This window comes from Pelobates fuscus, chromosome 5, assembly GCF_036172605.1.
Source record: "Pelobates fuscus isolate aPelFus1 chromosome 5, aPelFus1.pri, whole genome shotgun sequence".
Lineage (NCBI taxonomy): Eukaryota > Metazoa > Chordata > Amphibia > Anura > Pelobatidae > Pelobates > Pelobates fuscus.
Window position 1 is genome coordinate 229,651,880 of NC_086321.1, and position 144,179 is coordinate 229,796,058.

The window sequence follows — 144,179 nt, forward strand, 5'->3', positions numbered from 1 at the left end:
GTGTCATAATTATGTAAGATATAATTATTTAAGTTTTTTGAATGAAAAAGTAAACAATCACACTATTCATAGAGAACATTATACTCATTTAAAAATAAATAAAATAAGACTGCACCTTTTGTGTACAGTTTAGCCTAGTAAAAATATTGAAGCCATTTGACATAATTTGTTTATTCTTTATTAAAAGCAATTTTCCCCCACAAGCTCTTTATCAGGCAGCCTGGTCTTGGTGTTGTCTTCAATGGACCAGTTTCTACACAGAGTTTCCAGATGTCAGATTTTCAAACTCAGCGAGCATAGTCAATTCCAATGTGAATTTGGTAGGAAAGAATTTATTTGGAAAGCACCTTAAAACAAATGCTTACTGACTTTAGTGGATATAAAAATCAATAATATGCCAAATGGTTTCCTGTAAGATACCAGAAACGTGTAAAGAAGGCAGCCATTTCAACCTCCATAATGACTAAGGTAATCTACAAAACAAATTGTAGAATTGTAGTATAAGTTAACCCTTTAAGGACACATGACATGTGTGACATGTCATGATTCCCTTTTATTCCAGAAGTTTGTCCTTAAGGAGTTAAACTGTAAACGTTTGTAATATTGTTCCATAATCATTCACGCACTCTATAAACTGTAATTTCTAAAATGGATTATTTAAAATTGCATCTATGAACTGAGCTAAAAACAAAATACGACCTCTCTGGTGTAAAAGTGACATGCACACATTATCACACATGACCAGGAGCAGATGTTGGAATGTGAGATCTTGAACTCATTTATGAAATGCAAAAACAATAAATAGTCACACACTGTTGATATAATTCATGGACTGAAATATGTGTGAAGCATTGATGCTTCTTATATATAGGATGAAATGGAAGTTTAAAGGGAAACTCCAGATTATTAAAGATTATTATACTATAGGGGCAATTGAGGATCTGGAGTAAGAGACATTTTTCTAGTCCAGATCCTGAGAATCTGAGCCAATGGAGAACTTAAAGGGACTCTCCAGTGCCAGGAAAACAATCAGTTTTCCTGGCACTGCAGGTCCTCTCTCCCTCCCACCCCCCAATCCCCAGTTGCCGAAGTTGTGAAAACCCCTTCAGTGACTTACCTGAGGCAGCGACATGTCCCACGTCGCTGCTTCTTCCTCCGCCGCCGCTCCTCTGTATTACGTCGGCCGGTGGGTGAGACTGATCCCGCCCACTGGCTGGGGAGACCTAATGCGCGGCATACCGCGCATGCACATTGGCACACCGCGCATGCGCATTAGCACTCCCCATAGGAAAGCATTGAAAATGCTTTTCAATGCTTTCCTATGGGGAAATGAGCGACGCTTGAGGTCCTCACACAGCGTGAGGACGTCCAGCGACGTTCTAGCACAGGTTTTCTGTGATGTGGACAAGGAAGTGCCCTCTAGTGGCTGTCTAATAGACAGCCACTAGAGGTGGAGTTAACCCTTCAAAATAATTATTGCAGTTTATAAAAAAAACTGCAATAATTACAGTTGCAGGGTTAAGAGTAGTGGGAGTTGGCACCCAGACCACTCCAGTGGGCAGAAGTGGTCTGGGGGGCTGGAGTGTCCCTTTAATGAAGCAGGTAAAATGTATTCCAATTCTAGAACTATTTTGGGCCCAATTGCTTTAGAAAGTAAAGTTTAACTTTAAACACAGTAAAATAAAAGTAAGAAAAATTATCGCAAGATAAATCTGAAACAATTAAAGAGAAGCATTTTGCTTTTAGCTGAGCAATTTTTTTACATTAAGATTAAATACCACAATGTATCTTTACAAAATATGCTTGATAAACCGATTATTTCTTTTTCTTATTTGGGCACCATGCTGTTACAAGATATATGCTTCTGGGCTCTACATTTCTCAAAAAAGTGCTATGCTACTAGCCAGGCCAAAAAAAAGTTACTTGCCACTGCATGCCCGGAGAGTCCATCGTTCACTCACCAGGGATGATTTCTAAACTCTAGGGCTGAATCTTCACTTGCCATTGACTAGTTGAGAGTAGAAATGTTTAGCCCCGTATGCATCATACTTAATTCTATGCTATTAAGGTTTACTAAACTTCTCTATTGAACTTTCTTTTTTTGGATCCAAGCACACATGGACGGAGTGTGAAGAACAGATCTGGCAGTGTGTGGCTGGTGCAGACTCCCTGTTTCTCCATGCAGATGCCCGAAGAGGCACGTCCTATTCATCTATGGAGAACTTCCTCTGAGCCTTCCTGGTTTTCTCAATGCTTTCAAAAGTCGGTAAACCATTCGGTAGAGCTAGCAAGCTGTTTTCCTTCTCAATAATGTTCTCAGCTTCACCTAAAGCGTGGAAAACAAATATAAAATATTTCCAATAACAACTTGGGTAAATAAAAAAATAAAAAAATCACTACTTTGCAGATATACCCCTCAGGAAACCATGCATACTTATTATTGGGGGTATATTGAAAAACAGCTTGCAAAACCTGCAGTTCTCTTGTAAGAAACCTTTGCAAGCCCTCCCCTTCTAACCAATCTCCGACTTTCTGTTGCTGTCCAATCACAGACTTCCCAATGCACCTCAATGAGAAGTATTTGCAAGGCAGTTGCTGAGGGCAATTGCTGTGTCTTGAGCTAAACAGCCAAGAAGTAACAGGACCAGATGTCAGATTGATGGCCAGAGGGGTGTAACAAGGTTAATTAAAAAAAGTGTAATTTTCTATCAAGATCTGCACTTTTTGTAGAATGAAAATAAAATAAATAAATAAATAAGAGGTCACATTCTTCACACATAAAGCAAGTGTAAGTGCTTTAGGGAGAGTGTTCTTTTAATACACCCTATTTAAAAATACCTTCACTGTTGGTTTTATTAGGGCCACAGCAGAGAATGAAGACTAGAACGTTCGGTTGTTTACACAAGCATGAACCACCAGACCTGGCTCTCCCATATCTTAAAGTAAGACAGTGTGTGTCTGACGCAAGACCAAGCATATTTGAAGAGAATAAGAGGATACAATAATTACTGAATGGGAAGCAAAATAAAATTCTTGGGCTGAGGCAGTATTCATTCTAAAGAGTATCCTGATACATACTTTGAGATTAAGACGTTCTTATAGTTTTTACCATATTTCAAAATGTTTCATTTTCAATGTAGAAAAATCTATTTTAGTGACTTGTCCTCAGCATGAATCTGTTATGGTTATGTAGGACTTGCAGCATACATATTTTTACTAAAATGAGATGGCTAGAAAATAAGTAATACAATACAATAAATATAATATGACAGTAAGCATCTAATGAATAAAAATCTAGGTTTAATGTTCAGCCATCACTGCTTTGAAAAACTGATTACATAGGCTATTCAACAAATATTATACTTAAGTCTGTAATACAAAAATAGAACATAACTTCCAAGTGCAGATGGTAATGAGACACGTAGGAGGTCAGATGCCAGGAACTAATTGAACTGGAGAGCTAGTGGCCTTAGAGCAAAAATGTAGTTGGTAGTACCAGAACCCCCCCAAAAAAAAACTGGTAAAGAAAAAAAATACCCACACAAAAAAAAAACAAAAAACACTAAATATACTAAATATATATAGAAGTCTTGAATATAAGTTTTGATGGGAAGAACATCTTTAACTGCATTTATGGGAATGTCTTAGGTGCAAGTATTTCCCATATTGAATATGTAATGATTATAGGGACACTATAGTCATGAAAAAAACTGCTTAATAAAGCAGTTTATATGTATAGATCATGCTCATGCAGTCTCACTGCTCAATTCTCTGACATTTAGGAGTTAACCCCATATATTATATGTCGTCCTTGGGGACCCGGCTCGTCCCCGCCATCCTATCCCCCTGCATCCGTTCCGGCACTCCTGGGCCACTCCTGGGCCTTGCGAGGACCTCACGATCACATGGACGGCATAGCCGTCCACAGCAATGCCAGCAGGGGAGTGCCTGGAATGACAGGTACTCCCCCTGCTGCCTAAAAAATTTAAAATAAAAGATTTTAAAACAGTTTAAAATAAAATATATACTTAGATAATGTAAATAATAAATATATATATATGATCTAAGTATATATATATATACATATATATATATTTATATATATATATATATATATATACATATATATACACACACACATACACTGTCCAAGTGTATTTTAATATTATATATATATATATATATATATATATTATATTATAAGTCATGTTTCAGTGTTTGCAGATGACACAAAACTTTGTAAAAATAATACAATGTGAGCAAGATATTACTTTGCTGCAGAGGGATTTAGATAAACTGGAGGACTGGGCACTCAAATGGCAGACCCTTAATGGAAGTGAATTAGGGATAACAACACAGGAAAAGGACTTGGGAATTGTTATAGACAACAAACTATGCAACAATGTGCAATGTCAATCAGCAGTGGCCAAGGCCAGTAGGGTATTGTCATGCATGAAAAAGGGCGTTCATTCTCGGGACGAGAATATCATTTTGCCTCTTTATAAATCACTGGTAAGACCACACATTGAATATGCTGTGCAATTTTGGGCACCTGTTCTAAAGAAGGATATTATGGCACTAGAAAAAGTGCAGAGGCGTGCTACAAAATTAATAAAAGGAATGGAACATATCAGCTATGAAGAAAGGTTAACAAATTTAAACCTATTTAGTTTAGAAAAACGTCGCCTGAGAGGGGATATGATAACATTATACAAATATATTCGAGGCCAATACAAACCATTTTGTGGAAATCTATTCACAAACCAGACTTAACATAGGACACGAGGTCATGCGTTTAGACTAGAAGAAAGAAGATTTCGTCTAAGGCAAAGGAAAGGTTTTTTTTACTGTAAGAACAATCAGGATGTGGAATTCTCTGCCTGAAGAAGTGGTTTTATCAGAGTCCATACAGATGTTCAAACAGCTACTAGATGCATACTTGCAAAAACAGAATATTCAAGGATATAATCTTTCAATGTAGGGTAATAACTGCTTGATCCAAGGATAAATCTGACTGCCATTCTGGGGTCAAGAAGGAATTTTTTTCCTAGCTTGTTGCAAAATTGGAAGTGCTTCAAACTGTTTTTTTTTTTGCCTTCTTTTGGATCAACAGCAAAAAACATATGTGAGGAAGGCTGAACTTGATGGACGCAAGTCTCTTTTCAGCTATGTAACTATATTAATATCAAAATACATGTAGAATGATATTTATACTATATATATATATATATAATATAAAATAAATATATATGTAAATACGTTACAAATAAAATAAATAAAAAAATGAAAAATGTATAGGTGTAATTTCGTTCTAACTGTATTTAAAAATGAATATATATATTGATATCAAAATACACGTAGAACTAAATAATATATATATAAGTATATACGTATATATCATTATACATATACCGTATATACTCGAGTATAAGTCGACCCGAATATAAGTCGAGACCCCTAATTTTACCCAAAAAAACTGGGAAAACTTATTGACTCGAGTATAAGACTAGGGTGGGAAATGCAGCAGCGACTGGTAAATTTCTAAATAAAATTATATCCCCAAAAAATTATATTAATTGAATATTTATTTACAGTGTGTGTATATAATGAATGCAGTGTGTGTGTGTGTATGAATGCAGTGTGTGTGTGTATGAGTGCAGTGTGTGTATGAATGCAGCATGTGTGTATGAGTGCAGCGTGTGTGTATGAGTGCAGCATGTGTGTATGAGTGCAGCGTGTGTGTATGAATGCAGTGTGTGTGGTAACCCGTGGCAACGCTCTGACCCCGCGGCTCTCGTGAGACTTGCAGTGGGAGCGGACCGGAGGAGAGAGAAGGGAGCTGACAGGAGCTGCTGTGAAGGTAAGTAACAGCTTCCTGACAGCCCCCAACAGGACCGCCGGGCTTATAATGAGCAGACATTGACTCGAGTATAAGTCGAGTGGGGGGTTTTCAGCACAAAAAATGTGCTGAAAAACTCGACTTATACTCGAGTATATATGGTACCTATATATAAATAAAAATAATAATTTATATATATATATATATATACATACAAATATTTACAAGTTCTGGCACTCTTCCCCCAAAGAAGATCTCAGAAGAATTCAGACCAAGGTGCTTCTCAGTGCAAAATATAAACTTCAAAGAAATGAGAGCACTCACTGGATTTAGAAAACTGTATATTCAAATACTAGGCAAACAAATCAACGTTTCGACCGTCAAGCGGTCTTTATCAAGATGCCAAATCAATGCAATAACAGACAATATATAGCATGTCTAAAGATAAACTTACCCTATCACCGTGTAAAACCACATCACTCCGACATGCCCCTCTGACCAGCGCCAAAAATCACGTCCTAACGTGCGTGATGACGTCATGTCATGTGATTGCAACTCTAACAGTTGCCTAGTTACGGCAACACAATGTGACGTGAGGTCATGTGATCGCAACTGGTGTCAGTTGCTTAGAAACGGCTAAATACTATGAACTATAGTGAAATGTAAATCGGAGAAAGATAAAAACATGCATGGAGGATAAAAGTGTTATTCAATTGCTGAATTAAATGCTATAATGTATGTTAAGAAATATGATGAAGGCACATGAATAGCAAGGTTAGAATAGAAAGGAAATGGCTCATGAATGTGCAAAAATGTGTGGAAAGAAATAAAGAAAAAATAAATAAAAATAAAATAAAAAAAATAAAAATACAAAATACAAAAAATTAAAAATGAATGAAAAAATATAAATAAAATAAATAAAAAAAATGAAACAAGATAATAACTAGGCTGTGTGTAAGTGTGGACAAAATAAGTGAAGAACATGTAACCGGTGTGATCTGAGTTGTGTGATACTGCTGGTGACTAGAATGCACCTATAATGTAAAATGTGTGAGACTGCAAGTGTATGAATGCATATGTAAGATAAGACCCTATCAGAGGAGTGCAGTGACCAAGTAAGTGAACAAAGAAAACCACAACTTGTGAAATGTAAAAATAAAGTGAAAAAAGTGATCTAACAAAGAGCAACACTTCCAAAGTAGTCTAAGAAGGCTATTGCTAGCCAACACCACACTGATGTCAAAACTTGTGTGTAGTGACAATGAATTTCAAGTTAACCCATAGAGAACTTAACTAACAAGAGATATATTATATAAATATGGGAATCGGGCAAGATGCTACTTGCAATGCGAACCATTTTTTCTCTATTAATATCCAAAAATTCCAAAATCATAATCAAAATAAAGTTAAACATAAACATTCCATAAGAGAATAGGGCTGAAGACTGCTTGAAACCCCGACAAAGTACAGAAATATACTAACGAGTGTTTAAAAAACAACTAAAGCAATTGTATTCATTCAGTCCCTTGGGTTGAACCGTATCAAGATAATGAATCCAGAACGTCTCTCTTTGCAAAAGAGTCTTTGATCTGTCACCACCTCTGGCCAAAGGAGGAATGTGATCAATGACAATAAACTTGAGAGTTGGTAAACGATGTTGAAGTTCAAGGAAGTGTTTCGCCACCGGTTTGTCTGTTTTGCCATCTCGAAATGACCTCATGATCCCCGATCTATGGCCTCTAATACGATCTCGTACTGTCATATCTGTCTTGCCTACGTAATATTTGCCACAAGGGCAGGAGATCAGATATACCACATGGTCGCTTAAACAGGTCAAACGGTGTTTGATCTGAATCCGTCTATCTGTATGTGGATGTGCAAACGAAGATCCTGTCAACATGTGACCACAGGTGACACAACCTGAACATTTGAAGCAACCTTTCTTTATGTTCTCCTTTTGAGGGATGTAGCAACTCGGTATGTCAGTTCTCACCAAGATGTCCTTTAAGTTCTTATTACGTGCAAATGCAATGCGTGGTTGTTGTGTAAAGATGGGATTCAATGTTCTGTCAGAGGACAAAATGTCCCATCTTTTTTTGATTCTTTGTGAAAACCTTTGACTTTCAGAGTGGAACAGTAGCGGAATCGTGATCCTCGAAGCGGTATTTTGTTGTTTAGTTTCTATTCCTTTAAAGATTTTTTTTTTGCCTTTTCAAGGCAATTCTGTAGGACTTTTCTTTTATATCCCCGTTCCAAAAAGGAACTTGTCATGTCCTGAAGTTGAATGCTACAAGTGGTTTCTTCTGAATTGTTTCTTAGCACTCTGAGAAATTGTGAGATAGGCAAGGAGTTTTTCAAAGCGTTTGGATGAGAACTGTTTGCATGCAATAAAGTATTGCGATCCAATGGTTTTCTGTATAACCGATATGATATACCTTGATCCTTCCGATACACTTCAACATCCAAAGATTGAATCTTTTCAGTATCACATGTGAGACTTAGTTTGATTGGTGAATCAAGATTGTTAAGTTCCTCCACCATAATTTCCAGCTCATCTGTCGTGCCTTTCCACAATATGAAAATATTGTCCACAAATATGTGGTATTGTATCAATTTCTCCTGATACTTAGAAAGTATATGCGTATTTTCATATGCGAACATGAAACTGTTGGCATATGTTGGCGCTATTGCTGATCCCATTGCTGTGCCAGTTTCCTGGATATAAAAAAAAATTTCAAAGCGAAAATAATTATTAGACAGCATTAGAGATAATCCCTCAAGTAGAAATTCAATCGGAGGTCCTTCATAAACTTCTGATTTTGTCAGGAGAGCGCGCATTGCTTCGATGCCCATTGTGTGTGGAATCACAGTGTAAAGATTCTTGACATCTGCCGTAGCAAAAATGTACTGAGAATCTAAGAGCTTACAATTTTTGATTTTGTTGAGAAAATCTTGAGTATCCTTTAAGCATGTTTGTAATTGTGCCACTGTGGGTTTACAAAAGAAATCTACAAACTTGGCTACTGGCTCCAATATTCCTCCCTGAGCAGATACTATAGGTCTGCCCGGTGGCTTTTGTGGGTCTTTGTGCATCTTCGGTAGGGTGTACAATATCGGAATTTTCGGATGTTTGTTTAGTAAAAATTCTGCCGTGTGGTGGTCAATCCAATTTGCTGTAACGCCCAGCTGAATCCAATTGTGTATTTTGGTGCTGATTTTATCTGTAGGATCAAAAGTTAGTTTTTTATATGTCTTAACATCAGACAGCTGTGTCAGGATTTCTGTTCTATAGTCGGTGTAATCTTGTAAGACGATGGCTCCCCCTTTATCTGCAGATCGGATCACTAGTGTGTCATCTTCCCTCAGATCCTTTAGGGCAGTTCTTTCGGTGCGTGTCAAATTATCTGGCCTGTCTACTTGTTGAGACATAATTTTATTCATATCCGTTTTGAGGATAGTTGAAAAAGTTTTGATTGAATGATGAACATTCTTGGGTTCCCATATGCTTTTTACTTTGAATTGAGAGCCTGTTCTTGGTGTTAACGTATTTTGTAGAGCTTGTATATTTAGTGTTCTGTTGATCTCAAATAATTCAATATCCATCTTGAACTGCTCTGGTTTGGAGGTGGGTACAAATGTGAGTCCTTTGGATAATACATTGATGTGATCAGAATTTAGAATTTTGGATGATCGATTGAAAATGGGATTAATTTCCTCTTTATTGGTGGTTTTGACCTTGTGTTTATATACCCTATTCTTTTGTCCTCTTCTAATTTTATTTATATTTTCTTTATTTCTTTATTTATTTCCACACATTTTTGCACATTCATGAGCCATTTCCTTTCTATTCTAACCTTGCTATTCATGTGCCTTCATCATATTTCTTAACATACATTATAGCATTTAATTCAGCAATTGAATAACACTTTTATCCTCCATGCATGTTTTTATCTTTCTCCGATTTACATTTCACTATAGTTCATAGTATTTAGCCGTTTCTAAGCAACTGACACCAGTTGCGATCACATGACCTCACGTCACATTGTGTTGCCGTAACTAGGCAACTGTTAGAGTTGCGATCACATGACATGACGTCATCACGCACGTTAGGACGTGATTTTTGGCGCTGGTCCGAGGGGCATGTCGGAGTAATGGGGTTTTACACGGTGATAGGGTAAGTTTATCTTTAGACATGCTATATATTGTCTGTTTTTGCATTGATTTGGCATCTTGATAAAGACCGCTTGACGGTCGAAACGTTGATTTGTTTGCCTAGTATTTGAATATACAGTTTTCTAAATCCAGTGAGTGCTCTCATTTCTTTGAAGTTTATATATATATATCTATATATATATATATATATAGATATATATAAACACACACACGTGTATATATATAATAATTCTATGTATATATTTATGTAATATTTTACATAATTAGGTAGTTTTATTACTTACAATTTGCAGGACCTGCCTGACAACCCAGGCCGAAAGTCCAGGGAATTTAATGTGCTAGCACTATATTTAACCCTGTAACTTTCCAAGACACCATAAAACCTGTACATGGGGGGTACTGTTTTACTCAGAAGAACACAAATATTAGTGTTTCAAAACAGTGAAATGTATTACATGATATCGTCAGTGAAAGTACATTTTTTTGCATTTGTCACACACAAATGCACACGGATAATATAAATGTTGTGATACGTTTTACTGTTTTGAAACACTAATATTTGTGTTCAGCGAAGTCTCCCAAGTAGAACAGTACCCATCATGTACAGGTTTTACTGTGTTTTCAAAAGTTACAGAGTCAAATATAAGGCTTGCATTTCAGTTTTTTTCACATTGAAATTCGCCAGTTTGGTTACGTTGCATTTGAGACCATATGGTAGCCCAGGAATGAAAATTACCCCTATGATGGCATACCATGATTGCATACACCATGCAAATGGTGTATGTCCAGTCTTTTTTAGTAGCCACTTAGTCACAAACACTGGCCAAAATTTGCATTCAAATTCGTTTTTTGCATTTTTTGCATTTTTCACACACAAACAAATATTAACACTAACTTTGGCCAGTGTTTTTGACGAAGAGGCCACTAAAAAGACTGGAAATACCCCACTTGCAAATGGTATGCCATCATGGGGGTAATTCTCATTCCTGGGCTAGCATACGGTCTCAAAGGTAACGTAACCAATCTGGCGAATTTCAATGATAAAAAAACTGAAAAATGTAACATGCTATATTTGACCCTGTAACTTCCCAAAACACCATAAAACCTGTACATAGGGAGTACTGTTTTACACGTGAGACATCGCTGAATAAAAATAAGTATATTTTATTGTAGTAAAAGCAAACAGTATTATGACATTCCCAGTTAAAATGTCACGTAGAACTAATTTTGTTTTAAAATTCTAATTTTCTCCCATTTTTTAAATATTTTATTCATATTAAATTATGTTTCATACCTAAATATTTGATGTTACATGAAAGCCCTGTTTCCCCTGAAGTAAATGATATATAAGTACCATATATACTCCAGTATAAGTCGAGTTTTTAGCACATTTTTTGTGCTGAAAAACCCCAACTCGATTTATACTCGAGTCAATGTCTGTATTATGGCAATTTACATTGAGAGTTTACTTACCTCTCCTGCAGCTCCTGTCAGCTCCCTTCTCCTCCACGCTGGTCCGGTCAGCACCTCTGTCAGCTCCCAGTGTAAGTCTTGCGAGAGCCATGGGGTCATAGAGCGGCTCTCGCGAGACTTACAGTGTGAGCTGACAGGGGGAGCTGACCGGACCGGCACGGAGGAGAAGGGAACTGACAGGAGCTGCAGGAGAGGTAAGTGCTTCCTGCCAGCCCCCTCCCCTGAACTGCCAATGCCACTGGACCACCAGGGAGTGAAAGCCCCCCTCCCTGCCATGTATCAAGCAGGGAGGGGGGGATGAAAAATAAATAAATATAATAATAAAATAAGATAATAAAATATTAAAAATAATAATAAAATAAAAAATAAAAACATTAATAAAACAAAAAAATTATTAAAATTATTAAAAACATAATAATAATAAAAATGCCCACCAAGGCTCTGCAACTCATACACACACACTGCATTCATACACACACACTGTATTCATTATATACACACACTGTAAATAAATTCAATTAATATAATATAATATAATTAATATAATTTTTTTAGGATCAAATTTTATTTAGAAATTTACCAGTAGCTGCTGCATTTCCCATCCTAGTCTTATACTCGAGTCAATAAGTTGTCCCAGTTTTGGGGGGTAAAATTAGGGTCCTTATATTCGGGTCGGCTTATACTCGGGTCGGCTTATACTCGAGTATATACGGTAGTTTAGTAAGGCTGTGTAAGTCACATGCAGGGAGGTGTGACTAGAGCTGTATAAACAAAGTGATTTAACTCCTAACTGGCAGATAATGGACAGTCAGACAGCAGAGGCATGATCAATACACCAAAACTGCTTAATTAAGCTAAAGTTGTTTTGGTGACTATAGTGTCCCTTTAATAAATCCCTACCATACAGTCTGGGGCCCTTATCTCGGCCAGACTAGAACATAATTAGTGGGAGTTATACTTCCCAACAGCACTTGCTGCCATTTTAATGAAGGCAGCTGAAAAGGCTGCTGCCTGGGATTGCAACTCCCACTAATCTGGGAGCCATGTATGTCATAGTGCCACCCTTACAATTGAGCCTTTTCGTAATGCTTAGATTTCTAAAGCAACTAATGGAAAGCCAATGTGGTCAGCAGTGTGTTTACTTTAAGACTTGCAATGGGGTCCAGTATCCTTCTGTCAGATATAAGTTAGGGACCTCACATGAAGACTGAAGAAACAGTATCAAGGATTGAACAGCACTCACTAAAACAATAATAGGATTAATCCTGTGGTGCTTCACAGACTGGGGAGGCTACAAGCCCCTATCCATATAATGAAAGAATACAAGGTATCAGGGCGCTCATGAGTTTGCCCAAAAGTGCAGACTTTAGAACAGAATGACAAAGTTTTGGCTCCGTGTAAGAGCCTCTCTCATGCCACTTGTGTGTGTCCAAAAACCTTTTCTTCTTTCAATATGGATACTAAAAGAAAAGCATGCTGACTTGGAACTCTTTAAAGTTCAACATTATTGTATTTTTTTCATTCATCTATGTGGCGAAACCGACCTCGCCACGTGTCCTTGGAGGGGGCTGCTTGCCCGCCTCTTGCCTTTGGACTATGGACCAGACTTTATGTGAATGTGTTAACCCAGATAGCTATACCATGGAGCCTATTCATATAATGAAAGACTATGGGAAAGACTTTAGCTCCATGGCAATTGTACTGTGTGAATAGGATCTGCGCGCTATTCGGTAGTTTTGTGCGCTCAGATCCCAGCTATCTGGGGATATGTGAAATGTCTGTGTGTTATGGGTAAAAGTAACTTTCTGTATTTTAAAGTATTTTATGTATTTTACTGTCTTTTTGTCTGCCATGTGGGTAATGGAGTTTTGCCTCAGTCCTTGGAGATAATTAGATTCCTTCCTCAATTATCTCCAAGCCAGAGGGGAGGGATTGTGAGGCATTGTGGGAGGTAACCGGTCTGAGCTGGAAAGTCATGCTGACAGGGGTTTTAAAAGATACTATTACTAACTTTTGAACCCCTGGTCTGATTCATGCCATTTTTTAATATGTTGTTCCCCTGAATGGATTGATTGTGGATATGTATTTTTATGTGAATGTGATGTATGGTTTTAGAGTTATGAAAGTTGGGTAGAAAGTATGTTTTAACTGTATGTGTAATTGGGTTAAGTGTTAATCTAAGGGGAGGAGATGTGTGGGAGGTAACATCTATGCTATTGGATATTTTACACCTCCCCTGTGGGCAGGCTTAAATGTGTAAAATGGAAATAAAAGCCAGGCTGGATGTGCCAGTCCAGAGTTCCTGCTTAACCCTCAAAGTGAAGTGTCGTCTCATTATTGGGGGAGGATTTATTGTATGCTGTTCCAGTTGACTGCTAGGAGTGTAAGCCTATTCATATGGTTCCTATTCAACGGTCTACAGCATTCCTATGCTTGAGAAGATTCATATGCTGCATCGGTTCGGTGATTGTGGTGTCTGCCAGAGTGCTTGGAGTCCTCAGGAAGCGCTAGGAGTATCCATTAACGGAGGTACCCAGTCGGGGTGCCAGGCGATCCGTTACAATCTAATTTGCAAAGGATCCAGTATTTGTTAACCTATTTAATAAGGTTATATGGCTTTATAGTTTTACCACTATCTGTTTTCATAGGTACAAATATGTTTAGAGGATATTCACTAAACACACATTTAATTAAACAGAGCTGACATATAAGTCCATTGAACCCAAGCAGCTCTTGGGGAGGCAGCAATTCAGGCATTAAAGGAACACTATATATTTGTATTCCTAACGCTATAGTATCCTTGTTAAAAGCGGAACCTACCTTTTATCCCTTCGTGAAGCCCCACCTCTTTGGCTGTGATCATCAATGTTGATGATCTCAGCCAATGCTTTCTCATGAGAAAGCATTGTGTAGGCTAGTGCGCATGTGCGACAAAATCCCGTGCTGCACCAATCAGATAGCCTCCTGACTAAAATAGGTGGGTTTTACTTTCTATTTTAAGGAAGCACCTCTTGTGGCTGTCATATTGACAGCTACTAGAGGCATGTTAACTATGACACGTAAACATTGCCATTCCCACAGAACTGCAATTTTTTTCAACTGCAAAGTTAAGGGTGGGGCACATGGCACCTAGACCACTTCATTAGGATATTAATGCACGAATGTCTGTGAGTGCATATATATATATGTTGCCAAGTTGGTGTCTTTGAATAGTGCGTTATATACATGTGTGGATAATTATGCATTTCGGTTGAAGTTTGTGTAGGGCAGAAAGGGGGTGGGCAGTTCAGCTACAGAAAATGAAGAGGATGTATGAAGGGATTTCAATTTCTTTTCTTTTTTTTTTAACTACCTTGTTTAACTGCATTAGAAACATACATTTTGCAAGTGGTCTGGTTGCAGTGGTTCTGTCATTTTAATCTTGTAATGGCTATCCGTGGAGGAAGCAACATCTACAGAATGACGTCTTTTCACAGCTTATTAAACATTATTAACATATATGTATAGAATCTATACAATGATATAATGGCAACATCAATTACCTTTCATTCTACGGATAAGTGTCCCATAGCCCATATCCAACTGGTATGCAAAAACAAATCCCAGAGGTACAACAGGAATAAAGAAGGCTGGATTCTTCCTTTTAAGAGCCCTGTTCAGAAAGAAATAACACATGATGGTTACACTGCCAGAGTAACTTCAGTACTAAGTACATAAGAAAAGATACTTCCATGCAACCTGTTTCAATATAATGTCCCTGGAGAAAGGTTTCACTCTTGGAGTCTGTTACAAAAGAGTGACTTGCACCACAGCCAACTAGACTCATATATAGACTTTTTGATTTTTTTAAAATAATTCTTTATTTATATTGTGCACATGATAACAACAAGCATGGTGGGCCACTCCAGGCACCCAGACCACTTCTGCCCATTGGAGTGGTCTGGGTGCCAACTCCCACCATCCTTAACCCTGCAAGTGTAATTATTGCAGTTTTTATAAACTGCAATAATTACCTTGCAGGGTTAAGTCCTCCGGGTGACATCACCTGGGGAGGAGCGTGGGCAAAGCCCGACCCAGAGACGAGGGACATCGGCGCTAGGTTTAGGTAAGTCAGTGTGGGGGTTTTAACCCCTTCAGCAACATGGGATAGGGGGTGGGAGGGAGAGGGGCACTGCAGGGTCCTGCAATGCCAGGAAAACGGATATGTTTTCCTGGCACCTGAGAGTCCCTTTAAATATATCTCTGTCTGACTTTCAAGGAAGGGATGCACTCTCTTCCAATGGCACCCAGAGTCCGCCATTAATTCAGAACCACAGGTTTATCCAGGGCAATATCCACAGTGGTCTACTTTCAAGAAGGTATCAACCATCTAAAGTCTCCTACTCATGGACACACTGGTCATTATAGAAAATGACCAACGACTTATCTCAGATTTATTTATTTTTCTTCATACATACATTTACAATTACAGCTCCTTACAATCATACAGGTAAAGAAGTCCCTGCTCAACTAGGCTTAAAATCTATGAGAATTTGAGGTAGGTGAACATATATCATTCAGTGTCTTACCAAAAGGTGAGGTGATTCAAACCTATGTTTTCCAGTTCTAAGGTGAGGTGGTCTGACTGGGATTCAAATCTAGGCTACCCAGTTCTTTTTTCTTGTATTAAGAAATCTTCAGTTATAATTTGTCTGAACTACTTTTAAAAGATCTTACTGCGGATCTCCCCCATGTTTATGCAATAACTCCTTAAGTTTATTTTATGCTTTTCTGGAGTACGCATGCAATTTATTCTTCAACTAGACTACAAACCCTGCAGTTAATCCAACAGCAGCCAAGGTGAAGAATGTCCCGTAATATTTTAGGAATTCCCGACTCCCAGCAATCTGCATGGCCATCTGCCGTTCTCGCATCTGATTCTGCATTTGGATCTGTCTCTCCAACTAAAAGGGAAAACAAAACAATATAAGACAAACTTACTTGGTGAAAACACAATGTTATTGCAGCACCTGGACAAAATTGAACAATTATTAACCAGATTCATCACCTATCAATATACAATTTAATTTGTATCTTTTTATATTTTTATTTTATAACTTTTTGAATTTCGAGAGACAAAAAATAATTTTTTTTTGGCATCTGTGTTATAATAAAGTCATAAATCTTAATGGTTATTTTCACACAGATGTTCCCCAATATACATCATCCTACTTTGTCAGACACACACATATATATAATGCGGCCTTGTAAAAGAGATTAAGAGAAACAAATATTGATGATGTGCTTTTGTTCATCTGATTTATTTCTCCAATGATGGTTAGTGCACAAAGCAGGGCAAGCATGCAATAAAGAGAAAAATACACAAAATAAATTACAAAAAATACACACACACACACACACATATATATATATATATATATATGTACACACACACACAAACACATATATATCATAAAAGTGGTCACAGAACCACAATACCACATGGACATAAAGGACTAAAAATGGCTATTCTCACTATAAAAAGGGTTATGGAGACCCCTGGATGCTTTCTTTGTCTCCCAACCAGAATTGGGGACCTCTGGGGATCACCTGGACCCATCCTGCACATATAGTGCCTTTCCGGAAATGCACTAGAACTGTTGGCCGTATCGGGACTGAGCCACATTCGAGTGAATGTTTGATTGGATATCCATCAGTGCTCTGACCACCAATCAGGGCACTTTTTGGACAGTAAGAGCCCTCAACAGAGAGCTACCAAGGGACATATAAAACATGCTGTTCTCCCAGGAGCTAAAGGAATCCTGTTTTGTTTTAAAATTTGACAATTTTTATTGTTTTGTCATTTATCAGAAACTTGGGGGGTACAGAAAAAAGAAAGGGGGGGGGGGGTTGTAAGTGTGTTACATGTTGTCCTGAGTCACACATCTATTGATAACATTTTAGATTATTACATATCTATTGCTTTTCAGTTTTGTACAGTTTTGGTAATGCGCAATATATTGTTATATGAAATAGTGTGGAAACTCAAACATTTAACTACGCTGTGGTTAATAACATTTATCTAATCGCCTTAGAGCAGTATGATATATGAAATGGTGTGGAGGCTTAAACATTTTACAATGCTGTGGTCAATACCATGTATCTAGTCGTTTCAGAGTGGTAGAATATGGATAAGATATGCTATAAGGTGGCATAAGTCTTAAGCTGGGTTACAGTTCTGCCTTTTTGGGGCATTTAGTGTAGTCTTAGTCACAATGTTTAGTTCGACTTCCCCATGCTCTAATGGACATAGTTGTAAACTAGGTTTCTTTATGAGCTGGGGCCTTGGTCATGGGGTTGCCTCTATGACAGTCAATACCCTGGTGTATCTCTTTGTACTTTTCCCAGTTATCCCAGGCTGTTTCCCAGTACTTTCTATATTTTTTATGGTGCTTGTTGGGCGGTGTGTTTTGCCGCCTCATTGTGGTTTCAAAGTGGCTGGATTGACTTATATTCTGTATACACATTGAAATAGGGGGTATCGTTTGTGAGAGTCAATTCCGCGCCAATGCGCCTAAGGCTACTATATTTATATGAAACATAAGGTATCTATCTGGTTTGGGTATCGACCCTGGGAGATCGAAGAGTACATAATGTTCCAGTTTATGGGGTAGTGCGTTCCCTGTGCTGTCCTTGATGAGTTTGGCTATGTCTTTCCAGTACTGTTCTAGGAGTGGACACGTCCACCATATATGTGCCATTGTCCCTATTCCCACTTTACATCTCCAGCATTGTGTTGAGATAGCCGGGTTATATTTGTGTAGCCGTACTGGTGTTAGGTACCACCTGTATATGAGTTTTTTGGCTAGCTCTACGTGCTTTGAGCAAAGAGAGAAAGTTTTGGGGGTTAAAAACATGCGTTCCCATTCTGGTTCAGTGAATGTCTTGTTGATCTCTTTTTCCCATACTTTAGTAAAACTGTGTTCGTTCAGTGCATGTTTCGTGGGGAGTGCTGCGTAAATAGAGAATATGGTTTTCAGGGGTGGTTTGGTTCCCATGTACATTGTCTCGAATTCCGTCATCTGTTGTTCTTTGGTATCGATTGTGTTCTCCTGGTACTGTGTATGTAGCCACGAGGCCAGTTGGCGATATGAGTAATGTGCTATCGTTGGTAAGTTGTGAGAGTCTCTTAATGTGGTGAATGTCATTAAACTCTTATTGGTGATCATCTGGTGTAGGAATCGTATACCGTGTCTTTCCCATATCCTGTAGTTAAAATCTGGAATGATATGCGCTAGTGATTTAAGTGGCATGGCTTTAGAGATCAGTGAGCCATTTGTGAGGGTAGTCCAGGTCATGTCCCAGGTTTTCAGGGATAGTGTGGTGGTTGGAAGGCAGCCCGGTATGTGCGGTCTTTTGTGTGGGATCCACACTAAGTTGTCAGTGCTAGTGTTATCAGCCCATTCTGCTTCTAGGTGTTTCCATTGTGGTTCATGTGTCCCTGGTCTCGCCTGAATGATACTACTAAGTATTGTTGCGTGGTAGTACTGTTTGAAGTTCAGCATATTCATGCCCCCTCCTTTTAGTGGCATTTGCATGACCTTTAGGGCTATGCGTGCTCTCTTGACATTCCATACAAATCTGGTTACACAACGCTGGATTGTGGCAAAATAGGCGGGGGGTTTATGGATCATTAGAGATCTGAATAGATATAATAATTTAGGGAGGATTATCATTTTGACTGCCGCTATACGGCCGGACCAGGATATGAAGCATGTTTTCCAGTCTTGTAACTGTTTTTTTATTTCTATACTTAACCTGCCGTAATTAGCATTGAATAATGCGGTGTGTAATTTTGTGAAACGTATGCCTAGAAATGTGATGTGATCGTTTCTCAAGTCGTATGTGTATGTGTTTTTCAGTCTGTGGGTTACTTCTGAGGGGAGCCCCTTACTCAGGGCTTGTGTCTTGGATATGTTCAGTTTATAGTAGGACATCTTACTATAGGTTTCTAGTATGGAGTGGAAGTGTGGCAAGGATGTGTCTGGATTTTGGATCGTCAGTAGTATGTCATCTGCGAATAGTGTGAGTTTATGTTCTTAACTTTGTGTTTTGACACCTGTAATTAATGGTTGTTGTCGAATGAGGGTTGTAAGAGGTTCTAGAGCTAAGACGTATAAAAGGGGCGAGAGGGGGCATCCCTGTCTGGTTCCATTCGTGATTTTAAATGGGTCTGAGAGAAATCCTGCATTGGTTATTCTGGCGGTAGGGTTACTATAGAGTGCTTGCAGGGCATTCATGAATATTGTTGGGAACCCAAATTTTCTTAGTGTCGCCTTAAGGAAGTCCCGGTTTAGCCGATCAAAGGCTTTTTCTGCATCTAGTGACATGAATAAGCATCCCGCCTTTTGTTTTTGTAGGCTATATATGAGATCTAAAACTTTCCTGGTGCCATCTGTGCCTTGTCTACCTTTCACAAAGCCGACTTGGTCGTCATGCACTAGGTTGGGGAGTATTGTGGCTAATCTGTTGGAATACATTTTTGCTAATAATTTGACATCAGTATCAAGAAGTGAGATTGGGCGTAGATTTTGTCCCTTGTCTGGTGTTTTCCCTGGTTTGGGCAGTGTGGCTACATGAGCTACAAGCATCTCTTGTGGCATTGTCCCTGTGCTAATTATGTGCTGAAACATTTGTTGTATGTGCGGAATGAGTGTAGATGCGAAGGTTTTATAATAGTAGTTCGTTAGACCATCCGGTCCTGGGGATTTCCCTGTGGGCATTCGGGAGATAGTATCTTTCAATTCTTCTGTCGTGATTTGTTCAGACAGTGCGTTTTTTTGGTCATTTGTTAGGGTTGGTAGTGGTATCTGCTGCAAATACCCCTCAATTTCTGATGTGGTGGGTTGATATAGATTTTTGTCTCCTTTTAGATTATATAGGGCACTATAAAAGGTCACTAGTTCCTTATTCATATCTTGTGGGTTCCAGAGTTTTTGGTTATCTTTGGAGAGGATATATGGGATTTTAGCATTAGATTGCTTTTTGTGTAGCATATTGGCCAATAGTTTGCTGGCCTTGTTTCCTTGCGCATAATGAGTCATCTTAAATTTTTGTAGGGTGTATGCTGTTTTTTTTTTTTCAATTTAAATTTTATTGAAATTTTTCTTGAAAATAGCTTTTCCAATGTATAAGTAATGGAGTTATATTACATCATTTTAACACGGTTTAACTGAACATGGGTTAATAAGCATTGTGTGTAGAACCAGTGTTAGCTTAAGTAAGTCATGGGAATATTATCGCATAAGGAAACAATAGTGCGTAAAGAAGCAATATTACATAAGGAAAACAATATGTCAGAGGGAAAACAGTATGACTATGTATGTGCGTAAAGAAGCAATATTACATAAGGAAAACAATATGTCAGAGGGAAAACAGTATGACTATGTATGTGTATGGGGGGTGCAGAGCAGGGGAGAGCTTAGATGTAGCAAACCACTCTGATGTGCGTTTGATGGCAGTCTCGTGTCTGCTTCTCCCTCTATCTCCCATATTAAACCCAGCATATTAACCAATTTTGTTCTAGTCCCTTTTAGCGAGTCTCTGGATTTTGAGGTGTCCAACTGAGTGCCTGTGTGCGTTTGTGCTCGTCTCTTTATTTCTCTGCGAAGGCTGTGCCTTTTGGTTCGGGGATGTAGCCTGCTGTTTAGACTCAAAGGCGTTGTTGGGTGTAGACTCCCAATCTCTTTTGCGTGTCCCTAGGGGTGTCTCTGATGTGTTTGCACGTGTTCGGGTCGGGATTCCGAGTTTCTGCATCAACGGTTCTGGGTCTTCTGTTGACGTCAGCATTGCTGTCGTTTCTCCGCTGGTTATCACTAGGGACCCCCCTGGCCCCCAGCGGTACCTTATAGAGTGTTCTCGGAGCTGCCGGGCAGTGGAGGCTAGCTTCCTCCTCTCCGCTAGGGCAGAGAATGGTATGTCCGCATAGATAGAGATCGTCTGACCTTTATATAGTACCGATCCCTGTTCTCTGGATCGCTGCATAACCGCCGCCTTCACTGCAATATCGCGGGTCATGGCAATTATGTCTCTGGGCGCGTCTTTTGGGGCCGCAGCTGACTTTCTCACTCTGAATGTTGAGGTGATAAGGGGCTGGGAAGCGTTGTCCCTAATGCCCATGGTGTCTATTAGGTCCCTCACAAAGGTGAGTATCGTCTCATCAGGTATCTGTTCTGATATGCCCCTGAGGCGCAGGTTTTTTCTTCTGTGACGTGTTTCTAGAGTAGTCACCTTTTGGGTCAGTTGTAGCACCTGAGAAGAGAGGCTGTCCAGTCTGGTGTCAGTGGCTTGTATATGCTCATTCCTGGAGGCTTCTCTGCTTTCTATCTCCTGTACCCTGTGACGGATCTCTCCTATTTCTGCCTGGGCTGCTCGGAGGTCTTCCTTCCATACTTTCCGGAGGTCTGTCAGTAGCCTCCTGATATCCCCTTTTGTAGAGGGCGTCGCATCCTCGTCTGTTTCTGACCGCTCCGATTCCGCTCCCGAGCAGGGGGAGCTCATCGGGTCGTCCTCGTCCTGGGAGGCCCCTGATGGCTCCGGTGTCCCATGCTCCTCCGGCGCCATTTTGGGCAGATGCCGCGCTGCCGGCCTCTCAAATGAGAGCCGAATATCTGGCTGTAGGGGAGCTCCTTGGAGGTGAGACTTCTTATGTTTGCGCCCCATAACTTCTGTATGTGGGGGGTGTCGTTGTGGTTGTTGTGATTGCTCGTTTTTTCGGCTTTTTCGTCGATTTTCCCCCGGCTCTAACGGAGCTTAAGGGAGATGCGTCCGTTCACTAGCGCTGTAGGCCACGCCCCCTCGTATGCTGTTTTTTTAAATTGTTGTTCATTGATTTTGGTGGTTATGGTTTGGATTTTTGGCAGGAGGTCCTGTTGTCGTGTTTGATAATAGGTTTGGGTGGTGTTTCTCAGCTCCGTGAGCAGTTTCATAAGTGCTGCTCGCTTTTGCTTATTGAGATATGATGCTCTGCGGATCAGTAGTCCCCGTATGACCGGTTTGTGTGCTTGCCACAAGGTCGGGGCTGTGATTTGGGGATTTGTGTTGGTGGCGAAGTAATGTTTGAGTTCCTGGTTCAGTGTGGAGGCGAATTCTTGGTCATAAAGAAGTGAGTTGTTTAACCTCCATGACCCTCTGCCTTTATATGAGAAAGCGTCAGTGAGTGTCAGTATCACTGGGGCATGGTCAGACCATCACCATGTGTGCATAGGTGCCCTTGTGGTAGCCCTGTGCTAGTTATAAAAAAGTAATCTATCCTGGAAGGGGTTTTGTGCACATGAGAGTAGTAGGTGTAATCCTTATCTCTGGGGTGCAACGTGCGCCACACGTCGTATAAGTTAAATTGGGTTAAAAGTTTATTTAGTAGGGTGCACGCAGGTGTGAGAGATCTCGATCTAGGTTTTGCTGTATTTAGTGTTGTGTCCATTTCGGGGTCTAGGATATGATTCAGATCTCCGCAGTATATTAAAGTGCCTTGTTGTATATTGCTCGCCTTAGTTAGCAGTCTTTGCAGGAACTGTCTCTGGTTGTCGTTTGGTGCATAAATGTTGACTATGGTGTACGTGACATTGTTAAGATTACATATTAGTATGAGATATCGCCCATTACTGTCTGTGATTATTATTTTTTTTTAATTCTTTATTTTGTCAGTGTTGAAGTTTAACATGCAAATTTGCCCTGTCACAACGGCAGGTGCAAACCATTTTTAATACATAACATAACATCTCATAAGCAAGTGAAGTAATGCACATCATGCTGAAACAGGGTGAGATTGGTGACCTGCGTTACATGCTGTTCATAGCTAGAGTCCTTTATGCCTTGTTTGCCATCAACACTATTTTTATTAATAGGAAGTCAGGTTTGCTGACAAGTTAGTCAGATCCACAGGTAACCTTGGTGTCAGGGGTTTAAAGTGTCGGTGATGCCAACGGGCAGTGGTCTTAAGTCAGCTGCTCTGTGGTGTGTTGGAGGTCTTGAGTCATTGGGGGTGTATCCGTATGATTGGAATGAGGCTGGCTGCCATTGACCCGAGTATACGTGTCGTGTCAGGCTCGGTTACATCGGTTGCCCGCATCTCGGGTTGAGTCTCGGTTGGTGTCTCGTGCAAGTCGTTAGGCTAGTGTTAGTCCCGGTCGTGTGGTGGCTTGTTTTGTGCTGATGCGGGCGGGTGTTTGGCCCATAACCTAAAGGAGGTCATGGGGGGGGGGGGGGTGATGTGACGTCATATGATGCGTGGGAACCGACCATGGTCCTAGTAAAGATGTTTGGTCGGCCTTCGTGTATTGAAGTGCACGTCAGGGAACCTCACCTGTTATCCCCCGTACTAGTGGTAAGGATGAAGGTTAGTTTACATGGTGCAGTTAGGGGGGTGATGGGGTGGAGGGTGCAGGCTGAGCTTATTTACAAAGAGACATGTATACAGGCAAAAAACAACATTTTAAAAGAAAAGAAGTAAAGGTTAGAGTGTCATTATCTAAAGTTCCTTCTGCGTTACTGATGTCCACAGCTGCTCCTGATCAGAACCAGTACTCAGCGTAGCGTCCTATGGAACAGGTGGTGGTGCAGCTCGGGAGCGCGGGATGAAGGGTATAACTGTGTTCGGGTCCCAGGATCTTGCGGGTTGTTCTGGTGTCGCTGGTACAGTGGATATACCCAGTTTTTGTAGAAATGGTGCAGCTTCTTCCATGGAATGTAGGGCGTGCACGGCACCGGCTTGTGTGACTACGATGGAATTGTCCGCTCCCCACCTGTATGGCAGGCCTGCCGAGCATAGCTGGGTGGTGACGGGTCCGCATGACTTCCTCCACAATAGGGTAGCTCTTGACAAGTCCTGAAAGAATAGCAAGGTGGATTCCTCAAAGGTAAGTGGTGTTTTGCCTTTTACAGCTTGCAGGATTTGAATCTTGTCCTGGACTGTGTGGCATCTCAGGATAACGTCCCGGTTTAAGTTGGATTTCGTGTTGTTTGTCGAGGGGAGGCAGTATATACTTTCGGCATTCATTTTGCGGGCCACAGCTGGGGGCAGTATAGTCATGAGGAGGCGCCGGACATAGTTGGGTAGTTCCTCTGCCGATATCGCGGCTGGAATCCCCCTGATTTTTATGTGGGATCGGCGGTGTCGGTCCTCCATAACTGCAAGCTTCCCCATTAGGATTGTTTGGTTTCGTTGGAGTTGGAGTATTGTGTCCTGTACCACAGCGATCTTAGTGTGTGCATCTTGCACGTTGTCATCGACTGCTCCCACTGTCTCTCTGATCTATCGCAGCTCAGTTTTGAGCTTGGCTGAGTCTGTTTCCAATAGTTTGTGGATGCTGGCAATGAGTAGTTTCAGATCCCCCTTTGTGGTCGGAGCAGAGTCTTCTGCGGCGTCTATGTTTAGGGACACTGTTGTCACTAGGGCTGGTGCCACCTCTGGCTGCCTTCGCTCCGGCCTCTCCGACCTCTCCGGTCTCTCCGGCTCGGTTTCGGCCTCACTTTGAGATTCCTCCGGCGGCGGAGGGGGTTCGGGTCGTGCCGGCCTTTGGAGCATGGCCCCGATGTCTCTGTTGGTGGGCCCGGTAGCCGGCTTCTGCGATCTGCGGCCCATGACCGGTTCGTGTGACAGTGGCTCTGCTCCTGGCTGGTCAGCAAAGTTTCTCCACAGAAGTGTCTCGAGGTCTGTGGCTGACAGCGGGCGGTAGGCCTCAACTCGGCGGCGCCTCTGTGGCTGAAAAAAAAGGCATCAGCCGGCTCAGCGCAACTTGCTGGTTCAGGGTGAGTGGGTTTCCAAGGTGGATTATTGTTAGTTTCGTCTGTATTAGGCGGATTGAGGGTAACTCGAGAGGAGCTCAGGAATATGGCGTCTGATCAGGTCTGCATGCAGGCTCCTCGCCCCTGTCTGTGATTATTTGAATTGGTTCAAATGCTACTGATTTGTGCACTAGGATGCTGACTCCCCTGGATTTGTGATCATGTGTGGAGTGGTATTGGTGTGGAAATTGTTTAAGGCCTAGGGACGGCATTTTTGTTCGTTGGAAGTGAGTCTCTTAGAGGCATATCACATCTACATCATGTTTTTTCAGTTCTGTTAGCAGTAGTTGGCGTTTTGGGGGGGGGGGGAGTTCAATCCCCGGACATTATGTGAGTAGATTTTCATTAAGGGGTTTGTCTGAGGTGGGTTTTGTGTTGGTCGTTGGGTGACGTAGTCTAATGTCTGTCAAGATTTGGCTGTGGCATGCCTGTAGTAGTGCGTATTGGTGAACGACTGGCGAGTATTTTTTTGAGCTCCTGTGCGTATTTTTAGACTTATGAGCACTGTGGTTGTTCAGGTGGCTTGCAACCGGGGTAGGGGATGGGTGGGGGGTAAACATGAGTCTCAGTGAGAGCTCAACTATATACAACGTTGCCCTGAAGTGGGGCTTGGTACTCCTTGTTAGTACCTGGGGTGTGGTGAGCATGCGTGTTGTGCTCACAAACGAGGCTACCTGGGCTCCTACATTGTTTAAACTATTTGAGGGACCCCGGGGTGTTCGCCAGATTAATTACCCCTGTGTCGTGTTTGCATAGCGTGCCTCGGGCAGTAGTGGTGTATCCTATTGTGGGCGTTTGCGGGTTAAAGCTGCAGGTTCAGGGAGTCGGTGGTGTAACCGAAGTAGGGGTGGGTATAAGTCATAATTCGTACACCTACAGGGAGTGCAGAATTATTAGGCAAGTTGTATTTTTGAGGATTAATTTTATTATTGAACAACAACCATGTTCTCAATGAACCCAAAAAACTCATTACTATCAAAGCTGAATATTTTTGGAAGTAGTTTTTAGTTTGTTTTTAGTTTTAGCTATTTTAGGGGGATATCTGTGTGTGCAGGTGACTATTACTGTGCATAATTATTAGGCAACTTAACAACAAACAAATATATACCCATTTCAATTATTTATTGTTACCAGTGAAACCAATATAACATCTCAACATTCACAAATATACATTTCTGACATTCAAAAACAAAACAAAAACAAATCAGTGACCAATATAGCCACCTTTCTTTGCAAGGACACTCAAAAGCCTGCCATCCATGGATTCTGTCAGTGTTTTGATCTGTTCACCATCAACATTGCGTGCAGAAGCAACCACAGCCTCACAGACACTGTTCAGAGAGGTGTACTGTTTTCCCTCCTTGTAAATCTCACATTTGATGATGGACCACAGGTTCTCAATGGGGTTCAGATCAGGTGAACAAGGAGGCCATGTCATTAGATTTTCTTCTTTTATACCCTTTCTTGCCAGCCACGCTGTGGAGTACTTGGACGTGTGTGATGGAGCATTGTCCTGCATGAAAATCATGTTTTTCTTGAAGGATGCAGACTTCTTCCTGTACCACTGCTTGAAGAAGGTGTCTTCCAGAAACTGGCAGTAGGACTGGGAGTTGAGCTTGACTCCATCCTCAACCCGAAAAGGCCCCACAAGCTCATCTTTGATGATACCAGCCCAAGCCAGTACTCCACCTCCACCTTGCTGGCGTCTGAGTCTGACTGGAGCTCTCTGCCCTTTACCAATCCAGCCACGGTCCCATCCATCTGGCCCATCAACACTCACTCTCATTTCATCAGTCCATAAAACTTTAGAAAAATCAGTCTTGAGATATTTCTTGGCCCAGTCTTGACGTTTCAGCTTGTGTGTCTTGTTCAGTGGTGGTCGTCTTTCAGCCTTTCTTACCTTGGCCATGTCTCTGGGTATTGCACACCTTGTGCTTTTGGGCACTCCAGTGATGTAGCAGCTCTGAAATATGGCCAAACTGGTGGCAAGTGGCATCTTGGCAGCTTTTGCGCCTTGGTTTTTCCACACGCTTCTTGTGACCCTGTTGACTATTTTGAATGAAACGCTTGATTGTTCGATGATCACGCTTCAGAAGCTTTGCAATTTTAAGAGTGCTGCATCCCTCTGCAAGATATCTCACTATTTTTGACTTTTCTGAGCCTGTCAAGTCCTTCTTTTGACCCATTTTGCCAAAGGAAAGGAAGTTGCCTAATAATTATGCACACCTGATATAGGGTGTTGATGTCATTAGACCACACCCCTTCTCATTACAGAGATGCACATCACCTAATATGCTTAATTGGTAGTAGGCTTTCGAGCCTATACAGCTTGGAGTAAGACAACATGCATAAAGAGGATGATGTGGTCAAAATACTCATTTGCCTAATAATTCTGCACTCCCTGTATACATCTGCATGAAACATTGATATACATTGGCATAGTGCAATAAAACTGGTTCAGGTCCCCCTGCTTAGCATATGCTATCTAGTCTCAGCTGCATCTAGCCTGTGGGGCATCATCATACGGATTACTTATAGATATACCTCTTTTTTTTTATTTTTTTATTTATACTATCATCTTGTTGGTCTTTTCGACCCTGCTGCTTAGTGGTGCTAATTGGTCATTCATTCCTGTCTCGGTGTTTAAATAATTTTCCCGCCCGGGCTAGGCAGGGTTAATTGTTATGTCATAACCCTCATTTTCTAGATGGTGAGTGTTATAATAATTTCCCCAGATAAGGGGGGGGGGTGTACTTATGCTAGTTGGGGTGTAAGCTTCGGCGTTCCGGGGTGTAGGTGTGCATTGGCGTTCTTTGAGTATGGTTTGTTCAGTATCTTAAAGGTTGTTTGGTAGATTGCATAAAACCATATTAACTAAACGGTGAATAACATAACAGACAAAACATTTTGCTATAAATTACCAGCCAGTACATGCTGAGGTATATTAGTAGTGCAACTTGGCTGGTATGAGTTCATGGCTTTTCTGGCTGCAGCGTGGCTGCTTCTCTTAGTGGCTTGCTCGGTTGAGGGAGATTCCATTCTCGGAGGAGCTTCTCTCCATCTTCCGGTGAGTGTAAAGCCTTCGTTGTGCCGTCTTTCGAGATGAGAAGTTTAAGGGGATATCCCCACCTGTAGGCTATTTGGTGTTGCCAGAGAATGATGGTAATGGGTTGGAAATCCTTTCTCCTTCTCAGCGTTCCTGCTGACAGGTCAGGAAATATTTTTATGTCGGCGTATTTGTTGGGGATGTTCTTATTGTTTTTGCTTTGCTTCAATATAAGTTCCTTTATGTGGTGGTAGTGGGCACACAGGATGACATCCCTAGGTATGGATTCCGATAGGTGTCGAGGTTTAGGTAACCTGTGGGCTCTATCCAAGAGCAGCATATCCGACAGTGTGTCTCGAGATAGTGAGTGTAAGAGCTCATACAAGTAGGCCTGGAGATCCGCGGGAGCCACCGTTTCCGGTATGTCCCGTAGCCTTAAATTATTTCTCCTCGCCCTATCTTCGATATCCATAAGTTTGTTCTCCATCGTGCTTACGGTTGATTGTAATGTGCTTACTTGGCACGCTAGTTGGTTGTGTGCGCCTTGAGTTTCCTCCATTCGTTCTTCCACGCGGGAGGTTCTGGCACGCAGGTCTCCTATGTATTTTTTTAAGCTTGACAGGCCAGCCTTCCAGCCAGCCATCATTTTGCTGGAGAATGCTTCCAATTGTTCCAAAAGGAACTGTTTAGTGACCGGTTCCTCCATTGTTGGATCTGTCGGGTCGGTGAGGGGGTTGCCGTCATGCTATTTCTCCCCGCCATCTTGTTGGTGTGGCTGGGTCGCTTGTTTAGCCGATGCTGTGTTTTGGCCAAAAAAAAAACCCTGTTTTTCAGCTTTGGTGGCTTGCCTTTATTGTTTAGGTTGCGACATAGTGGTTGTCTGTATGTCTGGGTCGTCTGTGTTGAGGTTTAATCGCCTTTTTTCTGAGCCCATGTGCAGGAGCTAAGAATCACACGTCCACCTTGCTCCGCTGGTAGCCACGCCCCCAGGAATCCTGTTTTGTAAGACCAGGACTTACCAGCCGAACACCTGTAACTCTGAGCCGGATCGGAGAAAACTTTAGCAGGCTAAAACTTGGGTGCGGATTCTCAGATCAGGGCGCTTTTTGGACAAGAAGAGAGCTTGGTGAAGAGCTATAAAGGGACATATAACATGCGGAGGTGCCGTCTAGGGAAAGCGGGGCTTTGGGAGTCATTTTGTACATCTTGGCTTTATGTCTGGGAAAGCACATCTAGGAGTCTATCTGGATAGCTGTGTATGTTTCAATCAAGACAGAGTGGCATCAGGTTGGAACTATTGTAAAGGCCACTGCATTGCATGTAAGATCCCCTGGTGTGGGAATCCACATCTCTGTGTATAAATGCCTGTGTTGTGTACAATAAAGCTGCATTCTACTCCCCTACATTCCGTCTCAACTAATGGGTGGGGAAAAGCTATAATCATTGCTTTACAAGAGTAAGGGGCTCCAGAGCTATAACAACAGCAGGGAACTAGAACCACGGTTGCCCTATGTAGAGTAGAGGAATCAGTGCAGCTTCGGTTACTCGGTCTGAAGTGTTCCAGGAATCCCCTGCTAGCAGCAAGGAAGCTGTCCTAATGGAGGTACTCAATTGGAGTACAGTGACTCAGTTACAAATCATGTCGGCATTTACAGGGTAACTCCAAGCAGCCACTGTAGTAGTAATGATAGGAGTACCCTGACCTCCTTTTTCAGTAATGGGACAAACCATTTTGTAATGTTTTGCCCTCTAACCTAGGTTCTTGCCAGCAACCTGGTCTCATTTAAAGCTGGCTGTGTCATGCATCCGGATTTTCCAGAGCTGGATTCTGATCGTGCTGGCCATGTATTGGCTGATAGTGTCAGTTGACCGCTATCAGCCATCGATTGCAATTCTGTGCATAAGAATATTAAATTTACTATTAATTTATTCTAGTTCCGTCTGACTGATGATGACACCTAAGTGACGCTGCTGTAGGTGTAGTTTCATCTCTGGCAACTTAGCAGTTAATCTCTCTATGTGCAGTGTTTCATAGCAAAATGCTGCACATGCAGACTCCAGACACTATGCATACTTCAAAATACTAAAAAGGTCATGGTGCTTGGAGTAACCATTTTTTAAAAATGTGTTCACGTGCAGATACATAGACCAGAACACCAACAAGTCACTGACATTCAGTAAACAAATAGTCACAAAACAGGACATATATCCTTACAAAAGCTCCAAACGTGGACATTTTTCTATAGTTTATCAACTTTTTGAGCAAGTCCTATATATGCACTCACATAAATACAAGATTGCATTACAAAACACCGTTAAAATAATGTGCTGCTCTCAAAACACCTAACAGAAATAAGCACAAACTTACAAATATAAAGAAATAATATTCATTTTCCTATGAATGCAATGCTTGACATCCATAAACAATACTTTTGTGACCTGTTTAAACAATGTCTCATTAAAACAACTAAATATATTTTTCACTAATAAGCCCTTAGATCAGACTGGTTTATTTCCAGTTATTTCTACATAACCACATAATCAACAACCACCAAACATTTCATTAAATTTAATTGCACTGTATGAAGAAGTAGGGTTTGTATTCGTCATTAATCCTAGAGGCCACTTTCAATTTAAATGGCACAATCTCCTGTCAAAATATATTTGATGTCCTCCATTCAAGAAAATCTGTAATCTACATAAAATCTCAACTAGAATATATTATCGCCCAATGACCACTTAATACTATATTAACATAATTACTTCTTGTTTATCTCTTGTTATGATCACAGTGTGCATACTCACAATAATAATTACCCACTCTGTGGTTTTTAGAGGGTTTGTCAAAAGATGAATTATGTCCCAAGGTGGTACAAAACAAATTACACTGAATAAATCAGAATGTTTCCGGCCCAACTTGGAAACATTTGCAGGATACCCTGACTAGAAAATGAGGTGACAAAGAGGAGGCTAATGAGTTCTTTAAAACTCTTATTAGAGGATAAGTTCATATTCACTGAAACAACAACAACAACAAAAGTGTTTAAGTATACTTCATTACATGGAACTTGGAGAACACAAATTAAACTTCAGAATATTGGGGCCAGTGGAATACTAAAATGCTCTGTAATTTTAAATAACATTTTTACATCTCAAAGCAGGGACATTAACTTGAGAATGTATTTTAATACTATATTCATTTTCCCTGAATATAACCAGGGAGCAGGTGGTGCAGCACATCGAAAACAACCTCTCAATAAGGATTGTATATAATCTTATATTTAGGTATATATTTAGGTATATAAAAGGAACACAAAATAATCCACATCACACAATGTAAACTTAATCTAATTCATTAAACAACATGATGGAATACACCAATGACATTACACACACAGACAGATAATTTGTTATATGACAGATACACTTATGTTAAACGAGTAAAGCAACATATAAACATATTGCATTAAAGGAAGCTCTAATCACTAAAACCACTACAACAAAGTGTAGTGGCTTTCATGCATAGATGCTATCCCTTAACTTGAATGATGTAGAACAGTGGTTCCCAACCTTTTTTCACTTGGCAGCCCATTTCCATAAATTGTACCCCTCATATCAGCAAAATGTTTGTTCTTAATATAGTTGCTGTTATTTCAAATTTATATGTTTTTCTCTGCCCCACACCCCCCTGTTTTTCTGCTCCAGGCTCACTCTGCTCCTCATCTGCCCCAGGCTCTCCCATGCTCCTCCTCTGCCCCATTTGTGTGTCTGTACATCTGTATGTGTCAGTGTGTGTATCAGTGTCTTTGAGTGATTTTGTATCTGGAAAATTTCAGATGTCGCAGTGTGTCTGCATTTGTGTCAGTGTGTCTATCTGCACAGTGAGAAGCAGGGTGAGCCAGGGGCAGCTCCTCCTCTGCCCCAGGCTCTCCCTGCTTCTCACTGTGCAGATAGACACACTGACACAAATGCAGACACACTGACACATACACTGACACATCTGCAATTTTCCAGATACAAACACACAAACTCACTCAAAGACACTGATACACACACTGACACATACAGATGTACAGACACACAAATCCAAGATATGACACACTCACAGAGATACAGATGGCACACATGCAAATACACATGCAGAAGATCACACAAAGACACAGATACAAACAATTATACTGATGGACAGATACATAGACATAGATGTAGACCGTTGCACAGACACACTGACACACATTCAGATGTACAGACACACAGATACAAACACTCACACACATTCAGATACATAGACACACAGATACAAACAATGACACATACAGATGCACATACACACTGATACACATACTGCCAAACATGCAGGTACAAAGATACAAACACTCATACACACACTGACATATGTGCAGATACAAATAAAACACATACAGATACATAGATTCAAACAGTGACACATACAGTTGCACAGACACACTGATACATAACCTGACACACATACAAATACAAACACGGCCCCACATACAGATACATACGTTAACACACACACAGACTCACATACAGATGCATCAACTGCCACACGGAGGTGTACAGACACACAGATACAAACACTGCTACACATGCAATACACAGTCACACAGATGCAAACAATGACACACATGCAGGTACATAGATACAAACACACGCAGATACAGATACACACACTAACACACATGCATATACAGACATACATGTAGGTACACATACATACAGATACAAACATTGAAACACATGCAAATGCACAGACACACATACAGTTGCAGACACTGATACACACATATACAGAAGTACAGACAAACCGATCCAAACAATGACACACTCACACATATACACAAACATTCAGATACACACACTGACACACATGCAGATAGACTCACACAATGACACATGTATATATAAAGACACACATGCAGTTGCAAAGGCACACTGATGCACACACTGACACACATGTAGCTACAGATACACATACTGACACATATATGCACAGACAAACAGATACACACTGCCACACATGCAGATACACAGACGCAAACATTGCCACACATACAGTTGCACTGACATACATACAGATGTATAGACACACAAATACAAACACTGACACAAATACAGATGTACAGATACACACACTGGCACACAAATACATGTACAGATACAAACACTGAAATGCATGCAGATGCACAGACACATTGATACACATGCAGATGCACAGACACACTGATACACATGCATATGCATATACACAGATCCAAACACTTACAGACATACAGTTGCACAGACACACACCAACACACATGAGGATACATAGAAATAAGCACTGACTCATATAGATGCAAACACAGTTACAAACAATGACTCACATTCAGATACACAAACACACACTGACACATGTAGATACACAGACACACAGATGCAAACACTGACACACACACAGGTGCACAGACACACATACAGGTGCACAGACACACATACAGTTGCTAAAACACACTGATACACATACTGACACATCCAGATACACAGATACAATGCGTTGTAGTCCTGAATGCATCCATGAGAAGCATCTGATTGGACAAGAGGTCTCACTGTGGGAAGATCAGGTTGCAGAGACAAAACTGTCTAGGATCAAAGGCAAGTTATTTTTATAACTGTTTTACCACAAAGGCGGGCTTGGTAATCTAAACTAAAAAGTAATGCTAAAATAAATATACTTTTAACATTAAAAGAGCAACCTTTATTATATTGCGTTCCTTCACATTGATGTAACACAGCAATTGTGAATATGCACGGCTTCCAGTAACCATACATAAACCAACAGATTTTCTTAAATTTTTCTTAAAGGACCACTCTAGGCACCCAGACCACTTCAGCTTAATGAAGTGGTCTGGGTGCCAGGTCCCTCTAGGATTAACCCTTTTTTTTTTTTTAATAAACATAGCAGTTTCAGAGAAACTGCTATGTTTATAATAGGGTTAATCCAGCTAAAGGCGCTTGCGTGATTCTCACTGTGAAAATCACAGTGAGAGCACGCAAGCGTCCATAGGAAAGCATTGTAAATGCTTTCCTATGAGACCTGCTGAATGCGCGCGCAGCTCTTGCCGCGCATGCGCATTCAGCCAAAAGGGAGGATCGGAGGCTGAGAGGAGGAGGAGAGCTCCCCGCCCGGCGCTGGAATAAAGGTCTTAACCCTTTACTCTCCCCAGAGCCCGGCGGGAGGGGGACCCTGAGGGTGGGGACACCCTCAGGGCACTATAGTGCCAGGAAAACTAGTATGTTTTCCTGGCACTATAGTGGTCCTTTAAATATATCAACATTAATGATTTGTTTACTTCCAAAAACATTGTGTGTGTTTTTTGTTTTGTTTTTTGTAGTATTATTACAATAAAATTCATTTACAAGGCAGCTGCTTTATTTTGGAGGGATACCTTACAATGTGCATTAATAAATTCACGTTGTGGACAGCTAACACCAAGATCATACTTAGTCCATCACTTTTGACCAATTATGAACAATAAAGCACGCAATCTTCACTAATTGATACATGGAGGCTGACAAGATCACACAATGTCGTCACGAAGGAGCATGGCAGCAACTAATACCAGGAATCGTTACCTCAGAGGACCTAATTTGAGCCACTGTGCGCTCCTGTAAATGATGTAAATGTTTGAGGGCTGTAGAATGAAACACAGCTGCTCATCCCACCTGTCAAATGCCTGAAATGAAAACACAGGACCTTAGTGCCCCAATCGATACTGTCAAAAAGCAAATGCTTAGTGTTGTACTAATAGGCACAAAACCTCATTATCATCTTACTTTCTTACTTTTTTTTATTTTTAATGAAACCTCAATACGCTCATAACACAATTTGAAGGTTAAATGAAGGTGATCATATTACTGACTGAGAAAAGATGGGTCCTGGCAGCAGTTAAAATTTGCTTCCCATCAGACGAGATGCTGTTCAATCAGTAAGAAACAAACAAAATACAGATGCGTCTCTCTTATACTTAAGCAGAAATAATTGAATTAATCCATCATAGGTGTGCACCATGTTTCTTTCACATTAAAATGCCACTATTGTGTGGTGTGTGTGCTACCAACTTGCCAGAAAATAAAATCTTAAAAAGAACCACTCTACAGTCAGTCAACCAGGCCACTTCGAGTCATCGTTATAACCACTGAAACATGGATATCTCAAGTTTCCTTATGGTATGCTTTTCCTGTATAATGTTAAAATGCTACTAAATGATGAGAGGGTTGTACACTAAACTAAGATTTGCCAGGAATTCAAAGTACATTTTAGAATTTAGGACAAAATAACAAAACGTTCCTGTTTCATTGAACAACCATCAGTGTAGCTTGTTTTTCTTTTTTTTTATTCTTTATTTTTGACATGCAGGTGAGTACAACAGTTTTGCCACAGCAGCATTAGCAGGCTCAATTGTAATGGTCATAGAAAAACAGAATTATGGCATGATGGATTTGCACAAAGTTACTACGTAACCTTTTAACGGTTCGAGATCTAGGCATTTGCTCATTAAATGTCTGGTTACGGTGGTACGTTTCTAAACATTTGATCCCAAAACCAGTGGTGACCATAAGTGCCTAGGTGTGTCCCTGGAGGTTAGGCAGCAAGTTAGGGTATCATTGGGCATGCCAGGTGATGAGCGAGCGGAGGTAGTAGTGTAGTGGTATGGTGACTGGCCTATCAGAGGGTCAGCACGGGTTAGCAATAGCATGCCTCGAAGTTCTGGCCAGCATCTGGTAGAGCAATACGTTAGCATGGAATTATGAGCAGTCGGTGAAATGTTTATGCATTTGCAGTTAAGTGCATGCTGTTTGCGTTTAGCTTGTCGAGGTCACTTCAAGTGTGTCTAGTGGCCAAGATTGCGTTACAACAAGGTCAGTTGGCTGCGATATGTACGTAAAGAAACGCTTGGTATATAAACCTTTGAACCTGGACAGGTAGGAGAATATCAGGTGAGACCTAAACCACCGTGTATCACCATAAGCAAGTAGATGCTGAATTGTAATTTATGTCACACGCAAAGTTTAGCGCATTTCGGTCATGGGGTTATCGGGGTGGTGTCTACCTCCTGAGTGAGCTCAGGATCATAGGCCTGATGGTACGTGTGATTGTGTGTCAATGCTCGTTCGGTTATGTAAACCGACTTTTTTGTTATAACTAAAAGGGGGGCAAGTCGTACATGGAAAATCTCCTAGGTATACTAGCATACTACCATGAAATCCAATATAATGGTACTGCCGTTGTGGTGGGCACCCGGTCATATAGTATCCATCGGTCAACTTCTGTTATTGCGTATGCCAATATAAGGATGCTGCGCCGCTTAAATCTAGGCTTATATGCTGTCATAGGTGGAGCACATCGTATAATCTCGCAGTCTGTCAGTCGCTCGATATGGAAGGTGTGTGTAGCTTTTCTAATAGGAAATCCCAAGGAATTTATTAAAAATAAGAAAAATACAGCCAAATACATACATCCTGAAATGCTAATCAGCAAATAAAGGTTTACTCCAACCTCTATGACAACTTCAGTGATTTAAAATGGTCTTGGTGGTAGGCATCTGTATGTGCAGCATTTAGAAAAATTCCCCTCTGTGTCATTAGAGATTTTAGCTGAAAGAAGCAAGGTCAATTGTTCGTGAAGGATTCATCTAACAAGGTTTTACCTTCATGTGGCAGGTGAGCTTACACGTGAATGGCCATTGGATTTATACTAAAAAATCTCAAGTTATTTAAATGTGCATATGGATTCGGGATAGTGTGCAAGTAGCTTTTTTTCCTGGTTTTATTGTATGTATTGGGGCTGATGTGTACCCACCCAGCAGAAGTTGGGAGTTTAAATGCAGAACTTAAAGCAGCACTGTCACGCCAAGCTTACCTTTCTCCTATTGTTTTCTCTTCCTCTCTCAGAATCTGTTATTCTTTACTTTATTTCTGTTCTAGTTTTCTTTAAAACATAAGACAATGTAGGAACTACTTTGCTTTATGTTTTTTTTTCCTATGCTTGACTTTCTTTTTTTAGGACAGTTCCATTTCTTGTGTTCCAGATAAAATACTCACCCTCCTCCTTGACACAGGAAATGGAACTGACTTCCCTTGGTCAAAGAAAAATACATTGCACAACCTACGGTAGTCCCCACTTTGTCTTACATTTTAAATAAAACTAGATCAGAAATAAAGAAAAAGAACAGATTCTGAGAGACGAAGAGAAGAGGAAATAAATAGGAGAAAGGTAAGTTCATTGTGACAGTGCCGCTTTAAAGGACCACTCTAGACACCCAGACCACTTCAGCTTAATGAAGTGGTCTGGGTGCCAGGTCCTTCTAGGGTTAACCCATTTTTTCATAAACATAGCAGTTTCATTGACTCATTGACAGCCGCTAGAGGCGCTTGCGTGATTCTCACTGTGATTTTCACAGTGAGAGCACGCAAGCGTCCATAGGAAAGCATTATGAATGCTTTCCTTTGTGACCGGCTGAATGCGCGCGCAGCTCGTGCCGCGCGTGCGCATTCAGCCGACGGGGAGGAGAAGAGGAGGATCGGAGGAGGAGAGCTCTCCGCCCACCGCTGGAAAAAGGTAAGTTTTAAACACTTTCCCCTTTCCAGAGGCGGGCGGGAGTGGGTCCCTGAGGGTGGGGGCACCCTCAGGGCACTCTAGTGCCAGGAAAACGAGTATGTTTTCCTGGCACTAGAGTGGTCCTTTAATTTTGTATATTTGTATGTGCAGTGTTTCTGCTTGAAACTCTGCACATTGAGTTATTTAGAATTGTGTGCAAGGGCTAGTTGCACTCCCAGCACATGTTTCTTAGCCCATGGCACGCTGTTCCAGGCTGTCCAATATCAGTTCTGAGGGCTGCCTAGTGTCAATTATCAGAAGCCTGTGATTGTACCCCGTGAGGCCCCCTGTGATGTCAGGATGGGTGTGGAAGTCCAAGCAAGCAGTGGCGTACTAAGGGGGTGGGTGTGGTCCACCCCGGGTGCGGTCCACCCCGGGTGCCACTCACTAGGGGGGTGCCCGGGGCGCAATTTCACAGGGGTGGCATTTTGCCACCCCTGTGTCTTATGCAAAGGGACCGGCCGCTTACGAGAGTATCCACCACGCTCGTTTCCCATCCAGCAGCAGCAGGTCGTCTGTTCTCGCAATATGCAAGAGCGTTGCCATAGCAACCCGCGGCAACACTATCGCGGATCGCGAGAACAGAGGACCCTGCTGCTGCTGCTGCATGGGAAACGAGCGTGGGCCCTCTTCACTGCCCATCTAAAGCTGTGCCACCGGACACAAGAACCACCCGTCAGGATGACGGGACGGGCACCTAAGTGTCAGGGAGGAGCAAACCATACACACTGCTCACCTTCCCAGCACTTATTCCACACAACACACACACAAGCTGCATACACTATATACATTCCATACACTATACACACTCCATACACACAAGCTGCATACACTATACACCCTGCATACACTGCATCTACTACGCAAACACACATTTATACATGTGTATCTGTATGTCTGTATCTGTATGTGTATCTGTTTGTGTGTCTGTGTTTGTTTCGGTGTGTCTGTGTATCTGTATGTATGTGTCTGTCTCTCTGTGTATCTGTATGTGTGTCAGTATTTGTCTATATCTGTGTATGACTGTGTTTCTATGTAACTGCATGCGTGTACCTATGTGTCTGTGTATCTGTATGTGTGCCAGTGTGTGTATATGTGAGCATATGTGTATATGTGTATATGTGCATACATCTCAGCATTTCATCTACACTACACACAAATACAACCCTGCATTTAAATGCCAGTACATGCAAACACACTCGTACATTCACTCACACATACTCCATACAAAAACATGCTTACATTAAAAATATACAAACACTGCTCAGTGCTAAATACATTTAAAAAATGTGTGGTTGTTTTTTTTACATTTTAAAGTTGAGGGGGGTGTCAAATAAAGGATCCACCCGGGTGCCAAATGCTCCAGGTACGCCCCTGCAAGCAAGTAAATGTATTTTGAGGGACCTAACTCAGAGTATTTTACACAGAAAAGGTCCCCCTCTGTAAATGGTTGGAGTAACCCTCTTCTACAATACTGGTATTCTTCATGGACCTTGGCAGCATTTCTGATCTGGACTGCCCTTGTAGGCAGATAAGTCTGATATGTAAATTGTATAGGTCAGGGATAGGCAGCCTTCGGCCCTGTTAAAGACTACATCTCCCCTAATTCTGACAAAGCACCAGGGGAGATGCAGTCCACAACATCTGGAATGCCGACAGTTGTACCATTACAGAGAGAACCTTTACCCTATACAAGTGAGCAAAAATAATTTTTCAGACCTGAGACCTGACCCTATTACAAGTGTGCACCCGACATAGATCTGGTGTTGAGAAGGTTAACCGTCACCATTTGTCAGCACTAGACCGGAAATAATACTAAAATTCCCCTAACTCCACACACTTAATTATAATACAGGTGGCCCTCATTTTATGACGGCTCGCACTTACGACCAGCTCTTTAACCCCTTAAGGACACATGACATGTGTGACATGTCATGATTCTCTTTTATTCCAGAAGTTTGGTCCTTAAGGGGTTAACGTGGGGATTCAAGGGATTCCCCACGCTAGAGAGCTGGTCTGCGTTCAGTTACATTTCTCCAAACATAGAAAAACTCATCAGAGCAGAGAATCCTTTTGATTTGCTCTACTCGGTTGTCTATGTTTGGGAAAATGTCCCTGAACTAGCGCATCCTCACTTTCCAACCAGTTAATTTTACGTCCAGGTCATAAGAACGGTCGGCTTGTGAGGAGTAGCGGTAATATAAATATTAATATTTTATAATGCTACTGCCACCACAAAGAAAATTTCTAAATTAGGTGCCTAGGTACCTCATGTAAATTAGGCAAAAAAAAATAAAAAATACACAAAATGCAATTTACCACAATACCCATGTGATTTCAAACAATAGTAACTGTGCATACAAAAAATAGATGACAAATTATTTACGCCAAATAAGAAATAAAAAGGATAAATGAACAGAAGTCCTAATTACCGTGTCTTCTGCCAAGGGGGTGGGGGGTTCTGGCAAGGAAACATGGCAACTTACACAAAATTAGATCTTGGCCCCTTGTAAGCACACATTACAATTACACATCAGTTAGATTTATACCTCCTGGATTCACCTCAGGTTTCCAAGGCGGTCCATAAGTGGTATAGGTAGAGGTAGGCATAGTTAGAGGGGAGGGCATATCTATAGAAACAATAAGTGACCACCCCCTTGTGTTCCAGACCAACATCAATCCAAATAGAAACTTTTCATAGTTTTTCCTCTTTTGTGCTTGCTACAGAACTAAAAATTGCATCTATGACTTTGTCGCAATTTTTCCATTCCATAGATATGTCGCAATTTTTCCATTCCATAGATATGTCACACTTCTTACTTGTGACTAATACAATGGACTTAACAATCCTTTCTAACAGCTTAAAGGACCACTCTAGTGCCAGGAAAACATACTCGTTTTCCTGGCACTAGAGTACCCTGAGGGTGCCCTGCGGGGAGGAAGGGGTTAAACTTACCTCTTTCTCCAGCGCCGGTCGGGGAGCTTTCCTCCTCCTCTCCTTCTTCCTTGCGACGTCATCGGCTGAATGCGCATGCGCGGCAGGAGCCGCGCTCGCATTCAGCCGGTCGCATAGGAAAGCATTTACAATGGTTCCTATGGACGCTTGCGTACTCTCACTGTGATCTTCACAGTGAGAAGCACGCAAGCGCCTCTAGCGTCTGTCAGTGAGACAGCCACTAGAGGTTTTGGAGGCTGGATTAACCCTCAGTATAAACATAGCAGTTTCTCTGAAACTGCTATGTTTATAAAAAAAAAAAGGGTTAATCCTAGAGGGACCTGGCACCCAGACCACCTCATTAAGCTGAAGTGGTCTGGGTGCCTAGAGTGGTCCTTTAAGCTGTGCTAGCCATATTTTTGTAGAGTGAGCTTTCCCAATTCTAAATCTGCACAAAGGGAAGTGTGACGGACCGCCTTGCACCCTGACCTGGTACCGCCATCAATCGCTGCTTCCTAGTACTTGCGAGTACCATAAGCATTGCACTTGAACACCATAACCACCGTAAACCCCACGAACCACCGCAGCTTGGTTGGGTCTCGCTGTTTCTCCACCCACCCTGGAACCAAGACCAAGATCCAGTGGGTAGACCTCTCCTAGTCCAGAGAGCATAGCAGGAACAGCTCTTAGAAGAGCTAGTGATTATACTCAGGAGAGTATTGTGATATATAAATCCCAAGAGTGTATGTAGTTCTCCAATCCCCCAAACATGAGCCAAGACTTCATGAAGGGGTAAGGCATTCTGTTTAATGGAAGCCACAGCTGGCCTTTTATGCAAGTCCCCAAGCAAGGTGTACGCCCACATGGACCTTGTTGGGGACAGGGACAGAAAGCTTACAAACCAATCAGAACAGTAATTAAATGTACGACACTCCCATAACAAACATATAATCCCTCCCCTCTGCGTATGTGATAATTGAGTCAGATACTGTATTAACCCAATTATCTGCAGGCAGAAAAAACACATTTTACAAAACCACAAAAGTACCCCAAACACAACATATTCCCATATGTTACATTCCCTGATAGCCCTGATTTGGGCGAACAACATATCCAAAAATCACCCAGATCAGTTCAGGGGTTCAGGAATTTCCTGGAAGTCTTATTTTTGACCGACCGTGCACATGGTCCCATGCCCAAAACAGTTCCAGAGAATTAGTCCTAATGGTCGCTCTCTCTGTCTGGAGTACAAAAGTATATCGTTTCCATTAACCAAGAGCCTTTTAAAGTGCATTGGGCAAGGTATATTGCAGGTCCCATAGTCCTGAGGCAAGAGGCTGGCCAGCAGGCCCCTCCAAGAACCAGTGACAACGTTACTTTTGTCACAGGAAGCAAGATTATTCATCTCTGAATAAATGCAATGGTTCTCTTGAATGCTAATGGTCATTAGCATATCAAAATAACCCACCATCTAAAAACAGATACAGGCATATCGTGGAAGCCAGTTAGTTTACATTGATCTAGACTCAGAGGCAACACAAGGTCATGCGTCAAACAGGACTTTACATAGAACACGAGGTCATGCGTTTAGACCGGAAGAAAGAAGATTTAGTCTAAGGCAAAGGAAAGGTTTTTTTTTTACCGTAAGAACAATAAGGATATGGAATTCTCTGCCTGAAGAAGTGTTTTTTTTTCTTTTTTCAATTCTTTATTTGTGGGTACTGCTTTATGATAACATTGTCACATGTATTTAGCATTATGACGCAGGCATAACATAAGTCATAAGAACAAATTTTAATACAATTAGGAGAACACCACAATTTAAATTCTTTACAGGAGCTGTTCAGCCCACTCCCGCTCGATCTAGGGGTGGTATCAAGCTGGGCCTGGGGGGCACAAATACGCAGCGGTTGGTGCCCATAGGCTTAGTAGCGCGATGCTACGTTTACAGTAGACATTGGGCACCTCTGGTAGGGATCCTTCTGTAGCTTGACTCTGTTGGCTTAGTGCCATAGCAGGATAGAAAGGCCTGGGTCACTTGCTGAGTGTGCGGAGGAATATCTGAACATAGGAGACCAATTGGTAGCATACGGAGCCAGTGGTAAAGGGTTGTTGCAACATTAGAGGGAACTTTGAAAACTCTTACAAACTGCAACATGTAAAGATATAAAGAGAAAGGGAACATGTTCATCTACAGCATACAGTCTTTTTTTGTAGCCAGTTGGTCACAAACACTGGCCAAAGTTAGTGTTAATATTTGTTTGTGTATGAAAAATGCAAAAAACTAATTTGAACGACAATTTTGGCCAGTGTTTGTGACTAAGTGGCTACTAAAAAGACTGGACATACCCCATTTGCAAAAGTAGACAACCCAAGGTATTGCAAATGGGGTATGTCCAGTCTTTTTTAGTAGCTACTTGGTCACAAACACTGGACAAATTTAGTGTTAATATTTGTTTGTGTGTGAAAAATGCAAAAACTAATTTGAACACCAGTTTTGGCCAGTGTTTGTGACTAAGTGGCTACTAAAAAGACTGCAATACCTCGGGTTGTCTACTTTTGCAAATGGTATGCCATCATGGGGGTAATTCTCATTCCTGGTCTACCATATGGTCTCAAAGGCAACATAACCAACCTGGCAAATTTCAATGTGAAAAAAGTGAAAAATGTAACATGCTATATTTGACCCTGTAACTTCCCAAAACACCATAAAACCTGTACATAGGGGTACTTTTTTTACACGTTAGACATCGCTGAATGCAAATATGTGTATTTTATTGCAGTAAAAGCAAGCAGTATTATGGCATTCACAGTTAAAATGTCACGTAGAACTAAAACATTTTATAAAATTCTTATATTCTCCCATTTTCAAAAATGTTATTCATATTAAATTATGTTTCATACCTAAATATTTGATGTTAAATGAAAGCCATGTTTCGCCTAAATAAAATTATATATAATCAGTGTGGGTGCAAATAATATGAAAGAGGCAAATTATGCCTGAACAGACATAGTCAGATTCAATTTTTTGTTTACGTTTCTTTTTAGTCTAAAGCTCTGTAATTTGGAGTAAAAACACAATTGGTCATATTTATAGACTTCACTACTTATAAGGACAGAAACAGGAAGTTCAGAGAGATGTCAGGTGAAAAATAAAATTGCCTTGAGTACAAGTTTGTATATATCTGTAAAGACTACACTTTTAGCAATGTTTTCATCTGAAAAGAAAAAAAAAACCGACAATAACCTTAAACGAGATAACATCTGAAGATGGCATTGTAGCATAACAAAATAAGCTAAACCTGATTCAATGAAAAGTGACAGATCAAGGAAAACTAGAAAAGGTCACTGGTCCAGAAAGTTAGTGTTAATAAATTAGTCAAGGGAAACCATCCTTATAAGTTATATGGCATAGCATTTCAGAAGGGTAAATGATGTCACCCGATTATGTACCAGATTCTGTCCGAATGTCAATCAATAAATAGGTTTGCTGTAGAGAGAAACAAATTGCACTTGTCTGCAGAAGTTAAACTGATCTGCATTTGACGCTTTTTAAAATATTTGTTAGTATGCATGCAAGTAAAAAAAAAAAAAAATTATAATATTTTCAAAGCCTTGTAGAACTACCAATTTGAAATCACCTTGAATTCATGACAACTAACACTCACACTACCGTCCACTAATATTAGCACCCTTAGTAAAGAAAATTGTCTTTATTGTTTAATCTTTTAATCTTTTGTAGTAAAAAAAAAAGAAAAATGCACAAAAATATTCTGCTCTCATGGATATCAAACAATTGTAGACACAACACAGATTTATTTAACCCCTTGATGACCAATGTTGGTCCAGGACCGTCATCAGAAACATCCCCTTGAGTACTGATGACTGTCCTGAACCGTCATAACGTTAATTATTATTTACCGATCTCCGCCATTCCCCTGCCGATCTGCACTGCTCCCGGTCTGGGGGGACTGTCTGATAGCCCATACAGTCCCCCCTCGACAAATTAGGCCTCCAGGGCCATGTGATTGCTCTAACAGAGCGGTCACATGGCTGCAATAGGCGTCCAGGCATCTGCCTGCAGGGGGACTGCCTGAACTGACAGGCAGTCTCCCTGCATCTGTTAAATAGATTCAACATTTTTTTCATAAATAAAAAATTAATATATGTACATATATGAGATATATATATATATATATATATTTTTTTATTAATACACTTATAATAAAATAAAAAAACACAAAAATATATATATGTGTCTAATTTTATTCTAACTGTATTTTAATAATATATATATTTATATCAAAATACGCTTAGAATGAAATTATATATATAAATATATATATATATATAAAAATAATACGAAATATACATATGTCCATATACATAATTACATAATTTCATAAATATACATGTAGACTTCAAATATATAAATATGTATACATATCTAAATTCAACGTGCATATTTATGTCATATTTTTATATAATTAAGTAATGTTATTGATTGCAATTTGGGGTACCTGCCTGACAACCCATGCCGAAAGTTCAGAGAATTTGCTAGCACTATATTTAACTCTGTAACTTTCCAAGACACCCTAAAACCTGTACATGGGGGGTACTGATTTACTCGGGAGACTTCGCTGAACACAAATATTGGTGTTTCAAAACAGTAAAAAATATCACAGCGATGATATTGTCAGTGAAAGCGACTTTTTTTGTATTTTTAACACACAAACGAAACTTTCACTGATGACATCATTGTTGTGATACGTTTTACTGTTTTAAAACAATAATATTTGTGTTCAGCAAAGTCTCCCAAGTAGAACAGTATCCCCCATGTACAGGTTGTATAGTGTTTTTGAGAGTTACAGGGTCAAATATGGCATGTTACATTTTTCCCTTTTTTCACATTGAAATTCGCCAGATTGGTTACGTTGACTTTGAGAGCATATGGTAGCCCAAGAATGAGAATAACCCCCCTGATGGCACACCAATTGCAAAAGAAGACAACCCAAGGTATTGCAAATGGGGTATGTTCAGTCTTTTTTAGTAGCCACTTAGCCACAAACACTGGTCAAAGTTAGCATTCATAATTGTTTTTTGCATTTTTAACACACAAACAAACATAAATGCTAACTTTGGCCAGTGTTTGTGACTAGGTGGCTAATAAAAAAAATACTGGACATACTCCATATTGAATACCCTGGGTTGTCTACTTTAAAAAAAAATACGTACATGTGAGGTGTCAATTCAGAGATTTAGGACAGGTAACAGTGTTACAATGTCACTTTTGATAAATTAAAAAAATATACATTTTGAAACAGCAATGTCCTTAGACTTGTACTTATAGCCCTATAACTTGCAAAAAAAAAAAAAAAAGCATGTAAACACTGGGTGTTTTTAAACTCAGGACAAATTTTGGAATCTATGTAGCAGTTTTTTTTCATTAGCCTTTGTAGATGAGTAAAATATATTTTTAAGTTAAAGTCAAAAAACGTATTTTATTTTTTTTAAAGCAAATTTTATGACATGATACAAATAATGGTATGTAAAGAAAGACCTTCTTGTCCTGAAAAAAAACAAACAATATATCATTTATACAGAAACAGTCAATGAGAGAGAGGAAAATTACAGCTAAACACAAACACCACAAAAGTGTTAGAACGTACTACATGGCCACAAATGTGTTTTGTTTTTTTTTTTACAGTTTTTGCAATAATAATGTGTGCACAATTAGTGCAGGTTAAGGAAAGTAATTAAAAATAAATTAATTTAGTTGTTCTGATTTACAGAATATATAATGTGTCTGGGATTTTAAGTTTTTTTTTGGTAGTTACAGGTCACAAAGCACAAGGAGTAAAATAAACTTTTAATGTGGAGCGATTTTAGAATGTGGTATGTTTGTCTTGTAAGCTTAATAGCCATAAAAGAAAACAAAATTGCCACACAAAAGTATATATTTATATAAAGTAGACACCACAGGCTATTTACCTAAGGTTGTTTTGACACTTTCTACGTAGCCATTTTACCGCCAACCTCTGCTAAATATTGGAGTAAAATTTTGTTTTTTGGGGGTTTTCGCACACAAACTTATAACAAAGAACTTCTCATGTGTATTTTGTAAAGTTGGTGTGTGCTATTCCTGTACAAAGTTGTATTATGTGTTCAGTTACTTCTGCTGAGTACAACGGTACCCGATTGTATGTCTTTGGCACTATTTCGTGAAGCTACAGTGCCATATAGGAGACCTGTCCTTTTCAGTATTCACAGTAGAATTTTGAGAGACGGATTTAATGAGCCTATGCTTCCATTTGGGGTATTATAACAGTTTGACTGTTCAAAAAAACCCCACAAAGGCCTACCATTTGTAAAAGTAGACACTCCAGGGTATATCATAAGGTGCATATTGTGCCTTAGCATGCCCCCATTTTTTACCACTACATGCCAAAGTATGTGGTAAAAAATAATTTTGTGCATTTTTGCATATTTCATATGTGCCACTAAGTTCAAACCCCCCAAATTATGCTCAGCTACGTCTTCTGAGTAAAAAGACATCCCCAATGAATGTCTTTGGCACTATTTCGTGAAGCTACAGTGCCATATAGGAGACCTGTCCTTTTCAGTATTCACAGTAGAATTTTGAGAGACGGATTTAATGAGCCTATGCTTCCATTTGGGGTATTATAACAGTTTGACTGTTCAAAAAAAACCCACAAAGGCCTACCATTTGTAAAAGTAGACACTCCAGGGTATATCATAAGGTGCATATTGTGCCTTAGCATGCCCCCATTTTTTCACCAATATATGCCAAAGTATGTGGTAAAAAATAATTTGGGGCATTTTTTTACATACGGATTGCATTTTTGCTGGGCATTTTGTATATTTCATATGTGCCACTAAGTTCAAAACCCCCAAATTATGCTCAGCTACGTCTTCTGAGTAAAAAGACATCCCCAATGAATGTCTTTGGCACTATTTTGTGAAGCTACAGTGCCATATTGGAGACCAAGCCATATCAGTTTTTACAGAACTTTGAATTTTGACGTTGGGCCTATGTGCAATTTCCAAGCATCTTCGCAAGGTTTTTAATTCAAACTACCCCACAAAGGCCTACCATTTCTTAAAGTAGACACCCCAGGGTATTTCAAAAGGCATATTTTGAACCTTAGCGGGGGATAATCTTTCCGCTAGCTTGTACCAGGTGTAGTGGTAATAAGCGTTTTTTCTGCCTTTTTGACACACAAAGTGAGTTTGCACAGTTGCACAGCTATGTCAGCTGAGTACAAAAATACCCCGTATGTACCTTTGCCAGGTATATGTGGACATCGGAGGGGCACATTTGGGACATAGTCATTCCATTTTTTTTCAAACTTTAAATTTTTACGCTGTGCCCATGTCCCATTTTAGAGTATTTTACCAGGCTATATAATTCAAACTACCCCACAAAGGCATACCATTTCTTAAAGAAGACATCCCAGGGTATTTCAAATGGCATATTTCGAACCTTAGTGTGGGATCATTTTTCCGCTAGCTTGTACCAGGTGTAGTGGTAATAAGCGTTTTTTCTGCCTTTTTGACACACAAAGTGAGTTTGCACAGTATATTTTGCAAATCTTATGTGTGCTACGACTGTATAATACTTCATATGTTGCTCAGCTATGTGGTCTGAGTACAGCAATACCCCCTTATGTACCTTTGCCAGGTATATGTGGATGTTGAAGGGTCACATTTGAGACGCAGCCATTCAGTTTTTTTCTAACTTTGAAGTTTTACGCTGAGTCCATGTTCCAATTTAGAGTAGTTTAGATGGTTGGTTATTGAAACTTCCCCACAAACACATACTATTTATTAAAGAATACACCCTGGGGTAATTCAAAAGGCATATTTTGAACCTTAGCGTGGGATAATTTTTTCTCTAGTTTGTTCTAGGTGTAGTGGTAATGAGCGTTTTTAAATGTATTTAACTTTTTTTACTTTTTAAAACTATTTTTTAAACTTTTGTTTTGCTTATTAATTTTTTTAAACTTTTCTAAACTTTCTTAAAACTTTTTTTTTTACAGATTTAATATTTTTTTAAGCTTTTTTTTTACCGTTAACCCCTAATTAGCAATAAGCAGCACTAACTGTAAATTCCCCATTTCCCCATAACTCTCACCCACCCCACCTAGAAAAAAATATTTAATTATACAATATTTAAATTAGTTAATTAAACAAATTGAACCCCTGAGTATTAAAAAATAAATAAAAGTTAATCGTCAGGGGTTAAAAAAAATTAGATCACAGTATAATACTGTGATCTGTGTTTTGATCACTGTAGGCAGTGATCGACTGGCAGGGAAGGGGTTAATTTTTATTTGGACTGGGTAAAGGGGGGTGTTTTTTTTTTTTACTTAAACGTTATTAAAACTTTATTTTGACTTAATTTTTAACTTTTTAAAGCTTATTTTAAAACTTTTTTTAACGTTAACCCCTAGTTAGCCTAACACCAAATCCCCCAATTCCCCACTAACTTCCACCCTCCCCAGCTAGCTAAATATATAATTTTAAAATACTTAAATTAATTAAAAAAATAAATTTAGCCCCTGAGGGTTAAAAAAAAAAAAAATCAGATCATAGTAAAATGTAATCCCTGCCAATTGATCACTGTAGTCAGTGATCAATTGGCAGGGAAGGGGTTAATTTTTTATTAAAATGGGTGAAGGGGGGTGGGATTTTAATTTTACTTTATTTTTTTTCACTAGGGGGCAGGATCAGCACTGATCCGTCTCCCAGCACTTCACACTGAACCTGGAAGTGCAGGGAGGTGGAAGGTAAGTATACAGAGCACATGTGCTCACTCTGACATGCTGTCAGAGCGGGCACATGTGCTGGGGCAGCACTATCGGGTGCTCCCGGTCTGCCTCTAATACAGAGGCAGACCGGAGCACCATTAACCCCACGATCGCTGCGATCTGGGGTTAATTTTACCGCGTGACGGACGAGGTCCGTCACTCGGCGTTAAGGGGTTATAAATTGTTTTTTAAAAATCGATGTTAAAGGGACACTATGGTCACCAGAACAACTACAGCTTTTTGAATTCTGGTGAGTACAATCATTCCCTTCAGGCTTTTTGCTGTAAACATTGTCTTTTCAGAGAATTATATTACAGCCTAGGGATATCTTCACTGGCCACTCCTCAGATAGCTACTAGTTTCTCAGATAGTAACTAGGTTCTTTCTGGGGCAGTCACTGACCTTCAATGTCTCCACCCTCTGCATGGAATACTGAACTTTCCTCATAGAAATGCACTGATTCAATGAATTTTTTTATGAGGATATGCAGATTGGCCAGGGCTGTGTTTGAATTGTGCTGTGTCTGCCCCTTGCCAGTCTTAGCAAATACAATGCTTTCCTATAGGAAAGCACTGGATTGGTTAAGACTGTCAAGGGGTATTTTGATTGGCTGAGAGAATCACTTCTGATGTCAACCAAGCAGGCAGATCAGGTGCAGAACCAGCAGCGGCAAACTGTCTTACCCATATTATTACCCCTGTGAAACTGGAAGTCATGGTTGAACAATTTCCTGTTCCTAGTCACCCGGGTGCACTAAAAAATGTAAAATATTAATGGAAATATACTTCAAATATATTTTTCTCATAGGAATGACAATAATGATGCCACACATATTTTTAACAAAGCAGGGCAGAATATTTTTGTGTACTTTTCTTTAACAAAAGATCAAAAGGTTAAACAATAAAGACAATGTGTCATAGCCTCTTTCGCTCATATTTACCAAGGGTTCCCATATTAGCGGAGGGCATGTAAATCCTGGCTTTATCCTTAATTACAAGAACTCCATACGGATCCATTAACTTTTCTCTGCATTTTGGTTTTGAATAAGGTTTTTCTTCTAATGTGGATTAAAATCCCGCAAATCTTGTTTTGTACAGTTTTTCCTTACTTATTACCAGTATCTGATTAGGACTAATTGGTTGCAATGTTTTCCCAAGATGCAGCCCCAGTCTCTCACAGTCAGTATGCGTCATAGACTTTCAAGAAGCCACCAAGACAGAAAATACTTCTACAAAGCTAAATCAATACAAAAATACACAAAATTGACTCTAGAATGAGCACCTCTGCTCCTGATTGATTATATAAAGTCATTTTTAACCACTACGTCAATGAGTTCAGCAAAGTTTATTGGGATACTAGTTTGCAAAAGATTCAGCTTTTTATACACTCTAATAATATAGCTCATTGTTTGCAGAAACCACAATTAATGGATAGTGCTTTAAAAACAATGATATAATTTTTTTCCAAACCAATACGCTTTGCTTAGATAATTTATAGAATGTATTCTGATCTTTACCTGTATATAGCTAACTATATTGTTAGAGGATTCAGTTAAACCTATTTTATAATAAAATCATAACTGGGACTTTACAGAAGAAAAAAAAAAGGAATAAAATAGATTTGCAGTAGAATTAGTCTTTTATTCAGAATAGGAAAGTTGTGTATGAGGGTGGCTCTGACCTCAGGACGATGCTGCCTGCAGCCTATCGATAATTTAGACTGCCACCATACTTATCATGGTTCTCTTTTATTTCCTCAGTCTTCTTATGATCATTTAGTAGTTATACCTTACAGTTAAAGGGGTGCCCTGGAAAGCACAAAAGAAGCACTCTATACTTGGTAGGCACGATAGGGATTTTATTTATTTTTTCAATTCTTTATTTTTGAAAGTGCATTTTTAATTACATATGTCAGGAATACCAAAGGTTATTACAGTAGAAGATTACTGGTGACATTTTGGTGACAGATTCAAGATGCATTGCACTTTTTTTTTAGATTAGAAATTCAAGAGTTAACAGAGACAGGCGTAGTAAAATAAAAGAAAACAATAGGTTATACATGCTGCGTGGAACACTTTAGCTTGAGATAATATTACTAGGTTTGGTCATAAAATGCAATTAAGTACCATTGTTACAGACAGGCTTGTTATGCCCCAGAAGCAAGTAGAGCCTATAATGCATATAAACATGGTGAGGGCACTTGATGGGACTTGCATATTTTGTTTAAATGGTTAGTTACTCATGGGTTAACGTTTGCTGGAGCTGGCTATTTGCTTTTGCCATTGCTATTGCCAAGAGCTTAATAGGTTGGACTGTGCTATCACATGTTGCAGAAACTACAAGAAGGTAAGCTTAGGTTGCACTATGGGTTAAGTTAAGCTTAGTGCTTATGGTTAATAGGTTAACCCTTTCAGGGGACCTATGTTATGGCGTTGGATTGGATATCTTAGGGACTGCAATAAAATCATAGTACCATGGGTAGAACAAAGGGATCAATTTAATAGGATTCACTGTGAAACAGAACAACTGCCTCAATTTACTTATTTTGTATAAGCTTTTCAAATGATTTATTTTACACAATTTTCCATAAACTGTAATGACGAAAAGATTTGTGATCATTTGAAAAGTGTATTCAAAAGAATAAAATGAATGCCAATTTCTGCATACTTCAATGCTGCCCTGCATTGTGCAATTGCCTTAAAGTACACCGAAACAATATTTAATATAATAATCCTTTCATCAAGTAAATGAAGCATATGGTTTAAAAAATAAAAAATACATTTAAAAAAAAAAAGGACTTTTTCATCCCTATCTTTATGACAGGATCCTTCATTAGTCGCATACTGCACCTTGACAAACCAACAGTCTCTCTGGTCTTTCCTGCTTTTGTTTTCAAACACTGTTTTTACACATACTTCATTAAAAATAATAATAATAATAATAATATATATATATATATATATATATATATATATATATATATGCTCTTTCAATACTTGATGACATTTTTATTATATTGAAACATGTTTTAGGTGACAGATGTCCTTTAAATTGGAACATATGTAATTCTGACTCCTTCCTGTGTCTTGGTTTTCTTACACCAGATACAACAGCTCATCAGTGACTGGCATTACGACGTAGACCATTATCTGTCCTATGTGGAATGTCAAGGTATAGGTTTGGAAAATGATCAATGTTATAAATTTCCTAACCTAATTATAGTGGAATGTCTAAACACACAGTTGCAAATTATTCCCACTAGGCTAGAACTAAAGCTAACAAGATATGAAAAAGCAATTAAAAGGTGATCATTGACCTGCAACTGGTGTTCCCCTGTTTTAAAAATACAATTCTATCTTGTCCACGTCATTTAAGAGGTCCAGGACAATTAGTCTTTGCTGGTTTTAACAAAAGTGGGATTGTCATTTCACAGAATTGTTAATAGTTTTTACTTCTCCTTATATTTAACAAATATGTAGTTTGTGGTGTGAATATACAATATCTAATTTAAAGGGACACTATAGTCACCCAGACCACTTCAGCTCAATGAAGTGGTCTGGGTGCCAGGTCCCTCAGGTTTTAACCCTTTACATGTAAACATAGCAGTTTCAGAGAAACTGCTATATTTACATCTGGGGTTAATCCAGCCTCTAGTGGCTGTCTTCCGGACAATTTCGCCTCAAATCGCACAGAGCGTCTATAGGAAAGCATTGAGAAATATTTTCCTATGGACACTTTGAATGCGCGCTCCATTGACGTCGGACGGGGAGGAGAGGTCACCAGCGCAGAGGGGGCCCGACGCTGAATTAAGGTAAGCTGCTGAAGGGGTTTTAACCCCTTCAGCGCCACGAGAGGGGGAACCTGAGGGTGGGGGCACCCTCAAGGCACTATACACCCTGTTCCAAATTATTATGCAAATTATATTTTTCTCATGTACCTTTCTCATGTGTGACATGTCATGATTCCCTTTTATTCCAGAAGTTTGGTCCTTAAGGGGTTAATCTAGGGTTCATATAACAATTTAGGCTTAATTTTTTTTTTTTTTTTTTTTACTATTTCATGTGGCCAGCCACCACATGATTAACCCTTGCGCTGCAAAGGTGTTTGATTCAGCCAAATCAGTTTTCGCAACCTTATTTCAGCCACACCGAGCTGGCACATTGAAAGTTTTGGGGATTAGTGATAATAGCATGTATCACTTTAATGACATTCCTTATTGTTAATATCTGTGGTCTATTATTTAATTTGAAAACACCACCTACCATAACTAATGAACGCACGAATGTGCTCTTCAAAAAGGAACTGCCACTTCACTGGAATTTACACCATTGAATATTACATAGCGCTTTACAATATTACTAGAGGGGGGAAGTTAATTACAATGAAACTTACAGGAACGATAGGTTGAAGAGGGCCCTACTCAAACAAGCTTACAGTCTATAGTAGATAATTTAGGTTTACCTTTTTTTCTTGAGATGCTCCATTTTATTTTAAATTTATATAAATACTTAGGCATTATAATCCAGTTCAGGCAAGGCATAGCGAGGACAAGCAATGGCCGTACCGTGTCAAGGCCACCACTACATCACAGTGCCCCAGTATCGATGTGTCCTATGCTACTCTTAACATGGGAGATAAACATATTAACTGCAATACTTACTGCTTAAACCACTTCCAGAGATTCTTAACTATAGGTGCCCCTTTGGAGGTGACCACTAAAAAATATAAATTGAGGAGGGTCTCTGAAAGCAATTTAAGCAGTAAGTATTGCTGATGGCATGTTTATGTCCCATGTTAAATAAGTGTAGGACCCACCAATATTGGTGTATTGTGGCATAGTGGTGGGCTTAACAAGATATGGCCATATGGCGTAACTGAATTTACATATTTGTTTGCCAAGATAGGCGATTTAAGTAGCTTTGGAAAATGTGAAACTTTATTAATTGTGTGTATGACAGAGTTTAATGACTGACATTAAATTTAAGACGCTCAAATTATATTTTGGAATTTATTTTAACGATGCGAGATCTAACATAGGGTTTCAAGTGAAGCAAGGTTTGCTAAATATTACTGAAATGCATTTCACATTGCTTACATATGCACTTTATATATTTTCATGTGCTTTACAGTGATCAGTTTTCTATGCTAAATAGTTTCATATTGTTTTTGAAACCAATATACCCAGGATTTCCATACTGCAAGCTATATTTCTGACTTAAATTTATATTTAGCGATTTGTTTGATTTGAAATAAGGAATACCAACTAAATCTAGATTTACAATTAATCTATTGTTATTACAGTGGATCAAATCTTCAGATATGTTGTTGTGCTACAAACTTTTTAATTAAGACAAATCTAGTTAACAACCTCAAGCCTTGGAGAAATATCTCGATATAATTTAATAGACATTTATGATAGACACCTTTTTTGTTTTCATTTGTCTCTCTGTATTTCCATTTTGTTAGCTGCATAATGATATCTGCTGAGGATGGGAATGCAGGCTGGATGCTTGAGGTGGGTTTAATGAAGACAAAACCTGTACAATTACTTCTAGTTAAGACCAAATTGGCAGCATCCAGCTTAAAGCTCTTGGTGACAACATGAACAAGCAATTATTTTGCGCACTATAAAAAAGTTGAGAGCGAAACCTCTTAATTGAATTTTATGAACTTGCACGGTTTATATATTGAGAACAAAAAAGGTTTTCCCAAACTAATAACAGAAGAATGTCACTCTTGGTTCCAGGCTCTCTTGTGCTCGTCATTGTTACATCAACTTGTGACCTTTAAAACTGATGTAAGAATATATACATATGTTCAATGACTTTTAGCTCTGTTAAAATGGTAATCCACAGGGGTAAAAGAAGATCCCTGGAGGGGCCCTGACAAGCCAAAGTTTTAATAAAATACATGATAAGCATTTTGTTAACAAAAGCGTATAAAAGACAGTTACACACTATAACCTCTTAAAAGGAATACTATAGGATTAGGAATACAAATATGCATTCCTGATGCTATAGTGTCCCTGTCCCTACTCTTTTTCAGGTGTAAGACGGAAGAGTCACTGCACCCAGACCAGTACAGAGAGATAAAGTGGTCTGGGTGCCTATATGTCTCTTTAATGAGAGAAAACCCCAACAAATATGATGTAGCTAGCAACTGATCAGTGTGGAAAATAGAGCAGGTTAATTGCTTCCAAAAGCTGTGTAAGAATCAGTTTTTAGTGTTGCTGCTGTATAAATGCTATCTTGCAGCAACGTTGACAGGCATATTTGATGGCATTTCAAATGACCAATCTCCAAAAAGTCACTTGATATGTTGTAGTACAGTGCTCACAATTTAGTACTGGTGAGTAAGAATTCAGCCCCCCCCCCAACTGTCTCATGGCCCCTCAACGCTTACAGTAGCATATTGTATATGTATATATGCTTACATCAGGGTCCACATTTAACAGCTAGCTAATAGTGTAGGACTTGAAAACACAAAAGCAAAACTAATTTAAGAAAAATAACAGTCATCTAAAATGTGTCATTTATGCCCTCTCATTTAAAGCTGGCAAAACAATAAAAAATTACCCCGATGATGGCATACCATTTGCAAAAGTAGACAACCCAAGGTATTACAAATAGGGTATGTCCAGTCATTTTTAGTAGCCACTTAGTCACAAACACTGGCCAAAGTTAGTGTTCATATTTGTTGTGCGTGAAAAATGCAACACTAAAGTGAACGCTAATTTTGGCCAGTGTTTGTGACTAAGAGGCTACTAAAAAAAAAAAAAAAAAGACTGGACATACCCCTTGGGTTGTCTACTTTTGCAAATGGTATGCCATCATGGGGGTAATTCTCATTCCTGGGCTACCATACGGTCTCAAAGTCAAGATAGCCAATCTGGCAAATTTTAATGTGAAAAAAGGAAATTCAAGCCTTGCATCTGACTTTTGAAAACACCATAAAATCTGTACATGAGGGGTACTGTTATACTTCGGGAGACTTCGCTGAACAGAAATATTAGTGTTTCAAAATAGTAAAATGTATCACAACAATTATATCGTCAGTGAAAGTACAGTTTGTGGGCAAAATGCAAAAAAATGTATTTTTACTGACGATATCATCATCATTGTGATACGTTTTACTGTTTTTAAAGGTCTCCCGAGTAAAACAGTACCCCCCATCTACAGGTTTTATGGTGTCCTGGAAAGTTACAGTGTTAAATACAGGGCTTGCGGGACAAATTATCTGGACTTTCTGCCTAGGTTTCGGGCAGGTCCCTCAGATTGTAATTAATAAAATGACTTCATTATGTAAAAATATTATATAAATATATTTGTATAATTTGAATATATACAAATAAAAATAATAAATTATATATTTAACCCCTTAAGGACACATGACGTGTGTGACATGTCATGATTCCCTTTTATTCCAGAAGTTTCGTCCTTAAGGGGTTAACTTCTACAAATAGATACATATATGTATAACATCATTCTAAATGTATTTTGAATTTAATATATATGTTAAAACCGGTATATAATTTTAAAATTTATTTTTACTATTTTTTTTTTTTAATTTGATTTTTAATATATATATACACACATAATTAACATCATTCTAAGTGTAATATATATATATATATATATATATATATATATATATATATATTCTAAGTACTTTTTATTTAATTTAAAAATTGAGGAGAGTCTCAAAAACTTTTTTTTTACAGGCATTAGGGGGACTGCCTGATAGTTCAGGCAGGCCCGTTGCAGGCACTGCATAAGCCGGCTATTCCGGCCATGTGATCGAGAGGAATCCGCGATCACATGGCCGGGGGGATGGGGGACAGGATCGGCGAGAAGGGGCCTGCCTGAGCTCCCAGGCAGACCCCAGGATCGCGACCGCCGGCGTCTGATTGGAGGGGACCCGGTAAGTAGCAAGGACGGCATAGAGCGCCCGCCGTCCGTAAGGAGTTAAATGAATAAAAAATGGAGGTCTTCCATTCCCATGTATAAAAAATAAGTTAAAAAAATGACGCAATCTCAGGCTCTGTGTAAATGACCCAGCAGTGTTTTAATAGATTGTTGATAATAAAGGGCAGGGAAAAAAGAACACAGCTAGCTAAGCAATAAGCACAGTTTTACAGTGTCCCATCTAAGTGGCATTTGCACTTTTTCATTAAAATAGAATTGGAATTCCATTGCGATCAGCAGATATACATGTGACACGGTAGTGACTTCTTGCCTTGTACAAGTTGAGTTTTGTCAAAATGTGTCAATAGGCCACCACCTCCTGCCATTCCGCTTAATGGCAAAGGCTGATGGTTACAAACATTATTATTATTATTGTTGTTATTTATATAGCGTTAACAGATTCCGTAGCGCTTTACAATATTTTAAGAGAGGGGATTTAACTATAAATAGGACAATTACAAGAAACTTACAGGAAAGATAAGTTGAAGAGGAAAAATAATAAGGAAAAAAAGAGAGCTCTCTCTTTTTTTGTTTTCACTTCACTTGGTAGCACTTTAATTTAGGAAGCACTAGCTTATTTTTATTTCGTTTTAGGCAGGGAGACTGGTTCAGGTAGGCATTAGTGGTTAGGCCACGGTGCCGAGGTAAAACAGGGATAGATTCTTTTCAGTAGCCTTTTTGGTTTATGGTTACTGGGGCTCAGTCCTCCATCTTCCTCCCTGTGATTTTTACCTTTAGCTATACCTGCCGCTAGAATAAATGCTAGGTGTGTGTGAAGCTAAAAGGTTCAGATATTGTTTGGATTTTTTAGATACATTGTGTGTCTGTCTAGTTGGACCTCGTTTCTACATATACCTTGCCTACTTTATAAGTGTAATTCTCCCTCTATACTAATTTTTTACCCGCTATTCTTTCATCCTTAGAAGTATTAAAGGTAGGGCATCCTCTCCTTTTCAATGTTACTCTCGCCTTAGGGCCTCCACTGTTCTGCTATCTTCTCCTACGTTGAAGAGGAACCTGCTCAAACGAGCTTACAGTCTATAGGACATCTTCTAATATGGATACCTACAGTGGATGTGTGAAAAATCTATGGAGGATACCACAGCCATGCAGGACCTTACACAGATAGGTTTGTGCTCTTGTGTACGTGGAAGAATATAGGAGTATCATGGTCTTCTAGCAGATGAAGCCATGTGAAACTGAATACATGCTGTACAATAACATGGTTTTGTTAATGAAGAGAGCATCGGATACCTCTCTTACTTATACCCCAGTCGCCACCATGAAAGTGGACATATAGGGGTCTATAAAAGAAAAATAAATAAATTACCCCCCTCTGCACAAATAAATAAATAAATACCTAGTGATTGTGCCACTTTAAATATGAAAAACAAAATCCCCTAAGATGTTTGATTTTAGGTTTTTGAATAAGCAATAAAATATCTTTAAAAGACTGTAAACTAAGGCAATATAAGAGTAGTGCTACCTAGAAGTATTAAAATGTGGACCTGCACACAGTAGCTCATTTTCACAGAGCCAGACACTCAATTTACAATAATATTCCTGCCAAACCTTTCTCGTGTGTTGTAAAACAAGTAGGCTTTTATATCAATTTGTACATATAAGAATTACAGACCTTCCAGTTTATTATGGTTTATGCACAAACAAGCATATATAATCTGCAAAACATAGCAGTGGTGGTACCATTTTTTAGGCAAAAGAAAGCACTGAAAATATTAAAGCTTTGCCAGCACTATACTAAATAAGGAAAAATACAGAACATATCGGTTATAGATCTTCTCATATGTCAACCACAATTAATGTGCATATACATAAAAAAAAAGTTAGAGAAAAGACTCGTTATAAGTATTTTTTTGGTTTTCTCTCTCTCTATATTTATCCATCTATACAAGTGTAGAGGATAAACAATATAATGGAAACACTCGACAACAGATTAATATCAAGGACCTAATGAGGAGTAAGGGATTCACTAAAATGTTAAGATTTTGCTGCCATTAAATAGAGTGATTTTATGATGCTGCAACTGTGTAGCAGCTGCTGCAAAAAATAAATACTGTTAAAAGGGAAGTCATATATCACACAATTTAATAGCGAAAGATTTAACTATTTTAAATGTATATAGAAATACAGTCACACTTTGAATTTAGAACAGCGTTGATGTTTCTTGGAATACTGTCATACAAGTCCTGATCTAGGTGTGGTGGCACACTGCACCATTTCCTCAAGAAGAAATCATCGCAATCTACTGCTTTTTCTTGCTTTACAACTTCCCATTATTGTGCCAAGATGTTTAGAGTTGGTAATTAAGGAAGCCGTGGAACGCGTCTGTCTTACACAAAACCACCATTGCGTTTGTTAAGTATCATATATGGAGGCATTTTCACAGTGGATTATGGAAACATTCAGGATGTTAATTAAATATGAATTTTATAATTGTACACTTAAAGATTAATTTATTTTAGAATTATAACTTTTTCATTAGTCAGCGATAGATTTGTAAAACCTATGGTATCCACGCGTATGCATCCTTGGTTTTTAAGCTGGATGCCAGCAGTTAAATTATAACCAGCTGTCTGAGGTTCATGTAGTTATGTAGAGACTGGATCACAGAGGTGCCAATTCAATTTTGAGTTAAATTCTGCAATTGTAGCAGGATGCAGTGTCCATTCCTCTCTGTCAGTGAGCTACATACAATCTACCAAAAATGTTCTTATTTGAGGATACAGCTTCTACATGAGCAGCATTTGCTTGTCATTATATATGCAACTGTTAACCTACCTTGATACACACAAACTAATTTTGTCAAGTTGAGACAAATGCACTAGCAATATAGGTGAGGACAATGGATGTCTCCGGAACACTGTATTATGTTCCTTTGAAAATTCACATAACTGTACAACATTTAAAAAAAAAAAAAAAAAGAAGAACTGCTTTTAAACAACATTTATTAATGTGTTTTTACCTGTGCAGTGCTAAACATATTTTTAAGTGAAGTTCAGGTTATTTTGTCCGACCTCTCCATGTCAGAGAAGACGTTACAGAACATTACATGGGCAACACAAGTTGTAAAACCCAGACAGGAGGAAGTAAAGCCGACAGACCCAGTAATACAGTTGAACCTTTTAAATGACAAATTTGCATGTACACAAGGAAACACAGAAGTCAAGACATACTCTAACTTCCTATACATTATTTTCTGCGTAGTATAAAACTATTTATACATTTTCACACTGTGGGAAAAGTTCTTGATTAGCAGTGTGGATGTGTCCCTTAAGCACATATTTAAGTAGCATTTCAGGTTTAACAAGCTAGAATAATTGAGAAAAAAAATGGTTACTGACATGTACCAAAATAAACAGCTGGGGTACATGCTTAAGAGCTCAGATATGTACTAAATAGCTAGTTCTATTCAAAAGGTAATTAGAATTTTTAAGGAAATGATGTAAAATATATATATGAAAAAAATCAGTTTTGCTATCTAAAGAATACCTTACCTGCAGTAAGCTAAAAGCAATTTAAGGAAATAGTCAGGTCCAGGAAATGCCTTTGAAATCCTCCTGCCCTCACCCCATTATACTACTGAGGTACTTAGTGGGTTAAGTAGTGCAGAAAAAGTTAAAGGGACACTTCAGACCTCTTGAGCACTTTAACGTGATGAAGTGCTTTACGTGTGAAGAGTGTGTCCTCTATTTTCATTTTATACAAAGTGTACATTTTAATAGAAATTGGCACATTTATAAATTTAACTTTGATCCAGCCCCTGGCTGTCAATTTGACAACAGGTCCGGTCCTCAGTGGAGCTAAACTCAAGAGTCGGACAATTGCCAAGACTTCTCATTGAGCTGCATTGGCAGGTCAGTGATTGGACAGCTACTGAAAGTCTGGGCGGGGTTAGAAGGGAAGGGCTTTCAAGGCCTTCAGAGTACAGTCAAGATATCTGCAGATTTTGCAAGCTGTTTTTATATATGTGCCCTATAGAAGAATGATCAAGTAAGGCATGCTTTCATATAGGTATATCTACTAAACAGTGAATTATACTTTTTTATTCAGGCAGTGGCGTGTCCCTTTAAGGGAAAAAAACAAAAACTTTGCAGCATTTTAGCATCAAAGATGACATCATAGTCTACTGAACCTTTGAAACCACACTTGAGCACTAAAATAAATGCCATATATGTGCTTTAGCCTGTGTCCTTTTCCCCACATAGTGTCATACAAGCCCACATTGCCCATTGTGATCTGAATTGATTTGCATTTTAATAGATAAATAAATAAAGACAGCCTAACACAAAGATAACCTTTAACTTACTAGGGGTTGTGCAAAAACTCAGATTTGACAGATCCTCATTTTTTACTTGCCCAAAATGGTGCTGTAAACCCAACCTGGTGTGTCAAAACATAATTAATTTGTTTTATGGGAACCCTTGCTCTTTAAGGCTCACTCCAACCACCATGACCACTGCTGCTCTTTGAAGTGGTCATGGTGTTTGGAGTCTGGATGTGCAGCACACGTGACGTGACGTAGGCAAATCTGGAACTGCCTACTGTCAATTCTGTGCATAAATTCTGTGCCTAGCTTTTCCCTTGTAGACTCTATTCCTTCCTTCACTCTCCCTCACCCACATGGATGAAAGCCCTCCCGCCTCCCAGTTCCATCTGTTATTTTGTTCAATTGCTACCTCCCTCTCCCCTTGTTTCCATTTCAGAGTTAAACACACCTCCAGTGGCTGTATCCTGACAGGTACTAGAGTAGCTTCCCTGTGAGAAGCAAGGACCAATCAAATGATACTTGTAGAGCAGCATTTGACTTTCGCAGCATGGTGATTTACCATGAATGCACACTAGCATCCCTATTCTTCCATAATCTTGATGATCTCACCCAGGGAGGTAAAGTGGCGAGGGAAGAAAAGTAGATAACTTACTTTTTAAACTTGGGGATGGAGAAGGGGGGGACGGGGACATCAACATAGTTACAGAAAATCCATAGCGTTAGAAATACATGTTTGTACATTGCTCCTTCAAAATACACAATAAAACTTCACAGTTGCTACAAGCGCGTTTAAAGAGAACCTTGGGGGCGCCATAACAACTTCATAAAAATGAGGTCCCTGGCGCTGACTTACCTTTAGAGTTTAAACAATTCACGAACAGTTTAACATCAAAGTCGCCCTGCCAACGCCGTTTATCCCTGCCCACTCTAATATCCACTTTCCGAAAATTTTCAAAAACGGACGCCACAATCTGCAGCGGGTAAGGGTGCCTCTGATTGGCTTAGAGGGGTGACCTGATCCTCTAAGCCAATCACAAAATGCTTTGAGAAATTCAAATAAGTACAAATCAGTGATTTGGTACAAATACCACAGAACAATCTTTACTGCACCTTTAATAACAGAAGACACGTGAGGATATTCACTAAAGTGAGAATTTAACGTGAATTTAAATTCAAGGACAAAAATGCTGAAATGAAAACAGAACTGTATTTGTAAATTTCTCGAATTCTGCTATCTTGACCTAGATTTTGAAATTCACTCTGAATTTCCGGCAATTGTCACTTTAGAAGATAACGCTGTAAATGCTTATAGTTCTATTTTCACTTAAGATGTGGCCTGAAGCTGCTAGCGCCAGACATAACCTATAAACTGTGAAAAAGTCAGGGGAATGCACCTCAAGAGTACATGCAATTATTTAATAAATAAAATAATAAAATAAAAAACCTTTTCAATTAAGTAATTTAAAACTAACTTTTGCTTCAATTAAAAAAACTATTGTTATTTTAAAACTGCACTATTACCTTAACACAAGTACAAATAGGATCCAAATGCAATCACACACATAACTGGCATTTCTGAATGAAAATTGATTTTTATTCAGGTGCTGGCAAATATATTGGCAGAAAAAGTATGCATAGTACATGTACAAAATATTAAGTACGAGATTACAGACTAAATAATCAAAAAGCTGCGGAACATGTTTTGCAACGAAGAGATGGGCTTTCAGCAGCGGTTTGTACCAGGCAAGAGGCTTGTACTAAGATCTGTGGGTTAGAGGCAGAGCTGGAAACCAGTTGCTAAGTAGTGGTTAGCAGCTTCCATAAAGAGTAATTGGAGTTTTTAGTTGCTACTTGGCGACTGGCTTTTAGTAGCAGCAACAGCAGCTGGAAACGCAGTATTGCTACTGGTGAAATTATACAATTCGTGAACAGTCGCTACTTGCTAACCATAGAATTGGAGAAGAGCCTTAAGTAGGGTAACTGATACCGATTACATTCATCTTCTCTTCCTTCGCTCCACTTTTTAAAAGTTAAATTTTACCTTATTGCACGGTCTCAATACGTACCAGCAATCTTGATCATTAAAGGGACACTATAGTCACCTGAATAACTTCAGCTTAATGAGGTTGTTCAGGTGAGAACTATAGCTCCCTGCACCCTTTCTCATGTAAACACTGTATAACATGAGAAAATACAGTGTTTACATTGAAAGCTAGGAACACCTCCAGTTGCAGTCACTCAGAGTGAACCAGAGGGACTTCGGAGTTGATGGAGGCATAATATGCCTCCATTCACTCAGATCTGCTGTCAGCAGAGCACAGGGCAGCACTGTGCACAGCATCCTGTGATTCAGTGTCTCCTCCCTCTGCATGCAGACACTGAACCTCATTGATTCAATTCATCTCTATGAGCAAATGCTGATTGGCCAGGGCTGTGTTTGAATCATGCTGGCTCTGCCCCTGATCTGCCTCTTTGTCAGTCTCAGCCAATCCCATGGGGAATCACTGTTATTGGATCAGGCTACCACATGCCAGCAGACTGCTTGTTTTTCTGAGTCCAACAGCATGCAGATTTACAGCTTCAGGCTTGAATACAGTAAGATTTTTACTATATTTATGGAGGCATGAGGGGACCGGGGGGGCTAGATGGTGGTGTTAACACTATAGGGTCAGGAATACATGTTTGTGTTCCTGACTCTATAGTGATCCTTTAAATACAGCCTTGCATATAACAATGTAACCTGCTGTTAACCAGGACGATTTACTGTAAACACTTCTCTACTTAAACTGTATCCACTTTGCAAATATTAAACCAGTTACAATTCCCCCTGAAATGTTCTTGTTAACACTATTTGTTGCACTACATATTGTTAACACTATTCTTATGTTTCCTTTTTTCAAAGATGTAGATCTACTTACATATTTGTAAAACCAAAATTATTCCTGGAAAAAAAAATGCTTCTTTAAAAAAATTAAAATGAATCAAAGCTTGAATCAAACCTCTCCAATAAACTTTCTTTTATACTCCTGAAATAATAAATAAAAATACTACTTGAAATTTATTTTTTTTCGTAAAATGCAGTTAACTCTTTGTATAATTATACACCACTCTCTCAACAGACTGTCAGCTCTTTTGCCCTCAGCAAATGTTATTCCTGTATGTCCAACTTGTCCCGCTGAATTGTGTATTTCTTTACCTATTGTTTGACAGCAGTGGTTGTAGTAAGTAGCCTCACAGATGATATCTGCAGCCAGTCAATTAATCAGAGCAACGTTAACAAATCAATGGCCCCCAACTTCACCGTGATAAAGTTTAAATCGTGTAGTACAGGATTACAATTATATTTATAAACTGAGCAACAGTATGCAAATTCCTTCAAAATGCATCGCTAAACATTGATATTCATTTTATGGTTATTGACTTCCTTGGCTTTTATGTCAGTTGTAAAGACTATAAATATAGTGGATTCACCAAGCATTTTACAAGACGTAGAGTGCAAGCACATACAAGGAATGGTCAGATGCATGTTTCTGCCATGTCAATTTACAGCAATCACATAACTAAGAGATTTGCAATAACGAGTATTGTTTAGGTCTGGCTAGTAGCAGAGAACTTAAAATCTTGAGATCTGATGGATATAGATTGCACTTGATAAGGCAACTATTTTATCTGCATACAGACTTGCTATTGGACACACAAACATTCTTTTGAAATGGCTATGCAAAACACTGATGTAATTTGAAAAGAAAATTCTCTTATTTGAACTGGGAACAACAATCATAATTAAGCAATTTGGCACTCTACCTGAAGTTGAGAATTCATAGCCATGAATTCTTGTTGTTTTCTCATGTTTTCATCCACAGCTCTTGAAAAAAAGGACCCCATATCTATCTAAACAAAATACAAGCAGCCACAGTTAAAACACACACTATTTGTTGTTGTACAGAAAAGTCTCATGTGTCCCTACGCACAATGAGTTAACCTAGAATGTATGACACCGTGAGAAACATAAGCCAAGTATACACAGCACCTTGGAATTATAGCTGCGCCTAGGACACAAAGTCTTACATTGATAAAACCCTACAGAATTCTTTCAAATCAACACCCTGCATATCCAGCAATGCACAGCAGAGGGCAGCAGTGGACCTGAGCATAGATGGAGATGTCAGTTTACAAATTACAAACATAAAATAATTAAGTCACTTATTAAGGTATATTGTAAGCTATTTGCAGTCATTCAATCATTCTATGAATTATGTTGACCAATAAACTGTACAAGTAGATACAAACAAGCTGATGAAATATATCACAGTGAGATGGTGTCAGATCACTCTTGGCATCAAAACTCAAGAGAGGGATACAGTGCTTATGGCTCTTGGCCTGTTCTATTAAACTAAATTCAATCACAATTTTGAAATGTAGCAGGAGGTCCAACTTTATAAAATAACTAATTTTATTATTTTAAAGTTTAAGATTCTTGAAAGTGTCTTGCTTTCTATGGACTAAAAATCCCCATTTAAAGGGACACAAGGTGGATTTATCATCCTTTTAATGAGATTTCTTTACCTTTACAGGTCCCGGTTTTGCAGATATTCCTATAGATCAGGTACTGCTCTTTAACGATTAGCTCGCCTGTGTAAGACGAATATGTACATGCACTATTCTATCATTAAATGGAGCGGTCACGAGTTTGGAAACAACACAATTACATAAAACAACTATAACTTAAGTTCCCCTTTTTTAATGTGAAGCTCTCATTTCTATTTTAAAGCAGCTCTGTCAACAAAAATGTATGTATAAGCATTTCATAAAAAGAATATTCATATACACATACAATATACTGAAACACCCTGCCTAATATCGTGTAGGTCCCCCTTGTTGCGCCAAAACAGCTGAATTTTCAATGCATGGACGCCACAAGACCTCTGAAAGTATCCTGTGGAATCAAACACCAAGACATAAGCAGCAGATCTTTTAAGAGTTCTGTACATTGTTAGGTGGGGCCTCTATAAATCAGATTTGTTGTTCCAGCACATCTCAAAAGACGCTCAATGAGATTAAGAGCTAGGGAATTTGGGGGCCAAGGCAACAACTTGAACTCTTTGTCAGGTTTTTCAAACCATTATAGAACTTTTTTGCAGTTTGACAGGGTGCTGAAAGAGGCCACTGCCACCAGGGAACATCATTGCCATGAAGGAGCATACGTGGTCTACAAAAATATCTAGGTAGGTGGTACGTATCAAAGCAGCCTCCATATGAATACCAGGGCCCAAGGTTTCCCAGCAGAACTTTGCCCAGAGCAGAACACTGTCTCCATCGACCTGCCTTCTTCCCATAGCACATCCTGTTTTCATCTCTTCCCCAGGTAAACAATGCACACTCACCCAGCCATCAACATGATCTAAAAGAAAACGTGATCCATCAGATCTGGCAACCGTCTTCCATTGCGCCATGGCCCAGTTCTGATACTCAGGTATTTTCGGTGGACAGGTATAATTGGCACTCTGACCTGTCTGCGGCTATGCACCAAAATGCGATGCTCTGTGTATTCTGACACATTTCCATCATGTCCAGCATTACGTTTTTCAGCAATGTGAGCTACAGTAGTTCTTCTGTGCCATCAGACCAGACAGGATAGTCTTTGCACCCCACATGCATCAATGAGCCTTGGGTGCCCATGATCCTGACGTTCGTTCACCAGTTGTCCTTCCTTGCACAACTTTTGGTAGGGCCTAATCCCTGCATACCAGGAACACCCCATAAGACTTGCTGATTTAGAGATGCTCTGACTGTCATTTAGTCATCACTACTTGGCACTTATCAAAGTCACTCAGATCTTTCCTGCTTCCAACAGATGAAATGTGTCAAAAACTGATGGTTCACTTGCTTCCTACCCCTTATATCCCACCCTTGACAGGTGCCTTGGTAATTATATAATCACTTCACCTGTCAGTGGTTTTAGTATTATGGCTGATGAGTATTTATATATTTATTTAACAAGGTATTTACACTGTTCTCACAGGGACTGTTGGGAAGTATAGCTTATAGAAAGCTAGTGTCATGGAGTAACACTTCCGGGTTCGGCACTCAGCGGTGAGGAGCCAGACCCCGCCCTCTCTGACACAGCTCTGACGGTATTTAGGGAGACTGGGCCAGAGAAAGGGTGCTTGGTGATTGATTGTGTGAGCTAACGTGTGAGCTGCCTCCACGAGACCGCGGGCTCCACAGACTCAGCTACTGGGAGCTACTTCCACCAGACTTACCTCTCCACAAGCTCAGCCAAGCTGTTCCAGCCTTTGAGCAAATGCAAGGATTGCTGCATGCCATAAAGGATTACTGGGGAACGGATACTTTGCTACTTTACAAGTGGACCCTATCTCTGAACTATTGGAGGACTACCCATATTAACCTTAAGTATATCTTTCAGCTATTTGTCTGCAATATCATTTATTAATGAACTAATGTTTGCTTACTCAAATCTTCATTGCTACAAGTTTCTAATCTCATGAAGGACAACTCCCATCATGCTTATTCACTATCAACTGTTCTTGCTTTGCAATTATATTCAGTGCTTTAAGTTACTAATCTCATGAAGGACAACTCCCATCATGTTTATTCACTATGAACTGTTCTTGCTTTGCAAATATCCTTAGCTACTTGATTATTGTTCCTATTGAAGATTATTCTCATGAACTAATGTTACTTAATGCATCTCTGAAGAAATACTTAATAATGAACTTTGTGTTGTAGATTACTTGCACTTCTTCTTTAGTGGATTATTGCCTAAATGCAATTCATTTAAGTTTAACACTTATTAAAACTTCAGTTGAATCAAGTTACCAGTGATTCTCTCTTTTATTAAAGCTACAGTATTGATACTTAAGGATTCTCCATTTCTTCACTATTGTAATTAGGGAGATTACAAGCTGCAGTTGAGTTCCAATCCAAATCACCTCTTGTAGCGTAACAGCTTGAAGAGAACCCGGGGGAGGGCGGGGAGGAGCTTGCCTGCCGAGAAAAGCAGACGTGCCTGCTAGGAGCTCCTAAGCCTGAGGCTAAGATTTGGGTTCTTACACCCGACCACCCGAGAGTACCAGCTGAGGACAGCGATAATCCTGATCAGGAGGCGATGCTACATTGGGGGATACCAGATGTGAGACCCTCAGTGGCTGAATCGACCACATCGTGGCCTGCGGCCTACACAGGTGGGAGCCGAGGAGAGGCAGCCGTTCTCCCATTTCTCTGGCTGAAGAAGGGGCACTCTTGCATTGCCTCCCCCCCCCCCCTCTGTGGACCGGTGGGGGATATCCCGGTCCCTGCCGAGCTGGAAAACCGCAGCCCTGGACAAAGCAATGGTAGCGGGGACACTCTCAGGCAGAAAAGAAGCAGCGACACCCAAGATGGCGGATGCGCCTAACTCCACAACACGCGGCAAGCAAACACTGCAATCAGAGGCAGCAGGCCCTAACACTGAAGCGACAGACAAGATCGAGGATCGAGATCTTTAACAAATTCTGGGCACAGCTATCACATAGAGCATAGCAAACGGCATCCATGCAAAAACTACCGACGGGCGAACGTAAAAGCAGCAAGACGAGGTGCGGGAAGGTGTCCCACGCTAATACAAAGAGCAGATACTACTCACCCGAGAGGAGAGCGAAGAGGGCCCTAATCGGCAAGCACAAAAAAACACAGAGGAGGGTTGCACCATACACACAACAGCTCAAACCGAGAGCAAGCAAGGTCCTACCTGGCACACCCAATAGGGCCGCACACAGAGGTCCGAGATCAGCACACAGCCTCTCCTGCGCCTGAGTGCCACAAATCTACCAGACAAGAAAGCAGCCTGTCTCCGCTGGCCCACCTGTGGGATCGGATGAAAGACCACCCTGAAGATCACACCACTGCCGGGACATTTGTTCACCACAGGGCGCTACAGTACCCAGCAGCTAAGTAAAAGAGACACTGATGAGTATTATTTACCGATAACTCTTGACTTGCACACAACACAACCCCTTGTCTTCCCGGTTTAAACCGGCACCATCTATTCACATACTCCTAAAGGTGCACCTCTCTATCGGCCGGCTGGCTCGAAAAGGGACTCAAATCTGGGGGAACCCAGAGTTCTTTAGCACAGTGTATGCATGTCATGATTGCATGTCATGATTGGATTTATACAGTGGCCGTATTACAAAAATTAATGTGTGACTCAAATCTATAAATGCATAGAACTGTATGCCTAGCCTTGATATAATACTCCTACCCAGATTAGCACGTACCTAGGCATAGACGAGTGACTTAGGGTTAGGGACCACGATGGAATTAATATAGCAAGCAATGTGTTCCAGCAGCACTTGTTCATTGGCAGACAGAGTACCTACCAGCACAACACCTAGCTAAGGTATATAGCAAAGCTATAAAGCGCACATAGTCTTAATATCCATTATATAAACATAAATGTGCAAGCCATGTTTTTCATGTCCTTTGTCACTCCTCTGTCTACCCCTTCGTGCCACACAGGCTAAGCCAGAATCTGCTGACGAAAAGCTGCTTTTCTTATTCCTAAGTCTAGATGTAACACAGGGCACAGCTGTACTCACCTATCTATACTATTGAAGCAAAGTATAATTATTCACCTTGTTATAATTTACCTGTCATTCACCACGTCTTGTTTAAGCGTTTTTCTTTAATCTCGGTGCAAAATCGTTCGACGTGAATGTACTGCATGATTTACTCTTTACCTAAAAATGTGCTAAAACCTAAATGTCATAATTGTGTAACGTTGTCATATCACCAATCTTGCATATGCTACAGTGGCATTGTGCACTCAAGCACACAAAAATAAAGAATTAAAAAAAAAAAAAAAGAAGAGAACCCTTGCACAGTAATTAAGGGTTTACGACATGTTCATGCCTTACATGTATGCTGAAAGTTGAGAAAGCAGGAGATGAAAATATGGTTTAAGCAATTTTAGAAATGGATTGGGCAGGAAGTCCCTTACAATGTGACAATAGTTGTCATGTACACCATGTTCTCCTGGACACCACTTCTTCATGCTGATGGGCAGCACACATACAAGTGCCCCCATTCACACGTTCTTGTGACAACTCCTAAGGGATCCCCTTAATTTATGTATTTAAAGAAGAAAAAAAAAATCTAAATTTAGAGTGGTGAAAAAAAAAAAGTAAAATAAAAATCTTTAATGGTGGAAACAGTGACAGAAACATTGATAAATCTGTTACTTCATAGGCCACTTGGTGTGTTTTCAGAAATGACTGTTAGGGCACAAAGGAAGAACCAGGCAAACTATGACATTTTTAAAGTGACACTGTAATCCCCCCTGAAAAATTAATATTTCATAAAAATAGAAGCTTTAAGAAATCAGAAATAACTGTACGACTGTGTTGCAATTTCACTTAAATTCCAACCCAATCAAGCGCTATACTAAGAAAGTAAATTGACACTTCTAGACACTGGGTGGAGCTACTGCGGTCTAGAAGTGTCAATCCCCCAAACCGTAACTAGTGATGGCTGCAGGAAATTGGCTTTATCTACAGAGGATCCCACAGTCCTCAATGCTGTATGTCGGACGTTAGTTCCTGCGGAAGCACCAGGAGCTGAAGAGGACACGTTGGGGGAAGAAGGTGTCGTCCTTTAGGGTCAGGTTCAGGTAAGAACCTGCCCCTCCCCTGGTCCCAAAGGGACTATGCTACAGTCAGTGGGCTTTGCAAATTCTGCAAAGTCCCAGACAGTGACAGTGCCACTTAAATTGGGTAAATAAATTGGGTTAAAAAAAAAGGAAATCACCCAAAAAATTATAAAACTGTGTGCATCACAGTGATAAGTCTCCCCTCTATGTCTTTCTAGAATTCCCTGTCTAAACTATGTTGGTGTCATGTGATAGGATTTTCCTTCTCACTCTTGGTTTGGTTGATGCACCAACATGATGGTAGGAGTCTGCCACCATGTTGCGTCAAGAAATCAGCCTTTTTTTTTTCTCTTCAATTCTTTATTAATTAGTTCGGAGATCTAGTGGTACAGAAATAAAAGACAATGAAGTAGTGAATCACAGTGATACTTATACCAATACATTGGATTAAGTTGGCAATGCTGTTTCTTGTACAGACTATATAAGATAACGTTAACTTGTGCCATCAGTTACACATCCAGCCTAATTGCAATCATAGTGTCTTAGCTAACTGAAGTGGTAGCAAAGTAAAACATCGTCCACTTGCTTTACCTCAAACTTTTTTTGTGTGTGTGTTATTATCCAAATGGTAACAGACAGCTGCACTGCCAGCACAGTACAGTGTGGCGCGATAACAAACAGTAATGGAAGAGCATATACAATTAAGAAATCAGCCTTAAGGTTGGTGGTACTAGAGTTGCATTTCCAAGTCATGAGTCCCCTGTCCACCAACATTATTCATACCCGACAACCCCTTCTTGCCAGGGGGGATGAATTTAGAGAAGACATTACCAAAACATTTTTTAAAGGAAAACTATAATGTCAAGAATACAAACATGTATTCTTGACATTATAGTTCTAATAGCGATATTTAGGCTCCCGGCCATCCTGTCAAAAGAGTAAAAGGTTTGTTTACTCACCTTTCTTCCAGCATATTGTGCAGCACTGAATATATATTATAAATTGGGGAAAAATAAAAAAATATTTATGAAAAAAAAAAAAAGTGGCTGCTACAAAAGACCGGAAATACCCCCACTTGGAATACCTTGGGTTATCTACATTTGAAAATGGTATGCCATGATGTGGTTATTTCACATTCCTGGGTTACCATTTGGTCTCAAAAGGCAACAAAGACCCTGCAAACTGAATTGGGCAGGCCCTCTATAGACCCTGTACCTTTCCAAAAAAAAACATAAAACCTGTACATGGGGCGTATTGTTATACTTGGGAGACTTCGCTGAACACAAATATGAGTGTTCTAAATCAGTAAAACTAATGACAATGAAATCACCAGTAAAAGTGCAGTTTTTGTGTAAAAAATAAAAATAAAAAAATGCAAAAAACAAACGAATGCTAATTTTGGCTACTACAAAATACTGGACATACCCCATTTTGAATATCGTGGGTTGTCTACTTTTACAAATGGTATGCCATGATGGGGTTAATTTTCATTCCTGGGCTGCTATACGGTCTCAAAGGCAACATAGACCCAGCAAACCAATCTGGCATTTATCAATGTGCATGGAAAAGAGGAAAGCCCTACATTGGACCCCTTTAAGTTTGCAAAAACCCATAAAACCTGTACATTGGGGGCACTGTTGTACTCGGGAGATTTTGCTGAACACATATTGGGGTGTTCTTTGTCAGTAACACATAACAGGAACTGAGAATCCATGCCTAAAGTTGTAACGAAGATATACCCCAACACGCAGGATTCAGCTAAACAGAAGACAACACAGAGGGAAGATACGTCTACCGGACCTTAGAGTGGCCGAACTCGACGTATATAGGAGAAGTACAGAGTCAGGAACGATCCGAGGTCAAAGGGCACAAAGAGACAACGAAAACTAGGACTAGCCGGGGTCTGGTACACAGTAAACGGCAAGCCGGCAAACAAAACAGATAAGGATAAAAAGATAACGTAGTCAGAAAACAAAGCCAAGGTCATGTACGAAGTAACACAACTGAACACAACAAGTGCTAAAGGGAACTGAAACAGAAACCACGATAGGGCAAGGAACCAAGGGAAAAAGGTGAGTTTAAATAGCTAAACGTAACAAATAAAGAAGTAGGGATGGGTTCTTTATTTGTTACATTATTGTTTTTGGTGTTGTAAGAGGGCACACTTTTTGGTAGGTTTGCTGTCTTTGTTCTTTAGTGGTTGGGGTATCTTTATTGCCTTAAATAGCTAAACAACTATTTTGATTGGTGCCTGTCATCTCCACGCCCCCAAAAGGTAAGTGTATGGGGAGTGTGGCATGATAGGGACCAATGGGAGGCCTTTTCCAATTTAGGCTCCCACTGTCCCTTTAAGAGCGCACCCGAGACCCGCGGCGCGCTCTTATAGTCAGGTGGGACACGTGACCGCTTCTCGCGATCACTGCCCGCCTTCCTGTTCCTGCCTTCGGATGAGCCGCGCGCGGCTCGTGCAGCAGCAGGACCGCGCGCGGCTGGAACAGAGGACCCCGGCCGGCCCCTGGAAAGGGTAAGTACCGCTACAAAAGTACAATGTGAGAGAAAAATAACAAAAAAAAAAACGACTACCCAAAACGTTGACAAAGACTGGTGGTAGAATTGGTGCATGGATAGTGTTAAAATACCACCATTTGAAATACCCTAGGGTGTCTAGTTTTTAAAAATATATGGTTTGATGGGGGTAAATTACATTGACCGGCTTCAAAAATGTCCCAAATAGGACATGGGTGCATGATGAGCAGCTGTGAAAATTCCAAGTTGAAAACTGGAGTGCGCACTCTTCAAATAAGTTATTTTCACCCCTTAAGGACCAAACTTCTGGAATAAAAGGGAATCATGACATGTCACACATGTCATGTGTCCTTAACCCCCAGAGAACCCAACACACCTATAAATGGGAGGGAATCACTGTACTAAGGAGATGTTTCTGAACACATATTGGGGTGTTCTTTGGCAGTAACCCTTAAAGTTCTCCGTACATGTATTCTTAAATTGCTATGTGTGTCAAAAAATAAAATCGAATTTTTTAAAAACATTTTTTTAAATTTGGCATAGATTGGTGGTAAAATGGTTTCATGAAAAGAGTCAGAATACCTTAGGGTTACTTCTTTTAAAAAAAATATATACATGTGAAGGGTTATTCAGGGATTCCTGACAAATTTCAGGGTTACAATGTAACTTTTGAGGGAAAAAATGGTTGTGAAATAGCAAAGTGCTACTTGTACTTACCTTTCTCCACAATAAGATCTCGCTTTAAAAACGCCAAATTAAAAACCATGGTATATATCTATGGCGTGTATTGGGAAGACCTATACTTTGGAATTATCCATCTTTCGTGTTTTCAATGTCTGTTGCTCACTTTGAAAATGTCAATCTTAAAGCAGATATATCAATGTTTGACTTGAACTATAATAGTACTGAGACTGTTAGGTACCGGTTTGTTTTTGTATATTTAAAAAGCTAATAAATATAAAAAAAAAAATATGATATGATGAAAATAATGGTATTTTTAAAAAGACCATTTAATGGCGAGAAAAACTGTATATAATATGTGTGGGTACAGTAAATGAGTAAGAGTAAAATTACAGCTAAACACAAACACCACAGAAATGTAAAAAGAGCCCTGGTCCTTAACGGTAAGAACATTTTAAAATGGTCTGGTCACTAAGGGGCTAAAGGAAAATACAAAGCACCATAACCTCTACAGCTATAACTCTAGCTCCCTCCCATAATACTTCAAACCATTTTAGGCAGTTTGACAACTCACCTGGGTCCTCCGGGGAGTCCACAGCCGCAGCTGACTTCCATGTTTGACTTGATGTCCAAAGCTCTGCCTTTTGTCAACTTGTGATTTTACCATAACACTAAGTAGTCCCTACTTTGTCTTATATCTTTTCAGTGTCGCACAGTCCTCCGCTTGGCAAAAAGTAGTGCTAATGCCGTCAAGGTTGTCAGTTCCCCCAGCTGTTACTAGTAAATAATAAGGTATTATTTTTTTCATCACTTTAAAATATCTACAGAGGCTTAGAAGATGTCGGTGCACCAGGGTACAGCATCGGTAAGTGTAACTCACTTGCACTGCACTCCAAGGTTAGCGTACACCAATGAAAAAAATGTTTTGTTTTTTTTAATTGTTATGTCGATATTTGGATTGCTCCAAAACAGAAATTTTCCACCAAACTCACCGATATTTTCTTTTCCCGGATATATGCCATGGCAGCATTACGTATGGGTATAGCTCTTCCCCTTCTCAATTGGACAGGAACCACCTCCTAATTAAATTAAAGAGACTTCCTCCCCTGTCCCTTCAGTCTTAGTACATACAAAGCCACGAACAACAACAAAAATTAGAAAAGGTGGGACCGTAGTGCTGCCATGGCATATATCCGGGAAAAGAAAATATCAGTGAGTTTGGTGGAAATTTTCTGTTTTCCCTGGATATATCCATGTCAGCACTATGTATTTATTTATTTTATTTATTTATTATTGCCATTTATATAGCGCCAACAGATTCCGTAGCGCTTTACAATATTATGAGAGGGGATGTATGAGTTATACCCAAGCCGAAAGGTACAAGGGAGGGGTAAATAAAAAACAGCCAAAAAACGTCAATGCAAATCAAAACTCTTTATTTACAAATTAACTATGAGGCAGCGGAGAGGACACTTATACCAAATTCAGTGGTAGAGGATCGAACTATGTCCAGCTGATAGTGATGAATAAATGTGTTAAAGGAGGAACATGTTGCTGCTGAACAAATGTTGTCCAGAGAAATGTTGGCTGCAGCTGCCCATGAATGCCTCGCTTCGGAGTGCGTTCCACGATAGGCCGAAAACCTGGAAAGGCCGAAACCGGAAGTGCCGGAAAGGGAACGCGCACCATTGGCGTCCGTTCCAATTTGCGTTTCAAAACTGAAACGTGAAAACAGCAGGTCACCTATCCGAAATGAATCTAAAGGGAGATAAATAAACAAAGAAAAAACCCCGGTCAGGCAGGCATTTGCCAGGAACTGCCACTTGCTTCACCAGGAGACTGGTGAGTCAGGATCCATCCAGGAAATGGAAAAGCCAAGAAGCCCAAAAATTATGCAGCAGGTAGGTGTACCCTTTTTTGGGAATCATCACCACAATGGGTCTGGCAGATCCAGCTGCTACCTATAGGGTCACTGCAGCATAGCTCCCCGGTCGCTGAGGGGAGAATCCTATAGGAGGGGGTCGCCCTTGGTGAGGCGCAGTGTCCTGAGGCTTCCATGGGGAGAGAGGCTGAACTCCCAATGGGATATGGGTACACTTAGACCAGACTAGGTCCATGCGAAGTGGACAGAAAAAAAGACTGAAGGGACAGGGGAGGAAGTCTCTTTTTATTAATTAGGAGGTGGTTCCTGTCCAATTGAGAAGGGGAAGAGCTTTACCCATACGTAGTGCTGCCATGGATATATCCGGGGAAATAGAGATCTGACTCCCATTCTGAAGAAATTTCCACGCTTCTTACAAAACTAGAAAGCAGTCGATGGACACTATGTAACTATACACCATTGTCATTTTACCTAATAAAAATTACAAAAAGAAAGGGAAATTGTAAGCACCATAACCACAACCATGCTTATAGTACCCAGAGTCCCTATGTCTACCCCATGGTAAACTGACAAACTGTTTACAAGTGGTTAGACACTTACCCAACCAAAACATGCAACTGTAGGAGTTTTAACTCAGACTTTAGCATCAGTGCAACATGGAACCGTTCATAGATGGCTTGACATCTTACTGTGGGGCAGCGCCAGAAGACGCTGGGCATCATAACCACTGCAAGGCACTTTAATAGTTATTGTGCTTAAATAATCCCTTCCATGCAATCTACATAAAAACTGCACCCCCAAGTTTCCAGGCATTATTCACCCCATAATAATACTCCAATTACAAAGAATAAAACCTAACAGCATGGTGTACCAGCTGATAACAGGAATATGCCATTATCTGAACCTCCAGCAACTACACGTGAGTTTATTTTACCAATTGATTTATGTTCAGGCCATAACATTAAATTAGAATACACTTTATCAGCAACTAAGCACAGGTCTCCCACTCCACTTCACACAGCAGCATGTTGTTCTGTACTGTGTGTGTATTGCACAATACTGTGTATTAATGGAACCAGGTGAATTAAGAAATGCATGTTAGCGAGTTCGAAATTTACCGTCTAGCTCGATCTCAGGCTGTGCTTTTCCTGTCACAGGTGTCACAAGTGCTGGGCTGGCTGGAGGGGGTGGGGGACAAAGGTCAGAATTGGGGTAGTCAATGACACAAGAACTGTTAACCCCTCCTCTGCTGAAAAACTAGAGTAAAACCTATAAATGCCGGAAAGAGACACCGAGCTAAGCGACCGGCATACAAGAGGTTACCAGTAGGCGTCGCTGTAAGGAAGGGCGTGTAAATGTGTTATAGGAATAACGTGTACATTACTGAGTGAGTAATACTATTACCAGCACCATCTCCTGGCCACACAGTGAATCCTGTATCCACCCATTGTAAGGGAATTGGTGCCTGTTTCATGGAAAAGCAAAAGGTTCTCATACAGAAAATGAAACAAAACAAGAGACAACCTCATAAGGAGAGTCTGTGCGTGTGTAATCAATCATTGTGAGTATGGGAAATAGCGTGTGGACATGTTGGAATGTTCGTAAAATAATGCTGGTATTGACTCAGATTATTTACCACTCTTCATCCCAGGGACAACTTACAAGAAATTGGATGTATTTCATTTTACTTCCTTTTCAGTGTGGTACATTGTCACATGGACGATTTACATATTGGTCTTTACTTGTAATACTGGGATTCATACAAAGAAAAACACTGTCAAAATTGACAACAAATATTTGCTAGGGTTTTCACTAAAGTGAGAATTCAAAGTGAATTTCCAATTAAGGGGTTAAAGACTAAACCAGCAAAACTGAAAGCATAGCTGAATTCGAGAATGTTTGCATTTCGGTAATTTTTACCTTAAATTTAAAATTCTTTTTGAGTTCTCTTTAGTAAATAACCCTGATAGATTTCAAAATGAATCTGAATAATAATAGTCCTTCCCACTTACCAGAATCATGCCAGTGGCTCAACATGTATGCCAAGTTTTGACTGCTGGGAGAACATGAGAACCGTACAGGCAGTTTCTCTCTCTCTCTCTCTCTCTCTCTCTCTCTCTCTCTCTCTCTCTCTCTCTCTCTCTCTCTCTCTCTCTCTCTCGTGCATGCACTGTAGCTGCTAGTAATGTTATATCTCTAATGAGTGTTTCACGCTTTTCCTGAAGTATAAAGGAATGGAACAATAGATGTCGTGACGGACTGCCTGGCACCCCGACTGGGTGCCTCCGCCAATCGCTGCTTCCTAGCTGTCGCCGAGTACCATAAGCAACGCACCCTGGACCAAACTCCTGGATCCAGCTCTCAGTGAGAAGACCTCTCCTTCAAGAGAGTATAGCAGTGTAGCTCTTATAAGAGCTAGTGATTATAGCAATCCAAAGAACAATCCCAAGAGCAGGGATTATAGCTGGTATAGCTTTCCCGTCCAAGCACGAGACGAGGCTCTGTGTTGAGGGTAAACTGGAACTCATTATTTGGCAGCCACAACTGGCCTTATATGCAGGTCCCCATGCAAGGGGCACTCCCCCTGGACCTGAGAGTAGACTACAGTAAAAACATACACACGATTACATTGACTCTCAGGTGCAGGACACTCCCACATAAAACAAGATAATCCCTCCTCTGTGCCTGAGAGATAGTCAAGCACTGTATTAAACTCCATTATCTCCAGGCACAGAAAACATACATTTTTATAAAAAAAATACCTTTAAACACACAAAACCCCCACAAAACTTACATCCCCTGATAGCCCCATTCTGGGTGACCAACATATCAAAAAATTTCCCAGATTGGTTCAGGAATTTCCATTGAACGGCCGCCAGAGAGCTAGCGTTCAATTCTATGCGCACAAATGGAAAGTGCCGAACCAGGGGAAGTGCCGAACCAGGGGGAATAAAATATGGGTCTTTATAGTCGCTGACCTGGCCCATAGTCTTTTGGCAGGAGGCTGGCAAGCAGGCCCCTCCAAGAACGCGTGGCAGAGGCACACAAAAGGGAAAAAAATGAATGTAACTGTTATGCACAGCTGTATCCACTAAGCATACAAACAGAAGCAGGGAAAAAGGTAACATTAACCCCTTCAGGACGGAGTCAATAGTACACGTTCTGATAAAAACAAAACGTAAACAAAAACTGGAATTTGCGCTATATGTCTGTTCAACCGTAATTCACCGCTGTCACATTAAGTGCACCCACACGTATTATATATCATTTTGTTCAGGAGAAACAGGGCTTTAATTTATCATTAACTAGTCATATATGGAACATAATTTATTATGAATACAATTTAGAAAAATGTGAGAAAAAAATATATTTTTTTAAATTTGGATTTCCGTCTGCCATTTTAGCTGTGAATGTCATAATACTGTTGGGTTTTACTGCAAAGAAATGCACATATTTGTAATCAGCGATGTCTCACGAGTACAACAGTACCCCCCATTAACAGGTTTTATGATGTTTTGGAAAGTTACAGGGTCAAATATAGAACGTTCCATTTTCAAATTGAAATTTGCCAGATTAGTAATGTTACCTTTGAGACGGTGTGGTAGCCCAGGAATGAGAATTACCCCCATAATGGCATACCATTTGAAAAAGTAGACAAGCCAAGGTATTGAAAGTGGGGTATGTTTGGTCTTTTTTAGCAGCCACTTAGTCACAAACACTGGCCGAAGTTAGCGTTCAGATTTGTTTTTGTGTGAAAAAAGCAAAAAACGAATATTTGGCCAGTGTTTGTGACTAAGTGGATACTAAGAAAGACTGGACATACCCCACTTGCAATACCTCGGGTTGTCTACTTTTGCAAATGGTATGCCATCATGGGGGTAATTCTCATTCCTGGGCTACCATACGCTCTCAAAGGCAACATAACTAATCTGACAAATTTCAATGTGAAAAAAATTAAATGCAAGCCTTATATGTGACTCTCTAACTTTCCAAAACACCCTAAAACCTGAACATGGGGGGTACTGTTATTCTCGGGAGACTTCACTAAACACAAATATTAGTGTTTTAAAACAGTAAAACATATTACAATAATATAGTCCATAAAAGTGCCGTTCGTTTGTAAAAAATGCAAAAAACGTCACTTTTACTTAAAATATCATCGTTGTAATACAATTTACCAGTTTGAAACACTAATATTTGAGTTTAGCGAAGTCTCCCGAATAAAACAGTACCCCCTATGTACAGGTTTTATGGTGTCTTGGAGAGTTATAGGGTCAAATATAGTGCTTGCGAATTAAATTCTCTGCACTTTCTCCCTGTGTTGTCAGGCATGTCAATCAAATTTTAATTAATCAAATCACATAATTATGTTAAAAGATTACTTACATATACATGTAGAATTTTAATATATATACATATATATGTATTTAAATTCTACGTGTATACTAATGTAATCTTTTATGTAATTATATGTATTTATCTATATATATATATTTGCGGTTATTTGTATTTTATATATATATATATATATATATATACATATAGAATGTCATTCTAAGTGTATTTTGTTACATATATATATATATATATATATATATATATATATACATAATATATATATATGTAACGTCATTCTAAGTGTATTTTAATACTAATATACTTATATTAGTATTAAACTACACTTTGTATGACGTTACATATATATAATATGTATATATAATATATATACATATTATATATATATATATATAAAAATACTTTTAATTTATTTTTACACACGTTTAATTTTCTTTTTTTTATTATTCTTCCTACCAGCAGGGGGACTGTCTGACATTTTAGACAGTCCCCCTGCTGGCAGATCCATAGCCAGCTATAGGGGGCCTCACTTGCCGGGGCTGTCAGGCAGCCCTCCAGAAGAGGATCGTGGCGGAGGTGAGTACCTCCTGGCTCCTGGGGCTGCAAGCCGTTACGGCGTTCCATGCCGCCGCAACGGCTTTAAAGCCCATTTAAAGCGCAACGGCATGGAACGCCGTAACGGCGTTAAGGGGTTAATCATTATTCCCAGATTTAAAAAAAAAAAAAACTGTCAATTGCCAACGTACCAAGTAACTAACACAGTTACAAACACAAAGTAACAGAAATTGTGTAACTAAAATCGTGTACTTTAGCCACAAAAGTAATCACTCTGCAAATACAATAGCAATAAGACTGATGTCGTTATGCATGATGTTCAATAAAATAATTTAAAGCTAAATCAGAACAAACAGAATCTGTCTCTAGTCTGTAATAAAATCACACCAATAGACCAGTCTCTTGTTCCTTACTGTGCCCTCCTCCTGAACCCTATAGTGCTGCGCTGGAAAACTTCTGACTTGAAATGTCCTTTCCCACTATAATGATCAAAAGTGTGGATAAACAGGAAATATTGGACATGTGAAGGAAAATAAACACATTTATTATTAAAATTAAAGGAACAGGGGGCGGAGCCTGACACCATCCCAGAGCAGACGCACTCTTCTAGAGCTCCTCCATAGCCCACCGCAATCCGACAGAATCGGGGGCATCCCGCACCAATTTTGGAGTATCCCACTGTCACCACCAATGCCGTTTTTTCTGACACCTGGCTCCAAAACTCGACGCCCAGGTGGCAAGGCCTACCAGGCGGGAGGGCAGAAGCGGCCTGTAGCTGAAGATCACTGGCCCTGGAACATACCAGACCTGGACGACTGGCACTCCTAGATCTGGGGGAGAAGGTACAACAGCTACAATCCTCACAAGTGATTATGTCCAGACAAGTTAATCTCCTGGACAACAGGGGGCAACGCAAAAACGTCAAGATCAGAGGGGTACAGGAGTCAGTGCCAACCAGGCAAGCCAAAACATTTCCATTCGACGGAGTGTACAGAATAGCCAAATACCTGCAAGCACCTAACGCAGCTCCGCGAGACATTATACTGAGGTGCCAATCAATGTCCGACAAATTGGGGCTACTGGCAGCATTACAAGGAAAGATCCATTTTGAGTTTGAAGAATGCCGACTCTCCTTCTTTCAGGACTTAAGTAGGGCCACACTACTATGGCGTAAAAGCATGCATCCAATCACTAAGCAACTCCAAGCAGCAGGCATAGGTGGTCGACACCAGGGACTCTCTGCATTACCAAAGATGGCAAGCACTACAAGGCCACTGACCATACAGAGGGCCCAGCGTTGATGAGGGTACCGGGACTCCCGATCCTCGAGTCATCCTCGACGACACATCCAGGCTCCTGACCGGCGACGGCAGGTGAAGAAACAGCCGCAACACCTGGAACAAGCAGGGGATCCAAGACCTGAACGAACTTTCTCTGCTCATAGCCTCTTATGTTTCAGTTTGTCTCTTATGCGTTGTAAAAATTGTTTCTATAATTTACCTATAGTACTCTCTTACGTTGTAATATCCAAACACAGGGCCCACTGAAGTTACCGTTTACTGTTCCGGTGACACCCCTCCCCCCCTCCCTGGGGTAACATGGAACTAACTGCAACGAAAGCCTTATATTCTTGACTAGCATCAAGCTTTCCGCCATACCTACCACCACTAGCCTGAAGCCCTATGGGCACAGCTTGATCATGTCACACCACAACGGCTTCCACATACCTAGACTCACACTTTCCATAGTTGCAAAACTAAGTCGCGACCACGCATAGCCGCCTCTACGACTATATAACAACTCGAGGCTCATAGTGCACCAAAAACATTGGTGATAGCCAGGTGGCCACAGTTAGGAGCCAACATGGGAGCAGGCCCAGTTTAAGATAGGGAACCCATTGAGAATTGCTGCAACGCACCACAACCCACTCCCAGTCCATACTCTAGGGGCCACGGGGCGCACCATGCACCACTAGCCTTAAGAGGCATGACCAGGGTGCAGCTATCATAGTCAGAAATCATACCTGAAACCGCCCACTCCCCCCAACTCATGACCCCAAGACGGGTGTTTTCTACCCCCACAGTTATACCTGATAATCTTCTCATTATAACATTACGGCCCACAAAAAAATTACAAAATGTGTGCGAATTGTAACTTACCACGCTGTGTACTTAATGTGAACTGATTTTGATTGGCGTGTACTGACTGTTGTGGTCACACACGTATGTTTATTTTCTCTCCACACGAAAAGTTAAGAATTAAAAAAATTAAAGGAACACTATAGGGTCAGGAACACAAACATGTGTCCCTGACTCTATAGAGTTAAAACCACCATTTAGGTGGCTTGCTACCTCTTAGCCCCTTAGAAGGGGTTAAAACATACATTATTTCCACTGGCACTGCCCCCGATCATCAGAGATTAAAGCATGGTGACATCATCAGAATGTAAGATTTTTAGCCAATCCAATGCTTTTTCATAGGGAAAAGGGTGTGATTGGGGATGGGGATGGGGAGGGGGGGCAAACACTGTTTTGGCTAATCAGCACCTCTTCATAGGGTTGCATTGAATCAATGCATCTCTATGAGAAAATTTCAGCGCGTGGAGACGCTGAACGGCAGTACTGTGAAGCACCTCCAGTGGCCATCTGAGGAGTGTCCACTGGCAGTGTCCCTAGGGGGCCATGTAAACACTGGCAGTGTTTGCATGAAAATGCCTGAAGGAAATTATTATACTCACCAGAACAAATACAATAAGCTGTAGTTGTTCTTGTGACTACAGTGTCCCTTTTAGCTTACAAGATAAGAAACCAGTAGTGCATATCACCTGTACACGGTATATGATTAGTCTTGATCCAAATGCCATCTCCACAAGGACCAAAATCCCTTGGATTTAGACATACTAGAAGTGCATCCACTTACATGCACACTGTACATCCACAGTCACAAACTATGAAGCTATACAAAAATTTAATCACTACATGGACACATAAATGAACCACACTCAGATACACAACAACTTAGTTAATACACGCTCAAATGTATCGGGCTATACTACCATAACCTGTCAGAATGTTTTGTTATAGTTTGCTGCTTGCCTGGGTCTCTTTGGGCACCCACACTGCTTTCAAAAACTACAGATCAACTTTGTGTAAGATAGGTGTTTATTCACGGACTGATAGAACCAGCTGACTCTCTCGCCCAATGAATGAGTTCCTGCCTTGACCAAAAATTACCTATGTTTTTTACAGAGGTGAACATTGTGGGCACCCACTTGGGTCACTCTATGAAAAATCAGACTGACAGGTAACGGTGGGATGGCCCCAGGGTACTCCTGGCACCACGCCCACTACTTCTCATTGCAGTGGTTATGGTGTTTAGAGTGTTCCTTTAAGAAACAGATGAATATGATATAAATTTATATTTGTAGTTGTTTCTATGGTTCATGTGTATATTGTATTAAACAAATCTTTACTGTAAAAGTTGATTTTTGCAGTTGTTTTATTTAATGATTCAGTTTTCTATTCTGCACAAAAAAAAAGGAAAATTTTCAATACTTTTCTATTATCGCACTATAAAGAAATTTCCATTTAATGAGTTGAGTGCTGAACTGCCATGGCGGAAGAGAAGAAACAATAAGTGGTGTCCAGTGGACCTCAGCTAAGAAGTCAAGTCACTGTAGTACGGGTCATTCTCAACCAATGACTTAAGCCTACTGATCTTAGCTGGAACACAGAGCTTCTAGCTCCCTGGAGGCTATATTGAAGATGGGAACAGATCTTGACAAACCACAATTTTAGTACTCACTTTAGGGGGACACCAGGGCACTCCTGGCACCATACCTACGCCAGCATTTCATAGTGCTTATTGTTTTTGAGTTTTTCCTTTCACATTATTTTTTAATATATGCATTAATACAAATAATAATACACATGAAACAGGGAGGATGGGTTCTTTGTGGAGAGTCCCTTGAGCCTAACTCAGGGGTGTCTGTAGGCAGATCCATAGATGTGATAGAACTATACCTCCCATGATGCATCGTGGCTGGCAAAGCATGATGGAAGATATAGTTCTACAAGACTTGTGGATCTACCTTAATCCACCCCTCCTTCTGAACCCATTCATTCAGAAGTAAATATATGTCATGTGAGAAGAACTCTTGTTCAATCAATTTTTTAGCTCTTTGCTAAATAGTGATTTCCTTTGTGACCTTGTTTATGAATGGATATGGTAAATAATTGAAAAAGAAGAAACGGTTACTCCAATCGCCATGACCACTTTAGTGATTTGAGGTAGTCATGGTTCCTAGAGTCTACTTGTACAGAATTTCACTTTGAAATGCTTCACATACGAAGTTTAACTTCTATGATCCTGGAGGTGTACCTCCACCTCTGACCCCATAATTAGCCTGCCCGTAACAAGAGTTTCGGCTGGCTAACGTCTATTATGTGCATATTTCTATTCTTATTTCATTCTATGTATATTAATATCAAAATACCCTAAGAATAAAATTATATATTTACATTTTCTGTGTAGATTTGTGTTTTAATTGTACATAATTCTATTTTTTTCATTATTTATGACAACCCACACAATCCCCCTGCAGCCAATGATATAAGCTGCAGATCATGTGATCAAGGTGTCATCGCGATCACATGATGTGGATGGGCAGCATTTGCTGCAGGGGGACTGCTGTGGCTGTCAAACAGTCTTCCTCAATCATGATTGCCTCGGAGGGTATGTATCCGCACTCAGTCAGGTTGTGCTATGCCATTAAATTAATTACATTAAAGCCCTCCTTTTGTAAGACGGCATAGCACATAACAATAACATAAATAATGTGACTCTTTCAAATTTGAATTTGCTCTTTGTCTTAGGGCTTCGCTCAGGAGGGCTGGCTTTTTATGGTAGGGAGCCAGGGAGTCTCACTCATAATTTGTACCCCAGGTAAGAAGTCAAACCATTAACAAAAAGTTTCACAATTTGCATAAGGTGGTGCAAGGGCACTCGCAGCACCACAGCTACTGCAGTGTGCTGTAGTGGTTATGGTGCTTAGAGTGTTCCCTTTAATTTATTCCTCTGTCACAAAAATTTTGGAGAAGAGATAAAAGGTTTTAAGAGACTAGTGACTAGTGTTAGAGAAAATATAGCATAATTACAGTGACAAGCTAATCCAGGTTCACCCACAGCACCCAGGCTTGTTACATTGCATTTAGTGGGAGGGTGCTGGTCCTGATTGCTTTGTGCCTCAACTCAAGCAAAATTCAGTGCATATCATAGAAGGGATAGGGCTAGAAATGATCCCCCCAGTGACTGCATCTGGCATTAGGTGGGTGCTAAATCTTAATAGAGCAATAGCTGCCCGGTTGCTAGTTTTAATAACAGTGAGCAGCAGCTAGCTGAACTGGTAAATTCTCCAATTCAACTTTGTTTCGAGATTAACTGTTTTGGTCTAAAATTTGAAGTTCCCTGGTGAATAGTTCACAATTTATTGATAGACCAGTTTGTCCAAAGTTCTAATGCAGTAATACAAACTCTATAATCCTTAGAGAGAAAAAAAAAAAAAACACAACTAGAATTGTAATAAAAAAACAGGGTATTGTAAGAATGATTAAATTAGCCAACAACTCATTTAATAGCTTAGTTGTGGGCACGATAAGCCAAGTTATAGTAGTGGTGGTGTAAGTCGGTTGTGTTGTGCCGAAGTCCAAAGTCTTACTCTGCAGTTGAGAAAGCCACACATTTGAAATGTGGGATGCATGTGACAAAAGCAGAAGTTGTGGAAATACATTTTGACACTCTAACTTACTGGTACATCTGTAAAAAAAAACTTTGCTCCAGTTTACGAGCAAGTATATCCTCCTATTTAGTGGAAAACACATAATCACCCATTCCAGCCACTTCAACCTATTGTTATTGTTATTACTCAAAGAGTTTTTCAGTTAATTCCCTCACATTTTGTCACCAGCACCTAAAGTTCTTCTGCTGTCACCAAGATGCTGAATTTCACTTTCTTATATTCCATCCAAGTCAAGGCTTGCCCGTTGCATATGTCCTGGTGGGGCTGTGGCACTTTGACAGGGACATCACTGTTATTCTGCTGATCACAGTACATAGCCTAGATCTCTAGACCGGTAAAGTGATAGCAGCCGCATGATGAAATAATTAGTTTAATTATCAGTACAATGATTTCACAACCCAGGATATTTACTTTAGCAGTGCTTAACTCCAGTTCTGTTAATTGAACTTTAATCAGGTGATTAACAGAGCAGGAGATAAGAAATTCAGAATTACACATTTTGCAATACATTAAATTAAAACATTAGATTGCTCTTTACAGGAAGTGGGTGAGGAAGATGTGTAAGTCATAACCCAGGAAGGTGTGACAAAGTGATTTAACTCTGTGACAAACTGCCCTGGAACCCTTTTTATTTTCCCTAAGCCAAACTTGTTTCCCCTTTGGTTTGGTATTTCTGTCTACCTAACGCAGTCGACCCCACAGGCTCATTATCTTCCAAACAACCACAAACTTAAGTGCTCTCTCTGGGTGGCCGCTGTTCGTATAACCGAAGAACACGTGCTCTAGAAAATGGCGGCCATCTTGTCTCCTGAATGTAGGCAACAGTACTTGGTCGTTGAGTGTCTGGAACTCAAAGACGGATACTGTAACTCGTGAACCTCAGTTACTTTGTGCCGCCACCTGCTTCTGTTCCCGACAAGTCAGGAGGGCGCTGTTCAGTGAAAAGGTTTGCACAAACAAGGCAAACAATCACTACCTATGGGTCAGGGGAACCATTCGTTCATTTTCGTGTAGGAACTCACAAAAGCTGACCGACCGTGATCAGTTTTCTTATGGAACTAATTTGGGCAGACGCCATGTGTGCAGTCGTTCAAAGTTTCCCTGGATGGCGATCTGTTCCACCGATCCGAGTGCTATTTGGACAACTTGGGCGCTGGGATCCAGGCTATCCGGGGATATAAGAGTTGTGGGGTTTTGATTAATATTATGTATGATTTGGGGTGTTTTATATTTTATACATTGTACTTCTAGTGCCTGGGAGATAATTAGTTAAGAAAAATAAACTCTTTTACCTCTCAGACACAGAGATGCTTTGGCCTCTTATCCGTACGTTTTGGCTGGAGTGTCTATGTATAAAAGTTGGCCATCTGGCCATAATAAATCATTCCTTCATTAAGTCTCGGCTTATGTTTGGGTATGCGAATGACGGAGAGCTATAATTCACACAACCTTGCGGGCTTTAGGGAGATTGCGAACGAATGTACGATCCGAAGTACATGAGGTTCATTACAAACTCATAACTGGCAGAAAATTGAGCAGTGAGACTGTAGGGCATGATGTAAACAATAAAACCACTTCATTTAGGGGACTTCCCCCTGTGCAAATAAAATAAATACATCACTACTTAGTAGCTATACCACAAATGAAAATATGCATGCATTTTTCTTTTTATGGGAGATATATATAAAAACAGCTTACAAAAACTGCTGATCTATTGCTGGAAACTGTTGCAAATCCTCCCCATCTAACCCCATCCAGACTTTCTGTGGCTGTTTTATCATAGAATTGATACAAAGTTTTTACAAGGCAGGTGCTCTGGGCACTTGCTGCCTCTTAAGTTTAGCTCCACTGAGCTAACCAAACCAGGAAGTAACCGGATCAGTAGCCTAATTGACAGCAGGTGGTATAAAATGGTTCATTTATAAGTGCCAATTGTGATTGAAATCTGCACTTTTTGTAAAATGAAAAAAATGAACATGAAGCAGTTCAAGCAAGCTAAAGTGATTTTTTTTGTGTGTTTGGAGTGGTCTCTTAAGCTACAGTTGCATATACATAAACATCTGATACAAGAAAACGTATGTTATATAGATGCTAAAAGAAAAAAAAAAAATCAACATTTTGCTCTATTTACCAAAAAATTTGTATTTAAAAGTGGTTTGAAATATCAAGTGAAATTCCCTGGATTGTTTACTCAATGTAAATATATACTTTAGGACAGCCACAATGGTCATGTTGAGGCCTCTCTGCAGGCACTTAAACCAAAGGTTCACAATGTTGTTGTGTGTACTTAAAGGGACACTCCAGGCACCCAGACCACTTCTGCTCATTGGAGTGGTCTGGGTGCCAACTCCCACTACTCTTAACCCTGCAAGTGTAATTATTGCAGTTTTTTATAAACTGCAATAATTACATTGCAGGGTTAACTCCACCTCTAGTGGCTGTCTACTAGACAGCCACTAGAGGTCACTTCCTGAATCATAGCAAAGATTTTCTTTGCTAGAGCGTCGCTGGACGTCCTCACGCTGTGTGAGGACCTCCTGCGTCGCTCATTTCCTCATAGGAAATCATTGAAAATCTTTTTCAATGCTTTCCTATGGGGAGCGTTAATGCACATGCGCAGCATTGCCGCGCATGCGCATTAGGTCTCCTCAACCGGTGGGCGGGATCAGTCTCGCCCACCGGCCGACGGAGACAGTAGGAGGAGCGGCGCGGAGGAGGAGACAGTGACGAGGGACATCGTCGCTGCCTCAGGTAAGTGACTGAAGGGGTTTTCACCCCTTCAGTAACCGGGGATTGGGGGGTGGGAGGGAGAGGGTACCTCCAGTGCCAGGAAAACGGATTGTTTTCCTGGTACTGGAGATTCCCTTTAAGGCCAGCACTACTATAAGGCGGAGGTATAGACCAGGCACTCAACCAGGAATTTATTGAGCAAGTGCAGGGTCTACACCTCACCAGCAGACCATATTAATTGATTCTTCCCATCCAGTGCACAGTGGGGAAGTTAGACATCAGGCTGTGCTCTAACACCCTCACCGACCACCCAAACTGCAAGGCAGCAGTTAAACCAGCTAATCGTTTTTTTAGTCACCACATGGTTAACCATTGCACCACCGTAGGTTTTGAAAAAAAAATGTATTAGTCTGCAGGCTGCTAGCGCTGCCAGTGGGCAAATAGCTTGGATTTTATCCTTTTGCATCAGGATTTCATCCGCCCACCAGCTTTCGGTCCGAGCGAAACCCGGATCAAATTCAGGCTTATTCTGATAAGGACATTGTTTTATAGTGTGAATAATGTCCAGATTTTGCAGCCTGAATGGCCCCATCCAGGGCACCAGATTATATTGCTCCGTTCGGTACAGGTCCATTTGGAATTTAGTCAGTAGACCCCACATTACTGTGTTACTGTGGAACACTGAATCATGGTATTCATGCATCACTTGCTAATTCTTTTTTTTTTTTTTTTTTTTTTAAATCTAGCAGCAAACAAAGATACAAACCAAAATAAAGCTAGAAAAACATTGAAAAGTATGTTATTAATGTTTAGAATCTTACTATGAACTTGACCACATTGATTTTTTGGGCCCACCTCTCAGGGTAGTTTATTCGGCTTTTACAGACACATCTTCAGAACAGTCCACTAATGACAGAAACAGGGTACTGTTGTGCAGCAGAAAGAGAGAGAACTCGACAGACTAGAGCAGGGGTAGGCAACCTTCGGCTCTACAGATGTTTTGGACTACATCTCCCATAATGCTTTTACAGCCATATTGCTGGCAAAGCATCAAGGGAGATGTAGTCCACAACATCTGTAGAGCCGAAGGTTGCCTACCCCTGGACTAGAGTCTGCTCTGCATGATCACATTAATCAGACTCCCTACCTTCTGCCCCTGTCAGGATGTTGCAAGGAGAAGAGATCTTCCAGCTGCTCATGTGTAAATCTTTCAGACATACCCAATACTGTACACTTTTCCAGCATTCCTACGGATAGGGCACTGATTGGTTAGATCACTGTTCCCTTTAGAGTTGCTGTGGAAAGCATAAGAAAGACAAAGCAGGTAAAAAAAAATCAAAAATCAAATTTACCTGCTTTTTCAGCCAGTAAAATGAGGTAAATGTATCATTCAGAGCTAAAGATTTTGCATGAGACAGCTGTCTCAAAGTGATGCACGTCCAAAAAATAAAGGTTTTCAAATCTTCAGTGTTTTTGAATGACAATTTATTCCTATCATACTCCTCTTTTTAATGTACTCTTTTATGTTTACAATTAGGTAAAGAATGATGTCCGCATGTACAGTAACTTTGTTTAGCACATATCGGAAATGCTCAAGATTTCCTGGTATCTCCTGAAAAATATGACTTGGGTCATAGAGATAGTGATTCATTTCAAATAGTAGTTATGGCTTTCACTTTCAGTTTTGCTATAAGAAGCTATATATACATATACACTGTGTAATCGGGTTTGTACAAACACAGCACCAGTAACATAGCTGTGTATCACTTATTGTTTATGATGCAGATAGTATAGAGAATAAAATTACTTTGTGAATTAGACGCTGGTCGAATGAAAAGCCAACTGGCAACTGGATACAAAAATCGGATAAAAAAAGAAACCAACCTTGCTAACTGAATCTGGAACTGTGAATGCAGAGCTACCTTTGGTCATTGAATAAATAGCTGGAAGAATAAGAAGCTTGCAAAGTAAGAAGCATACCAACATTGCCGGTATTTCTTTAGGGTGAGTCCAACACGTTAAATACACATGGTATTGTTTTTAAAACAAGAAACTGTAATCACAGGGTTCCCCCTCATCATTCCACATGCATGCCAAATGTCATAGCACTAATAAGAGCACTCTGTGTTTCCTGATTGCTAGATGAAAAACGCTGAAACCCCTGCTGTGGGCTACAGCACCCATTCTCAGCAGCAAAGTCTTTGCATGGAAATGTACTTTGTACAGTATTGGTCAGCAATCAACTTTTTAACTGGTTGTATTTGGCTAATGGGAGTTTTATTCTCTTTTGTTGATGGGCTTTCGAAATGATTCAGAGTGAATTTAAAATTGAAAGCCGAAATAGCCAAACTCAAAACAGAATTGACTTTAAATACTTTTCCAATTTGTTTATCTTGACCTAAATCTTGAAATACACTTTGAATTCCCAGCAATTTCCACGTTAGTGAATAACCCAGATAGAATTAACCATGTCATGTAGCTCTGTTTGTGTACCCTAACAAAATATATTGTATATATGTGTGCATTTGTGCGTGTGCGCTTGGATAGTGTGTAATATAAATAATTTGGCTCTGTCTAACATATTTGGGCTTATTCAATTAGTTGTGAATTGCGAGGTTTAGACCACAATTGCCCAACTCGGTTGTTTTTACGACTTGGCAGTTTTAGCTTAAAATATGCAATTTGGTTTTCAATTCACCACAAATTACTGTTTAGTAAATTAACCTGTATGTAGTTCATTCTTTGAAGGAACACTCCATTTATTTATTCAACAGTTTGGAAGATATACCTCAAAAGAAAACATCCATTTTTTTTTTTTATCTTTCGGGGTATATATTAAAAAAAAAACAAAAAAAAAAAACAGCTTGTAAAAGCTGCACACATGCAATCAGAGACCACTTACAAGAGTTGCGAGCACTGTCTGACAACTAGGTTGGTGTTTCTGCCCCCAGTTATAAAAATGCTGATTTCTATTGTATTCTGCTCTCTTATAAACTGTTATGAAAATTACTCCAGAAACATAAAGCACTTGAGCACATTTTGCACGTCGAGTGTTCTTTTATTAAAAAAAAAAACCTAGAGGGTCAGGAACGCAAACATGTGTTCTAGACCCCCATAGTGTGAAAACTTCCATTTACGTCGCTTGCCCCCTACTAACACCCTTAGAAGGGGTTAAAGGGACTCTCCAGTGCCAGGAAAACAAACAGTTTTCCTGGCACTGCAGGTCCCCTCTTCCTCCCACCCCCCAATCCCAAGTTGCTGAAGGGTTTAAAACCCCTTCAGTGACTTACCGGAGTCCAGCGCCGATGTAGACAGCCACTAGGAGGACTTAACCCTGCAAGATAAATATTGTAGTTTATGAAAACTGCAATAATTACACTTGCAGGGTTAAGGGTAGTGGGAGTTAGCACCCAGACCACTCCAATGGGCAGAAGTGGTCTGGGTGCCTGGAGTGTCCTTTTAAAACGTTCCTTATTTCCAGCGCTGTGCAGGTCTGCCACGGCTGTACCCGACCCCTATTCGCCTCCTTGGTGACATCATCAGAATTTACGAATTTACGATTTTTCACGGGAAAGCTCTGTGAGGGTAAATTAAATGAAGCAGAGGTTTTACCTGCCAGCCTGCATGATTTTAAAATGGAAGCTGAATAAAGTTGTTTCTTTTACCATAGTTGTCACTCTGGGCACGGCCAGATTAAGAGCCCAGTGGGCCTGGTGCTGACAGTTATGATGGGGCCTAATTACAAAATCTTATTGACCAAAAACACTAAAACAGTCCTACCTCCTAAGCATCATGTATCTGATGGAGATGGTGCTGGAGGGAAACTCATAGGATGCAGCTATGAGAAAACACATACCCTATGCTAATATCACGCTTTCATCTTTCAAGTAAACCCATACCCCTAACAGCAGTGTCCAATAAAGCAGGAAGTCTATGGATGGGTGGGCCACTGACACAAATCACATAACCAGAACTGCCAAAAGGGGCAAACATACACAAAAAGGGGGCATATCTGTGTCCCCATGTCTCCTAGTCCCTTAGTGTCTGTGTCCCCATGTCTCCCAGTGTCCCAATGTCACTTGGGGACATTGAGAGACATTGGGACACTGAGATACTAGGGAACACTGGGAGACCTGGGGACACAGACTCTTGGGGACACTGGGAGACATGGGGACATGAGGGGACACTGGAAGACATGGGGCACTGAGACACTGTGATACATAGGGGACACTGGAGACTTGAGTAAGACCTGGGTACAGGTCGAAATGTTGCGGTGTCCAATAAACCTGCTTAAATCTACCACAGTGCATGCCTAAGAATTTTTATTTTATACTAGGGGACACTGAGACACTAGGAGACATGGGGACACTGGGAGACAGTGGGACACTGAGACACTGGGAGACTAGGAAACACAGAGACACTAGGGACAGTGGCACACTACGGACACTGAGAGACACCAGGGACACTAGGAGACATGGGGATACTGAGATACTAGGGACACTGGCTGGGAGACATGGGGACACTGGGAGTGCCCCATATCTCCCAAGTCGCAAAGTCACCCAGTGTCCCCATGTCTCCTAGTGTTTGTATCCCCATGTCTCCCAGTGTCCATTAGAGTCTGTGTCCCCATGTCTCCCAGTGTCCAGATGTCACCCAGTGTCCCCTAGTGTTTGTATCCCCATGTCTCCCAGTGTCCATTAGAGTCTGTGTCCCCATGTCTCCCAGTGTCCCGATGTCACTAGGACACTAGGGGACACTTAGAGACATTGGGACACTATAAGACTTGAGGACACTGGGAGAGACATGGGGACACTGAGAGACTAGGGCACTCTGGAAGACTAGGGATACAGACACTAGGGACACTGAGAGACACCAGGCACACTGGGAGACATGGGAACACTGAGACACACCAGGGGCACTGGGAGACACTAGGGACACTGGCTAGGAGACATGGGGACACTGAGAGTCTAGGGGCCGCTGTGAGACATGGGGCCACTGCGTCCCTAGTGTCTCAGGGTCCCTATGTTCCCCAGTGTCCATATGTCTCCCAGTGTCCCAATGTCTCAACGTCCCCAAGCAGTGGCGTACATACCAGGGTCGCAGGGGTTGCGGCTGCGACCGGGCCCGGCCCACCAGGGGGCCCGGCCGCCCTGCGACCCAGGTATGTACCCACAAGGTCAGCCTCTTCTGCTGGGGGGCCCAGGAGCCGGCCACCTCCGGGCCCCCCGAGGCTGGCCCTGCTGTAACCCGGCTGGCTGGCGGGCGCGCGAGGGAGCACTGTCCCCTGAGTGTTCCCTCTTCAGCTCCCTCGCGCACCGCACTGAAACCGGAGCCGGAAGATGACGTCATCTTCCGGCTCCGGCATCATTAGTACGCGGCGCGCGAGGGAGCTGAAGAGGGAGCACTCAGGGGACAGTGCTCCCTCGCGCGCCCGCCAGCCAGCCAGCCGGGTGACAGCAGGGCCAGCAACACCACTGGACCCCAGGGAATCCCCCCAGCTCTCCCACAGGTAAGGAGGCTGGGGGGATTAAATAAAAAAAAAAAACGTTTGAGTGTGTTAGTGTTAGTGAGTGTGTGTTAGTGAGTGTGTGTGTTAGTGAGTGTGTGTGTTAGTGAGTGTGTTAGTGTTAGTGAGTGTGTTAGTGTTAGTGAGTGTGTGTGTGAGTGAGTGTGTTAGTGAGTGTGTGTGTGAGTGAGTGTGTTAGTGAGTGTGTGTGTGAGTGTGTGTGTTAGTGAGTGTGTGTGTTAGTGAGTGTGTGTGTTAGTGAGTGTGTGTGTTAGTGAGTGTGTTAGTGAGTGAGTGTGTTAGTGAGTGTGTTAGTGAGTGAGTGTGTTAGTGAGTGAGTGTGTTAGTGAGTGAGTGTGTTAGTGAGTGTGTGTGTGTGTTAGTGTTAGTGAGTGTGTGTGTTAGTGAGTGTGTGTGTTAGTGTGTGTGTTAGTGAGTGTGTTAGTGAGTGTGTTAGTGTTAGTGAGTGTGTGTGTTAGTGAGTGTGTGTGTTAGTGAGTGTGTTAGTGTTAGTGAGTGTGTTAGTGTTAGTGAGTGAGTGTGTGAGTGAGTGAGTGTGTTAGTGAGTGAGTGTGTGAGTGTGTGTGTGAGTGTGTGTGTTAGTGAGTGTGTGTGTTAGTGAGTGTGTTAGTGTTAGTGAGTGAGTGTGTTAGTGAGTGAGTGTGTTAGTGAGTGAGTGTGTTAGTGAGTGAGTGTGTTAGTGAGTGTGTGTGTGTGTGTTAGTGTTAGTGAGTGTGTGTGTTAGTGTTAGTGAGTGTGTGTGTTAGTGAGTGTGTGTGTTAGTGTTAGTGAGTGAGTGTGTTAGTGAGTGTGTTAGTGTTAGTGAGTGTGTGTGTTAGTGAGTGTGTTAGTGTTAGTGAGTTTGTGTGTTAGTGTTAGTGAGTGTGTGTGTTAGTGTTAGTGAGTGTGTGTGTTAGTGAGTGTGTGTGTTAGTGTTAGTGAGTGAGTGTGTTAGTGAGTGTGTTAGTGTTAGTGAGTGTGTGTGTTAGTGAGTGTGTTAGTGTTAGTGAGTTTGTGTGTTAGTGAGTGTGTGTGTTAGTGAGTGTGTGTGTTAGTGTTAGTGAGTGTGTGTGTTAGTGTTAGTGAGTGTGTTAGTGTTAGTGAGTGTGTGTGTTAGTGAGTGTGTTAGTGTTAGTGAGTGTGTTAGTGTTAGTGAGTGTGTGTGTTAGTGTTAGTGAGTGTGTGTGTTAGTGTTAGTGAGTGTGTGTGTTAGTGTTAGTGAGTGTGTGTGTTACTGAGTATGTTTGTGTGGGTCTGTCACTGAGTGTGTGTCTGTCAGTAAATGTGTGCGTCTGTTCATGAGAGTGTGTGTGTGTCTTATGCACTTACCTTTCTCCAGCGCCGGACTCCCTTAACGCTGGGGATCTCTCCGTCCCCATCCGCCTCTCAGCTCCGAATGCACATGCGTGGCAAGAGCCACGCGCGCATTCAACATGCCCATAGGAAAGCAATACTCAATGCTTTCCTATGGACGTTCAGCGTCTTCTCACTGTGATTTTCACAGTGAGAATCGCAGAAAATCCTCTAGCGGCTGTCAATGAGACAGCCACTAGAGGCTGGATTAACCCTCAGTGAAACATAGCAGTTTCTCTGAAACTGCTATGTTTTCAGCTGCAGGGTTAAAACTAGAGAGACCTGGCACCCAGACCACTTCATTGAGCTGATGTGATCTGGGTGTCTGTAGTGGTCCTTTAAGTGTATGTGTTTATGCATGCACTGGCATACATACCACGGTCGCACGGGTCGCAGCCCTGCGACCAGGTGCCCGCCGCCATGTGTTGCGGCCCCAGCCTGCGCAGAGTAAGCGCTCGCGCGGGGGGAGGGGGGGGCCCGGATCAGTTTTCGCACCGGGGCCCCATGGGTTGTGTGTACGCCACTGTCCCCAAGTCTCTCACCGTCCCCATGTCTCGCAGGCTCGAAACTGCTGTCTGGACTCTCTGTGCAGAGCTGCTCCCCCGCGGATCAGTGAGTAGAGAGAGGCAGGGAGGGAGATGCTGTAACTTCTTATCCCTGCCTCTCTCCACACAAACAGCGACCCCTACTGGCCGGTGCTGGTATTGCAGAATAATCTATGTTTATACTGAGACAGACATTTGTTTTAAATAAAAATAAAACTTTTTTTTTTTTTTAAATGAATGGGCCTGGGCCTGGGCCTGGAGCTGCAGCTCCATCAGCCCCTATGTTAATCCGGCCCTGACTCTGGGTAAATTGAGGAGCCTATACAGTTAGAGCAGACTTCTCTGCTCTACATTTGTGAGTTGTATATTCTCCCTCACTCCTTTCTTTTACTAATTTTTGCAATATTACCCCATGTTTTTTTTCTATTTATTTTCTTACATGAGATACTCCTGGTGTGATAACTCCTTGTTTGGCAGTAGTATGTATAGAGTATTCTCATGTAAGTACTGTGCTGGGAGGGAAAGCTATTAAGAGTTTAATTTACATGCTTTCCTCAAGAAGTGAGTTTTTAATGACCTTTTCAAGGAACTGAGACAGGTTAAGATAATAACAGAGCAGGGAAAAGGAATGGTGCAGCCCTTGAAAAATCTTGAAGGCAAGCATCAGATGTGCAAGTATGAACATAGAATAGATGCAGATCTTTGGATTATCAGCAATTACAACATTGAATAGTTTAGTAAGGGCAGTTTTGACAAAGTGACGAGCATAGAATCCAGACTGAAGCAGGTTGAGAAGAGTTTGATTCAAGGAAGTCGGTCAATCTAATGTGCATAACTCTCTCGAGGATTTTGGAGGAAAACGGTAGTAAGAAGATAGGTTGGTAGTTGGATCGGGAGTAAGGGTCAAGGTTGGGCTTTTTTAGAATTGGGGTGATGCTTGTGTGTTTGAAAAGTGAAGAAATATGTCAGAGGTGAGTGAGACATTGAATATTTTAGTGAGGGGCAGAGCAAGAGAAGGAGACAGAGTGCTGGTGAGATGTGAGGGAACAGGATCGAGGAAACAGGTGGGGGGCAGGAGACCAAAGCAAAGCAGAAATCTCTGCTGGTATTGCATATGCGAGTGAGCATAAAACAGAGGGTGCAGGCCTGGGGGAAGTATTGGCAGGAATAGGAGAGAGACCAGAGATTTCTTTCCTGATCTCAGAAATCTTCTCAGTGTAATGCATTGCAAAGTTTGTAGTGGCCAAGTTAGTAGGAGAAGAAGCAGCAGCAGGGTGAAGTAGAGAGTTAACAGTGTAATACATGTGTTTGGGTTCTCGGAGAGCATAGTTATCAGAGTGTTGAAGTAGTTTTCTTTTGTGAAGGAAAGAGCCAAACTATAGGAGAGTAGATTTAAATTTATAGTGGAGGAAGTCAAACACAGAATGAGACTTCCTTCAGCAGCATTCAGCAGTTCTGGAGCATTTTTGGAGGTAACAGGTCAATTTAGTGTGTAAGGGTTGGTGGAGAATCGCTGTAGGTCAAGATTAATGTACCAAGGGTGGTGTGAAATGGGTACGGGGCATGCCAATGTCAAAGATCAGCAGATGGTGGTCAGATAGAGGAATGGAACATTGGAGAGATTAGAGGTGGTACAGAGATGGTGAAGATGAGATCAAGAATGTTTCCTGCTGTATGAGTTGCTGAATTAGACCATTGTGTGAGGCCGAAGGAGGAGATTACAGAGAACATTCAAGAGGCATCAGAACTGTTAGGGTTGATGATTGGGATATTAAAGTCCCCAAGGATAAGAGCAGAGGTGTTAGAAGAGAGAAAGTGGGGTAGCCAGGAAGAAAAGTGGTCAATGAAGATGCTGGGATGACCAGAAGGATGATAAATGATGGCAATTCTTAAAGGAGGTTGCTTTTAAAAGGCGGACAGTGTGAACTTCAAAGAAAGCAAAAATCAAGTGCAGGGGTAGGGAAGATCTGTTGAAAGGTATATTGTGGGGATAAAATGATGCCTACACTGTCTCCTTTACAGTTGCTAAGTCTATGTTTCAGTGGCCTACAGTTCTCCCAAACTCTCAAAGAAGCAGGTGTAGCGCTATTATGGTGGTCAGCGGTCTCGGTGAGTGCTAGTAGGGTGAGATATTTTGAAATAACAGCTTAATATAGCGGTTCTGATGTGTATAACCTATCCCTGGAGGCTAAGCACTGATTACATTGCTGCCTAGTAACACCTCTAGGTGCAGTCACTACGATGGCTACTAGAGGTACTACACAGTGTTCAGCACTGGTGTTCATCATTTCCATGCTTTGCAATGTTGGTGCTGAACTTTCCCCTTAGAGATCCATCTCTATGAAGAGATGTAAACCTTTTTTACCGCAAATGCACAATAGCCTCCCAATGTTTTCCTATGAAAAAGAATTTGATTGGTTGAGATCAAGACTGATGAGAAGCAAGAACGGCGCGGCGTGGGAAAAAAGGTGAGTAAAAATACCTTTTCTATCCAATCAGAGAGGGTCAGTTACCTAAATAGTTAATTCTACACTATAATGTCAGGAATGCATGTTTGTATTCCTGACACTAAAGTGTTCCTTTAACTAACATGTTAATTTAATTGTTCTATGAAGCACTCCTAATGGATTATTCCTTTTTTTATTTTTAATCTTCATGTGATGCAGATCTTTTCAAACATAAATACAGAAACATGCCTTTTAGCGTTGTGGGTTAGCCCTTACCGTTTGTGTTTTCACATTACATGACTAGATAAGCTGTCAAATGACCTCATTTAACATTTCCGTGAACCATTTTTTTTTTACATTGAATTCTTCCTCCTCTTACCTAAGGTCAGCAAAAAAAAAAGAAAATGTATTTTTTGTAAAATTTCCAATGTGTTACTTTCAAGTATATATAAGATGTAGGACACATTGGAAAAAAGAATTGTAAAGAACTGCTGCGTGTCATAGAACAGGTGAGACATTGTCAGTTCATTATACACTTTGGTTGTCCTTCAAGTAATTGAATTCCATCAGTACTTGCCTATGGAAATTATATACGCTCATTTATTGGATATCTGGGGTGTCTGATTATAAAGGGGATTTTGGAACAGTGTTGTATAAGAAAAGTTGTATAAAAAAAAACTTTAAAACTACATACATTCAAAAAGGTGTGATTTCATGTATATTTATATTGCTGATTTTAGAGTTACCTTACATTTTCCACTGTGGACTATAACTACTATCAATCTCAACCAGTCATGTCGAGGAGCCTTGGTTTCTTCGCCTGTTTCAGTCAGTTTGGTGGCTGTTAGAGCTAGAGAATTTAGTGTTGGGGTAACAGTGAACTCACAAGGCATCTGCTTCTCTGATAAATATTCCATCACTATACATGCAGCTATTCACAAGGCTGGGATAAATGAGAAGGACATTTCAATTGTAGGCCAAAAGAGCAAAGCTAGCAATATATTTGAACTATTCACGAGCCAGAAAGCTTACAAATTCAGGGCTGAATTTTTAATGTCTTAACTATCTGGTTATGGTATATGTTACTAAAACTAGCACTTGGCAGCTATTGCTGCCCAACTGATAAAAAAAAAAAAACTATCTCATTGGAATGGGACCAATAAATACCAACCCATGGGTAAGGGGGGTAGTCAGAATTTCAACAGAGATGGACATGTGACTGTCCGTCCTCTGCACCCACCCATAGTCGTCAGGTTTGCAGATTTAAATCATACAAGGGATGCAAGACTTGCCTGTCAAAGTGCTCTGATTGGTCAAGATTGGACGCAAACTAATCAGAGTGGTCTAACTGACAATTGAAGGCATGAATTGTACTTTATAGAGGCCTTTCTCACTTTAAATTGTCTGTCTGCAGTCTAATCTAAACTGCTACAGGACACTATAGCATTAGGAATTTACATTTTTATTCTTAAGGCTATATTCCTTTGAAAGGTACACTAAAAGTCACCTGACTCAAAGGGAACCTCTAAATGTTCTGCAACCAACTATGTCTACCAATCAATATGTTAGTCTTAAATATACACAACTAAATATATTACAATATATATAATAAGTAAATATATACATAAGGGCAATTTCATTCAGCAGCTTCTCCACTATAATATAAATTCTGAAGCTTAAATGACCTAGTATATTCTGGACGGTTAAATGTATCTTTGTAGTGTTAGGCAAGATCAGACATATAGACCACCATGTTTTATTAGACTATCTTCATGTGATCTTCCCTCAGTAATTTACATCATTTACTGGTTTAATGGGATCTTTGTATGAGACACTGAGACACTTATTGTAATAATGGCCAGGACTATTAATACAAAGCACAACTTGTTATTGTATATTGTTTTTGAAACATGTTTTATGGGTATCATTATAATGTGAAATCCAATGTAGGAGGTTTAAGTGGATATGAATCAGAAAACATTTTTCCCTTGTGCCCACATGGGGTTCTTTAGTCATTGGTGTGGTCTAGTATTTTTACCTTACAGGAAGTTGGTTTGTTTTCTTGTCAAGAGAAAGGTTATGTCTGAAATATAAAAGTGTAATCCATATGATGTCAGAGATGTCCAGCATTAAATCATAGCAGTACTTATCAAGATTCATTATGATGATATCTCGAGCAGTAGAAACTGATGTTGCTTTGATTTAAGTTGTGGAAAGGATATGATATAATTGGCAATGCTGTATGTGCTTAATAATGCTTATCTGCAAAACTGATTTCCAAAAGCATACTAATTGGGCTAATGGTCTGGCTATTTCTCATGATATTGCTGGTGCTGGCCTCTCCACCCCTTGCTGAGATCTTCATTACTGTTGATCTCAGCCAATCCAGTCTTCACAGACGGCATTGGTGGCCAAATTCACGTGTGGAAATTGTCTCACTTCTTCAATCATTATCACCTAATTTATTACTGGTATTTACAAAGCGCCAACGTATTCCACATCAATGTACAATTGGGAAAAAGACAATACAATAAGAACAGACCAATAGAACAGGTAGAAGGCCCCGTCCGTGAGCTTATAATCAACCTCATAGAGATGCATTTGTTGAGCATGAGAATGTCAGTTCTAAAAATTATTGCAGGGCCGTAATACGGTGCACCTCTTTTGGCTGTCGAGTAAGCCACTAGATGTAACCTTTAGGGAGCATTGTAAACATTGCCTTTTCTCAAAGAAGGCAGTATTTACAGAGAAGAGACTGCAGGGACAGGCTGTTTACATTAAGCTGTAGTGGATCTGGTGCTTGGAGTGTCACTTTTAGTTTGGGATTTTTGTGTCCTGTTTTGATCTTATTACAGCTTTAATAATGTGTAAAGTGAACAGATACAAAAATCTATTTTTATATATGTATACACATAAACCTTTTTAAAGCTGTGGGAGGATGAAATAATTTGAAACACTTTTTGTCAGTAAATGTAATTATTTTCTGAATTATTAATCAGACCATTCTGGTGTTGTTACAGAACTTCCAATCAAATAGTCAGGGAACTGTATATTAATGCAGCGGTTCCCAAAGTGTGGGTTGCGACCCACTGGTGGGTCGCAGGGCGATTCCCAGTGGGTCGCGCTGACCCACACATCCAGGGCAGCCGGGTACTCAGAAAGGCAGACTGATTAGTCGGGCTCTCGGTCCGTGACCGCGGTCCCGACACCAGGAGGGAGCCCGGCAGCTTGCCCTGTATGCCGCCGGGCTCCCTCCAGTCAGTCTGCCCTGCAGCTCCGCCGGGTGCAGAGCTGCAGACCGTGTGATAGAAGTCTCGCGAGCTCCCAGCGCGTTGTCATGGTAACACTCTGGGAGCTTGCAAGACTTTTATTACACGGTCTGCAGCTCAGCACCCGGAGGAGCTGCAGACCGGAAAGGAACCCCACTGGACCACCAGGGAATTCAGTGAAGGTAGGACACAGCCAATTTTATGCAACTAAAACTGATTGCTATGGTGTGCCAATTTTATGCTTTTAAAACTGATTGCCATGGTGTGCCAATTGTATGCCTCTGAAGCGGATTGCCATGATGTGCCAAGTTTATGCATCTAAAAGTGATTGCCATGATATGCCAAGTTTATGCATCTAAAGCTTATTGCCATGCTGTGCCAAGTGTATGTATTTAAAGCTGCCATGATGTTCCAATTTTATGCCTCTAAAACTGATTGCCACGACGTTCTGAATTTATGCCTCTAAAGCTGGTTGCCATGGTGTGCCAATTGTAAGCCTCTAAAACTGATTGCTATGGTGTGCCAATTGTATGCACCTAAAGTTGCCATGATGTGCCAAGTTTATACATCTACAACTGATTGCCATGATGTACCAATTTTATGCATCTAAAGCTGAATGCCATGGTATGCCAATTGTATGAATCTAAAACGGATTGCTATAGTGTGCCAATTTTATGCATCTAAAGCTGACATAATGTTCCAATTGTATGCCTGTAAAGCTGATTGCCACGGTGTGTCAATTGTATGCATCTAAAGAGGATAGTGTGCGAATTGTATGCCTCTAAAGCGGTTTGCCATGGTGTGCCAGTTTTATGCCTCTAAAAGTAATTGTCATGGTGTGCCAATTGTGTGCATCTAAAGCGGATTGCTATGGTGTTCACTTTTTAAAATATACATTAAAAACAAGTGGGTCTCGAAAAATTACCGTTTTGAAAAGTGGGTCTCGGCCCATAAAAGTTTGGGAAGCCCTGTATTAATGTATATTCCTTATGGCCAAACTGACCACACTTCTCCTCTCACTGACTTCTCAAGAGGTTTTTGTTTTGTTATTATGTTTACGTGCAATTTATGGTCTGTGGACTTTCCCAAAAACATGAAGTTATACTTAGTAAGCACTGTGTAATTTACTAACTGGAAATTAAACAAGAAAGCATTTATATCCTGGAGTGAACTGTCAGAAGAAGCAGCAGCAGATGACAAAAATACCAGGGAGCTTCAGCGGAAGAGTAACTTTTATAGTCAGTGTGAAAGCATGGGTGTATTATATGTGTGCGCGATATATCAGTTTGAGTGCATTTGCACGTCCATGTGAGAGAATAGCTGGACATGTGTGTCCAGTGTCAGCAGTGCTCTCTTTAATATCACTAGGACCATGGGCAAAGCATTTTTGGGGCCCCCTGGACACCCCCACTCCCTGGCATGCAATCGCACCTTTCACATACATACTTATACAGACATATACATGGACAGACATACTGACACATACACACAGACAGACATACTGACACAAACACATACACTGACACACACACAAATTTACTGACAGACATGCACAAGGAGAAAGTTGTCAAGGGCAGTGGGGCCCACGGGGCAGCTGCCGTGGACCCCATAGAAGTAAAATGGCCAGAGGCAGCTGCCCAATTTGCCCTGCGTTAAAGACTGCCCTGAGTGTCAGTGTTTAATTGCCATGGGATTTATAAGGCAATAATTCATACAGCACATTACTGTGAGCTTTTATTGTTGTGGAACACTGTGATTCACTCATGAACACCAATCATTACTGTGAAGCTGTGGAGCTCTGTGAAACATACTAGATATTAATTATATGTATTCTGCTATAAAGCCCAATAAATGGTACATACAGTTTCTGAATTTTTATATTGTAAAACTTTTGTTGACTAAAACTCAATTCAAGTACAGCCAATCACAGACTAAACTTTGTTGGGGGGAGGGAGTCCACCGTCTAGTATATAACTACTTAAAGCTCCATCCACCACCCATAGGTGGGCACTGGTGAGGACACTTGGACTTTGCCCAAATATTACAATTAGGGCCCCCACCCACTGACCACGGGTGGGGTGCAGGGGTCGACATGTCCCCCTTTTTTATTTATGAAATAGTTCCCACCTGCTGGCCACATGTGATGCCAAGAGAGTGGATAGTGATCTATACATTCCCCATTATTTATTTTAATGTCCTCCAGCCAAATCCACTGGTGGTGGCATGGTTGGTCTCTGACCCTCTTACCCTATTTTTTAAAATGCTCCATCCATAGCAGCAATGACTGTTTTTAAGTTTTAAACATTTAGCAACCATGTCCTCACATGTCGCATGGCAGGTGGGGGCAGAGTGATGTGTTAAACCTCCCTTATGGTAATATAAGTTCTTATTTTTTTAACTATTTAATGCAGCAGCTAAGGAACCACCACTGAGTTAACCGTCGCACTGCTGAGGATTATTTTCTTACTATTTGCCCGCAGGCAAATGGTTTGTATTTTTTAAAAAATCCAAGCCTAGATTTGAAGCATTGTTGAAAAGCATGAACAACGTCCAACAGAAGGCCCTGTATGCAGCTAAATGGTTTTGCCCAATTCAGCACGGGACCATTCAGACTTTACTGAATAACCTGTGCTGTGTGGCATGCACTTGTCTTCTGGTGTGAAATGCAAGATTGTGGCTGTAACCACATAATACAACAATACAAAAAAAGTGTGCAGCGCTTATGATAAATACACAAAGATATATATATCAGTGGTATAACCACCTTATGTGACTATATAGATGAAAATAAGGATAAATACCCCAATACAATGGATGTCAATAGGCATAAATCCTATACATGAGAGACAGGAAAAATCATAGCATAATACTGCAATAATAAGTCAGTCTAATATAGCAGTCTATATGGTCCCACTCACAAGTATAGACTGCTATATTAGACTGACTTATTATTGCAGTATTATGCTATGATTTTTCCTGTCTCTCATGTATAGGATTTATGCCTATTGACATCCATTTTATTGGGTTATTTATCCTTATTTTCATCTATATAGTCACATAAGGTGGTTATACCACTGATATATATATCTTTGTGTATTTATCATAAGCGCTGCACACTTTTTTTGTATTGTTGTGTTATGGTTTTTGTGGGACTTTTGTGATTAAATCCCACTAGTGTGTCCTAGCAGCTGTTCTATAGCGCCACAAACTTTACCTTCCTTTTGGTTTTGTTTCTGTAACCACATAATGGCTATGCTTAACTGCCTAACTTACACGATTAACCTGTTCATTGATCAACATTGGGGTCTATTTACTGAACAAATGTTGTGGTCAATCTACTATTATCGATAAATGTTTCTTTCTCTATGATGTGACTGGTCCTTTTTTAAAGGTTTGATGCTTGCCTGGTAATCTGAAATAATATTATTTATTTTATCGATTTGTATTTTATTTTCAAAGTAATGTATGCGTGTATATCTTATGTTGTATCCTCCTAACTCTTATATAGTGTTTATTCCTATTTGCCAACATTTCGATCAGATTGGTAGAACTGAAAATACTTTCCTTTTACGCGAAACTCAAAGTTTTGTCAATCCATAGAGATTCTTTATATGTTACTGGTAATATACGCGACGCACGTGTGTTTTGATAGAAAGTGAGATAATGACTCTGCTAATTGAAACAGACAAAATTCCAAGTAAGAACATGCCTTCCTGCTCTGAAATATTTTCCAGTGAATTTGGATTTTTTTGTAGAATTTATCAGAAGCTTCTCTTTTTTTTACAGAGGAAGTCACTGAGCATTAAAGGCAGATTTTAATCACACTAATCTGCAGAAAGCTTTAAAAATGATTTCTGCAAGCATAGGCAAACAAAGCTCTTAAAGTCCCTACCAAATGAACTCTCTTACTTTTTTTCTCACAGATACCAGTGTATTTGAACATAGTGGAATGAATCTATTTTTGTCACACCATCTGGATTGGACAAACCTTTTACTCCAGCTTCTATGCTAATATTTCATACTATGTATGAGGGACAAATGACATGCAGATGGAAAGAAAGAGAGCAAAACATATTGACAAATGGTCACTAACTCACTGGCACCCACTTAACCCACTTAATGCCACATCCTGTCATGGACAACAAAATGGACAAAAAATACAAAACTGACAAAAGTGTGTCATCCCAGAGCGGTCAGAAATATTGACTGGATGAGTTTTTCATTTATTGGAACAGAAAGAGAATCTCGACCTAAAACATAAAATGACTGATCACTTCCAGATTACTGATTTATACAATTTTATTGACACAATTAGAAAACAATCTGGTGAGAAAATATATATTTATTAAATATGATTAAATCAGTGCAAATAATATTAATAGTAAAAAGACATCTCTGTGCTAATAAAATGAGATACAAAAATGTAAAATTATGACCTTGAATTAATATTTTTTATACGATTTTCCAATGACTTAATATTTTTCGTTTCACCTTTTTAAAAAATACGACATATTTAGAAATACATGTAAATATTAAAATATTTTCACAATATTAAATAATTTTAAACATAACAGTGATCTTATGAGGTGAATCAAATAAACATGGATCAACACTGTTACTGTTGCAGTTTGAGTAATGGCTAAATTTCATGGCACAAATTTTACCTATTTCAAACACCATTTCTCAAAAATTGTGATTTATAGGTAAAGATAGTTTCTGAAACTGAGGAATATATTTATTAAACAATTTTATATTCTACTTTTATCCACCTTGACCGGGATAAGTAATGAGTTTTTCGATTTGGGTTGAGTTGACAGCTATAGTTATTTATGACATCCTAAGCAATGTTCCTGATGATTCAATGGTCCATTCCTCTTGCCTGTGAGAAAACAAATTAATGTACCAATATTTGTATGTGTGGATGCACAATAGAGCAGCATCATGCATATACATGTGCCTTGAAAGTGCCACACACGTGTGTGTTTGTGTTTTCTAAAAAGCCTTATTTAGCCCATATGTTTGCAGGTTTGTATAATACAAATGAACCATTCAAATTGGGAGAGTGCAATCCCAAACAAACATATTCTAATAATTTTAGATAATATACTCATACCTCCCAACATTGGGGAGAATGGGATCGGAACGACTAGGCAGGCCTGAGGATGGCATCTCCAGTGATGCAACTTGTGTCACTGACTTTGCCCACAATGGACATGTTCGCCTGGAAGGGTCTGTTCAGCCTGGCCCCCAACCAACAGGATTTTGCAGGGTGCCCTGCTAAAAATACTCTTGGCAGGGTCATAGTACATGTGCACAGTGCACATCTAAGGAATTTTGGGGGTCCTGTCTACTGCTAAAAGCATAACCTATAGTATTTGCATGGAAAACTTGATTGACTTAGTATGTTTCTTTTGCTATTTAGCACTATTATTAGTGCACATATGTTCTTTTTTTCCATCAGATAACCTGCAGCCTTTAATCTACGTCACCCACACTTAACATCAAATAATGACTAAAGGTAGCAGGTTTTTTTTAACTGGTTTTCCACCTACGTTGACATTATTTAATGTGTGGTATCCTTAACTTTCATTCTCTTTGTTGTTGTTTTTTGCTGGGTTTGTGGAAATTGCCAGGTTGTGATACATATTTTAGTGGTTTGAATTTTCTTTTTGTTCAGTGTTCTTCTCTTCAACCTCTCGTTCTTCAACCTCTCGGCAGAGCTGGGAACCTAACTAAAACTCTTCTACAATCATTAATAGGTAAGGATAGCAGGCTGCAATGCCCCATGTTGTATAGATGTTTAGTATGTGAAATAATATATTAGTTTAGAATATTACTGTATTTATGTAATGGCACTTACTGTAGGAATAAAAAGCATATACATATCCTATTATGCTATTAATAACCTTAAAAACTGAGTGTAAATTCTTTTGCTTTTGGCAATTTAACAATATTTATTTTAGAGAGACTATAAAACAAATAAACAATACATGTACAATTGATATAAGCCAGTATATCATGTTACCAAACTCTTAATTGATTGAATGGAAGTAACAGTGAAATAGGCATTGACACGTGATACAGATTACCACTCTCATATTCATCAAATCATGTGTTCTTCAAGCTGATACAGAGAGAGACATGAGTAGGATTTAAAAATGGATAACCCCTCTTTTTCTGCTGGACACATCTCTCTCAGCCAATCAGAAGTATTTAACAGAGACCACCAGAGTGGCTACTTGGTCATTGGCAAGGGTTGACCACAGCTTAACTAATTCACCTGGACCTGGCCATGTGTTCTCAGTGAGGACTTAATTATTGCCTTAGGGTAAATATGCATCCCTAAGTGTAGAAGGCTTAATGGTTGTGCCCATCTAATCTCTATAAAAAAAACACTTGACTTTATTGGCATACAGATAGTTGTCAATCGTTTCCCCCTTATTACAATATAATAGCTGCAATTACTGTATCTGAGCATTGTGATTGCAAATTATCCATAAACTGTGTATTTGGTCATTTGTATTTATCTTTTATTGTTATTTTTCTCGTACTTTCTGTTACAGAGACGGCACTACTATTTTAGTGATATTTTAGACCCTGACTTATTGCAAATTCAAAGATTCATCCTAACTAACTTTTTTCGTTTGTCTAGAATTGTTCTGTCAAAATGTTTAATAATTAGTCCCATTTGTTATTAAATTCTCCACTTTGTAATATAGCAATGTGCTGTGGAATGTGTGATGCTACATACATGTCAGTGATAATAGAAGAAAAACAAAGATACATAAAAAAAAAAAATGACATTGTACATATACGTAACTTGACTAGTTATCTCTGAACAGCAGAATATGTTTGAAATTGCTGTTATAGTCCATGTTTGTGTGCTAGCTATGCTTTCAATAGTTCATTTAAAGGTGATGCCAAAAGAGATTATACCAAAACAAATTTGGTACTGAAACAGATAGGATAGTGCACTTAGGTGCACATGGTTTTTACCTAATACATTGAATCAAGCTCACATTGGATCAAGTTGCAGCAGGATAGTCATCTTGCGGAAAATTAGTTATTTAAGTTAGTTTCTGGTTTCTAATAGTTTCCTCATGGTAGCCTACTTTAGAGGAGGCCAGACAGCTACCCAAGTATCGGTGTGCTGACCTTTAGAGTACTGACCACTAACTGCTGGTTAATAAATCAGCACTAATATAGATTCCTTTGGGAATGGGCATAAATCGACTCTATTAATGATCTTGTTTACATTACCTGTTCAGGAACCATTAGTTTTATTTATTAGACTCTTGAACTTTATCTATGTCATTTGAGTAAACTACCTCTTTTGAGGTTAACGTCTTTGATAAAGGTGGTGGCAAAAGTACCTGAAACAATGGAAGTACGTTACTAGTAAACCATAAGCTCTTTTATTTTTTATTTTTTGGTTGTTTATTTTTGCGTATATACTAGGGATAGATCTATTGTCGGTTTGGCCAATTATTAGAGCCGATATTCGGTATGTTTATGATAAATTGTATCATTTTTGTACTTAACTGATATTACCGATAACTTACCTCTCCTAGTCACTGCACGCTGTTGACGATATACAATAAATGTGGTAATAGCTTGTAATGTTGCTAAAATATGCCTTCGTATTTGATTCTTATCATGCTGTCTTGCTTCTCTAGCACCAAAGCATCAATAATTAGCGCCTATGGATTGTTATTGGCCTTGTCTGTCTTGTTTTTCGTGTACATACCTTCAAAATGTCCATCTTTAGGACTGACCGTTACTATTAATTCACATCCCTTGTCCTTTTTTCTCAGAGCTCCAATTTTGTGTATGTAAGAGTTAAGAACAGATCTCCTCACCAGGGTCACCATAGATGACTGGTGAATTTTTAAGAAGGTGGGGTGCCAGACTCCACCCACGGAATTTGGCTCCCCCTTTCACTCTCTAGCCATCTTCTGACCTGTGGCCTCTCTACACTTAACCTCATGTACAATAGCTAGTAAAATATAGATATTTATACCATGCTGCAAGCTAGGTACAATACAGAGATACATATACAATAAACAGAACTGAGTGCAATACAGAGATCTCCATACCATAAATAGAGCCAAGTACAATAAAGAGACATCTATGAGATGCACAGAGCTGAGCATAATACAGATATACTCATACAATACACAGAGATGGACACAGCACAAATATACCCATTAAATACACAGGCAGATCTGAGTAGAACAGAGAGATACAACACACGGACTGACAGGCAGTCCTCCCACAACCGCTTTAACCCCTTAAGGACCAAACTTCTGGAATGTGTCCTTAAGGGGTTAAAGCCCATTATATGCAGGATGGTATAGAACGCCATAACGGCGTTAAGGTGTTAAGCTAAAGTTGTTTTGGTGACTATAGTGTGCCTTTACTATTATTTGTTTTTCTGGTTATCTATAAATTTACAGTTTTGTATGGTTATCATGTTTATTTTTACAAAGGGACAAATCATCCCCTATCCCAATCATTTTTAGCATAGCTGCTGGTGTCATGACCTGCTAGTGCCAATATTACTGGGATTTAGTCACTAAGCAAAGTTAAAGGACCACTATAGACACCCAGACCACTTCAGCTCAATGAAGTGGTCTGGGTGCCAGGTCCATCTAGGGCTAACCCTGCAGCTGTAAACATAGCAGTTTCAGAGAAACTGCTATGTTTACATTAGGGTTAATCCAACCTTTAGTGGCCGTCTCATTGACAGCCGCTAGAGGCGCTTCCCACTGTGAGACGCTGCCGTCCATAGGAAAGCATTGAGAAATGATTTCCTATGGACTGATTGAATGCGCGCGTGGCTCTTGCCGCGCATGCGCATTTGTCGGGTGACATCGGAAGAGGGAGGAGAGTCCCCAGCGCCGAGGGAGCCTGGTGCTGGAGAAAGGTAAGAATTTAATCCCTTTCTACCCCTTCAGCCCGGCGGGAGTGGGACCCTAAGGTACCCAAAGACTTTATAGTGCCAGGAAAATTAGTTTGTTTTCCTGGCACTATAGTGGTCATTTAAGGCCAACACAGTCAAGCTTGGGATGTCAGGAAGCTTGATTGTTTTCTACCTCAGCTACTTTAGAGTTTATTCACTAAAATTCAAGATGCAGCAAATTAAAATCCCAGTTAGGCTAAATCTGGTAATTCACTTCCATTGTTTAGTGAATAATCCCTATATACCTATATGGCAGTAATGATTGCTTACCTTTTATAAATCAAGTTTTATTGATTCAAAGCAACACAAAATGCAATATGTGTCAGTCAATAAATATTACAAGGTATTAAAGAACACTTGATAAGCCTGTAATAATACAGTAGCAAAACAATATTCGTGACTTGCTTGCTATGTCATCACTAAATAAGAGGAAGTAAAGTTAGGGAATTTACCTAAAGCTATGCATAATTGTACCGTGTGTGCATAATATCTTTTGTTTGCCTTTTCAAGCGATTGCAAATGGCAAGAGAGTACATCCCCTTGTGTTCTATATTTCAGAAATCCAATGGCTATACACAGGCTGCTAGTTTTCACAATCCTGTTCTGGAGTCATTGCAGTGTTCGTGGTAAGTAACAATATTTTCCTTTCTGAGCATGTATGTGAAGTGATACACTTCAGCAGCTGCACAGTGTCCTGCAGGGTTTTAGTGAATATATGCTGATTTATAGGGACCGTTAATTTAGAAACAAGTGAATGTGAGTCTATGTAAGCAGTGAGCTAGCAATATCACAACAGATCTGCCATGGTCCCGGTGAAACAGCATCCCTATTTTTTTCTAGATAGTACTGGTATGGCTTCTTCATATTTTGTTACAAAATTAAATATTAAAGAAGCACCTGCTTAGTATATATATGCCCCCCTCATCCCCCGCAGTATTCATATAAGGACAGAGTCATTTTAGTGTTTCATCTCTCTACCTTCCACTTTGTTTACGTGTGTGGATTGCTTAACCCCTTAAGGACACATGACGTGTGTGACACGTCATGATTCCCTTTTATTCCAGAAGTTTGGTCCTTAAGGGGTTAAAGGACCACCCTAGGCACCCAGACCACTTCAGCTTAATGAAGTGGTCTGGGTGCCAGGTCCAGCTAGGGTTAACCCATTTTTTTTTTATAAACATAGCAGTTTCAGAGAAACTGCTATGTTTATTAATGGGTTAAGCCTTCCCCCAAAGCCTCTAGTGGCTGTCTCATTGACAGCCGCTAGAGGCGCTTGCGTGATTCTCACTGTGAAAATCACAGTGAGAGCACGCAAGCGTCCATAGGAAAGCATTGTAAATGCTTTTCTATGCGACCGGCTGAATGCGCACGCAGCTCTTGCCGCGCGTGCGCATTCAGCCGCATGGGAGGAGAGGAGGAGGATCGGAGGCAAAGATCTCCCCGCCCAGCACTGGAAAAGGTAAGTTTTACCCCTTTTCCTCTTTCCAGAGCCAGGCTTGAGGGGGTCCCTGAGGGTGGGGGCACCCTCAGGGCACTATAGTGCCAGGAAAACGAGTATGTTTTCCTGGCACTAGAGTGCTCCTTTAATTCCAATTATCACTGAATCATGCTATTACAACTCTCATAAACACTCCAAATTACAAAACTATTTAATATTGGACAAGTGTAAAAAAAAGCTAAGAACTAGGTGTATGCCGCTTCTGGGATCGGAAAAGTATTTCTTGCACTGTTCCCATGATTTCTGAAATTATACTGAGTATTGGCTAAAGTCAAGACATCAGAAACCTGGAGTGCAACTAAACCTGCCAGATTACCTAAGCATTTCTGACTGTGATGCAGTTTACGTACATGTGCATGATTTACATTTTTGTGATTCTTATTTTAAAGTGGGCTGGTCATTTCAGGGGTCTCTCTGGATTTGTGTCCCATCTTTTTAAAGAGCGAGAGAGTTGTAACGACACTGAGACTTGGGGTGACTCCATGAAAAATGTCCAAATATTTCATTATTAACATAAATTTTTAGTTTGGGTCAGTGTGTATATCAAGTATTGTTTCATATGGTAAACCATCTTGAATGATGTACAGGTATCATATTTAGAGTTTTAAGTAATGAATCTGCTATGTGCTTGATGCAGGGTATCTTTTCTGTGTTGTATTATTATTTGTATTATTATTAAAAGTGCCCTCCAGTAATCGATATGTCTTTCTGTGTCACAGCACTGTTTACTGTCCACGTTGTGAAAAGTAACTACATAGCCGAGTATGGAAATGAAGTCAGGATGGAGTGCCATTTTCAAGTAGAAGATGTAAATAAAATGAACGAGATCACCGTTTACTGGGAGCACATTGGGGTAGATAGAAAAAAATCTGAAGTGGCCAAGTTTCTTAATGGCAGTGAGGATTTTTCAGGACAGCATGAAGACTTCAAGGGACGCGTGAAGATGTTAGTGGATGAATTACCCAAAGGACACACAGTTATCGTGATCAGCAATATATTGCCGAGAGATTCAGGGCAGTACCGCTGCATAGTAGCTACTCAAGGTGCTGACTATAAAACCATGGATCTGGATGTAAAAGGTAATGGTGGCAAGATCAGTATGAAAACAAAATTACATTTGAATAGTAAGATATGCCATGGGAAATGGGACATGTAGTCCCTCTGTTACTAAATTAGAATTGCTTTTTTTACCAGACCGACGTAGGGTGATAAGGCATGAGTTTGGCTTAGACAGTCAGGAAGGTGACTTGCAAATTATTGTTAAAATTCCATCACACTCTCTCTATTGAAATGGGAGCAAACAATGCTATTTAAAGTGATTTGACACCTGGGAATATCTGTCACTTGCTCTAATTGAAATGAATGTCCTATTATTGACATATAATTTAGTCAATATTGCCAAATGAGCAAAAACATTTTGTAGTGATATCAAAGCAGCTCTGCAACTTTTTCGGAGTCTTTGCATATTTCAATGAACTTTAACAATGAGTTTATCTTGATGAAATGCTCAGAAATATTTTTTGGGGTGACAGAGTTGCTTTAAAGGATCACTATAGTCATCTAAATTACTTTAGCTAAATAAAGCAGTTTTAGTGTATAGATCATTCCCCTGCAATTTCACTGCTCAATTCACTGTCATTTAGGAGTTAAATCACTTTGTTTCTGCTTATGCAGCGCTAGCCACACCTCCCCCGGCTATGATTGACAGAGCCTGCATGAAAAAAAAACTGGTTTCACTTTTAAACAGATGTAATTTACCTTAAATAATTGTATCTCAATCTCTAAATTGAACTTCTTAATTAAACAGAACTTGCAATAAAGAAAGCCTAAATAGGGCTCTCTTTACAGGAAGTGTTTATGGAAGACTGTGTAAGTCACATGCAAGGAGGTGTGACTAGGGTTCATAAACAAAGGGATTTAACTCCTAAATGGCAGAGGATTGAGCAGTGAGACTGCAGGGGCATGTTCTATACACCAACACTGCTTCATTAAGCTAAAGTTGTTCAGGTGACTATAGTGTCCCTTTAAGTTTTCCTAAGAGCAGACATTTAAGTCAATTCTATTTTTTTCTACAATTCTTTTATCTTATTTACACTGGTATTAATCACCCGGCTGGCTGCTTTGCTCAGTGGAGCTAAATACAAGAGATTGGCAATTGCCCATAGCACCTGTCTTAAATTCTCATTGAGCTGCATTGGGAAGTCTGTGAGTGGACCGCCACTGAAAGACTGGGCGTTGTTAGTAGGGGATTCTTTGTAAAAGACAAGAGAACGGCAGGTTTTGCAAGCTGTTTTTAAATATACCCAAATGAAAAATGCATAATTAAATGAATGCAATTTTTTATTGTGGGTATAGAAAATAAACAGCAATTTATTTGTATTTTGGCAGTGGAGTGTCCCTTTAATGTTCCAACCTCCACTTCTCAAAAAATAAGGAACATTTAGCAGGTATTTAAATATAGCTTTACATTTAAAAATGCAAATCAGCTGTGTAAATCCATCATTCATACAATGACACAGAGTAACCTGTTAGAAATATTTGCTGAATCACTTCCTTATTGAATCATGATGAATTCCAATTTCCTTTTTGGATACATTAGTAATGTATTAGTAGCAATTACAAAAAAAAAAGCAGATTAGATTATTTTGTATGTAGAATATATTATATAAAAATTTAATTGTTTTTTATCATATAAGATATAGCCTTTGTAACTGCTATGATATTATTGATTGGGATTTCTTACATATTTACTCATTAAAGGGACACTATAGTCACCCAGACCACTTCAGCTCAATGAAGTGGCCTGGGTACCAGGTCCCTCAGGTTTTAACCCTTCAGATGCATGTTTACATTTGGGGTTAATCCAGCCTCTAGTGACTGTCTTCCGGACAGCCACTAGAGGCGCATCTGCGACGCTGGATGCGAATTTCGCATCCACCGCGCAGAGCGTCCATAGGAAAGCATTGAGAAATGCTTTCCTATGGACTGTTTGAATGCGCACGCGGCACTTGCCACGCATGCGCATTCAGCTCTACTCGGGAGCTGACATCGGATGGGGAGGAGAGGTCACCAGTGCCGAGGGAGCCCGGCGCTGGATAAAGGTAAGCTGCTGAAGGTGTTTTAACCCCTTTAGCGCCACGGGAGGGGGACCCTGAGGGTTGGGGCACCCTCAGGGCATTATAGTGTCAGGAAAACCGCTTTGTTTTCCTGACACTATAGTGATCCTTTAAATACCAGATTTTGTCCGATGGCTGGTTGTTTGGGGCCACTAGGTCCACATTTTGTTTTTTTTTATTTAGAGCCCACACCCTTTGCTAATGGGTGGGAGACACTAGGGAACTCTCCCCAGCAAAGTCCAGTGTAAACGCTAGCGATGTGCTAAATGGTGTCAAGAGACTAAGATCATGTATAGAGCGCATTAGCAGCACTCCATTTATTGTCTGGCCTGAGTGCTAAGAGCGGAATTGCATCAGGCTGACAAAACTTTTCTTTGTGCATTTCCGTTTTTTTTTTTTTATACAGATGTGATCCCCCACTTTGGTCATCTCCAGGAGCAGGTCCACATAGGCCCACCCACACCATCATATTAACCAGTGCATTGAAGGCCATCTCCCAAAATAGGTGGTTGATTAAAGGAACACTCCACTGCCCAAATGGTCAAAAAAACAAAAAGGTCACTGTTTTGCATATATAACCACAATGAATATTCATTGGGGGTTTATCTTAAAAGAGCTTGCAATGGCTGCAGATCTTCTGAACTTCAAGACTTAGCAAGCCCTCCTCTTTTTCCCAGAAGAGACTTTCAGTCTCTTTACAAGAAAATAACCAGACGCTTCTCGTTGAGAAGCTTCTAAATTAGTGCCCATGTTTACGCGGGCCAGTTCATGCACTTGCGTGAACCATTCTGTATGCCTGAGGTCTGTGTGGCAGGAGGCAGGCACGATCAAGTAGAGCATGCCTGCCACTTCCATTAGCCTAGTTCAGGGGTAGGCCACTCAAGGTGTCTTTGTACGGCACTCAAGGCTGCTAGAGCCAAACGCACTCTGGCCTATCAGGAGTCCCAGTAAAACTTCAGATATTTGTTAATACGAAGAGGTGGTGAAGGACAATCCTCAATTTATGCATTGCAGCACATAGAGTAACTGATCTCAGATCACTGCCTCCCAGCACTTGTGAATGGGAATCCACATTTTAGTAGAGCAGCCCTCGACAGCTATAGCAGCTCCTGTCCTCGACCTGTACCTGGCCAGCCTGGTCCCCATTGGAACCCAGGGAACCCACCCACACTGCTAGATATACACAGAAATGCAAAATAACCCTCCCTTATACAAATAATATGAACAGCCCACAAAAAAACATACACACAATCCGCACAAACGCAACACCACTAACAATACACATACATGCACACAACCCCACATGCAGCCTCTCACATGCAATACCAAAAACAGCCCCCACACACTACCAAACACACAATGTGACATATCCACACACAATTCCACAAGCAGCCATACACAGCCCACATTCATATGTATCATACACGATACCATAAACTACTAATGAACATATACAATATAATAGCTCATATACGCACAAATACAACGATACAAAGCAATTACAGTAAAAATAACACAAGCAGAATACGGCAGCATACACACCTTAATTTAAAAAAATAAGATCGGCACTCTACGGGACATCACAATCCTATATCGGCACAGTGCTGCTAAAAGGTTGCCTACCCCTGGCCTAGTTTATTAGTTTGATTGACAACAAAGGTGGTAGTTCCCTAGTTAATTTGTAAGATAAACTGGGGTTAAACTAGGATACTCCTTACCCATAATGCACTTTAGCAAGCTGAAGTGCTTTTGGGGTGTGGAGTGATCCATTAAGAGGTCAGAAGTTTCCATTTAATAAAATTCCCAGGTATGTACAGAAATGTGTATTGTACAAGTCTTTTTTAGAAGGGGAAATCCCACGTATCATAGCTATCTAACATATGTTGGCTTTTTTGTTTCATTATTTCCCTTTAGCTCCATACAACAAAATATACACAGAAGTCACCAATATTCTTACTGCCTCTGGGCAAAGAATGAAAGAGATCTCATGTCGGTCAGTGGGGTTTCCGAACGCAGAGGTCATGTGGCTAAATGAAAGAGAAAATCTGAGTGCAGTGGTAAATACCAGTTTTTCGAGGACTGCGGATCTGTTGTTCAATGTTACAAGTGCCATCAGGATCTCCTCTGTTGTTAATAAAACATTCACATGCCGCTTCTTGAATGTAGCTTTTCAAGATACAACATCATTAACGTTCACAATACCAGGTGTGTACAATATGCTTTCATTTTAACAAGTCTGTGGAAGGGGGTGCATGTGACAGTGAGAGAAATCATTTTATACTAACCCTAGCCCTAACCCTGCCTTTTAATGTAATCTTTACTTAGTCTAAACAAAAACAGGCAACATAAAAGAGACATAACGCTAAACTGAATATTAAAAATAAACTGTCTAGATGTACTAAAGACATTCATTACCCACTACAATTTTGGTTTTGATGTTTATTACAGTATTATCAGAACCCTTCAATGGCATTCTTTTTTCGTAATAACACGCTTCATTACCTTGATGTCCACCTAGATTGGCAGATAGGTAATGCAATCATGCTTAAGGCTGTAAATTAAGGGAACAATCTAAGAACTCTATGCATTAAAGCATACTGTAGTGGTTATGGTGCAATGAGCGGCTGTTGCCCTCTCATCAAGCCTTTCTAAAACTGTAAAGCTTACCAGATCCTGCTGGTCTTCTTTGCCCCAGCCCTTGCTTTCAGGTTTGCCTTAGAGGGAAATCAAGTAAACTCCACTGAGTTGTGCATGGCCTTGCTCATTGGATGAAAGCATTAGTTGAGCACTCTCAGCCATTGGGAGTGGTCTTATAGCGGCCATGCTTAGACTGAAAAGAGGCATCCAGCTACGGTGAGGGCAATGGGGGGCCCAGGTAAGATGTAAGACCATGCTAAAACCATTTGACAAAATTGCACTGGGACAGCAACTAGATCCTCTTGGGGCCTATAATGGTTATGATACTTCTAGCTGAATTATAATGGCATCCAAGTACCAATAAACCAAAAAATTCTGATATCAAATCTGTCAGATTTTGCTGGTTAGTTTTTCGGTGTCTGTGCCACATTTATAACCTGATTTCTTTAAAATATATGACATTTACATGTGTGTGTGTATTTTATGTAAAATAATTTCAAACACAATAGTTTGTAATCGTATATATATATATATATATAACAATTTAATATTTTTGTATAAGCTTTTCAAATGAAAACAAACTGTTATAAAACTTGTTTAGGAAAACTCCCATACACTCCCTAGTGACTTCTGCAGCTAAATCATTTGAAAATGCTTTCTAACAAACTGGGATAATTTAAAATGCTTAAAGGACCACTATAGGCACCCAGACCACTTCAGCTTAATGAAGTGGTCTGGGTGCCAGGTCCCTCTAGGTTTAACCCTTTTTGCTGTAAACACAGCAGTTTCAGAGAAACTGCTATGTTTACTTGAGGGTTAATCCAGCCTCTAGTGGCTGTCTCATTGACAGCCGCTAGAGGCGCTTCCGCGCTTCTCACTGTGATTTTCACAGTGAGAAGACGCCAGCGTCCACAAGAAAGCATTGAGAATGCTTTCCTATGGACTGGCTGAATGCGCGCGCGGCTCTTGCCGCGCATGTGCATTCAGCTGATGACGGCGAAAAGGAGGAGGAGAGTTCAGGTAAGATTTAACCCCTTCCACCCCCTAGAGCCCGGCGGGTGGGGGACCCAGAGGGTGGGAGGGACCTAGAGACCCTATAGTGCCAGGAAAATTAGTATGTTTTCCTGGCACTATAGTGGTTATTTAACCAAAAATATTACAAATCGGGGCCATGATGCTATATTAATCTCATCATTATCACTATGCAAGAAGTCATGGGTGTAACGTATTTCACAGGTTTTCATAACGGTAATGATGACTTTAATTTACTGTTTAAATGCTTTTACAGATATTTGGATGGTAGCTGATTTTTTTGCGTCTTGCTATTTTTCTGCACGTCCATTATACCCTCCCTAATCTAAGTGTAATCTAAATGCTATTATATTATTGATTTACACATTCTCTTTTCTTCTGTTTTAGATGATAGCATCTCTACTGATACAAGAAGCTATAGCGCCATCATTATTTTTGCTATTTGCATTTTAATGCTCCTCATAATATTATTTTTTATTACATGTAAGTTAAATATACTTTTTATTTGGCTCTCTCTCTAAAGTTTGTAAAATATATTTTATATTTACATTAAAATTATTTTTTCTTACAACATATACATATGTAGTAATGTTGTTTGCTACCTCTAGAACTTTCTAGTCTTCTCTGGGCCTGATCCCCTCAACAATAGAGTGACCTAAGAGATCACTTAAATGACTGAGATGACTATTGGCCATGGGATTTGTGTAGTAGGGATAAAATTGTGCATCCTAAAGAGAGGTGGGCTTCACTTATGACACCAACCCACTGGCTTCATTGCAAGCACATGTACAAACTGAATTATTTCTATAACTCTATTCCATTAATCTTCTGGCCAAGATCAAGATTCTTGTGGACTTGCTTACACATGCTAGAGACTCATCACAACATGCCGAGCATGTAATGTAGTTGCTTTGAAGCTAAGAAGAACTACTGCCTGCTTAGTAGGCATGTCAAAATGTCTTTCAATGTTATGCATTTGGCAGACATTTATGAGAACTGATTGATAGTAAGATAGGTGAGGTTCCAAAAGTTTTGTTATTTTCTCTAAAGACCTATGCACTTCCTAGTAAATTTGTAAGCACAATCTACGGATACAATATTAAAGTTCTTTGTTGTATTTGTGACTCACGTAGTTTAATACATTTATCAGAGAGAACGAGATTGTTTTATAAGGTTAACAATACCATGTGGTTCAGTGGAAAACTGTAATATCTTCACCAATTACCAGGGCAAAGACACATATTGGTCCATCTATGCTTTTGTCAAGAGGCCTTAGAATCAACCAAAGATGTGTTTAAAAAGAAAAGGAAAAAAAAAAAAGTCAATATATAGAGTATGATGCATTTAGATGCGTTTAGTGTCATCTATTTACTGATAGCTATTTGATCTTGTAATAACAGATTGTAAGAAAACATATTGGAATAAAAAAGCAGCTGAGCCTCTCCAAGCAAACACTGAGAAAGCAGTATCAGATGACAGCCATAATGGGTAAGTAAAAACTCCTTCCTCACCAATATTCATACTATCGTAATTTTGTTCTATTGTTATTATTCTTTCATAAAGTGAATGTTATTACATTAATGTTATACAATCTGTGTTGAAGCAGAACCTAGCATCTCATGTCTCATGACTAATACAATGTTAATAGGAACAGGCTTTTCAGCGTAGTGGAAGACATTTCTTTTTTTTTATATTCTTTATTTTTTATTTTTTTTTTGACTTATAAAGTAAACTTTAAAAACAATTACTGTATTCATTTACGAAACATAAGATATTTAACAAATACATATTCACTCTGGAACTCATTATTATGATCGTTGGCAGAAGGCGAGTGAATTAACTGCTGCTTTGCACCCAAAGTATAAAAATTAGAAACATTTAAAAATACACAAAAGTGGTCAAGTGTCTTATCATGAGATGTCAAGAACAAGAGTGTTTAAAAAAAAAAAAAAAAAAAAAATAATAAAAAAAACTCCAAGTTCAAGAAAGAGGAATTCTGAAAGATCCTAAAATTCATTTACTGGCAGATGCAGTCATAAACAGGACTGTCAGGCGCTGGTTCCACCATCCATCATTAAGGAAGTGGTGGCATAATTTGGCAGACTGTGCCAACAATGGGGTACCCACTAACACTGTATTACATCTTAAACCTGAGGTGTGTGTGACATTTTATTCACATACTAGAAGTACACAGAATATGTGCTTTGATCTCAACAGTGCCCTGGTACGGAGTAGGGTTTTAAAGTTAGTTAAAATAACAAGATTGTTTTCATTAGACTGCAAGTCCCCCAAGAAGAGTGGATCTAAACCATGCGCTCAGAGCACACCAGTTGTCCATGTTTTGTCAGAAACTCCGTAGTAAGAGGACTATTGGTGTGCTTTGGGGACAGGGTCGGGAGACAATGTTTTAGGAGCTGGTGTATAACTTGTGGAATGGAGATCCTGCAATCTTTACTAGCATTATGGCAAGAAATTTAAGGGGTGCTCTCTACCCCACACAGTCCAATCTATTCCGGTACATCTACTTTACGCACAGTATCACATTAGCCCACGTATATTTCCTGGCTACTGTGTTTTCTTAAAGTGTCAATGGCTCTTTTTCGAAATTATTTACCAGCTTAAGACAATGGCAGCTGACACCTTATTATACCCGATAGTTCCTTCTTATTCACATTATGTACGCTTTGTTTTTTTTATCCAAATAAAAACAAAAAATTGTTTTAACAGTGTATTCTTTATTTTTTGTCATGCGGAATTTTGACAGATAAGTGTATACATAACAGGACTGCACGTTTTTGTAATAATACAGGCTAAAACAAGTCATGTCCGACAATGCGAAGGCAACAAGTGTTATTGAGGCATACTGGGTAGGTAGACATTAACATTGTCAAAAAAAACTAGCATAAAATAGTGTAACATGTTAATCTTAAATTAATTCTGTAGCTTAGTATCCACTGGGGACTATTCCTAGGGATGGAGCATGTTTAAGAAACAATTTTTAAGGATATTGATTAAAATAGCATACCCACTCGAGCTTAGATTTATCCTCAGCTGCGGGACGGGAGTCTGTTAGTGTACTCTGGGATATATGCCTCCTAGGGAGGTATCTCACATTGGGCAATATGGTTATTGCATCACAGCATGTACAAATTAAACTCTTGTTGTGCTGTGAAAAAAAAATGAGCATTACATTTCAACAATGGAACACAGCATGTTTAGGCTATCATATCATGTTAATCGAGACCGACACAACAGTCTCACACAGGTAATATTTTAGACTTGCCATTAGATGGTTATGTGCAGAGAATAGCATTTTATATTAACTTAACTGGCATATAAACATAAGAAATAGTAAATAAAAAATTCCCACTTAATTCAAACCCCTTAAGCACTGAAAGCACATTACATTAAGGGCTCTGCGGCCTTCGTATTGGGCTGCTTATCTGATGCCCATTAATGGCAGGCTGCTAAGACTGGAACACATAAGTCCACCTTTCTATATGGTAGGGAGCCACCAGCCCCGAATGCCTGTGCGCTCCCACCTTGCTCCGGCTGCCAAGCAACACAATCCAGTGATCGGACCATGGCTCCTGTGTCTTCTCTGAGCTTGTGATCTGCATTGCCATGTGCGAGTCACCCGACGGCTGCTGCTCAAATCGGTCTCCATGTTGGGAGATCGGCCGCCTCTCCCTGCCATGAGGTCGCCTTCCGTGCTAGGCCGCATATGAGGAGTGTGGTTTATCTTGTCAGAAGTACTCTGTGCTTGTATCCACAAACTCCCACTAGTTTCAGTATTGAGCAGTCGTGGTGCAGGGCTGTAGAAATCACGATTATGGCTAGTAATAGCCAAGATTAAGCTTAGTTTTGTCAGAGCTCTTTGCACACACGTCTGGCAAGCTCGGCTGTTTGGCCCCGCCCCCTGTGGAAGACATTTCTAAAATAATTGACAGGGCGATTCAGTTTGTTCTCCTTCTGTTATATAAAAAAGAGTTCACTGTCTATCAGAATTTGAAAAACATGTTACAAAAATTTGTAACAATAGGTCCGTTGGGTATTATATATGTTCATCTACACATTTTGATGGGGTATCTTGATTACAGATATGATTTTGAAACAAGTGTTTTAAATAAAAGAAAAGAAAAAGTTACCTGTGCTCTCTCCTTAATCCCTATGTATATTTAGACAAATGGAGGTAATTTAGTTGCTCCAATTGCCATTGGAGGGAATGCCCGCCTGCCAACGTCAAGGCAGACCCCCCTAAGCGGGTCCTAACACTGACCCTTCAGCCTGCTTCCTTGAGCTTCTGGCAAAGATATCTCTAATGAGACAGAGAGGGGTATTTTTTATATACACCCCTATATACTTATTAACTTATAACTTATTAACTTATTAATAGGGAACACATGGGATGGGCGGCAGCATTGTAACAAGGCTGTGTGATACAAAGTAAATACAAATAGAGAAGTCCTGCGCTCACTCCCATCACTAATGGGCCGGCAGCAATGACTACAGTACATCAGCCCCAATATATAGTAAAAACCAAAGAAAAGAAAAAGTTACCTGCGCTCTCTCCTTAATCCCTATATATATTTAGACAAATTGAGGTCATTGCTGCCTGCCCATTAGTGATGGGAGTGAGCGCAGGACTCCTCTTTTTGTAAGTGTTTAAAATAGTCAACATTACAGAAAGGTGTATTTCTGGTATCATTGATATTGCCACCATTAGAATAATCCTTCATCTTTGTACTATAAAAAATGACTACTGTTTTTCTGACCCAACATTTCAAGCTCCCTTGGCTTCCTACCACAATATCTGTTTAAACTGGTAAATGTCAAGGGATGTCTAAGAGGCCAGGGAGAGGGGACAATCCTCCCCAACAATCCCCCCCACTGCTCCAGCATATTAACTTACAGGGGGTTATGGACTTATAGCACCATTCTTCTACTTGTTAAAAGCAACGTGAAGTGTGTTTGATGCCTATTGGCACAGTACTGCAAGAGTGAGGCAGCAGGTGGAATTGTGCAGGAAGGGCTTTGCCCCGAACACTATTCGATTGTGCTTGGGTCTCTACGTTTTTCAGGCCTGGACTGGCTTGTTGGCATGTGTCCTATAAGACTGTAGTATCTGAGACTGACTGCTCTGCCAGACTCTGATCCATATGAACAGCGTAGAAGTGTTTTCATTACACACAGTTCATTGGTGGAAAGGGAGTCATGGGAAATTTAATTGTTATGCATATTTTATCCCACCTTCTATCCCTCTCTCCAGATTTTCTCCCTGTCTGTCCATTTCTCCAATTGTACCAAATGATTTACTCCTTACCTGCTTTTGTTGTAGAGTGCTCAATTTACTGTGGCATCACCTGCTGTGAGGAAGTAGCCGTGATAGAACATAAAGTCTATCCCTGCTCTATATTGCAGTCCAGGCATGAAAGTGAAGAGTTCTTTCAGCATGCAAGCTGCCGGGACACTCACTGGCTTGGCTGCACAATGTGCAGTGTGGCTGTGTACACGCTATGTAAGAAAAGAAAAAAAAGCTTGCACTTGCAAGTTACAAATCAAGAACCCACTTCTAGTAACACTGTGTGGGTACTTGCCTGCTGTCTGGGGGTGTAAGTGACACTTGTCCTGGTGACCTCCCCTCCGATTCACCAACATCTCCAAAATGCTAGTACTTTGGGTGTCCTGGAAAGTAATATTTCAATGTATTTTTTGTTTCAGTTCGCTTAGGTAGCACATTAATTAATTGTAACAAAAACAAACATTTTATTTGGACAAAACAACTTTTAGAAAATGATTTACCAAATAATGGAGTTGAAGATTAGGAACAGTGTTGTAAATAATCATAGGCGTGCGCACGGGGTGTGCCGGGTGTGCCTGGGCACACCCTAATCCCCGTGGCACGCCTATGTATTGAGTCCTGCAGGAACAGCGTTCCTGCACTTTTATTTGAGCAGGAACGCTGTTCCTGCAGGCACTCAGCTCCCCCTTCCTCACCCTATGTTCCCCTTGTCATTGGGGGGGGGGGGCAGGTGGTGAAGGACCCCCACCCCCCGGTCAAGCGCCGGTCTCCACTCAGCCGCGGCGAGGGAGCTGTGTGCTCTCTGCTTCCTCTAGCCGCGCGCTGTTTGCTGATGCCGGAGCCGGAATATGACGTCATATTCCGGCTCCCAGCTACAGCAGACAGCCCGCGCGGTGAGAGGAAGCAGAGAGCACACAGCTCCCTCGCCGCGGCTGAGTGGAGACCGGCGCTTGACTGACCCACTGGACCCCAGGGACAAGTCCACCAGCACTCCAGGTAGGGAGGCTGGGTGGACATTTTTGAATTAAAAAAATAATAATTTGTATGTATGTGTCTGTGAGTGATTGTGTCTGTGAATGTATGTATGTGTGTGTGTGTGTCTGTGTGTATGTGTCTGTGAGTGAGTGTGTGTGTCTGTGTCTGTGAGTGATTGTGTCTGTGAATGTATGTGTGTGTGTCTGTGTGTATGTGTCTGTGAGTGAGTGTGTCTGTGAATGTATGTGTGTGTGTGTGTGTGTGTGTCTGTGAGTGAGTGTCTGTGAATGTATGTATGTGTGTGTGTGTGTGTGTGTCTGTGAGTATGTGTGTCTGTAAGTGTGTCTGTGAGTGTGTGTGTGTGTCTGTGAGTATGTGTGTCTGTAAGTGTGTCTGTGAATGTAGGTGTGTGTCTGAGAGTGTGTGTGTCTGAATGTGTGTGTATGGGTGTGTGGGTGTCTGTGAATGTGTGTGTGTGCACGCGTACATATGTGTGTCTGTGTATGTACGTGTGTATATATATATATATATATATATATATATATATATATATACACACACACACACGTGTATATTATTTTTATTGGGAGGTGGGAAAAGAGTTCCCACACTTTATTCCCCAGGACTTCACCGGAGATCTCCGGATCTCCCCTGTCGGCTCACGCAGAGTCGGCGCTATCTGAGTGCCGGCTCTGCTCTAAGCCTCCATGGGCTGGCGGGGAGATCAAAGATCTACCTCACCAGCCCACAGCAACATGGAGGGAGGCAGTAGAGGACCCGGGGAGCTCTAGACAGCAGCTCCGCCAGGTTCCTCTCACGAGATCTGAGCATTGCCACGGCAACACTCAGATCTCGCGAGAGTTAACTCTAGCCCCGCAGGCTAGAGTTCACTCTCCACTGGACCACCAGGGATGGCACATGGCAGCAAGGATCCCCCCTCCCTATATAAGGTAGGGAGGGGGGATATTTACTAATCTGCCCCCACCTCCACAATCCCTCCAAACATACAGCCCGCACGCTCACACACACAGTACACTAACCGCACCCTCACAAACACACAACACCCTCACACACAGCACACTAACAGCACCCTCACAAACACACACAAACAGCACCCTCACAAATACACGACACCCACACACATCACACAAATGGCACCATCACACGCACACATCACACAAACAGCACCCTCACACACACAGCACCCTCACACAGCACAGTAACAGGACCCTAACAAACACACACACACACACAAACACCCTCACCCACATAGCACACTACCAGCACCCTCACACAGCACACGAGCAGCACACACATACACAGCAGTGTATGTGTGTGTGTATATGTGTGTATGTATGTATGTATATATATATGTATATATATATATATATATACATATATATATATATATATATATATATATATATTGCATATATACACATGCGCCGTGTGTTTGTGCTTTAGGGTGCACACCCTAATGCAATAGGCTGCGCACGCCTATGTAAATAATCATTTATGTACAATATATATATATATATATATATATATATATATAATCTATGTTCTCACATTTCCATATCATACTCATTGCAGCTATGTTGCCTCTTTGGTCAGTGATACAATCTCATATATACCTATTTCAGGCTGCTCCTCCAAACACACACACATTTACCCTTGTTGTGTAAAGAAATATTGTGATGTGAGAGCTGCTGCCGCCATAAGACAGTCTCCCAGCATTCTGCTTCTTTGCTCCATTATCATATGATGGTATATCTTCACATAGAGATGGAGAAGATAAGCCAGTGTGCTGGGAGACTGTCTGATGGCTGCTGCCAGTCTCTCAGTACACTTACTGTGCTCTTTCGCCTACCTGCTCCCTATCAGCCAATACACAATTCTAATTTGAAATTATGCAGCTTGTACATAAACGATTGCATGGTATGGGGTTTGTTCACTAAACAGTAAATTGAAATGAAATGCAAAATTAAAGCCAGAATATCAAAAATACAACAATACAGAAATTATAGAGCCTGTGTCAACTTGGCAGCTCTGAGAGGGTTCATGGGGATTCGGTGCTGGCAAATTCTGCTTATCTGCACAAATGTTTTAGAAGAATAATGAGGAATTAAATTTGTCCTTTTTAAAAGTCCGGAGCAGAGAGCAGCAATGGGCACCTGGAATCCTCAAGTTTTGGTTAAACCTCTCGAAAACAGACAAATAAAACAAATAAAAAATGATGGACTGCACACTCAGTCTTTTTCCACTTTAAAGGAACACTAGTCCTCCTCTAGATTGTAAGCTCGTTTAAACCTATTGCTCGCGTAACATTTTGTAATTGTCTAATTTATTGTAAAATTTCCCACTTTATAATATTGTAAAGCGCTGCAGAATAAGATGGCGCTTCATAAATGCCAATAAGAATAAAGTGGTATGTGACTTATTTAGATTCATTTCCGCACAGAAGTAAGCAAATAATAAAATTAACTTGCTGGTCTTGCCATGGCTGCCTCTTCTACTGTGGCAGAGATCATCATTACTGATGCTCTTAGTCAATCCAATGCTTCCCTATAGGAATTGTCCACATGCACAGCAAACACAGTGCTACACCAATCAGCATCTCCTCTATAGATGTAATCTTTGCAATACTGCACGAGGAAACCCCTATAGTAGCAAAAACAAATAATACAAGAACTCTGAGAATAGACAAAAGCTTAGAGAAACACAGTAGTTTGCCCTTCGGTAAATCCCCGCTCAGGTCTCAAAATAGTTTTTGCTCACGTGTGCCATTACAGAGAGAACACATTCTGAAGCATATGAGACTGATCACACCCATAAGGGCAGTCCAGAACTGAAATGTTGGCAAGTTCTCTCTGCACAAGAGATACAGCAACCAATCGTTTCAGCCTCCTTTGGGTCTCGAGGTGTATTTAATACTAGAGATGAAATAAAGAGAAAAATGAAGCAAAAGAAACCTGGACAGTGTAGCTTGGGGTTAACCCATAGAAAACTGAAGAAACTGGAGAAAAGAGACTGGACTGTCCAGTGGCCACTGTGTATTAGTTAAAATATAACTTTTAATAACTGCAAAGTATAAAAAGAGCTAGAGATATGTCTGGCTCGAAACACGAACAAACATACAGTGGAAGAAAATTGCACAATAGAAAAGTAATAGAAGTCACTATGTACTGAATATAGTCTATCTCCAAAATGTGGATTAGCTAAAATGAAAAAAACCTTGAATCAATTATACTCTGTAACTATGTAGTCAGAGGGAGAGAGCCCTTGTAATAATGTTGCAAATAATAATGATACTTCTACAGACACTTCTACAACACAGCTATAGTGTGAATCATATGCAGTTCTAGGGTCACTAGCCTTAGCTACTTGCTCTCTTAGCGAATTTTCTTTTCTGGCCATAGCAGGGATTGTTCGCTTAGCCAGCTACACGTTCTCTATTATTTTTATACCCAGGTTAACTCTGTCTTTTTCGTCCTGGGCTATTTCCTTTCACTATTTCTGTTTTAGGATTTATATCCCTTTCTTATTTCTACTACCTTCTGTCTCTCTGTAGAAGTATCATTATTATTTGCAACATTATTACAAGGGCTCTCTCCCTCTGACTACATAGTTACAGAGTATAATTGATTCAAGGTTTTTTTCATTTTAGCTAATCCACATATATTCAGTACATAGTGACTTCTATTACTTTTCTATTGTGCAATTTTCTTCCACTGTATGTTTGTTCGTGTTTAGAGCCAGACATATCTCTAGCTCTTTTTATACTTTGCAGTTATTAAAAGTTATATTTTAACTAATACACAGTGGTCACTGGACAGTCCAGTCTCTTTTCTCCAGTTTCTTTAATACTAGAGATGTGCATGGGCAAATTCGGGCTATTTAAAGAAATCTGTCTGCTTTTGCAATTCGGACCAATGGCATACGGTTCGGTTTGGCACTTCGGAACTTGTGGTGGCAGAAAGCCGGGAGCCCTATAGATTTGTAAGTGGTTGTGGTGGCAGTCCTGGCACATTACATTAATGGCTAGGGGGCTCCCAGTGCCCGGACTTCCACCACAACCACTTACACATCTACAGGGCTCTCAGTGCCAGGAATTAGCTTATTGGTTAAGACTCCTTTAATCATTCACGTAATTTTCCCTCCCTCTCTCTTGTTTTGACATGTTTCAGAAATCCGAAGCAATTCGGAAATTCGGGAATTTGGAACTTAGGCAATTTGGAACTTTGGTTCGGTTTGGCACTTCAAAACTTCGGACATTCGTAAGCATCGGAATGTCCGAATTGCACAAAATTCATCCGAATATACATTCGGAACGAAACAAATTGCACATGTCTATTTGATACCCCTCTTGGCTCAGTAAGCACGGGATTCACGTCTGGATTACCCTTTGCTTACCGTCTGGGTGATTACACACAAATGTAAACAGACAGGGTAATTTACTAAAGCGAGAATTCAAAGTGAATTTCAGATTTAAAGGTTACAATAATCCTCGTAATCATTCTTGTTCTGTGCGGGCTAATCACACTACAATGATGCTGTCAGAGATGGAGTTACACCTCCAGCAAAAAAAAAAAGATATTAGGCTCAATATGCACAGTGTGTCATAATCAGGCACCATGACTATTTCAAATCTCTGAAGTGGTCCTGGTGCTTGGAATAGTCTCTTAAGACTACAGTAGCTTAAGTGAAAGCCTAGTTGCAATAATGAAGGTTTCCTGTTTGGTCCTTAAATTTGAAATTTACTTAGCATTTTCAATTTAGTAAAAAAAAAAACTTGAACTGCAGGGACAGCTTTCTTTACCCCGGAAACACTAAATAAGCTGTAGTGGTTCTGGTGCTTAAAGTGTCCCTTTAATCAATAAAATAAAGTGTAATGGTTATAGCGTATAGAGTGTCCTTTTATGTTTCTGAGATTTCCATACTGTACAAATTCTTGTTTTATTTTATACCTTATTGTACCTTTTTCTTTTGACAATCTTGACTTTTAGATTTGCTGGTCGTTCTTTCAAAACAATGAAATTTGCAAAAACACTTATTATTATTGTGACATATTCATACAAGAGAAGTTTGGCATTGTTTGGAAATTACAGTAATCAAATGTACAAAGTTAACAGGGTTGCATAAACAAAGTGTGGTACGTCTTGTACTATCTGTTTGGCTACAATCAGTAATAAGATTAATTCCTATCGAGACAGTAACTCACAGTGGGACCATAGTGGCTGTGAATTGTTATAGGTGCCTCCAGTGTACTTATTACATCCACACCAGTTTCCCATTTAGCCCCTCTTCCATGTCTCTCTCCTCCCCCTTCCCGCACCAGTCATTATCTATTGTGCAATACCTTCCCATTTCCTGTTTTTCTTTTGTTCTACCCTCCCCCCCGCCCCCCCACCCCTCCTCCTCTTTTTTTTGGTCTTTATCTTTCCTTATTTCGCTCTTTTCTCTGACTGCACCGTACTTCAGCTCGTTTATTGCAACCTAAGTAGTATTTACATCCAAATCGCTATGTAAAAGATTAGTTAACGTCCGTAAAATATAGTAAGTTATAATATCCAGCTATTATGGCCTAGGATCGGCTAACCACTACATGTAGATATTCCGCAATCCGTGACTGCCAGTCACTGGATCGGACAGTATGATAGTATGGTTAGTCATCGTACCTTTTTGCTGTGAAATAATGGTGTTATATATTTCAGAAGTAATCATTATATTCATGTTTTTCTCCAACAGGTGGAAAAGATATGTGTTATGTTGCAATAGACAAAAAACTGTTCATAATGAAGATACATCATTTATATGAATAGGATCCAAAATATGAAAACTCAAAAACCATTAACAGTACCACCGCACTCACTTTGAAAAGTACAGAGAGGAGTGGAAAGCATGAAAGCTGGATATGCACAAATGTGTCTATACGTAAAGAATATTTCGATATTCAGCAAAGGAGTACCCTAGACTGCACTTTTGATACAGACTTCAATATACATGTAGCATGCACGAAGGAATTAAATTATGCAACAATATGCAATACAAGGCTGCATGGGTTGGAAAGGAGGATGGGGGGGAACTAGATTGTACTCAACTACCTATTGTTTCTGTTACATTTTGTTTTGGTCTCATTTGGTAAATTCCCCTCTTATTGTAAAGCACTGCGGAATAAGCTGGTGCTGTATAAATAATAACCAATAATAAGAAGAACTATTTTGCAACTAAAATGTATTACCTGGTTTAAAGGTTTGGCATGTCTATTCATGAACTGTGGCTATGGACTTCATACACAACAATGATTATTAGCTTTGCACAAGATCATTAATAGTTTATTTATTTTGACAGCTATATATTGTGGCTTTTCTCAGGGTGAACCATTTTTTAGCTGTTCTAGCACTTTAACTTACTGGCTTCTACAGGCTGGACCAGAAGAATGTTTGGTAAATCTTTGTTGTATTAAAATACACGTTCCAATAAAGTAAACTAAATGGAAATACTGTGAATTGTTATAACATTTCAAGCATGTTTACATTTTCTAAATAAATTAAATTTTTTTTTTGTTTTTTGAAAAACGGGGCTACCTGTATTCCTTGCTGATTCATCTTGAAATTATGTCGTTATCACAGAAGGTTTCTGAAATGAAGAAACCCATGTTGGTTCCAGTGTGATGGATTTTAATTGGGAAATAGACAAGATCATCAATGGAAGCAATTACCACTAGTTACAAATTGTGACATTTATAAAACCATGGTAGTGGGTAGGATATTATTCACAAGAATTTTAAAGGGACACTATAGGCACCCAGATCACTTCATCTCATGGAATGGGTCTGGGTGCAATGTCCGAGCCACACTTATTTCTGCAAAGTAATATTTTGCGATTTTTGAGAAAAAACGCAATGTATTACAATGCAGGACTAAGACTGCCTCTAGTGGCTGTCAATCAGACAATCAGAAGCACTTCCTGCTTGCTGGGGTGACTTTTGGCTGACTAACTGACACTGGATGTCCTCACGCTCTGCTAGAAATGCTTTCATATCTGAAGGGCCTTATGCGCTCTCGGCACTCGCTGAGCATGCCCATTACCCTGTCAGGTGATGTTGGAGGAGACAGAGCACAAACCCAGCGCCGAAGAAGATTGGTGTTGGAATCGGGTGAGTACAGTAAAAGTTTATTAACCCTTACAGTGCCAGGGGGGAGGGGGTGGGAGGAGTTTCAATAATGCCCTGTATAGTGCTAGGAATACAGGGCACTATAGAAACCCTTTAATACTAAGTGTGAAAAAGAAGAAAAGGAAGAGACATTTGTTGTGTCTTCACTAATGTGGCAATCCAGACATGTATGCAACTCTATTTTTATTTTACTGTACTAGAAACTGCATATCATATGCTAAATATCCACCAAGAGATACAATTCAGTTACAATTTGCATTCATTCTATTGCATATAAATTACAGTACAATGAGATAAAATGCATTCTTTACCTAGTGAATTCTTGTAAACTGTTTGAGAGACTCTACTGTATCTGTATTTCTAACGATATGCCTTATTCCAGTACCGAGGCAGCATATCATCAAGTCAATGCGTCCCTATGGGGCTTCAGTGTCACATGACAGAGTTTTACTCGGTTTGTACTGACTACAAAAGCGCCTCCAGTGGCTGTCATCACAACAGCCACTAAAGGACGAGTTAACCTTGCAAAGTAAGCATGACTATTTATCAAAAACTACAATGTTTTACATTGCATGGTTAAGGGGACACTGCACCCAGACCACTTCATTGAGATGAAGTAGTCTGGGTGACATTGGTGTTAACAGTTATCGGTTACGACTGTTGAGTTATAAATTAATCAATCATACACTCATGGATTAATTTAAGTACTTTTATTTCTTACCATGAGGCAATGCTTCTCTTTAAATCCCTGAAGAGCTGAAACATTGCTGGGTGTTGACAGTACAGTATGCAAATACACTGACAAATACCTGGTCCATTCATTTGTACCTATTGTGGGTACACTTGTACCTACAGGTTCTTGGGATTGTATGAGGACCAGGTGAGGGATACAAGAGATTGTGTGTTCACTTTATATTCACCATTAAGTTAGTGGGATGTTACCTTAAAATACACCACACAAGAAAGACCATTGCAGGTATCCTCAATGCTGTAAATGAAATGTAAAATAAAACCCGTAGACTGGACGTTGTTAAAATACCCACCAGATGGGTATTGGTGAACAGGGGCCCGGTTGGGTGCCACTGCCCTTTTATAGCACAACTGGGCCCCTTTCACATCGGCCGGCTGGGAGGAAGTAAGAGCATATCCCTTCCTCCCAGATACAAGAACAGCCACGCAGGAGGGAGAGGAGGCAGCACAAAAGGAGGGGAAGAAGCAAGGAGAGACCCACACTCTCATCAGACTGAGGCACATAAAAGCTTAACAGGAGGGTGGCTAAAAAGATGACATACATATGTGTATGTATCTATGTGTATGTGTGCATATATGTTTGTGTGAGTGTGTGTGTATATCTGTGTCAGTGTTTGTTTCTGTGTGTCAGGTTGCTTAAATGTATCAGTGTGTGCATGTGTCAGGATGTGTATCTGTGTGTCAAGGTGTTTGTGTGTGTGTCAGGGTGTGTGTATGTGTCGGCGTATGTGTGTTTCAGTGTGTGTGTGTGTGTGTGTATGTATGTATCAGTGTGTTTATATTGTGTGTATCTGTAAATGTGTATTTATATCTGTGTACGTATTTATGTGGCAGTTTATGTATGTGTATGATCTTATATTTTAACTACCTGCTGCTACATTTGTAGTTTTATGTTGTATCTTATTTTCCACAGATATTTTGTGTTGTTGATCAATTGTATGTAGACTTCCTTACTGTTTTTGAAATTTTTAGTCACATTTATTTTGTATTTTGTGTTGTTTTATTTATTTTTTATCTTTATGCTTGAATAAACTCTATATTGTTTACACTTACCCAGTCCGATACTTCACATTATTGATTTGTAATTGTATTTTTTTTATTTTTGAAGGAAGCTTTATTAGCCGTTGTTTTTTTTGTTTTCTCTTCCTAAATATTTTGCTAAATATTTGCTCCTGGTATTTTACAATATTTCATAATTAAGTAAACCAAATAAAATGAGAATACGGCTATAATCTGCCAACATCTTAGGTGAGCTCTGCTGTTTTCAGCAAAAATACAAACTCCAATTTGGATTAGCCAAATGGCAAATGATTTAGGTAAATTAGAAAAATGGTCAGCTGACATTTGATGTGGATAAGTGCAAGATAATGCATCTTGGACGTAAAAACCCAAGGGCAGAGTATAGAATATTTGATACCCTACTAACCTCAACATCTGAGGAAATTAAGGAGTAATTATTCCAGATGATTTAAAGGTAGGCAGACAGTGTAATAGAGCAACAGGAAATGCTAGCAGAATGCTTGGTTGTACAGGCATTAGCAGTATAAAGAGAGAAGTGCTCAGGCCACTGTATAGAACACTGGTGAGATCTCACTTGGAGTATTGTACGCAGTACTGGAGACCGTATCTTCAGAAGGTTATTGATACTTTGGAAAGAGTTCAGAGAAGGGCTACTAAACTGGTTCACGGAATGCAGGATAAAACTTACCAGGAAAGGTTAAAGGATCTCAACATGTATAGATGAGACAGGGGGGGGGGGGCGGTATGATAGAAACATTTAAATACATAAAGGGAATGAACACAGTAAAGGAGGAGACTATATTTAAAAGAAGAAAAACTACCACAACAAGAGGGCATAGTCTTAAATTTGAGGGGCAAATGTTTAAAAATAAAACATGTTTCTGTGCTTGATGGCATAAATCAAATACACCGCGCGGACCCGAACCAAATCGTTCCCTCCTGCATGGATGACCAGGGTCACCGGGCCCGACACGTATCTACTCATAGCCACACAATTGGGGTAAACCCTGTTCCACGTCAGTCCCCTGATATCTCTCCAGCGAACTCAAGCTATCTCGCAGGAAAACCCAGATTGCGTCCGTTCGGCCTTCAAAGAGGCCTGCAGCATGGCAGAGAATTGATACACGACAGAGGTGACCCATCTTCATGAACCAGGAGGGAACCAGCCTTCCTCGACTGTACTTGCAGATACTTACGAAACAATAGCACTGGACAAAATTCCCCCCAGTGGACCCAATACAAACCTGCTCCTTTTCTTGCTTGATTCGTCTTTGACCGCCAAATACATATGTCCACCGAACATCCGATAGTAGCAACGGAGATACCGACCTACGATTCTGTGCCATGAACTTGCCCACCCGAAATGCCCTGTAAAAACTGAAAGAAAAAGCCACCTGAAACAAAACTGGCTCAAATTGAAAATATTTTATACTGGCAAAGTAATATATTATACATTTACCCGGGCACAAGCCCTTTGGTGGACTGGCACCACCTTCTGATCACAATTTTTGTCTGTTTTTCTCCAAATACCTCTTTTTCCATCTATGTAGGTGTCTGGGACACTAGGCAATCCATTTATTTTCAAAACTGGCTCAAAACCCGATAAACGAATGCCCCTAAGGGCCGATAGCAGTCGCCACAAAAGATCCGCCGAAATTGGAAGACGGCGATCAACTACCCTCCGGCGCCACCATCCACGCAGAACCGCCATTTTTTTTCGGTTCCTGAGTTGGAGGTGATATCCCTCCAACCCAGGAACCGAAATAAAAAGGACAAGGCCGATATAGCCTTTTCCACTGCCGAACACGACTCAGCAGGCCGTCCAAATACCCGAGAGTCATCTCAAAACTGGTCTGCGTCCGAAGAAAAACCTAATCCATGATCGACCAATGACAGCCAGCCCTGCCACACCGCCCAATATGCCCTACAGGACGAATCGGACAATGAATCCTGAATTAAGCCCATCAGGCCTCTGAAACGAGATCCCATAAAGATGTCGGGCAACTCAAGTCGAGCTCTTCCGCTTCCGGCACCGACTCTCGAAACCACTCCCACTGAAAGTGAGATAAAGTGTCAGCCACCACATTCAAAACTCCTGGTACATGACAAGCTTTAATCCAAACATTAAACTGTAAACTTAACAACACCAATCGTTGAAGCAGTGCCAAGACCGGAGGGGATGATGACAATGAACAGTTTATCACGTGGACCACACTTATGTTGTCCGTATGAAAAAACACTGTATGATCTCGAAGCTCGGGACCCCACAGCTCAAGCGCTACCACGATGGGGAACAATTCCAGAAACGCCAGATTGCGCAACAGCGGCGTGTCCCGCCATCCGGCAAGCCCCCTCTGCACACCGGCAAGTACCTCCGCCAATGACCCGTCACCATTGGACTCCAGGTAGGCCTGAAGCCTACCAGGTAGGCCTGAAGCCACCATGGCGTCCTTAGAAACTGTGGACATAGTGTGTGTTGCTCAAATTTACAGGCACACAATGATAGTGGCTGTTGATTGTTTTTTTTTTTTATATGCCTTTTTTATATGTTAGCAGCCCTAACAAGTCAGGATAAAGAGGCAAAGTCAGAATCCCTCAACTTGTCTGCGCTGACTGGTAAGGCTCCTCCCTTCCCCCTTTTTATCTCCTGCTCCCCATTCGCAACCATGTATCTACCTGGGGACAATCCCCCAACCCTGGGCATTAGTCATGCTCTCCCTTCCTTATTTTCCAGGGAGAAACCAGATGATATCCTATTTCACTCACTTATTCACCCTTGTATGAACAATCCCACAAAGGCTATTTGATAAGGAATTATATTGCAATCTCTCCTAGGGTAAATTAATTCTGATACAGGCTTCAAAATAGATAATTTAAACTTGTTACAGGCTTGCAGGTCCAGTTCTTTACTTACTGTTCCCCTGTATCAGGAAATAGTGCAGCCAGAAGGCAGATCATAGGACTGTGCTATTGGATTCCCTGAAAGAACCAGACAGGACACATCATTTCTGATGCAATTCCCTCACAGTAGTTTATTATCACTCATGACTAGCCCTTATCAATATTACTTTACACTTGTGGTGACGTAAGCAAACAATATATAAAATATAACAGCATAGAATAAGAGAAATCACAATAAAATATATGACTACTCAGATGGGTGGCGAGGAGTTAGGAGAACACAATTAAATAAATCTTAGCACACTGACTATAGTTTTGTTGCTATGTGGATATTTGCAAATCTATACAAACATGCAAATGATCTAAACCTTCAGATATTGAACACACAAGTGGAAATAGAGGAGGACTTCAAAGACAGTGATATTGGTAAACAGAAATTCTGTTACAGATAACTGCCTAAATAAGCTGTTGAAAGCAGCTAGGTATATATAGAATTCAGAGCATTAGTGAAATATGTCCAGTCTGAGAACACCTCATATATGTCCCTAGAGGTGATTTTTTTTAAATGCCCAGTTTATTCTCCAGTTGGATGTTTGAATTGGATGCCCACTGTGTAACAGTTCAAAATGTGTACAATCTAATTTACAGTAACTACCGTATTTATCGGCGTATAACACGCACAGGCGTATAACACGCACCTCATTTTTAGAAAGAAATTCCAGGAAATTTCCCCCCTCATGCCATAGTATTCCCCCCCCTCATGCCATAGTATTCCCCCCTCATCCCATAGTGTCCCCCCCCTTTCCATAGTATTCTCCCCCCCCTCCCATAGTATTCCCCCCTCCTCCCATAGTATTCCCCCCCTCCTCCCATAGTATTCCCCCCCTCCTCCCATAGTATTCCCCCCCTCCTCCCATAGTATTCTCCCCCCTCCTCCCATAGTATTCTCCCCCCTCCTCCCATAGTATTCTCCCCCCTCCCATAGTATTCTCCCCCCCTCCCATAGTATTCTCCCCCCCTCCCATAGTATTCTCCCCCCTCCCCTCCCATAGTATTCTCCCCCCCTCCCCTCCCATAGTATTCTCCCCCCCTCCCCTCCCATAGTATTCTCCCCCCCTCCCCTCCCATAGTATTTCCCCCTCCTCCCCTCCCATAGTGTACTTCCCCCCCCCTCCCCTCCCATAGTGTACTTTCCCCCCCCTCCCCTCCCATAGTGTACTTTCCTCCCCCTCCCATAGTGTACTTCCCCCATTACCCTCCCATAGTGTACTTTCCTCCCCCTCCCCTCCCATAGTGTACTTTCCTCCCCCTCCCCTCCCATAGTGTACTTTCCTCCCCCTCCCCTCCCATAGTGTACTTTCCTCCCCCTCCCCTCCCCTCCCATAGTGTACTTTCCTCCCCTCCCATAATTACTTACCTGCCCTGAAGCGTGGGCCGGCTTCACAGCGCGCACCGCGGTACAGGAACTTTAATTTAAGGTTCCGGTTTCCGGCGGGACTGAAAGGAAGTGTGCACAATAGTGTGCACACTTCCTTTCAGTCCCGCCGGAAACCGGAACCTTAAATTAAAGTTCCTGTACCGCGGTGCGCGCTGTGAAGCCGGCCCACGCTTCAGGACAGGTAAGTAATTATGGGATATCGGCGTATAACACGCACCCACGATTTTTCCCCTATTTTCAGGGGAAAAAAGTGCGTGTTATACGCCGATAAATACGGTAGGTATAACGTAGCGTAGAGGAAGAGGTTGTCACTTCAAATCCTTCAATATAAAGTATTATATTCCTACCACTCCTGTGCACATCATACTCATTGTATGTTTTTCAAAAAATGATAATGTAGTCAACAAATTGTATATTATCTTAACACCTTCAGGACAGAGTCAATAGTACACGTTCTGATCAAAACAAAATGTAAACAAAAACTGGAATTTGCGCTATATGTCTGTTCAACCGTAATCAACCGTAATCCTCTTTCATATTATATGCACCCACACTTATTATATATCAGTTTGTTCGGGAGAAACAGGGCTTTCATTTCATATCAAATATTTATATATGAAACATAATTTATTATGAATACAATAAAAAAAACTGTGAAAAATTTTAATTTCTTTAAAAAAATTGTAGTTCCGCCTCACATTTTAGCTGTAAATGTCATAATACTGTTAGTTTTTACTGCACAAAAAGCACATATTTGGATTCAGCAAAGTCTCACAAGTACAACAGTAGGGGTTAATATTTACAGTAATAATACATTACAGTATTAACCAGGGCCGGACTGGGAGAAGAATTCGGCCCGTGCATTTTTTTTATCACAGCGGCCCACTAAGAAGGGGGCGGGGCAGAGAGGGTGTGTTTCGTCATCACCAATGACAAACACGCCCCCTCTCAAAGTGAGCATGTTGGTTCAATGCTCTTCCAGGGCAGACCATGTGCAGAACTCTGCTAAAGAGCTCTAGCATGAGAAAAAAAGCCCTGTATTTGTTCTGCACAGTGCAAGCAAATACAATAACATGCTTGCACTGTGTTTCCTTGCAGCTTGTCTCTGGTGTCTCTATAAATGGATACCCGGAGGCAAAAGGGCCAGGAAAGAGTATCGTGCATGTGTTTGGAGCCTGCTTGTGGGATTGCGTGTGTGTAGAGTGAGCTGATTGTGGTGTGGTATTGTGTAATAAGGTTGTTTTTAGTCGTGTTGTGTTTTTGGTGTAATGTAATGCATATATGGCTAGGGGCTGTAGAGAATGTGTGTATAGGGGATGTAGTAAGTGTGTGCATACAGGCTATAGTGTGTGTGTGTGTGTGTATATAGGTGATGTAGTGTTTGTAGGGGTTGTAGAGAGTGTGTGTTTCGGGTTGTACTATGTGTTTGTTTACAATGAATCTAGTGTGTTTATAAGGGATCCAGAGTGTGTATTTTAGGAATGTAGTGTGTGTGTGTGTAGATGGTGCAGTGTGTGTGTGTATACAGGAGTCTAGTGTGTGTTTGAAGGACCCAGAATGTGTAGGAGATCTAGTGAGTGTGTGTATATAAGAGATTCAGAGTGTATAAAGGGATCTAGTGTGCGTATATGATCCAGAGTTGGGTAAGGGATCTAGTGTGAGTCTGGAACGTAATGTGTTTAGGAGTGCAGTATGCGTGTGAGGGGTGCTTTAAAATATAAATATGTTCGGAAGTATTGTGTTTGGTGCAGTGGGTGTCTGTGAGGGATGTAGTGTGTATGTGAAGGGTGCAGTATGTGTGTGCAATGGATGCTGTGTTTGAGGGGGGCTGTGTGTGAGGGTGCTGTTTATGATGTGTGTGAGGGTGCTGTGTATGATGTGTGTAAGGGTGCTGGGTGTGAGAGTGCTGTGTGCGACGGGTGTGAGGGTGCTGTGTGTGATGTGTGTGAGTGCTGTGTGTGATGGGTGTGAGAGTGCTATGTGTGATGGGTGTGAGAGTGCTATGTGTGATGTGTGAGAGTGCTGTGTGTGAGAGTGCTGAGTGTGATGTGTGTTAGAGCGCTGAGTGTGATGTGTGTGAGAGTGATGTGTGTGAGAGTGATGTGTGTGAGTGTGTTGTGTGATGTGTGTGACAGTGCTGTGTGTGATGTGTGTGACAGTGCTGTGTGTGATGTGTATGAGAGTGCTGAGTGTGATGTGTCTGAGTGTGATGTGTGCGAGAGTGCTGTGTGTGTGTGCTGTGTGTGATGGGTGTGAGAGTGCTGTGTGTGATGGGTGTGAGAGTGCTGAGTGTGGTGGGTGTGAGAGTGTAGTGTGTGATGGGTGTGAGAGTGCTGTGTGATGGGTGTGAGAGTGCTGTGTGTGAGAGTGATGTGTGTAATGGGTGTGAGAATGCTGTGTGTGAGAGTGCTGTGTGTGAGAGTGCTGTGTGTGATGTGTGTGAGAGTACTATGTGTGAATATTAGAAGGGATTGTGTATGTTTGGGGGGTAAAAAATAAAAATAAGCAGGCATTATGTCCCCCCTCCCTTCTTACCTTTAGCCTGGGAGGGGTGACCGGCACGCTGGTAAGTGGGAGGGGGGACCGGCACGGTACATCATCCCTGGTGGTCCAGTGGTGAGTGAACTCTAGCCTGTGGAACGCGCCGGATCTCGCAAAAGGAACCCGTCGGAGCTGCAAGTTAGAGCTCCGCCAGGTCCTCTCCCTCCCTCCCCAGCCGCAGGTCTATTTAAGTGGGCAGGTGAGGGTGACGTTTGATCTCCTCACCGGCACTTCATGGAATACAGCAGGGCCGGCACTATCTGCATAGACCGTCAGGGGATGTCCTGTGACCTCCCCTGCCGGCCTCGGCCCATGGCCACCGCGGACCACCGGCCATTTGCCCAGTGTGCCCGATGGCCAGTCCGGGCCTGGTATTAAAAGTTTTTATGGTGCTTTGGAAAGTTAAAGGGTCAAATATAGCACATTCCATTTTTCAGTTTTTTCACATTGAAATTTGCCAGATTAGTAATGTTACCTTTGAAACCGTATGGTAGCCCAGGAATGAGATTTACCCCCATGATGGTATACCATTTGCAAAAGTGGGGTATGTCCAGTCTTTTGTAGTAGCCACTTAGTCACAAATACTGGCCAAAGTTAGCATTCATGTTTTTGTGTGAAAAAAGCAAAAAACTAATATTTGGCCAGTGTTTGTGACTAAGTGGCTGCTAAAAATGACTGGACATACCCCATTTGCAATACCTTGGGTTGTCTACTTTTGCAAATGGTATGCCATCATGGGGGTAATTCTTATTCCTGGGCTACCATACGCTCTCAAAAGGCAACATAACCAAACTGGCAAATTTCAATGTGAAAAAAATACAATATTTGACTCTCTAACTTTCCAAAACACCATAAAAACTGTACATAGGGGGGTACTGTTATACTTGGGAGACTTCACTGAACACAAAAATAAGTGTTTTAAAACAGTAAAACATATTACAACAATAATATCATCAGTAAAAGTGCCGTTCGTGTGTGAAAAATGCAAAAAACCTCACTATTACTAAAAAATATCATTGTTGTAATACAAGTTACCATTTTGAAACACTAATATTTGTGTTCAGTGAAGTCTCCTGAGTAAAACAGTATCCCCCATGTACAGGGTTTATGGTGTCTTGGAAAGTTACACGGTTAAATATAGTGCTTGCAATTCAAATTCTCTGCACTTTTTGCCTGGGTTGTCAGGCATGTCAATCGAATTTTAACTAATTAAATCACATAATTATGTTAAAATATTACTTAAATATACACGTAGAATTTTAATATATATACATATATATATACAAGATAGGGAATTTTTGGGATCTTGCTGATTTGCCTAAAAATAAAGGACAAAAAACATAGTGTATATATATACATATATATGTATTTAAAGTCTATGTGTACACTTATGTAGTTATTTATGTAATTATATATATTTATCTGTATATATATATATATATATTTGCGGTTATTTGTATTTTATATATATATAGATAGATATATATATAGCATGTCATTC

General features: G+C 40.3%; 2 protein-coding genes across 5 annotated transcripts; one reads left to right on the plus strand and one right to left on the minus strand.

Moving 5' to 3' along the window:
- Positions 1-1,492: 1,492 nt before the first annotated feature.
- PLGRKT (plasminogen receptor with a C-terminal lysine) lies at positions 1,493-78,838 on the minus strand. 3 transcript variants are annotated; one of them, XM_063455106.1, is made up of 5 exons: positions 78,780-78,838; positions 65,838-65,920; positions 16,298-16,428; positions 15,028-15,137; positions 1,493-2,326 (listed from the first exon to the last, which is right to left on the minus strand). In XM_063455106.1, the coding sequence occupies exons 1-5, from the start codon at positions 78,790-78,792 to the stop codon at positions 2,205-2,207; spliced, it is 459 nt and encodes a 152-aa protein (XP_063311176.1). In that variant the 5' UTR covers positions 78,793-78,838; the 3' UTR covers positions 1,493-2,204. The 3 variants fall into 3 exon arrangements, with proteins under 3 accessions (XP_063311176.1, XP_063311178.1, XP_063311177.1); XM_063455108.1 differs by lacking the exon at positions 78,780-78,838 and adding an exon at positions 77,890-78,077; XM_063455107.1 differs by lacking the exon at positions 78,780-78,838 and adding an exon at positions 77,890-78,075 and having other exon boundaries at positions 1,494-2,326; positions 65,838-65,924.
- Positions 78,839-92,134: 13,296 nt separating this feature from the next.
- Positions 92,135-132,690, plus strand: LOC134611342 (programmed cell death 1 ligand 1-like). 2 transcript variants are annotated; one of them, XM_063455103.1, is made up of 7 exons: positions 92,135-92,213; positions 112,850-112,917; positions 114,509-114,868; positions 118,820-119,110; positions 120,962-121,057; positions 121,975-122,062; positions 132,600-132,690. In XM_063455103.1, the coding sequence occupies exons 2-7, from the start codon at positions 112,857-112,859 to the stop codon at positions 132,667-132,669; spliced, it is 966 nt and encodes a 321-aa protein (XP_063311173.1). In that variant the 5' UTR covers positions 92,135-92,213; positions 112,850-112,856; the 3' UTR covers positions 132,670-132,690. The 2 variants fall into 2 exon arrangements, with proteins under 2 accessions (XP_063311173.1, XP_063311172.1); XM_063455102.1 differs by lacking the exon at positions 92,135-92,213 and having other exon boundaries at positions 112,821-112,917.
- The last annotated feature ends 11,489 nt before the right edge of the window (positions 132,691-144,179 follow it).

Coding starts and splice junctions, on each gene's coding strand:
- PLGRKT (XM_063455106.1), bottom strand. Junction 16,429..65,837: donor CTATGAATTCTCAACTTCAG/GTAGAGTGCCAA, acceptor TTTCCCTTTTAG/TTGGAGAGACAGATCCAAAT. Junction 2,327..15,027: donor ACTTATCCGTAGAATGAAAG/GTAATTGATGTT, acceptor TCCACGCTTTAG/GTGAAGCTGAGAACATTATT.
- LOC134611342 (XM_063455103.1), top strand. CDS start 112,857: ATGGCTATACACAGGCTGCTAGTTTTCACAATCCTGTTCTGGAGTCAT. Junction 112,918..114,508: donor GAGTCATTGCAGTGTTCGTG/GTAAGTAACAAT, acceptor TCTGTGTCACAG/CACTGTTTACTGTCCACGTT. Junction 114,869..118,819: donor CATGGATCTGGATGTAAAAG/GTAATGGTGGCA, acceptor ATTTCCCTTTAG/CTCCATACAACAAAATATAC.